This window comes from Anguilla anguilla, chromosome 3 (genome assembly GCF_013347855.1).
Source record: "Anguilla anguilla isolate fAngAng1 chromosome 3, fAngAng1.pri, whole genome shotgun sequence".
Taxonomy (NCBI): domain Eukaryota; kingdom Metazoa; phylum Chordata; class Actinopteri; order Anguilliformes; family Anguillidae; genus Anguilla; species Anguilla anguilla.
The window spans coordinates 23,543,301-23,676,050 of record NC_049203.1 but is presented as its reverse complement, the minus strand read 5'-3'; the positions used below and the strand labels follow the sequence as shown (position 1 = coordinate 23,676,050).

Here is a 132,750-nt window from a genome sequence, read left to right as displayed (position 1 = left end):
GACCCTCTTTCGTCACTGCCTCCACCCGGCCAATTCGATCGTCATAAACATTGACTGACCATAATTGTAACGAATCTACACCCAGAGCCGACCAGAGGAGGATGGGTTTCCCCCTTGAGCCTGGTTCCTTCCGAGGTTTCTTCCCATCCGCCACAGGAAGTCTTTCCCTTGCCACTGTTGCTTTAGGCTTGCTCCTGTGGGAGTTTCGGCCAGGGTTGTCTGCTGTGAAGCGTACTGTGAATACATTTTGATTGATCGATTGAGTGTTTATTGAGGCTTAGGGAGGACGAGACAACATCCTCCCTTTCTACATGTTTCCATTTCCATTGCACTAGAGGCCGCTGTCGAGATTTTAACATTGGCAATAGGGGTTGTGTGTATCCTAAATGCTTAGAAATGAATATGAAAATGATTTGTTGACGTTGCTATTTTTACAGAATTTTCTCCCTTCAAATTCTTGAGGAGGTTGGTCCTCTGTGGACGGACCTCCTGTGATGAGAACCCTGTCTGTTCTGCTACACTGTTAAAGAATGTGACAAAATGGCACCAGGGCACTAGCCTGTGAAGACATCACTTTCCAGGGTATTCCACTGTGGTTCTGACAAATCCATAATCCACAACATTTTCTTTTTATTTGTTCTTAGGGCTGGTCATTCTGAACATTGTAATTTACATTATACTTTGGCCATATGGGGGTATCGTTCCTGACGGAATCCAAAAGTAAAACCCTGAACAGAAATAAAGAACATATGAACAAGGTGAATACATTTTAACTGATCATTACATAATGCAATACTGGAATTCTTTAAACTTTACACTGAAGCAATAGATCAAGAAACCCATTACACAGTTACCTTTTAAACTCTGAAGTTTCCATTCTCGAAGGAGGCTGGTTAAGATGTCATGGTGTCATCATATCTGACCTGTCAAATAAAGAAATCCTTTCATAATAATTCATAAATGATGAGAACGCCAGTGACATAAATGTTTGAATGGAGTCAGTGATAAGAGCATAGAGTAATATAAATTCCATTTTCAATGCATATCTATACGAAATAGGAATCGAAGTCTTGCATAAACGTTAACTGGAGTCAAGGCTAAGAACACAGATTTATGTAAATCGTGTTCAGTTCATATCAATGTTCAGTTCATATAGTACTACAGTAGACAACTTCAATTATAAAATGGTCCAAGTATATGCTAAATTTCGAAATATTTAGAATACCTTGAATTTCCTCATGTCCTCTGCCTTGTTTCCTCTCAGCTTACATTGCATAAGAAATCAACAGACAAATCAACAGACAAATGGACAAAGATGGGCAGTTAAAGTGATTTTTGAGTTATCTCCAATCTGAGGCCATCTATAGGACAGTATATTTGATTGCTTTTCCTATCTGACAGGATAACAGCACATTTCACAACTAATGTTCACAACTTTCACTTTGGTCTGATAAACAGGGAGCGTAAAAAGGAAACAACTGTAACAATTTCAGTTGTTCTTTCAAGTTTGACAGCTCCAAGTAACAGCTGATAAGAAAACCTTGGGCGTTCTCTGTAATATATATATTTTTGATTTCCTTTGTTGTTGTTGTTATTATTATTATTATTATTATTATTATTATTATTATTATTATTATTATTATTATCGTTGTTGTTGTTAATAATAATCATAATAATCATAATAATAATAGTAGCTATGGCAACTTCGTAAATATTATTCCATGTGGTCTTCAGTTTAAGCTCTATTTGATTGTCCTTTACTATGAGAAACAACTACTGATCTGTATAAGTACTTGGTGAAAAGCTAAGCCATCCATAAATGTGTCTCAATGTAAAAGCTTAGGCATAGAACAGTGCCCCCAAAGTGTTTTGTGCTTTTACCCAGGGAATATGAATGTGTGTGCATGTGTGTGTGTGCGTTTGTGTAGCATGTGCATGTGTCTTTGTGTGTGTGTGTGTGTCTGTGTCTGTGTGTGTATGCGTGTGTGTAGCATGTGCGTGTGTGTGTGTGTTTGTGTGTATGGGTGTGTGCGAGTGTGTGTGCGTGTATATGTGTATGTATGTGTCTGTCTGAGTGTGTGTGTGTGCGTGTGTGTGCATGTGTGTAGCATGTGTGTGCATGTGTGCGTTTGTATATAAATAGTCTTGGCATGGCTTACTTGCTTGTGATGAATGCACACTTAGCCAGCTTGATCTTGCTCTTGCAATGTAAATAATTTATCATTTATTGCAGAAGCCAAATCAAATGGGCAGAAATTTTATGTTTACAGAAGTTGTACATATTAACATACTTTTACAGCATTTATAGCATTATTCTCAATCCTGAACATAAACATCAGGTTTTTTAAATATCATACTTTCTTTCCATATGAGCAGTGGTCTCAAGTTGCCAGGACTATAGGAAATAGGAAATGGACCAACATAAAATAATAGTAAACCTAATTTTAAAAATAATAACCAGGTGGGCCTAATAAACATAGGCCCAACCTCAAGAGGCATAACATTGCTGTGCAAGTTGCTTTTGAGTTACTTGAAGTTATAATTCCTTGCTTAGACCGCAAACACCCAAATTCCCATTACCTGCCCTTGAAAAGCTAGCAACACTGGTAACCAACCCTGTTCCTGGAGATCTAATATCCTATAGGTTTTAATTGCAACCCTAATTTAGCACACCTGACTCTACTCATTAGTAGCTCAATGCTGATTTCTAGCTGTTGAATGTGCTTTTTTAGTATTTGTGTGAAAACCAACAGGACACATGGTCTAAGGGTTGATTACCACTGATTTAGAAGAACCCCTAAATATCTCAAATATTTCACACTGCACACATAAACTGTCTGGCCAATTGAAAACATACATTGAAACAGAAATATATATATGTATTTTTTAAACAGAAAGTTGACTATCCCTTTCTGGTTTAAAAAAATTAAATAAAATTATTTCTGTTTCAGTGTATGTTTTCAATTGGCCCAGACAGTTTTGTGTGTGTGTGTGTAATGTGAAATATTTGAGATATTTAGGGATTCTTCAAAAATAAGTGGTAATCAAGTTATCCCTTTAAGAATTATAGATTGAACATTATAACATAAAACTGCTGTTTGACACCTCAGTATGTCACTGCAAATATCACAGAGAGAGCAATTACATAACTTAATGTCATTTCAATTTAAGATGCTTTTATTCAGTACTGTGCCAAATGGTGCTTTATCTGTCTTTTTGGCTCCACACTTGGCAGCAGCAAACTGAAAGACACAGCTGTGTGCCGATTCTTTATTCGCCCCGCACCTCCCCAATGTTCAAATGTGGAAATGAAGGGGCTTCCAGCTTGTCCAAATAAAAGGAATAATTCATCAAAAACATGAGACATCATGGTGTGAGTGTCAAACTGTAAACAACTTTACAGTTGAGATGAAGAATCTTTGGGCAAATGGAAAATTAAATTGACAAATTTAAGAAAACCTAATCATGCATTACTTTGGAATAACATGAGTAGAATAAAAATGTATCCCTTTTCATTTTAAATTGTACACAAAACATCACGTGATGTTTTGTAGAGCATTGTCTTCATTCAAAACACACTGAGCTGCTATTTAGGCATGAAAGCTTATCTATGCAAAATTTGGCCAAGGCCAGAAATCCAATGCTATCACATCTGAAGAGATCCTTGAAATATAATTACACTAGAGACGACAAGCTAGTCTTATTTTACTGAAAATAGCTAGAGGAGCCACTTATTCTCTCCCCTGTGTGGAGGTTCGTGCATCTGACTGAAGCAGTTCTGAGGCCATTTTGAACCTCCCTGCATCTTAGACAACCGCAGAAACACAAGCATGTGGACGAACCCTTATTTAATTATTTCATTTAAATACGCATTCTGAAGAAATACACCTAGCTTTTTTCTTTCCTTTTCCTTTGGCTAAAAATTATTTTATGATATTGTATACTGTATATAATCAATGGATGTTCATCAAATTGTCCACCAAAAATGGAGCAAAACGTAGCATGCTAGGTCCTGAAAATGAATCCAAAGTAAAGTCGTGTTTCCTCTATAAGGTTTAGATGGATTAATGTGAAGTGAATGAGAACAGCTTCATAATGTGTGTTTTTTTTTTTTTTGTTTTTTTTTGGAACCTTGCAATTGCATTCTTGTGTGTAATGTGCATGTGAAACTGTGAGATATGAAACATGGTTATGAGACATGAAATGCAGACCAGCATAGCCATTTTCCCCAGTGGGTTAAACCTTGTCAAGAGATGTATTACGTATACTATATATAGACTGTTAATGGCTTTTGATGTTGGAATAGATGGCGGCATGAGTGTAATGTAGCATGAAAACTGCATGTTTGTTTTGTTACAGAAGGGAACGGAAACTCTTTTGTCACTTCACTAGATTCGACTCATTGGCTTCATCTTATCTTAATGACACTCTGCCAAATTAATGGATGCATGAATAAAGGAAAACTAGATTAGAACAAGATATGTCTTAAACATTGCAACAAAGACCTGTGTGAGCCCTTTCTCTGAGCTATTTAAGATTTGAGGTTTGAGGAAATTAATCTAGCATGCGGTCAGTGAAACCTTTGTAGTCACTGAACAAGTTATTTGTTGTCAAATAAAGCAGTGATACGGTAGAGGGAGATAGTAAGCCACTGTAAGTATCTTGTTTCACGTTATGAGGAGTAAGAGTTCATAACCCACCTTTTAAACAGTTATTAACAGTGATGTATGTCAATATCCGTGGAGATTTTATGAGCATTAAGAGTCTGATAGGTGATAGCTGGATAGATGATTGCCTTTAGAAATTAATGGTGCGGACATTAAGAGGAAGTTTAAACGAAGTAAATGGGATACATTTTCTGACTTTGAAAAATTTGAGAAAGCAGTTGGCCTGCCTCTAGATTTGATTAGTACAATTACAGCTAGGCCACAGATGGAGAGCGGCACAAATAAAAGAGTTTCTCGAGGACTCTTTGTTTGTTTTGTAGGATCGTAATTGGAACGAGTTGCACTCTCCCAGGAAAAAGAACATAGTATACCAAAAAATATGGTTTTGGATGTGTTGCTGGGTGTCTCATCCTACTAAAGCAGAGATTCCCATGCCATATATGGTCTGTTTTTATCCTGATGATGATGCCAGTGGCTGGATGGGAGGGTAGGATGGTACTGGTCACATGACCGAATTGTGACTCCTCTGGATGATCAGGTGCCTGCATGTGATCTTTCAAAGAACTGGCAAAAACTGAGAAAATGAATACATTTTAAGACAATAAAAAGAATAAGGGAAAAACAAGTAGTGAATGAAGTATTGTGTTGGTTGTGCATTTGAATGCTGGGAACTGTATGCAAAAAAGTTCACACAGCTTTTTTTCATATGGGTAGCAAGTTTGTTTGTTGGTAGATGGTATTGTGCTTTCAAGTGTGTATTTGCTATTAGTTTTTTCAACCCATATTATAAACAAGGTACGACAGTTTTGCATCTAAAATGAAAACCTTATTGTTGCCGTTAGGGGACAGAGAGAGAATTTTCCACTTTTTTCCTGCATTAACACTCGGCTAGAATCTGGTTAACTAATCTTACGCAATCTTGGATAATTTGCCTCCATTGTTAAGCTGCTTACATCAACTGTAGGTTACTATAATCTGATTTCCACATTTTGGTTGTATCTTGTCCTGAGATACAAATAAAACATTACCTAGTTGGTATAAGGGTTGTGTTTTCTTCCAGTTATTGCCTCTTAGTAATAGCTAGCTTAGATATAAGCACAGAAAAGGGCATGCATATCACACGGTAGTGTGATCTCCAGAGGTTGGGGTGTCCAATCGATTTCAGCCCTTGCAGGAATTGGACCTGGCCCTTGACCCTGTGAATGGGAGGACTGATGAGTCTCAGGGCACCCTTTTCCAGGAAACAGGAGTTGTTGATAGTAGGGGACTCAATTATTAGAGGCGTAGATAGCATAGTCTGTTCGCGTGACAAGGAATATTGTACGACGTGTTGCCTGCCTGGAGCCCAGGTAGGAGATCTCCTGGAGTGTGCAGACAAGCTCCTTGCTAGAGCAGGGAAGGAACCAGTGGTTATGGGTTATGACATAATTAAGGATAGGTTTGAGGTTCTATTGGACAAATTTGTGGAGTTAGCCAAAAGGATTAGGTGGAGAGCCTCCATGGGGCAGGTTTAAAGGGCTTATTCTTGATGCACAATGTAAATTCATTCGAAGGGTTAACAGAAGTAAGTTGAAAACGCAGTCTCCCCAGTGGATAAACAAAGCTATATAGGAGGGCTTGAGAAAAAAAGAATACATTTTTGTAAGATAGGTAAAAGAGACAGTACAGAAGGGGTTTTCAAAACCAGGCTTAAAACAGCACTAGATATAGTACTATCTAACCATGGTAGGAAAATGGCGAGCATGTTGGGCTGAATGGTCTGTTCTCGTCATTTTGCTATGTTATGTCAGTTTATGTATTATGTAAAAGAAAATGAACTACTCAATACTTTTTTTCTTTTTTTTTCTGCCGGGGCTCAGCAGGACATTGATAGAGTGATTCATTAGTTAGGCAAAGGAGTCAAGCGTTGGGGCTTGTCTCCTTTCCCCCAGTGTCTGAAGCTATGCCAAACCAGCAGCTGTCTGCTACATACAATAGTTGACTACAGAAGGGGTGAGAGATAACGAAAAACAGAGCAGGCTACCGTTCAGTCTCAAACTCTTTTACAGGTTTTTACCTTGTCTGTTTTTACTGAGCTAATTTTCTGTTTCCAACATGGATTTTCCAACAGTTTTAAGAGCCTTCGCTGTTGATTCTTAGTACTAATTCCTCTTCTTGCTTTTTCTGTCTGTTCATTTTCTGGTTTGTGGAATTGAACAGCGATCTTACATGGCAGTGATTTGATGCATCACAACCTCATCGTACTGAGGTCAAGCTTTCCTAAATTTGTTTCTGAATGAAAGCAAAGTGGTGAAAAAAGTGTCACTATACGTTTCCCGAAGCCATTCTATGCATTTTTTTTTAATCTTTTTTTTTATTCAAATCATTACCATGTAACAGTTTCTCAAACCTAAATCTAGCTATTATTTTATTGTTAACTCACTTTGTTTTAGAGAGGACGTCCATACACTCACAAACTTGCTGGAGGCAAAACGGCAGCAGTTCAATTGTGTGGAAGTTGTCCTTCTTTTTGAACTCCTGTAAAAAAAAGCTAATTTAATTCAGCCTCTGAAATGGTTCCCTTGGGAAGCATCATAGATATTTTCCGGCATCCGGCTGTTAAGTTTCCTCCTGTTCTATTGTCTTGAAGTGATTCATTTATTTATTCATTTTCCTGTGGGCAGGTGGGATTCATAGGTCTCTAATCCCCAATTAAACTGATCTCAACTGACTCAGCAGCTTCATCCTATTCCTCCCAGTTACAAATCAATCCTATTTCGAACTAATACCACCCCCTATTTCTTCAAACACGCACACACACACAACCACAGACACACACACACACACACACACACACAGATGTCTGATCGATAGCTGTGTTTCTGTGCTAGTGTTCGGCTGGTGCAGCACAGACTCGATTGAGGCCAGATGCTGCTGTGGAGGGAGGTAAGCGGTCACCGTGGGAGATGTGACGTGGCAGCTGTCATCCTGAGAGAATAAGGGCCCTGGGGAAACAACAGCATCCTCTCTGTCTCCCCGGGGGCTCTCGACAGTATCCCGCAGGGGATTAACTGAAAACTTCAGCCTGGCCTCATTACATCTCAACCCCAGATTCCTAATCGTGTTACTATGGGTAAGAGTGTGTTTATAGCAAATACAGTGTGTGTGTGTGTGTGTGTGTGTGTGTGTGTGTGTGCGCGTCCAAAAATGTTGTTCAGCAGATATTTATAGAATGTTAGTAAAGGTTGGTAAATGTAAATGGGATTGTTTCAAGCGAAGGCATGGTTTATGTCACTTTGGAAAAATATAAATTACAGAACACATTAAAAGTGCTGGATGCATTCTCTATAAAATGCAATTGTCATCATTAAATGGTCCATGTTATATGGACCATTTCATGTCGTCATCAATTTTAAAGATGGGGATGCAATTCTTTCTTTAAATTCTACATAATGTCTGTGGTAACAGAAAATCAGATCTATTGAATAAATTGGTCATTTAATCATAGAACACGTGATCCAGTCTGGTTTTATCACAAGTACTCAGTGAGTGGATCCAAGTGCAGAGAAACGCAGAGATGCCAGATGTAAAATATCTAAAAGACGTTACTGGGGAATTTAGGCAAAGATACAAAGAGATTCAGAAAGTGCAAAAACAAAGGATATGCACAATAAACAAGAGAACTCGAGAAAGCACTAGGAAAAATACTCAGGGGGCAAGAAACACAAAGGGTTGTTATAGAACAGGGGAAGTTCACACAAAGACTCAGCAGAGGCACTAGGAAAGCAGGGAACATAAATACACAGGACCACACATATAGGCAATTATAACCTAAATAAACTAACAAGAACCAAAGATCTAATAATAACAAGCAATTAACACAGACAAGCAATGGAAACACCAGGAAAGGCAAACAACTTATGACGTTCCGTTGAGGCCAGCTTTGCTGGTGGTGGCAGAACTCTTGAATGAACCCAGGGTCCATAAAAAACCCAGGCAACAAGGTATTGGACTGACCATCCAACCCAGTGACTTGAGAGGATACAGTGAACGGTGAAGGCTGGTTGACCAGCTATAATCCTAGGAGGAGGCTGAGGCTAAGGGGGGGCAGGGACCTGGGGGCTAGTGACTGGTCAAAGTCTGGACACATGGAATGTTGGGTGAATGCGCATGGATCTGGGCGACTGGAGATGGTAGGTGATTTGTTGATAGGTTGATGCCAAATCTTGAATGGGCTGATGAATCTGGGGCCAGCTTCCTGGACTCGACATGTAAGGGAATGTCCTCCATGGACAACCACACCTGACCTGGGTGAAACAGAGGAACAGGATATCAGTGGTTGATAGCATCATGCTGGTGTTTAAGGGAGACCTTCAGGACTGTGGCTCTGTGAACACCTCCAGGTCCAGGTCAATGGGCAGATGGAGAGAATTAACCAGGACCTCAAGACCATTTTAAGAAGCTTCATCTCTGAAAATCGCCCCTCGGCAGAATATGCCCATAACTCTCTCATTAACTCCTCTACTGTTTTTCCCTGATTCAGTGCCAGTTTGGGTACCAACCCACTCAGTTTGCTGAACTGGAGAAGGAGGTGGAGGAGCTGTCGTTCCAAGTATTTGTATCACATTGCCGCAAGACCTGGAGGAAGGCACGGGCCGTGCTCCTAAGGACCTCCCCTGAGCACCACCACTACATAAACCACCACTGGTGCCCTGTCCCTCTGTTGCACCCAGGTCACAAAGTGTGGCTGTCCATGCAGGACGTTCCCCTGCATGTTGATTCATTGGCTCATTCGAGATTCTACATCTAGTCGCCTACTGCAACCTACCGTCTCCAGCTGCCCGGATCGGTGCATATTTACTCTATGTTCTATGTGTCCAGACTCGGTAGTCACTAGCCTCCTGGTCCCTGCCCCCCTCCTTCCCCTCTGCCTCCGTCTCCTAGGATTGTGGCTGGTCAACCAACCTTCACCGTTCGCTGTATCCTCTCAAGTCGCCAGGTTGGACGGTCAGGCCAATGCCTGGTGGACTGGGAAGGCTTTGGGCCAGAATATCCCAAGCCTGGGTCCAGGCTTGGGATATTTTGGACGCCAGGCTCATTTAGCAGTTTCGGCACCACCAGCAAAGCCAGCCTCAAGCGAAGGTTGGGGGCCATTGGTAGAGGGGGGTCCTTTCACAAGTTTCTCCTGTTGACCCCCAGAGGCCTCCTGTTTCCTTTCCTTGTGTTTCCGTATCTCGTCTGTGTTAACTGCTTGTTATTATTAGATCATTGGTTCTTGTTAGTCTGCGTGTGTCTGTTTGTTTAGGTTATTATCTGCAGGTGCGGTCTTGTGTATATGTTCCCCGTTTCCCTTGTGACTCTGCTGAGTCTTTTTGTATGAACCAGTTCTTTGCCAGCCGTTTGTGTTTCTAGCCTCCGGAGTATTTTTCCTATTTTTCTCTGGAGTGTTTTCTCCTGTTTGTTGTGTTTTCTCCAGTATTTTTTAGCCTTGTGATTTCCTTTGTATTTTTGCCTGAAAATCTTAAGTAAAGTCTTTTGGATTTTTACACCTAGTGTATCTGTGATCTCTGCACTCTGAATACTTGGCATAGTAGTTAAGACGTATAGAGGATGGAAGGAACAAATCAGGTTATCTGATGAGTGTAAAGAATTTGTGCTGATACTATTCTTATGAAAATACCAAAGTGCTATCACCCTCCATGCTATGCCAATTTACCAGTGTTCTGGGGTCCAGATCTATTCACATGCACCTGTGTTTCGCAGGAAGTGATTGTAGCCATGAAAGACCACATGCATTAATCAGCACAAAAGAACAAAGAACTGCTACTTGACATAGATAGTGCATCCTGACAACCAACTGGGATAAACATCAATTCATTTCAAAAGCCACCTCCAGTTTAAAGGACAGAAAACCACAGGACCACAGAAACATTAGGGGAAAAAGTCAAATCATTGGTACCTTGCCACAAACTGTTGGCAAATACCAAACTCCAGGATCAAACAAGAATTAAGAAATGTTTATTTCAGGATAGATTTGAGGTATTTATTCAGTAAATATATTGTAGACCTCAAATTTTGTGAAGGAAAAGTAACCCAGAATGTATATCCAATTATCTTCATATAGTTGTCAGGATACTAATTTGTACATGAAAGCTTTCAAGTGGCCCTTTTTAATTTCTCATCTACCACAATTTCACTACAGAAAAGACCAGTGATGATTCTGCAGTTCCAAAGCAGAGGACCAGGAGAATATTATGTAATGTCACATGATATCCAGATAGAAAATACTGCAATGTATTAAAGGCACAATCATTCCCCCATATCTTGTGGATTGTTACAACATATTGATAATATAGTTTATTTAAACATTTTTAAAATGTTTTTTCCATAACTGTGACTTCAGCTATTTCCAAGTTGAAGCATATCTTTTAGTTATTAAGAATAACTTTTGATTTAATTCACAATGGAGGGATTTTAATGTTTATATGTATACCTGTACATCACATTTATGTAACAATCAACCAGATCTGTCTTTGGGCTTTGGCCTGAGCTGTCTCCGTGTGCTAAACCTTTAAAATCTCCTTACTGTGTCCCTCGATCAAGCTGAGCTTCCAGATGCAATCTCTGTCCCAGGTGTCAGCTGTCCAACGGTGGTTAAGCCTTGGCATGTGTTGTATTCCCTGGTGCTGTGGTACTTAGCTGCTTTTCCATCAGTGGAAAGGCACTCTCAAGATGTCTGCCCTGGCAGCGTTATAGAGCTGTTAGTTTAGGATTAGATCCCATTTCCTGCATGCTGAGAGAAAAAAAGAAAAAGATTTCCTCTCATTATCACGACCCAAAGACTTTTAATTTGAAATGGGAAGAAAATTTCCACTGCTGTTTTTTTTATATGTTGTTACTGCCTCCTGGTAAATTGACTGGGGGTGTTCTCATCTGTCTTGCTTAACATTGAATATATGTTACTTTGGATAAATTTGTCTGTTAAACTCAATTTAATTTGCTTGAGAGTTATTGGCTCTCCTTGTATCCTAGTTCTGAGCTGCATTTTTATTTGCAGTCAGATAGGATTGCCCAGCTGCATGCTGTCGTCATTTTAACCCTGTACATATGTTTTCAAGCATTAACCCAAAACTGTCGTCCATGGATTCACATTCATGTACTTCTTTTAACTCACACATTAATAAATGACTGGTGGCACATAAAGGTTTACAGATCTGTACTGTAATCTGTGGTTATGATATGTCATAAGTATGCTTTTAATTGCAACGGTGAATTCTTGAATACTGGAACTAATTATCCACAGAATATGAACAGCGCCCTTTAGGGATGATCACCACATCTGTCAAGAAATGTAATTTATTTATTTATTTATTATCTCCGCCAGGCGGAGTCTGGAAGGGATCATGCGTTTGGTGGCGTGTGTTTGTGCATGTGTGTGTTTGTGTCTCTGTCCAGAGCTAATCTCGCATACTACTGGGCCGATCAGTCTAATATTTGTTGTGCATGCTGACAGCAGGCCAACAACCTGAATTATTGAATATTTAGCAAATCGGTCAATGACAAGTATTTTATTTTAATTAATTTCAATAAGTGTTGTCCATTGAAATAGATTGAGTGCTAACTCCTAACAGCCGCTAGGGGGCCGCAAGTGATCAACAACTGCTTCCGTTTGGAATGCCTGGCGGAGATCTGCACTCTACTGAGTGCACTCTTCTAGTTTATTTATTCATTCATTAATTCATTTTAAACACATACCTTCCAATGACATGAGAACCACACTATGAGTAGGCAAATAATTTGGGGAAACTGCTGTTACACGTACACATTGGCAGCAAAAACTACACAGTAAAATTATACTCTTAACAGATAACATTCCAGAGTGGGACAAATGTTATCTGTTTAGAGTTAAATTAACACTATTAGAGTTGAACTGATACTAGATATTTTACTGTGTACCCTAAAACAATTTTAAAATGTAGCTTCTCTTTTATATGCTTTGTAGAAAGTATAAAATGAATGGCAGTGTGTGACATTATTGTGCAGAAAGCACAAATATGGTTATTTTATAATGAACATGCATTGAAATCTCACAACCTTAGCAGCCATAAATTTGCCATGTTAATACAATTCATGTAATCATAGTGACCAATATTGCTCTTTATTTTCCTCACTCTCCAATTATGCTGAAGAATTTCCTTTGAATATTGACCTGATTGCAGTTTGTGGAGCGACCTCGCAGTTGATTCATGTCTCGTTATTCACTTGCATAATTGAGTACGCCTTCAGCAATGCTAATTCTGTGTGTCTAGAGGAATGATTCCTCCCATGAATAAAACATAAAATCAGTTTTTATAATCACCAATTGAGCAGCATTCTCATTTTTGGCTACCCAAGAAAACCCTCAGAGCCATGGTTGGAAATGTGTCCGTAGAAGCTGTGCTGGCTGGCTGAGCAGAGGTGGGCTGTTTCACTACCACTGGAGAGACCGGGGACTATGACAGCAGGAGAGCGATTGCCTGGATATCAGAACCATAGTTAAATGACCCCAGTGTATGACTGGGAATGGAGACCAATATGTTAATTAATCAATCAATTTATTTATTTATTTATTTATTTATTTATTTATTGCTCACACTGCATAATTGCTAATGGGATGTAAAGCTGAGTATGAATTATTAACCATTAATATGCCATTCGCTGTATTTTCAAAATCTCTCGTAATGTTGACCTACTACTTATCTGATGAGATGCATACTAATGTACCTAATATCAGTGGCTCTATAATTCATGATCTTTTAGATGTTTAAAATGAAAAACATAGGTTGTCTGTAAATTAGTCATATCAGATGTTCATATTCTCCCCTAGCTACAAATCGAGGCAGAACCCAAATTGTATAAACAAAGATTTTTTTTTTTTTTGACTCACCAGATAATCAGCTAACAGGTTCCTTACATCCTTTACTTCCCACAAGACATTTCAATGAGTAACTAGAGTAATGACTAATTAGTTTTTGGTACTATATTACAGAACAGAGCATATATTGATACAGTATTATTCTTGGTCACCTCACTTCGAAGATGCATCAGTGTATAATGCTTTGGCCAAACATTGTAATGTTAAAAATACAAAGATGAATATCAAGTGGGGATAAATAATTGCACTAAAAAGGGTCAGAGAGGCCATGATGCAGTCTGAAGAGGTGATACTTGAGTCTGCTTCAGAAGATGGGCAGGGTTTTTCTGTACTGCTATTTGCTGTCTGCTGTCAGAACAGAAAGGAGGGATTGGTGCCAATCAGAGAGTTGGTGTGTAGGGTCTGATGATATTTTAAAGAGATAATGGAATGGTCCCTTTGGTTGACTAATAAGCTAGCACCAAGGTTCCAAGCAAATTAAGAGTTTGGCACTCTGGTGCTATCTGGGGTGAGAGCAAGGTCAATCAGGGGGAACGACTTGGCTGGGAACCATAGAATCTCAGTTTTCAGCATCACGGATGAATTAACAACAAAGATGAGCATCACTTAAAGGTAGGTCAGCATTTAGTTTGGCTGGCTGTTCAGACAGAAACACTGGATTTTACCAGCAAAAAAAAACATTTTAAGTTCAAGCATACACTTCTTCAGAAATAGTCATAAACCTAGACTGCATTTTCACTGAAAGTTATAAAGCATGCTTATATGAGAAAATCCCATTTGATCTTACACGTGCAATGTCATTAAAAAAATATATATTTAACCCATTTCAGGACCAAGCTACTACATCTGTACTTTTATAAGGCAAATTGTATAATTAATCTCTGGGAAAGCCTTAAATTCTTACATGCTAAGGGCTAGCAGTGTAAAGCATTGAGCTTTGAACAGTAGCAGTCCACATGTTGAGCTAGCACAGATATATGTACACTTCATGAGCAGCTTGTGCAAGCGAAGTATAGGCACCACAGTGGACCACTGGGGGACGTTGGTTAGCACTGAGTCACAGTCGTCCCTGGATGACGCGACCACCAATTATACGTAGGCACTGGCACAGTCCTAATTGGATACCAGAAAGTGGGGCATCTCCCTTTCATGGTTTTTAAAGGTTTGTTTGTGATCGTATATCCGCAAAAAGTTCTATACCAAATAAATACATGAATAAATAGAAATGAATTTAATTGAATCCATACAATGGCACAGTGCCTTAACAGGATGAGCCACCCAGCATCCCCCTGAGTATCTTTTTATTTTTCTATAAGTGTCTAGATAGATTATAAAACCACCAAGCAATGCAAATCATCCATAAGGGCAATTAATTGTATTACTTTGCACTGGGCCTAAAGGAGTCTGTTGTCTTCAATCGTATTTGCATCTGTGAGGCCTTCATCGGCAAAGAGCATTTTGTTTTCTTTCATCTCTTCATCTTCATCTTTGGAGACAGGTTCGTGCCTCCGAATTCTGATTTGCTGCAATGTAAGAATTTCTATGGTGCATTTAGCTTTCATGAACCAGACTTCAGGAATCACTTTGATGCAAGCTGGGAACCTTTTGTAGAATTTATTGGGTTGTAGGCTCTTGCACAGCATATTTCATCCATGAAGAACCTTCAAGCCATCTGCCTTCATTAACTCATGGTCACTGAACTCCATTCCCCATCTGATCCCTCTGTTGATTTAATTATTTATCTTTTTATTTCTTTTTTTAACTCTTTCATTTTTTTCTCATTAGCATGGATTCCAACTGGGCTCAGACATTCTGTTTTAGAGAGACATGTACAATTATTTTAAAACCTGTCCTGCAATGTTTATGAAGCCTTGAAACCTTGCCAGCATATATATATATATATATATATACAGTACTGTGCAAAAGTCTTAGGCACCTGTAAAAAAAATGCTGTACAGCTAAGATGGTTTCAAAAATAATGAAATGAAAGATCATAAATATCGAAAAAATTATATAAAGAGCGTAAATAGTTAAAAACTAAATAAAATCAATGTTTGGTGTGACTATCCTTCGCCTTTAAAACTACATCAATTCTCTTAGGTACACTGTCCAGCAGTTGCATAAAAAAATCGGCTGGTAGGCTGTTCCAAGCATTTTGGAGAACTTGCCACAGTTCTTCTGGAGATTTTGACTGTTTCGCTTCTGGCTCTCCAGGTAATCCCAGAGACCCTTGATCAAGTTTTTATCTGAAAAGTAGTCTATTACTTAAAATATTACTTTATTTAACAAAGTACAATGTATTTAACAATGTATCTGTAAAATTTCATTTTTTGGAAAATTCATGTTTTGAAATCTCAAATTTGCTCTTTTCTACTGACACACTAATGCAGAAAACCAAAAATAAACATCTAAGACCAAATATATACTATATATTATATTTAAAAATCTAGGGTGCCTAAGACTTTTGCACAGTACTGTATACACTCACCGGGCACTTCATTAGGTCCACCTGTTCAACTGCAAACTGTACCCGTTAATGCAAATATCTAATCAGCCAATCACGTGGCAGCAACTAAATGCATTTAGGCATGTAGACATGGTCAAGACGATCTGCTGAAGTTCAAACCAAGCATCAGAATGGGGAAGAAAGGTGATTTAAGTGACTTTGAACGTGGCATGGTTGTTGGTGCCAGACCGGCTGGTTTGAGTATTTCAGAAACTGTTGATCTACTGGGATTTTCACGCACAACCATCTCTAGGGTTTACAGAGAATGGTCCAAAAAAGAGAAAATTTCCAGTGAGCGGCAGTTCTCTGTGCGAAAATGCATTGTTGATGGCAGAGGTCAGAGGAGAATGGCCAGACTGGTTCAAGCTGATAGAAAGGCAACAGTAACTCAAGTAACCACTCATTACAACCAAGGTATGCAGAAGAGCATCTCGGAATGCACACCACATCAAACCTTGAAGCAGATGGGCTACAGCAGCAGAAGACCACACCGGGTGCCACTCCTGTCACCTAATGAAGTGGCCGGTGAGTGTATATATATTAAAACTTAATCACATAATTTTACATAAAATGATTTTTACAAAGACAATTTTCAAAATTACAGGAAGGAAAGTGAATTTCATTGTCTTTTCTTGCTTCCTGGTTCACAGACCTGCTGAAGCCCAATGAGATAATGAAATGAAATGAAAATGAGATAAAGAACCCCTGCTCTGTAGGATCATTTACTGTGACTACCTGATCTATCTGCCCTTTATTAGTGGCTCCATGAAAAGGATACAGCCCTACACAGAGTTGTATTCCTTTCAGCTGATAAAGCGTTAAATGAAGAGGTCCCACACATATGACTAAAAAAAAATCTCGAGGTTGCTGCAGGACCGGCCAAAACATCAGTCAGCTACACAGTTAAATGTTCCATATTAATTAAATTATTTCAGGGCTTATGAGTCCAATAGGGATAAAGTTCATAGTATTACAATGAAATGTACTGTGCATTGCACAAGGTAGAATTTTTAAGTTGCATATAGTTTTATCAACCTTGACAGGCTTTGTATATTTGAGGCAAAATGCTGCAGGTTTGACAATCTGTTCCATCAATGCCTTTTGAGGACTAGCTTGGCTCAGGACATAGCAGACATGTTGCAGATTGTGAATAAAGCATAGATACTGTTCAAGAGATAAATTATTTATATCCTGTTTTTATTGACTACAACAAACGACTGCATCATCCTTATCTGTGCCACTGCCTTGGACAGCTAATGCTGGTCTTTGTGACAGGGTACATTTTGAGTGGTATTTGAAAAGGAAATTAGTCATACGCCTGTTTGGGGAGTATTAAGGCTTAGTCATCCATCATTGGTCAAGAAAATAGTCATCAGTCATTTTAAAGACATTTAACAATGTTGAGTGCTGTATGAGAAACATTAAATGATAGCTTTTAATGTTACTCTTCAGACAGCCACATTATGAGTGCCAGTTCTCTTTCGTGTGTTCAGCACATCAGAGTAGATTTGTCTCTGCTTCCTTAAAAGAAGAACATGGCAAGATTGCAGGAAATATTTTAGTTGGATCTTTGATGAAAAGCCAACATCGTTATACAGCCAGTGCATTTTACGCTCATCGTTCACTGCGAAAGTGTGGGCCAACCAAGTAGAAATTTCTCTGAAGATACACTGACACAAGGAGTCTTTCCCTCCTCAAGGATGGCATGAGACCATCTGTTGTACAATTTGTACAAATAGTCTCAGTGCAGTCTAGTGATTTTGTATTTATTTATGTCTTAATTTATTTATTTATTTATGTAAAAAAGTGTCCCATGGAGCAAATGTTCATCCTCGCACATGCAATTGGAACAATTAGCCAAGCAAACATAAAGGAAAGGAAATGCTTTCATGTGTATTTGGAATACATTTCTCACAACTGAAAGAAAAATGACAAGGCAGGCAAAAGCAGGGAGGAATTTGGTTGCTTGCTTTATGGTGAATAGAACACCAGGCATTCTGCCACACAGTATTAGAGTTATTACAACAAGGAAAGAAAATGAACAGGGACGGTCAGTTGAAGCCTTGGAGAGCTTGGGGCAGATGAGGCGTACCCACCCTTATTGGGTTTTCAGTCCTATTCAGTATGTGAAGATCACAATCTGTGTAAAAAAAAATGCAGCAGTGAATCTTTTCACCAAACACGCTCCCAAGAGGGACTGTCGAAAAATGAAAGGCCAACCGTGCGTGATGGCGCTGACTTTTACTCCATGAATGATGAAAGATCAATGAAAATGGCATACGATAGAGGATTCTCCAGATGAAAACACCAGTTGTTGTCGGGCATGTCCCCCATCAGGAATCATTTTGTCCCTACTTACAGCACGACATTCAGTCAAACCCCAAATCGTTTTCCGCACTCACAAAGACGAGTCTAGTGGCTGCTTTAATGCTTCAATGCAAAATCTATCGCTGGGATCAGTCAGGTCCGGAGATAGGGTAAAGAGAATTAGAGAGAGAGAGAGAGAGAGAGAGAGAGAGAGAGAGAGAAGGAGGGAGAGAGTGCGTTTATTGAAGAGTGAGAGAGAGAGAGAAAGAGAGAGAGAAGGAGGGAGAGAGAGTGTGTTTATTGAAGAGTTTTGTAATATGGAATGGAATTTTATGCTTAACACAAAGCGTTAGGGCTGATTCATTAGAGAGCTAATAATACACATCTGATACTCTTTAACTCTTTAGATGCTCGTGCAAATTGAGAACACGGGCAGATCCCTGAGAATGTAAGCACATATATCCCTGTAAGCTAATTGTACCCTCAGATGAATGATTATTTTATTTTATTTTTTTTCTGACAGTTGTAAAAATTGAATTTCTCTTTTCAAATCTGTTACAAATCAAAAAGATTTTTTTCTGGTGCTTAAGGGCTCAACATACCATGCTCTCCATAATGTTTGGAACAAAGACATATTATTTTCTCGATTTGGCTCTGTACTCCACAATTTTAGATTTGCAATCAAACAATTCACATGTGGTTAAAGTGTCTCAGTTTTTATTAAAGGTCATTTTTCTACATTTTTCACCATGTAGAAATTAGAGCATATGTATCCTTATTTCAGGGCACTATAATGTTTGGGACAAAGTCAAGGCTGAGAAAATGATTTATTTATTTTTTTATAATAATTAAAAAAAAAAAACATTGGCTAAACCTTAGGCTTTCAAAATCAACTGTTTGGAACATCATTTAAAAGAAAGAGAGCACCAGTGAGCTCAGTTATCACAAAGGGCCTGGTAGGCCAAGGAAGACCTCTACAGTTAATGACCGAAGAATAATTCTCACTATAGTGAAGAAAAAACCCCAAACACACCAGAAACACTCTTCAAGAAGTGTTGCTGTGTCAGTGACTACTGTTTTCAGAACTACTGAGGCTCCACTGCAAGATACAGACCACTAGTTAGGCACAAAAAAAGAGGTAACAATTCACTACAAATTATCTGAAAGAGCCAGCAGAGCTCTGGAAAAAGATCTTGTAGACAGATAAGACCAAGTATCAGAGTGATGGAAAAAGCAAAGTATGGGGGCTAAAAGTAATTGTCCAAGATCAAAAACATACCAACTCATCTGTGAAACATGGTGGTGGGGGTGTTATGGTTTGGACATGTATGGCTGATACAGGCACTGGCTCACTTGTCATCACTGATAATGTAACTGCTGGTAGCACCAGCAGAATGAATTCTGCAGAAATATCTTATCAGCTCAAGTTTAACCAAATGCCTGCAATTTCATTGGGCTTCATGCCACAGCCAGACAATGATCCCAAACATTCTGCTAAAGCAATAAAGAGTTCAGCAAGCCAAAAACCTTTTGACTGGCTGAATCACCCGATCTGAATCCAATTGAACTTGTGTTTCAAATGCTGAAGAGAAAACTTAAGGCAACTAGCCTGTGATATAAGCAGGAGCCGAAGATGGTTGCAGTACTGACTTGACAGAGCATCGCAAGAGAAAATACTCAGCACATGGTGGTGTCTATGGGTCACAAACTTCAAATAGTCATTGCATGCAAATGATATGCAACAAAGTACTAAGCACGGCTACTTTCATTTACATAACAATAATATGTCCCAAACATTATGATGCCCTGAAGAGGGGTGGCTAAGTATAAAAAGTGCAGTAATTTCTACATGGTGAAACCAAAGTGCATAAAAAATTGCCTTTAATAAAAAATGGAGAATCTGCCAGTTACCAAATGTGAATTGCTTGATTACAAATCTAAAATTGCGGAATACAGAGCCAAATCAAGAAAAAAATGTAATTATCCCAAACTTTATTGGGCTCGCTGTATTTCAAATACTTTGATTCCGGACTGGAGCAGATTCGTTCTGTGTCCTCTAGCGTTCTGTTCTGTCGTTCTGTGTCCTCCACAATCCTGGATATCTAATACAGGCTAGCTAAACAGTCAGAACAAAGATGACAACCACATCAATGGTGTACACGTCCACCATTTTAGCTCATCCAAATGGCTTAATGTTGCCTTTGTTAAATTTTTATTGGATCAATATAATCACGGAAAGAAAGAGAATGCTTTTTTGCCTTTAATTAAACATAACGTTGTTAGAAACAGATCATGCTCAAATTGAATTATAAAAAAACATGGTTACTTTGTGTCTGTTTTTATTTCTTGAGTTTGATTTGGTACAATATGTTGTACTCTGCAAGGTCTGATTCTTTGATGAGTGCCTGCTGTCAATGATGTTACAGTATATAATAATAATAATAATAATAATAATAATAATAATCTTAAATTTATTTTATATAGCACTTTTCATGGTCTCAAAGATGGAGGGAGGGAGGGCTGGGCATCAACACTGTTGACAGGGGCCATCAAACATCTGAGTGCAACAACTGGCAAGGACAGGAATCTTGATCCTAGCACATTCTATAAATTGTAAAGCGTACATTGTTGCACTTTGTTTACCCCAGCATTAAGGCTATTGCTAAAAAGTGCATGCCCATATAAATAACACTGTAGGCTGCATTAAGGCTAAAAGTTACCATCTAAAACTCCCAGAAAATAAGAAAAAAATCCCAGAAAGAACTAAAAATGTAGGAAATCGCAGAAATGGCAAAAATGATGGAAAGTTACAGAATCCATAGGACCTGAGCCTTCTGTGACAAACACCCAGCCTGATGATCAGTAATTATATCCCAATAACATCCTGAAGTCCCCATTTTGATTACATCAAACAATTATTTTTCCTCATCATTGTGCTATATATTATTGAGTGGATGTGGGGGGAGGGGGGGGGGGTATTTTGCCTGTAATCCCGCACCCCACCACCCGAAATGAAGCCCTTGATGGTCTCAGATAAAAATATATTAATGAAAAAGTGGTTTATTCAGGAACAGGTTTTCCTTGACTAAAGAAACACATTTATGCATTTTGGTGTGCATAATTTAATAACTCAAAAGTGGGGATGGTGCTAGTTCTAATATTATGTGAATTGTGTCTAAGTTGTGCTCAAAAGAACATGTGTCACCTGTTTCTAAATGTCACACTAAATTAAACATGAACTTTCAGTTTGCTTTAAAAGCTATGTCATAAATTTATGTAAGAAATAAGGATGCTGTATTTGTACAATGGTGTATGAAAAGGTTGTCTGCTGATTACTGATGTGACTATCTGTCTGACAGATGAAGATGATTCTATTCCAATTCCTGTCTTGCTGACAGTGTTTGCGCTGTTCGCTGTCATGGAGGAAATTAAATCTGTCCACAAGGCTGCCTATGATATTATAACACAAAAATGCAGCTTCTGTAAGACTGTTGCAACCTCATGCACTATAATGGTTGATAAATGGCAGATTTTAAAAAAAGGATTTGACTAATCTGTTCGGTCCCACTCCCAAAGAAATTACTGCCAGCGCTATGTTTCAGCCCTGTTGCAATGCCAAAAGAACAGATTGCCCAGATCTGTTCTCCCAGTTACAGAAATATCCTACAAAAAGATTACCTTTATATCCTATTTGTCAACCTTATCTGACTTTTGGTATAAAAATAAGCGCATAGACTCATCTCGAGATTAATGATGAAAGCATGTACATAATTGCATCTTTTTAAATTGCGCATAGTGACATGAAGGTGAAAGTATATTTATTAGTAAATATACTGAACCCAAATTATGTGAGCTGTTAGATTAGTCATCCTGTTAAGGCACCATGTGTGGATGGGCCTAATGGTTGGGTATTAAGTCTGCCTTGTGCCAGTGCCCACTGTTTTCGCTGCCATGAGGGGCAATACATAATTGTCTGTAGTGTCGCTCTGGGAGGGAGGGGCTTACTCGGCTGGAAGGACCGTGTTTCATTACTCACCAGCGATTAGTCAATTAGGTGATTGGTAAATTTGTTTTCTCATTCTGCACAATAATTGTCTTCCTGCAGCTTATGTCTGCAAGCTAAACTTGCATACTACATTATGAGAAGAAGTAGCTGCTAGACACTGCATGTTTCAGAGATGGGTTTGGGCTTCTCTGCACTGTCCCACAGTGATAGTGGAGGTTGCACCAATAAGCATGAATTGTGAAATATATAAATGGGAACTACATATAAAATATACTGTATACATAGTGAATTTAAGTATCCTGCACCAGGCTCGATCTTGTAAATGAAGGTGAGGTTTCAGATTCAGACAACTTTATTGATCCTAAGAAGGGCAATTAATTTGGGTCAGTTAGTTGACAGTATAGTACCTCCTGTTCAAAGAACAATGTGTGTTGTCTATAAAGACCATAAGTGTAGATTTCATTTCAACTTTTGGGAGACATACTAGTCAAGCCTCACAAGCATATGAGCTAGCCAAACAATGAATTCACATGAAAATATTGGATGTGACATGTCTCCCTCACCCCAAAACCTATGCCTATGATTAGGACCAACTGTTCCTGAATTTGTGTCTACAATTACATCTGTGCCTGAATGTGTGTCTACACGTGTATGACCAGTCATGCTGTATGACCAAGACACCCAGCCCATACAGTGTCTTTATCTAAGCTTTCCATGATGCATTTAATTTTAGAATACAACACGGAAAAAGGCTCAAGTGATGTTGTGGTCATACTGTCAATTTCATCAAATGTACAAAGGCACTTTAAGGCAAATCCTTTTCGAAAGGAATTGTCTGTCAGAATTCAAGCTCACAGAGCAAAAAGCCACAGTCGTGTTGCATTCTAGCAGGCAGATGTTGTGGATGAGCAGAACTAGAGAGTAACCTAAGACTCTGGATCATTTCTGTGGTCTGGGCCATATATGGGTCTGTGCATACCCAACAACTGCTACTGATTATGGGAAAGAGGATCTGGAAAAAGCTTTGGCAATGCAGAAAATTGGCAGCAGTTTAAAATGAGAATCATATATGAGTCACGAGTCTGTCTCATTGTGTACTGCATGGAGGACGGAGTGTAGCACAGTGGGTAAGGAACTAGACTTGTAACCGAAAGGTCGCAGGTTCGATTCCCGGGTAAGGACACTGCCGTTGTACCCTTGAGCAAGGTGCTTAACCTGCATTGCTTCAGCATATATCCAGCTGTATAAATGGATGCAATGTAAAAATGCTTTGTAAAAAAGTTGTGTAAGTCGCTCTGGATAAGAGCGTCTGCTAAATGCCTATAATGTAATGTAATGTAATGTAATTACATTTTTACTCAAAACCCAGATAAGCCTCTGCCTTATCAGGGTTGAAAGATTGCCACTCTCCTCTGGACCTTGCTGTGATACTCCACAATCCTTTATGGTGACCAGGTTAATGATGCTACACTTTAAAACACAAAGTGTGCCACTACGTAGCTGATATGACATTTCACTGGGGGAGCAATAGTCTGCACATGTATTATGTTGATACTTTATTGCAGTATGGCGTACATAAAAGGCAAGCATATGTTGTATGTATTCTTAATGATCAAACCTTCATCTTAAAAAAGGCTAGTTTTGAAAGCTGCAGGTATCTTGCCCGTGTGATAATCTTCTGTTGTTGGACATAGTTGTTCTTGTGCACAGCATCTTAACTTGGTTATCCCATTCAACAGAGAACTTAAGTGAGTGAAAATTCGAAGAAGCTGGTGCTCCAGGCATAAACAAAGACCTTTTTATAAGAGGCTGATTCTCAGCTACCTTCCAAATGTATACAGTGATATCTAAGGAAATCCAACCCCTGCTTTGAGGTGAAGCAAAATTACTGTTGCATGGCTTTTTTTGTCAGGTGCTTTCATTTTGCTTACATAAACTTGTTATAACATTAGAGCACAGTGCATTAGGCTCAGAGCTCCTTGGACTGCCGCATTGATAGTTAATAACATGCACAACTGCTTCAGATTAAACATGCACACAGTTGGAGTCACTGAAGCAAGCCCAAGCAAATTATTTTGGTACAGTGAATGGCAATAAACACAAAATAAAAAACTGAAATATTCAACTTGTACAGCTAAAAATATACATTAAATGGCACCTAGTCCATTTTTTTTAATGCAGCTATGGTTGGCATCATGCTTTGGTCTTTTATATGTTTTAGAGGGGGAAAATAATGCACTAAAAAACATATAATGTATAATAGATTTGTTCTCTGCATAATGTGTTTTCCCAGGCTCAGGTTTTTGTATATTATGTGTTTTTTAGTAATAAGAGACGAGATAATGAAATGATGGAAGAAATGAAATGACTAAACCACTAAAAATAGTTTTACATTCTCTGCAGAAATGTGTCCTGTCCTGCTTAAATTGTTTGATTGTTCTATATTCTCTGTGTCTTTGTAAAAAAAGAAGATGAGACCAGGAGCTCATATTTCACATACCACAGCTGCTTTTCCCATTAATTCCTCTGAACACAGGCATTATGTCAGGACACATCCTTGATTCTTAACCCCGCCCCCCACCACCACCAAACTCAAACAAAAAGCAGTTTTATAAAATGAATTAAAATAAAATAAACTAATATCCTGTTGGTCTGCGTACATTTCTTTTACCAATGCTGCATATGAAGTCACTCAAACATCAGCACTAGAGCAATGTATTGCAAACAAAGCTGAATTTGCGTGTTACACCCATCATGTCTGTTGTACATTTCCACCTTCTCAGAGACTCGTGGTTCCAAAATTGAAAAATAAATTATGCTGTGACAGAAAACCTTTCCCAACACAAAATTTCCCTTTCATTCGCATTTTTTTCAAATTCCTTCACATTTTTACAAGTGTGCTGACATAGAAAGTGTACGATGCACCAGAACATACAGTGCAATGCCTGGACAGTGTCTGGACAGTGACACAATTATTTGGAATGAAACAATGAACATGAGGTTAAAGGGCAGACTGTCAGCTTTAATTTGAGGGTATTTTGAGACTTTAATTTGAGGGTCATTTCTGACTTCCATAATTAAGTGTTCCATGCAGAAATTACAACCCATCTCATACACAGATTCCCATTTTAACAAAGCAAAAGTCGTGGGACAAATTAAAATACTCTTGAATAAAGTCATATTTAGTACCTGGCTGCAAATCATTTGCATTTGATGACTGCCTGACTGCCTGACCCATAGATATCACCAGATGCTAGTATCTTCCTTGGTGATGCTCTGCCAGTCCTGTACTGCAGCCATATTCAGCTCCTGCTGGTCTCTGGGACATTTTTTCTTCAGTCTAGTCTTCAGCAAGTGAACCGCATGTTTGGTTGACTTGGTCAATCTAGAACTTTCTATCTTTAGGCCTAAAAAAAGTACTTTTTTGCAAACTCTAACCTGACCATTCTGTTCTTAAGGATTACCAGTGGTTTGCACCCTGCAGTGAATCCACTATGGTTAAGCTGATGTGGTCTTCTCTTTATGGTAGTCTTTGGTGCATTTTCTTGATTTGTTTGACAAGTAAAAGGGAGATTTTCTTCACAAGTGAAAGTATTTTCTGTGGTCTTTCGTGGTCTACCAGGTTGTTTGCTATTTCTGAGCTCACTAGTTCATTCTTGTTTCCTGATAATGTATCAAATGGTTGATATTGATACTTCCAATGTTTTTGATATGTCTGATTTATTCTGATTTTTCAGCCTCATGATGGCCTGCTTTATTGGCATTAACAGCAACAGACTCCAAATGCAAATGATACACCTAGAATCAAACCTTTTGTTAGCTTTCTTGTGCATTAACTAATGATGCAAAAACACACACCTGACCAGCTCCCCTAAAATGGGGTACTATGTATAAATATGGCTATATTTCCTACATGGATCACCCCATATCGATTTAATTACCCGCACATTAAGGCGGATGGTCTGCACCACTTTAACCTCATATTCCTTGTTTTAAATCCAATGTGTTATACAGCACAATGTCATGACAACAAAAGTTGCATCCCTGTCCAAATACTTATGGACTGCACTGCATCCCTAACTGGGAAAGTAAGTTGAAGATTATTTTTGGCCCAAAGTGTATTAGGAAATAATTACTATTATTTATTTATTTATTTATTGAAGTGGCAGTTATTACTCTGGTTTGAAACAATATGTGCTACTTCAAGTTTTTGTTCTTTAATAACTGAAACTAGATTCTGAATATATCCCTGAAATCAAAAGTTGCATCTGAAGATGAGGTTGACATCAAGTCTATGAAAAATGCAAAAACAAGGAAAGGGCACAGTGAGTCATAAAAGGGAAGAGAAAAATTATTTTGCAGATATACTTACTCCATACATTTCTTTTCCACTATTAGTGAATTAGTGAAGATTTGCACATTATATATCAGATTCAGTAGAGGGTCATTTTTTTCATTGGGAACATTGTGTTATTTTTGGTTTATGTTAGCCAGTACTCAGCTGTACTTTAAAGTTTCTGGGGTTTTGGTTATTTTTTGTCTTACTGCCAGATATATATCAGTCAGGCCATGACAAGTCTCTTTCAGCTCTGTTTCCACAGAGACACTCCACTGTATGCCAAGTTAGCATGTTTTGTTAAATTATGCATTGGTGAAACAGAATGGCTTCCTTCTGCAAACTGTATGTACATTGTGAAATTATGTGAAGACAAATCATGGTGCTTTGCAGACCACAGCAAACATCTTCCATAAATAAATACTGTAGCAAAAGAAGGTTTTGTGTTCTGTTATATATTGTGCAGTTTTTAGAATCACAACAAAATAAGGGGAAATATTCGAAAATTAGTTTGTCAACTGCTACTATTATCTTCCATAATCATATAGTCAGGACCTATCATTTTACAAATGGTTTAGAATGCATCTTGATGCATTACATGAACATGTAATTGTTAAATGGCACTCAGATGTTAATTGTGTATAATTTGATTGCTGTCAACTTTGCTGCTACAGCAGTAGACAACAGAATAAGAATGTGTCAGCTGTAATGGATAAAGACAAAATCCATTTAAATAAATTGAGGACAAGACAAGCATGATAATTTGACCTCATTGAGTTGCTGTGGCACCATTCTCACAAACCTCATTTTGCTTGACAGTCACAACAGCAGCCTTCCCTCTGCACGGTTGTATTTTCTTACGCACATGTATGAGAAGCAGGAATGCACCCCACATTTAGAAGGAACATAAATCATTGACATTTCAGACAATTACAACAGCTGCACTACTACAGCTGCACAAATGCAACTGAAATCCATGTCTGTGAAACTGCATTTTGCATTAATTAGGGTAGCACATTAATTAAAAAGGATTTCTGAAATAATTGTAATTTGCAACTTGAGCTCTTTGTAGATCACTTCAAACACTAAGGTTTCTGGCACAGACTTCAGACTGAAAGCCTTTTTTCCAAGTTGGAGTCCAAGTAAATTAAAATATTTGGGAGGTGGTTTGTGAAAAAGCTAGGCTTTCGTTATTACTTGCATTGTTCCCTACGGAGCAGTAATTGTACTTCCAAGTCACAAATACACAATAGTTTACATTAGTGTACAAAGCAGTACAACCATTGTTGCTATCTACTTCTACCACAAATGTAGCTGCCACTTCTCTAAGTATATGTGCTGTGTGAGCTAGACCATACTAAGAGCTGAAACTAAGTGAAAATATTGTTCAGGCACATCGGAAAATTAGTTTGCATTTACTTTTTTTGCAACTTCCTTTCCACAATGACAACTGTAAAGAACATTACTCATATTTGAAAATTTACCATTGCTTCCATTTCTTTTTTTCTGTATTAACAGTTGGCGCACATGGAGGTGGAATGGAATGTGGGAGAGCTGAACTTCAGAAAATGCTGGACTGGATCCACAGTCAGGTTAACCCAAGAAAAAGCTTGGGAATCACAAACCATCACACTTACATGATGAGCCACTACAGTGAATATTTGCAGTGCAGTCTGCCCAAGAGCTGTTCCATGCATTGATTTTACAAGATGTTTACTCAACATCTCTAAGTAAGATTCATACTTGCAGGTCTTTCAGACGTGACAGAGTCTCTGTACAAAAACTTATTAACACTGTCTGTGAGGTGTTTGGGCATGTGGGACATTCCATTCACAGAGGGCTGGAGTGCAGAGTATGTAGGTTCCACCCACCCCTTTTCTCCATTAGCTGTATACACACAAACCAGGTCATAGATTAGATCACAAGTAAATGTTTCATGGTGGAATTACTGGGGTTTCATTCATGGGCCCAATAGGAAAATATCAGATACATGCTTGGGCTAATTAGGTTATTAAGAGCAGAAGCTGGGGTGAAACCCAGAAACAAATGCAGCCATTCTTACCCACTGCTGGTTTAGGGGGTATAGCAGGTCACCAGTACTGGATTTAAAGCACATCTTTAATATATCTGTATCACAAACTGCCAAGTTTAGCCATGTTAGAATAAATATTTGACCACACATACACAAACGGTACTGGCAACACCCATAGAAATAAAATATGTCATTTAATATTACTGATACTGTTACAAAAACTTTAATAATTTTCACAAAGAAAACAAAAAAAAAGACTTTATTTCATATATTGTTCGAATGCATACAATGTTGAACAACTGCATTCCAACACATAAATGAATAAATTGTTATACATACAGTAGTAACCTAAAATGTTAAATGGTTAATATGGTCGAACAACATTTCATTTTTAAAAGGAGAAAATAGCATGCGTGTGGGTTCCACACAGAGCTGCCTGTAAACTATAGCTACTACTATAGGTGTACCTGTCCATGGCTTGTTCACGTCACACTCTAATCTGCCAAACCATACAATATGAGTGGCTATCGCTGCTTATTTTGGGCAGGGATACCCAGTCTTATCCGACAAAGGCCCGTGAGGGTGTAGGCTTTTTTTCTCAAACCCCAAAATAAAATACCATCTAATCGCCTGGAGACGCCTAATTTAGATCACATATGAATGTTTTTGTACGCTTACAAGTAAAGTAGGCCTACTCCTTATGTTACAACATTTAAAATACAAACTGTTGTAGAGGGAGACATACTAAATCGTCAAATGTTAGCAATAAAGCTCATATGAAATTGGTGTGAATATGACCCTCACTCGCTTTATTTCTCATGTCAATTTAAAACAATGAAAGTTAATGCAAAGCACAGAACTTAAACCATTCTGATATTTATGATATGCCTAAACTCGGATGTGCGAACCTTACATTGGTTTCAAGCGCAACAAAAAAAAACGGTTTTCGAATGTTTAAAAAAGTTTTGAAACTATTTATGAAACTAGCTATTTTTGATAATATTCCCGGTATGCTAGATGTATGCTCACGCGATAATGGTGCCACACAGTGTACGCTAATCATATACAGCTATTCAAGAAGACAATAAACAAGTTTTCCGGCTGGGTTTCTTTGCAACCAACAGCTGTGATTCGGCTTCCAATAAATTACTCTCGACAGAACACATACTCAGTATAGCTGGTCCAGACTTTGTCCTCACTGGGATCATTGTTGGCGAAAGCGCAAGTACCCGTGGAGCTGCAAGCTACCATGTGGAAACCGACCTCGGTCAGTTTATCGAAAGCTTGCTCCAGGAAATTGAACTTTAAGTAATATCTGGACGTGTACCTCTCCGGGGGTCTGTCCGGGTCCCTGCTCTCGTTCAGGGTATCTCCAAAAACTTCCTTTGCAAGGGACGTCTTCCCACACACAGTAATCCTGGCTACCCTCCTGAATTTAGCATCGGTCTGAATGTCTCTTCCAATTGTATATGAGCCCCTGTATCCAATGGTGATGTAGCCTGATCTTCGAGACTCCAGGGACGGAGAGCGAAGGTTTGCGCTTCGGATCGACGGCGCCAGGCGTAACGTTTCCATGCTTGTGATGGATCCCCCAGCTGAGCTCAGAAACGCAGGCTCCTCCGGGTCGCCCTGAGAAATGTCCTCACCGATGGAGTCTTCCTTGCACACTTTCGGGCACAGGTGCTTGGAGAGATCATGAAGCTGGAAAAACTCCGCTTCCCTCTGCAGCCTGCTTTTTTCCGGAAAGTAATCCGGCAAAACAAGGTTAAGGTCCCGCAGGTAATCTAAAATGTAACGGAACAGAAAGCCATCTCTGTCCAGAAAGTATCGCCCTTTGCTGTCTCGAGCAAGATCCTTGGGTGTTTTCTGGCTAAACATGTTCCAAAGAAGCGTGTCTGGAACTGCGGTTAAAGTCGTGTGTCGAGTAACGTAAACCTGCCCTCCTACATTTAGCTCAATTATTTCAGAGAAATTGGAATCGGAGTCTTTGCATTTCGTTACACATGCCTTATCTACCAAAGCCATTTCTGCACAACTCAAGAGCTTCTGTTGAGTGTGAGAGAGAAATAACCAGTGAGATGCAGGTGTAACGGTTTGTTTAAGTAGGCTGAACGGGGTGGCGCACAGGAGGAAGAGAACACATGAGCGATCGCCGTTAACTCTTTGGCTACAACAGGGCAACACTGTCACTACAATCTCGAATACGACTGGGATTTGGGAACGTTACATCCGCATGTTACATCACAATACATTTGAATGCGTTTTGTTGCAACAAAAAAGTGCAATGTCAATACCCTCTTTGTGCAACGAGCGTTTATTTTGAACTACGTCAAAAAAATCTTAAAAGAAAATGAAAATGAACAGTTTTAAAGCAGATGTTGTTCCTACACCCAGCTCAAAGACTGCAACATTATTTCAGTTCTGTAATGCTTACATCACATTGATACCAAATTATTGCATCCGATTTGTTTCCGTATTAAAAGGCGTATATTTCTTTAAATAATAAGGCTCTTTGAATCTGGTATTACTGACGAGTAAAAATTTTTGACGGGGAAAAGCAAAGAGCGACACCTGGTGGACTCACGGGGCAGATGACCATTTGTAACCAGTAAATTTTACATCAAAAACTATTCTTTGAGATAATTTATAGCTTTTAATTTGGCTCTGAACTTCCATCTCCATTTGCGTAAATTTGAGGAGCATTTTTTTAATGCGTAAAATCGTAATGAGCATGTATTTCCTTGCACGGTTAAAATAAAATGAAAACGTAACCATAGTGCGTGTTGTTCGTAAAAGAAAATTCAGCCATTTACATTGACAAAAATTTATTCCAAAAAAGCATTTCCACAACATTGGATTTCTGTTCAAGAACAAACACTATTTAGTAAAATATGTAAATAAAATATAAGTGGGTGTCATATTGAGGCCAAACAAGAAAAGCCCTAAAAAACATACCAGCTTCACCACCAAGCCTTTTTTTACAGCAAGAAAACCAAAGAACCAATAAATGATTTATCTGAAGTACTATATACAGTGCTGAAATACAAATTTAAATAAAGTGCAAAGACTGAAGGGAATAATTGCCAAAAAACTGCAAATCCATGCATTCCCCACTTTTGATTTTAATATTATGAGTACTTAAATATAAATTGACTGATGGTAAATCTGTTGGGTAAAAATATACAGATACACATAAAAAAAATAAGATCAAAGACCTACATACCAGCCTGCTTTTCTGTTTAAGCTCAAGACAAAATCAAGAGTTGTGGATTTTCCCCCAAGATTCCCAGAAGTACCAGCATATAGCTGAAGCCATTATTCTCTAACATGTACAGAATGTAGTTGTTAACTCTGAGGGGCAAAACTCCATGAAGGATTTGTGGAAAGCACAATTCCTTAACCACTAACACAGCGGCGGGCATCAGCCTAGCTATAGTTACAGCTGAATCATGATTACGAGCCACAGAGGTTAGAAGCCTATAATAACACAGCTCAAAGCTCTACTCACATGTGCATCTCTAACTGAATCTTTAATCGCTACAATACCTTTTTGTTAGGCCTAGATGTCAGAAGTCGCATCTGCCCCAAGACTCACACTTTAATATGCGGTAACTTAAAATGATAGAAAACCCATCGAGAGCAAACCACCAATACAAAAAGCATCTTCATCTCGTGTCAATGACGTACAAGGATAATCAAATCTGGTCATAATAAATGGGGGTTGGGTGTAAGAAGGGTGATGAAGTGAACATCCAAAAAAAAAAAAGGATTAATCACATCTTCAGGTTATAAAGGACTTTAAACCATCATCAGACACTTCAAATCCTGTGTAGGGCTGAGGAATATGTACATTTCCACTCACGCAGCATTTTATATATAATCACAAAGAGGGCTTCCTTCATAGAAGTAGAAGTAAAAATAAAAACAAATTTATTCACTTGTTACAAGTCGTGGAGGTTCAGTGCCAAGCTTTGAAAATAATGCATGTCCTAGAATGATGTACACATTCATGTGCAGAGAATCCCTCTTCTGCTCCTTTTCATGTTGTTTGCATGGCAGGTATTATGTAATAGGTAGTAAAATGAAAGAAAGTGGGGCTGCCGTCCAGACCACACAAAGCGAAGAACAGACAGAAACGCACGTGCCTAGACTTCCAGCGGATGCTTTTGTGAGACCCCGTCTACAAACACGCGCTCCGTTTTCCCAGGAGGTCTCCCTACTCTCCCTCAAACTTTGCCCTAGTCAACCCTCCTGATTACCGAGCCTCTCAGACCATTCTTAATTAGAAACAAAAATGTTTTCAGGTTATTGCTCTATCCCAAGGGTGCAAACCTTCAAACTCCACTCCTGGAGAGCCAGAATGTCTGAAGGTTTTTGTGTGTGTGTGTGTGTGGTTTTCTTTCAATTGCCAGCCAATTCAGGCCATGCAAATCACTTATGTAAATTATTCACTGATGTGCCACAACTTCACAAACACCACTGCAGCCCTCCAGGACTAGTTTTAGAGTTCCTACTCATTTTAAAGTTTTAAAGAGTTTAAGAACAGCATTAGATTCAATTAATAATGTGAATTAATGCTGTCAACATTTCAACAGCAGAACCTGTGTAAATTGACACAACAATGTAAGAAGTTGGCGCTACAAGACAGGAGTCATGGATCACCCCCCTAGCAAAAGTGATTTATACACAAAAGTAAATAATAATACAAATATAAATTATTATTCCCTTAGGGGTATTCAAATGGAACTTATTGCAACACCACTATCCTGAAAACATTTCTGGGTAGTTATTGTCAAGGTAAAATGTTGTAATACATCTTTTCAGGATGGCTGAATGTTGAAAGCGCCAACCTTCACCACTGAAAGGTTCATACCGCTAACTGTTAGCCAGCTACCTCAAATTTTCACAAGCTATTTTTTGGTCTAGTCCAGCAAAAAAACCTTCTTAATGTAAACTAAGAGATTCTTGCCGAATTGCTGCCTTAACAGCATAATTTGAAATTATTTTATTCTGAATGAATTTTCAATATTCTACTTCAGGTTCAGACAAATTCTTTTTGTTTTTGTATTCTCAGCTTAATTTGAGCCACATACTATATATGCATGTTTTTTTCTATTGTAATCAAACACACAACAAATATTCAGCATTCTTGTGTGTTTTGATGGTGAAATGCTATGGTTTTGCCTTTAAATCCATAACAGGTTACCTAAATGTCCAACTTCTTCAATAATAATAATAATTATTACAATTATGAAATAGATAAGAGCAGCAAATCTTTCCCATGTCTCTAGGTTAAAATGGGATATAATTTGGTAAAGATAAGGTGCATCATTTTAATGCTGAAAAGCACATTTTTACATTTATACAGAGACACATACACACAATTACATATATTACAACCGTAAGCTTCAAAAAACCACCTTCGGTATATGCTGAACAAGAAGAAAAAAAAAAAAAAAAAAGGTGAATATACAAGCAGTACAGTACTGAGAGAAACTGGGCAAGAGAGACGTGCTTGAAACAAGCGAAACACACCTGTGCCCCACTCGCCTTCACTTCCGTCCTCTACACGGGAGAGGACTAGCAGGGCCACCGTGCGCCCGCACAGAGCTCTCCTCTACACCAGTGTAGTGTAATGCTCAGAGGTTGCGGGTTTGATTCCCGTGTGGGACCCTGCCACTGTACCCTCGAACAATCTTGTTGAATTACTTCAGGAAATACCCATCCGTATAAATTGATTATATGTACAAATCGCGAGGAAGTCGCTTAGGATACGACGAGGATAAAAAATACAATGTCGTTTACAGGGCAGTGAAGCATGCCGTATCCCGAACGGTTCTGTCTGTACAGACAGACGCCACGGCGTACTACAATATGTCCAGTTCCCCTCCTGGACAGCTTAGCCAGGCCCAAACGAATCCTGAGAGATGGCTAGTGAATCAGCGAAAGACCGAGAAGCCAATCGTCTGTGGCACAGTGAAACCACACTGGATTTATCAGCAAAAGTCACCAGGTTTGATTGGATATGATTCACTTGTTGTTGTTTTTTTTTTGTTGTTTTTTTACATCTATATATTGTAACATACCAAGCTACATCACTAGAATATTACACATATATAGTGGTGCAATTATTTTAGTATTTTTGTTCATTTTATTTTTATTTTTGTTTTTACTATTCCTTTTTGAATATCCGTCCCGTCTATGCGCCAGTACTGGGGCATGTGAAACACCAGCATTTCGCTGCTTCCTTAGCGACCTACACCATGTTTGGCCAATGTCAAATAAAGATGGAGAGATCCCCCCCCCCACACACGCACACACGCACACACACACACACGTCACATCATTTCTCAGGAGAGGGCAAAGCATTTACCAGGACTACATTTTTGAAGGAATAAATACACTCCTTGACTGGTCCATGCAGTCACTGTTAGTTAATAGAGCTGAAGAGCCTCTCTTCAATTCCGGGGGGGGGGGGGGGGGGGGCAGTCCCAGGGGGATGAGTGACAGTCAGGGAAGGAAAGGGGGTTGGGGACAGGGGTGGGGGGGGGGGTGATCCGCAGGGCGGTTTCACCAGGTGGGCATCATGTCGGGGAACCAGACCCGGCCCAGGTGCTTGGACACCTCCCAGTGGATGTCGTCCAGGCTGTACCTGTGGTCGGGCACCAGCACCTCCTCCATGATGGACAGCTGCGAGAGCCGGCCCCCGCACATCTTGACGAACTCCACGAAGGCGCCGCACGACACCTCGCACTCGCCCAGCCCGATGGCCGACAGCTGCTGGCAGCGCTCGGCGATGCGGATCAGCTCCTCGTCCAGCGGCCGCAGCCCGTTGGCGCACACCACCAGCTCCACCAGGCGCGGGCACGTCAGCCCCACCCGGCCCAGCACCTCCTTGCTGACCGAGCGCCCGAAGTAGAGGTGCGTGACGGGGATCTCGTAGCGGAAGAAGGGCCCGAACTCGTCCTCGTACAGGAAGAAGTACATGACCAGGTTGAACTTGGGCGAGTGGCGCACCATGGCGTCCCAGCTGCTCTTCTTGATGGCGTGGAAGTGCGTCTGCCCGGGGTTCTCGCTCACCACGTCGATGCGCAGGTGCTCCAGGTGCACGTGCTTCTCCGAGGACAGCGCCAGCAGCAGCTCGTCGCTCAGCAGGTGGTAGTTGAGCGCCAGCTCGCGCAGGCCGTGGCACTGGTCCGCCACGCACAGGATGCCTGCAGGGGAGGGGGCGGGGGGGGGGAGCACAGAGACATGGCAAGCGTTTAGAGGATGCTCCCTCCCAGAGCAGCCCAGGATGCAGCAGAACGCAAGTGCATTCATCTTCACATCCATGGCTATAGAGATACAAATGCTACGCATGCTAACTGACAGGTCAATCAAACGCTGGATGAACTCAGAAGCGCACAATATCCTAGCTTATTAAGCTCCAATCACAGGTACACAATAAGGTGAGCACAACACAAAAAGAGCAACACTTCTCTGATAGAAAAACTCAATACGACTACTAACAAAATTATACAAAGGGACATGTCTTGGCACAACTGCTAAAGAATATAATGCAGGATTATCAAGACGGTAAATATAAAGAAACGGCAGAAAAAAATCAATCTGCTTGATTAGCGATTAATAAATGATTAATTATTCTTCATAACACATTCACATTGACCAAGCTCAACGGTGTAAAAGGTTATTTTTATTTTAGAGAAAACATAATACTCTAAACTGTCCACCAGATGGAGCTGTATATTTTTATCTACTGGCTTGGACAACTACATCCGGGTACTGGCACCAATTTCAAGAGCGGCCTAGGCAAGATGTTTACCACCATGCTCCATTTGCCTTGCCTATGCCCTGTTGGAGAGTTTAAATAATGACCTGTCATTGGGATTAAGTTACAATACAATTGTATAACTAATAAAATGTCTTCATTACATTATTATAATATACATGAAGACTATATCCTTGGGCTACATCTGCACTGTTTTAATAAACAACTGAAGTGTAGCAGGCAGAAGGAAGAGTTCAATACTCTGAGCCATGTTGATTACGTTGCCTTTTTATCTAAATTTAATGTCCATCTAAACTAATTTTGTTCTTTGTCTAATGCATTTGAATGCATCATAATGAATGCGGATGAAAAGAAACCTATTCAGGAAGCCCGGAGTCAGAAAAAGTATTTCCTCGTGAATTACTTGCATTGTTATTGCTATATAGCTCTATAGTTAATGGAATTTAACTTAACAACTATCAAGGATTAATTTGTTAACATTAAAGACCAATTATACTCTAGATCACGTTTTTAGCTGTAAAGGTGTTTGTATGCCTACTTTTTAATGAAACATTTGAATCCATGCCATTATTTCAACATTTCTGAAATAATAAAAGTTGGTAGAAAAAAGCAGGTAGAGAAGTGTCTTTTCACTGTCCTCAAACATTTTCAAACTGGAGAAGCATGGTGGTATGTTCATAAATTCTCATAATCCACCTAAACAGTCCACTAAAATATGTTTCTGAAAACATTTGAGGTGAGAAATAGACCACGTATTTGAATATTGATTCATATTTACTCTGAAATGCCTAATTTGACAGTATGACCCGAGTTTCATGAGCCTGGCGCAGCTCCGCTGTACAAATTCATGTGCATAGAGAATACTTCATGCAAATGAGATGGGCACACCTACTCCACCCACCCCAGGAAGGAGTAGTTGGAGTAGCTGGGGCCAGGCTGAAACAGTGAGCGCAATCACTCTTTGAAGATCATTGATCAAAGGAATTATTTTAAATGTGCATTCCTATTATGGTTCCTTTTTTTATTGTATTGTTACTTACATATATAAACATGAACTCCTCATTTCCATCATCATTACATTGTTCATCGTGCTAAAACGGCATCTGTTCTTCCGTTGGCTACAGATATCCTGTTTTAAACAGCCTTAGGTATAACTTAAGAACAGTATTGAATTTTCAGAATGCTTGTTGCAAATGGCAAGGGTGTGGTGCACAGGGGTCTCAAACTTCAGTTCTGGAGGGCAGCAGTATCTGTTGGTTATTATAAGTACTTAAGCGTTCAACTCCCAAGGGCGAGATCAACCGATGACTGAAAGGAAACAACAAAACTCTGGAGGTACCGCGGCCCTCCAGGAATGGATTTGAGAAACCCAACACGACTCTTCGGTGACCACTGTTAAAGAACAGTGCAGAACATGTGAGTAGCGGAGATGTGGTGCATGAGGGATTGCCCCTGGCGCAGTCAGCCCTTCTCACCAGCGGGGGAAACGTGAGGGCAGCTGCTCATCTTCAGCAGCTTGAGCGTGTCGCTGTTGTTGGCCACCAGGACCTTCAGCGACGGGTCGTCCACCGGGGTGTCGTCGATCTTCAGAGACGACAACGACTTGGAGTTGACGAACACCACCGTCAGGGCGGAGATGAAATGAGACTGGGGAGGGGGAATGGTACAAAGTTGGAATTTCTGTTAATAGTATAGTATGCAGGTTTTCAGCCCTGGTGGCAACAGATGCAAACTGCATCCTGTTTCTGATTGGTAGCTAAATGAAACAAACTGCTACCTAGCTAGCAGGCTGCCTAGCCTTCCTCCTGCCCTTTGGCTCGGATGCAAACGATGCTGGCGGCTCTATGGGAGGTCATTTGCTCACACTTTTAGCCTCGTGATTGTACTGAAAGTTAGCGCCAGTGAGATTTCAGAGGCTTCAGGCACGCCCCTAAATTTACTACTCACAGAAATGACATTGTGTTTATATAAGAATCATTCAAAAGATAACGAGTTAGTAAATGTAAAAACAATCAGAGATGCTGAATTTCTCCTACCGAATCTTTATCTCCGTTAGCTGCAGATTTATCACTGCCATTTCATGATATTTGATTTTAAAAAGTTATACACCTTAAGGTCCTTTAACTTTGCATGCCAGCTGTGGTACACGCTTAAGTATCGAGTGACCAATGACTTTGGCATCTGATATGGAACCACAGATCTAGCTGGTGAGCTAGTAATGGATGGTGGATGAATAGATGGATGTAGGATCTCCAAACATACTTTATTCATTATTATAACAGTTCATACAAAGAACTACAGCCCAATATTGTATACATATAAAAAAACAAGGAAATAAAATGAAGCCATAACTGCACACGAAGAGATAAAGCATTGGACTTGTATGTGTGTAATAACAAAAACCAGATGAAAATTAACAATAAACAAGGGTGTGGCCATAGGCTATATATGATGTGCATTTAATTGGTCATGTATGGTACCTTTGGTAATTCCATGAAGCTGGGCCTTGCCGTGGAGATGAGGCCGAGGGTCTTAAGAGAGCAGTTCACCAGCTGTGACAGGATATCGCAGGCTGCCTCTGCGGACTCAGTGCTGCTGTCCACCTTGGAGAGTTTGAGCACACAGGACTCACATGTTACACACTAACATAATCTCTTTTACTCACTGTATCTGTGTGTGTACAATATACTACAATATAAAAGTGGAAAATACTGCCATAAAAAAAATAAAGACCCTGATTAAATAATGGCTAGACCGCTTTTACTTAAGGTTCAACTGTCTAGCAGAGCAAATGATAAATCAGCAAAGAATATGTTCACCTGTTAGCTGGGGGTACATGAGAGCTTTGCATAAAACATATACACAAAATATAGAAAGTGTAGCCTTTTCTAAAACAGATCACAACACCACCTGTCACTTTTGATGCAGTCATGTAAACCCAGTGCATTTGGCTGAAACACATAGCCTATGCGGACCCAGAAATAACAAGTTCAAGGCTGCGGTTACACTAGTCATTTCAATTCAACTTCTGTGTGACTTATAAAATCAGATGTTGCTAGGCTGCCATTAAGTGACAGGTCTGGACGCGCACAAATCGGATTTTGTTCTCTCTGGGTTTGGATCCGAAAATCCACTTGGTAACATGCCTTAGCTTATTTTGTGACCGGGCACTTAATAAAAGAATTTCATTTGGAAGAATCTTGAAAGAAGTTTAAATGTCAAACCTTTTCTGGCACACTCAACAGCAGACCAAATAATGCAACTGCTGAAATGTCTGTGTATTATTTTTATACAACATATAATTTAACCACTTCACATATTTTTGAGAGTAATGCTCATTTTTCCAGTGAAGACATAATCACACATGTTTCATCCCTGCTGCAATTGCTCATGCTCAAAGTAAGAAAAGCATAGCAAAATAGCTATGCTTTTAAAAGGTGTGACTGTCACATGACAGTTTCATTTAAATGTACTATTTTGTTTCCCATTGAATTAACATTTTGTTTAACATACACCTTTGTTTTTTTCCTTCAACACCTGCATTTAATAACATACTTTGTTACAGAAAACTAAAATTTTAACCAGTAAATAGTTCAGACCCTTAACTAATCATTTCAAGAAGCGCTTTACTTGGTAATGTTCCGCATTCTTAAGACAAGGCAAGTTATACAATTGGTAAAAATGCATTGAAAACATGACATGGGGACTCTGATACCTAGATTAAAGCTGTGAGTTTGCACTAGAGTGATGCAAATAGTACAGCTGGTTAAAATATGACAGGTCTGAAAAACATTCATCTGTTTCTGCTATCACATGCAGTAACCGTAGTCTGGAGTGTCTTGAATATAAGTAAGTATTCAAGTTTGAAACATGCTGCCATGATCTAGAACATACTGGTAAGGTATACTGTGCATGACCAACTCAACTGTCAAAAGTACCACTACAAAAATATATAATTACGCATAGTACAGATTACACAAACGAACAAAAGAATCACCCATGAAACCCTCACCTTGAAGCTGACATACTGCAGGTGGTTTGAGTGTCTCTTGATGATTTGTTTGATCAGATCCGGATGGGTGGCCTTCAGGTAAGAGCTGGCGGGTTGGTTGAGCTCGAACTCAAAGCACCGCCACAGCTCGGGCATATGGAAGGCCTGGTTCCAGCCACGGCACACCTGGGACGCGTAGGCGCGGTCGAGCAGAGGCAGGTACTGGAAAATGTGCATCAGAATCTCCTGGGGTAGGCACCCCCAGTCGGAGACCCCCTCGTCAGGCTCTGCGTCCAGCTGCCGCATCCTCTTGCCGGTCTCTGCTGGTCCCTCCATGGATGTACTGCCGTCGTCCTCATCACCTTTTAGACCTCTCTTCATTCTGTGTTAAAAGAACACAACTATTTTGTTACAGATCGTCTATTTGTTTGTCACTGTACGATAAACCTTATCGTAATAGTCAGCAACACAACGTTGTATTTAGTATTAGTTAAACGGACGTCAGCTATCTTACTGTACACTATATCTAGTTTATCAGCAGACACTACTACTAGACTACTAAAGAAATTTCCAGATAAATCTTGTATGCCTGCAATCCAAATGCTAGATAGCTAGAATTGTTAATGCTAAATTTTCAAAACATTGATATAAACGCTCATTGTTGACGCCTGCGTTGTAATCCTAGATAAACCGGGTGCTCTCATCTACCTTATCTATCGCGACATACAGTAACCGGGTCACGGCTAATTGGCTCATGAACTTAGCTAGTTACAGCCAAGGTGGCGAGACAACTTGATCACTACCTAGTTTGCAAGCCACCTAGTCACTTTCGGCCTTACTAGCTAGACAGACCATAGCCAGGTTAGCAAGCTATCATTTCGTTCATAGCTAGTTATCGATATACAGATAGAAGTTACTGCTTTGGATAACATAGAAGTCCTTACATAGCACTATAGTTAGCTAACTAACAAAACAAACTATTACACAAAAAACCTAACTGAACGTTAATTAGCCAGCAAAACTGGCATAGATTGCTATTCCAGACTCAAACAGGTGGATCATGACGTTTCCTTCCCTTCAACGTACCTGGTTAGCTAGCTGGTTCGTTGTGTTTACAATCAGCTTCAGTGGAAAAGAACGATCACTTTCACATCAACCTGGACTAGCACAACTTGAAAACCTCATTCGCGCAGGCCAGCTGATCGGGCGCATTAGGATCTAGTCTATATTGATGCGAGATTTGGCCAACGATATTTTATTGATCCAAATTTCTCGTTTTGCAGAAGATGAGTTCGCGTATTTTCACTATCCGTCTCGTGACCTAGTTCTGTCAGCCTTCCGCGCGTTTCAGTGATAGCACTCCGAGCGCTGGAAATGGCGATCTGGTTTGTTTTTCTATCACGGGAGCGCGGTGCATTGTGGGTCGTCGGACACTGATAGCAGTGAGCTTCTTTGGGACACCGACAGGGGGACTGCGGGCGATCGTGTGAAAATCAACACATTTTTTACAGCAGGAAATTGACCTTATACGTACAGTATGAAGATTAATTTTGGAGTCTTGGTATATGTATGTCTTTCACAGAATAAATGTTAATTTCTAGTATTATGCGAATTGTGTATCTGTCTGTTTCATAGGTAAAATAACAATACACAAAGTTAAATTAACAAATTAACCTCATAATAATGACAATAATTGGGAAATTTTCATATTAGATAATTTATTTATGTATTTATGTGAACATTTCTGGGTGAAAGGAATGTTGATATATGGAATACTTTCATTAGCATTAGCATAGCTAACTTGTATAAACTAGTGTTTTACTTGCAAATTTGCTTGCTGGTCTGGGAATGTTATCCGCCATGTCTTGTGCTATTACTCATATTATTCAGATGAATGCACTTATGTTTACTATTGTTGAACTTACTATACTATAAGTTGCTGTCTGCTAAATTAATGTCATGTAATGTATTTATAAATAAGATTAGATCAAATTATTTATCAAGGCCTTTAAATATCTGTTGCGAATGGTGTCATATAATTGCCCCATCCAATTATTTTTGATGCATCAATGAAACAGTCTGTGGAGAACAGGCCTGAAGGAGCAAGAAAGACAACTGTGATTTTGGAAAGTTTAGGACAGTGAATTGTGGACATGGCAAACATACATGGATTTGGCTGACATACAACCTATTAGCCACATCTGTGAAAGCAGAAACAAAATTACAGTAAAAGAGGAACAGTCCTTAAAAAAAATGTTGACTGAAGATACAATATCACTTTTGACTCAAATTACTTGAAATAACATGGTGCCTGATTAAATTGCGAGGAACAAATTACTGTTTGCACAGAAAGTAGTTAATTTTCATTACAGTACATTAATTCACAACATGGCCACCGTATATTGGGTAACATACTTTGCAAATGGGACATGAAATGAATCTGATTTTTATCTGGGGCCATAACCCACAGCTCCCCAGACCTCAGCACAAGCCCTGGATGAAACGTGACTGCTATCCAGGTGCAGATGGAAAAAAGAAGAAAAAACACCACTCTACAAGCACTCTGTCTTGAAGTCTAGCTGGAAATGGGGCTCTCAATCGCTTTGACATATGCATTTCTGTCATTTTCTCTTTATTTTTGGTTAAGCCTTGTTTTTACAGTCTAACTTTCAATATGCAACACAGGAGATGTCATTCAGACTACGACCCTAACTATTATGCATAGGTGATAGTGTTACACTGAGCAAAGCACTTCATACTGTATGTATGGATGCTATTGGTAACATGACACATTTCCCTTTGCAATTTTATAAGCAATGAAAATTTGCAAAGTGATCCATATTGAGTTTCCTTCTGCCTTCTTCCCCTGCCCTCCACATAGATGCATTAATGTATTCACTTCAATGCCATTTAAATGCCAGTTGGGTGCTCAGCTCATGTATTCATCCTGGATATTTGGACACCATCTCTCTCTCTCTCTCTCTCTCTCTCTCTCTCTCCCACTGTTTTGAATTTTAATGGTGACTAGATATTCTGCCAATTTATATTTTCTGTTTAGGGCTGGGTAGCATTTCCAGTTTGTTTTGGGTTTTAAAATAGTATACCAATGGTCCAAATAAGAGTTTTTGAGGTGACTGATAATCTGGTTTACTCTAAGGTGTGCTTCAGGTGTTGTCCTGAAGCTGACTGATGGTGGTGTTCGTCTGATCAGTAAGCTTCAGGAGTAGTTGGCTGAGGTGTCTCTTTTCTGTTTTCTGCTCTTGGCATTATGAAGGAGAGAATTTGGATGACTTTGTTTTAAATGAGTCCAGAATTTTAATGAATGTTTTTTTTTTTAAATACTGATAATTAATGGATAAAAGCCCAATTCTGCCCTGCATGCATTGTTTGGGATTTTTCTTTGTAATTTTAAAATGTTTTTGCAAAATTCCACATGCAGGGATTCTGTTTGGTGTTTTTCCCATTTGGTGTAATCCTTGTTGGCAACTGGACCCCGTACTTCACTACCATAAAGAGCAATTGGTTTAATTACGCTGTTGAATATTTTAATCCAAATTATAATTGGTGGGTTTAAATTATAGCCTCTTCTTTATGGTGTAAAAAGCATTGTGTGCCTTCTCCTTGAATGCCAGGTCAAATTTCTCTCTCCAAGAAAATGGTCTTTTGAGTGCAGCTGTGCTGACTGACATGGAGCCTCAGGTGTCATGCAGAACTGCAATAACAGCATGAGCTGAAATGAGATGAGAAACCACATGTGTGTTTTGTTAGTTTACCATGCACGCCACGGCCCACAGAATCCTTGGAGTTCACTTTTATTGAATATTTATTGGGAAGTCACAGGATGCATTTGCAGTTTTTTTTGGTGTCCCAGTTGTGTGATGATTTTATGCCTATTGCAATGTCAAAAACAAATACTGTATAACAAGATGATAATGTTGATGACGATGTCAGAGCATAATAAAGTGTAAAATGTACTGTAGCGGCGGTGGGTTAATCAGCTAGCCGCCACATTTTGTGTATAGCTATGTGTTTGACAGGTTTGAATTTGGGCTGCAGGGCAGGGTATAAAAAGAGCAGATAGCCCACACTCCCACCACAGAGAATCCTGTGCTAGTTTGCAGTTGTATGCGACATTGTCTGCAAATGAGGGCGGAGTGTAGCACAGTGGGTAAGGAACTGGGCTTGTAACCGAAAGGTCACAGGTTCGATTCCCGGGTAGGACACTGCCGTTGTACCCTTGAGCAAGGTACTTAACCGGAATTGCTTCAGTATATATCCAGCTGTATAAATGGATACAATGTAAAATGCTATGTGAAAGTTGTGTAAGTCACTCTGGATAAGAACGTCTGCTAAATGCCTGCAATGTAATGTAATGTAATGCAAATGAATGAGCACAATGGCTCAGAGAGTTGATCCACCTGGTCTGTCCCTGGCTGAAATCACAACATTGGTGTCAGAAGTAGGGCTTCAAATCGAAGTGTAGCCTTCCCCAAAGACAGCCCAAGGGGATGAATGAGCAGAAGAGACTCATGCCATGTCGAGAAAGGTCTACTGGTGGGGTGGGAATGACGGGTTTGCAGCAAGGTGAAAAGAGAGAGAAAAAACTCAGTTTCTACCAGCTGCAAAGCACCTAGCTGTCAGTGTTACAAAAAAGGGAGCTGCCAAGCTTTACTTCAGGTTTCATTTCATTTCATTGCGGGGCTGGCTGGTTGGATTAGGGCAGGAAAGGGGCGGCATCCCTGGAAGGCAAGGTGCTGCAGGCACTCCGAGACATCAGCGGCGATGAGCCCCCATCTTCTGATAGTCTCAGTTCGGCACTGACCAGGCGGTTCGGGCAGGCAACGTCAATCATCGCTCTCAAGGGACAGCTGTGCACGAAAAAAAGTCTGCAGCCAAAGACAGTGAGTGTACATGGACTAATGTCACCAAACATGACATTGACACAGGCACAGTGACTCCAGCACATCCTGTTAGCACAGAGAGGAGAAGTGGTGGTGAAAATGAAGGAAATAGACAACTCTCTCAAGTTTTATGTAGACTACAGGCAGCTACAGAGAATTGTACCCGCTGCCCTGTATTGGCGATGCTTTAAATAGCATTGGGGGTTTGACTTGGTCCAGTTCACTCTGCCTACATAGAGGTTACTGGCAGGTCCCCCTCACAAGGACGCCCCAAGACGGCCTTTACTGTGGGAAGGGGACTGTGGGAATTTAATGTGATGCCGTTCAAGCTAATTAATAGCCCAGCCACATTTGAGCGGCTAATGGAACGAGTGTTGCAAAGCATGTCTGATACAGCATGTGTAGTCGTCTACTTAGATGATATACTGGTGCTTGCCCCTAGTTTTGACACAGCGCTAGCTAATCTAATTTCACCCTCAAGCACTGCCCAGCCAATAAGGCTGATAGCTCGTCAGACTGGCCCTGTGCCAATAATCAGTGCCACCACTGTGAGCAGACAGAGCAGGAGGTTCGGAGAAGAGAACAAGAGATTGCCCAGGAGGCCAAGACTGTTCCTGAGTCTGAGCCCACCCCCGAGCCCAAAGCAGCTCCCTGATACTGCCCCCAAATGAGTAGCTGCGGGCAGCACCGCCTTCACTCTGGAAGAGAGGCAACCTGCTCAGCTTCTGCAGGTTCAGAGAGAGAGGACCCAGAAGTCGGCCAGGTGCTGCGGTGGATGTGGGAGAGGCATTGACCTGTCGTGTCTTGTCTATCTGCTTTCTCTGCAGGAGTGAAGTCATTGGCGAGCCAGTGAGACTGCCTGATGCCGCACCAGGGCCTGCTGTACTAGAAGTGGTGGGATCCTAGGGTGTGCACCGACCGGCTGCAGGTTGTAATGCTACAGATCCTCCGGTCCAGGGTGCTACAGGGTCTTGTTTACCACAATGTGTCCGACCCTGAGCAGACTCACAACACCCTGCTTCACCCCCATAGCTACGGGCTGGTAGAATGGTTTAACCGCATGCTAGGTACTCAGTTGGCGCTGCTCACTGCTCACCATCAGAGCAACTGAGACCTGCACCTGCCCCTGATCCTGATGTCCTACCAGACAGTGCTGCAGGAGTCCATTGGCAGCACACCAGCACCGTTGTAGTTTGGGCTGGAGCTGCAGCTGCCAGTTGACCTGGTGTTTGGCAGGCCCCCCGACGCTGACCTACCCACCATACAGTGACCAGAGTACGTCCATATGTAGCAGGACCACCCGGACTGCATCCATCAGCAGGCCAGAGAGCATCTGAGCAGTTCAGGGGTGTGCCAAAGAAGAAACTATAGCCTGCACTGGTCCAGAATGGTGTTGCAGCCAGTGGACGTGGTCTGGGTGTACAATCCCCACCAAAAGATGAGCCAGTCATCGAAACTGGACATGGACTGGGAGGTCCTCTGCACTGTCCTCCAGTGGCTGTCCAACGTGGTGTACCAGGTTCACCTGGAAGTTTCACTAGAAGGAGGTGGTCCTGCATGTCCAGAGCCTGGCGCTGTACAGCGGAGTGCTTGTTCCCAGACCCACAGTCACCACCCACCAGCAGCAGTCTGCAGCTCTCACACCCCAGCCATCGGCCCCCAGCATCAGCCAGCAGTCGCCGCAAGTAGGGAGGGGCCCATGGGCAACCAGGTGGGACTTTGTGTGAGTGGAGTCCGCAGTGAATGGGTTTCCATGAGGCTGTTACCAATTTTTTTTTTTTTTTTGGGGGGGGGGGGGGGGGGCAGGACAGGGTATAAAAGATTAGATTAGAGCAGACAGACAGTGTGGAGAATCCTGTGCTGGTTTGCAGTTGTATGCTACGTTGCCTGCAAATAAATGAGCGCAATGCCTCAGAAAGCTGATCCTCCTAGCCTGTCCGTTTCTGAAATTGATGCAGTATTTTAAGTGTATCTCTTGTGTGTATATCTGAACAAAGTATCCATGGTATCTATTCCATGTTCTAGAAGGGTTGTTTTCTATCCAGTAATGCATACATTCATTTATGTCATATTCTATTTTTATTTGATCATAACTAATGCAGTTCTGAAGGCATTTACTTACACTTATTCAGTTGAAATGAGTAAACTGAAAACCTTTTCTCACATGTGGCGAAACATCTAGTTAATTGACAGTATGAGGCTATTGTGTGGCCAGTTGTGTAGCCTCCACTAGCCAGCTATAGCATGCATCAATGCATATTTGAGGCATTGGAAGTTACTTTTGTCATTTTTGATGAAAATGATCAAACCACCTTCAAGTGTATACAAATTGGCTCAAACTAACCTGTAACTAACTGGCAAATAACAACTGAAACTTATACTACAATCATTCAGTGGCAGTGGGGAATTCAAATATGGAAATGTTAGTTCATAATGCCAGGGAAGTCTCATATGACCTTCGTTTTGTGATTTGTGATTCTAATACATTTTGGTGAACGTTACTAAATTGTTACATCCATAATATCATTATTTACGTCTGTACCGTTTGTCTGGGTCTGTTACGGTACCAAGCTGTGCACCGAGGGAGGAGGCAGAGGGGCTTAATCTCTCGCAGTGACATGCGCTGCATCTCAATAGAACACTCAGTTTGTTCCGGAGCATTTGGACTTGGGCGTAATGGTGTAATCACAGTGAAAGCGGCGGAGAAAGCGACCTACAATAATCCTGTCCACCATTTTATGACTGTTTTTGTTCCATTAATGTTTCATTTGTGCATATTTATTTCACTTGATGGAAGCAACAGTGCTACATCATCAAATGATGGCGGATGTAAACTGCAACAAAAATATCGCCAACGCGGAGCTAGAGGTGAAAAAGCTACAAGAACTGGTCCGTAAATTGGAGAAGCAAAACGAACAACTAAGGACCCGGGCAAATGCCGTAGGCAATTGCCCAGCCACCTCTCACATTCTACAGTCTTCGCCGGCCTGTCTTCACGGCAGTTCCGTTAGAGCTGTAGCAAGCCCAGTTTTCCCTGGGAGTTACTATATTACGAGCCCGACATCTACTCTCTTGTGTCCGTCCGCCCTAAACCAGTACTGCGCTCCAGAGGAACCGTACGCTTATTTCAACCCGCATTCTTCTACTTATGGCGAGGCAGAAGATGTAAGCAGCGGCTTCGCGGAACCTACAGTCTTGGACGAAGTTGAAATGTTAGATCTAAATTCCATTCTCCCTTGCAATGAAGGTTCTGAAGACACCTGGTACTGTAGCCTTGATTCATATTTTTAGACTTCATCATAACACCTTCATCCCAGCTGCTCATCCATCTGTCTTAAAATATTGACAGAAAATCTAAATGAATTAATAAAATATGTCTTCAGTTTGTAGGATTCAAGAGTCAGATATTTTATTTAGCCTATACTTGTTACTTCTGTTGAGTAGTGGTTCTTTTTTTCCCCCATCAGATGTAAATTGTTTTCGAAACTAAATCCATCCCCTACGTCAGTCTTGATCAATTGCTTTGAAAATGTAACAGTAACTACAGTATTTTGCATTTTCAGTGGAATAATATGCCTCCTGCATATCTGGACACCATTAGGGGCTGAGAACCGATGCTTCTCTTAACACATAGCCTAATTTATGAACTAAGCTGTTCACGGTACTCGAACATTTTTGGTCAACACACGTAGAATCCATTCGTTAAAATACTCTTTCTAATAAGTACTTTAATCGGTGAATGTTATTGAAGAAAGCACTAACCTTTACTTATTTTAGGCAGGTGATATTGTAGCTTGTATTCAAACCATACTGCACCTTGCTCTGCCAGAACTTGATGGTTTGACATTTTCTGACTGGAGAAGTCATGGTTGACAGGCGGGGTGGCTGGTGTACCATTTCTGTTTTATGTGTTCAGCGATGTGGAAAATTTAGCATACTTTTTTGCTGCCATGCTGTGAGCTGCTCCTCAGTGCATGCAATACTCTCAGGTGACTATAGATGATCTTTTTTTGCAATTTACTACCATTTCCTGTAATCACATCAGTAGTGATATCACCATAAAAAACCTCCAACCAATGGCATGTAACATACATGTTGGATGAAACATCTTTGCAGTAGGTAAGGGATTAACTGTTCAGGTCCTTGATGGCTGGTGTGTCTGCTGCTTTATATTCAAATAAATTATTATGGCTAATGTTTTGAACAGTTGAGTGCACCGGTGCTGATTCACTTCTGTTTTGTACCACTGTGAAACACTTGTAACCCTGCATTAGATTGTCTTTCAATTTCTTTTTACGTGATCTTAGAGTAAATGTATTTATTTTCTGTTTCCATACGTCCTTTACAAAGACAAATGTATGGTATGTGTTCAGAATGTTTGAGCTTCTACCTGTTCTGTTTCATGACAAAATACAGAAGGCTAGACCATCTAAATTTAGACAGTTGGCATTTATGTCTTCAGTGTTTTGATGTAGAGATAGGACATATTCTTCCTCTCATAAGAAGGATATGCAGGTATTTCCAAATCAGCTCAGGGAACTCATAGAAAATTATTAGCATTTTGTTTTTCAAATAATGAATAGAACTGACTTAATTGAATTAGAACTCAGCCTTGTAGTGCTCCATTGTGTACTGCACATGCATGCACTGTAAACTTAAATAAATAAATAAAGTAACAGCAAATTATTGGCTACTAGTAGCAGTACTTTTACAATAAGCTTCCCAGTAATTTACTGTAACATATTCACAGTAAATTGCAATTAAATGACAAGTATATACTGTGATCTCACAGTAAACAAGATCATGGATTTCTGTGATATAGATGTAGCCTATGCTACTGTAGGATTACGGTAATCAGTTGATTATATAGTATATTCAGCTGTAGTTTCTCATATAAACCATATCATCTGAAAAAAGTAACTCATTAGCCTGTAATTTACTGTTAAAGAACTCTCTGGTTGAAGTCTGCCCTCTTCTTTGATTTTGAACCCTTGTCTCAGTTGATGACTAAGAAACACCTGTAAACAAAAGGCCAAGACAAAAAAAGGTCATTTTTGGCATTGTTTCTTCAAGGTACATGCAATAATGCCTCTTTCCTTCAAACACTGAATACAACAAGTAAATTCCTGAATAGCTAGGCTAACGTGAAGTTAACGTTAACAGTTACAACTTACAACTAAAAGCACAACCACCTCAGTTACAAGGTTTTAAAATATTGCTGTAGCTATATATATTACAGTCATAAAGGAGAAGCTACTGTTAGTAAATCTATCTGAACACTGAAACCTAATACTGCTTAATACTGACCGTACCTGTCTAGTAGTTTACCCCGAGTTTGCCGTCGGTGCCGCATCACTAGGTTCATCTACAGCCGCCATATCCTATAATGCTGAAGTGTGGTCCACTTCAATTCAAATTTCACTGCATTTTTCTATAATATTGCCTAGCCTATATTGATTTCACAGTAATATTCTGATTGTGAAATATTATGGTTAAACCTTGTAAAATCCAGGTAACCATTGATTTCACAGTAAACTGCTGATATATGAAGTTGGTAGTTTTCTTTCTGGATGGCCTGCACAGGAAAGCTCTTGTCTCCGTCAGGTTTTAAGCATGCTGGAGAGAACTTGAGGGTGAATTCATGCTTAGTTCTGTTCTTAACAATTTTTCACAAGTTGATGGACTGTCTAGCCTGTCCTTAGTTTATGTCCTCTTTTTTAAGTGAATGTGTGGCTTAAGGTAGTCTCTGATGCATCCTCTTACACTGTCTGTTTTGGTAACACATCCAGGGTAATTGGAACAGTGATGGAATATAGTTTAAGCCACAGAGTAAATCTTCAGTTTCAAGGCCACAAGGGGATTTGTCCTGGAAAAATGTAGGAATTAGTCATAAATTAGATTTGTACATCAGGTTTTCAGTTAATTTGTTGAAAGATAACTAACCCTTGCACTCCAAAAATATGTAAAAAGATTGTTGTGCTGGTTTCTCAAAACAAAAGGAAGATGGAGACTTGCACGCTAACTGAAAAAGTTTGAATCATAAACAACTTGGCAACATTACAGCCAAAAGACAATCACATTTCAGCAAAAGCCTTCTTCTCTGTCTGAATGTGCACTGAAAACAAAACAAGACCAGGTTCAAACCTAGTATATGGCTGGACCTAGCCGACCAATGGTGTAACTTCATCACTCAGTCAGTCAGTCACTCACGGACATTCACGTTTGTAGGGCTGGCTCTACTGTTGCGGTCCAGCCAAAAATACAACCCAACAGACATCATAATTGTCAAAATGCAGATCATGCCAATTCAATTATTATGCATTTAAAATTGTCCATTAATTGAAAATAGCCTTTGAACATTGTTGTCACTTTCAGTTCATGAAAATGTAATTTGAATTAATTTTTGGAATTACCTGAATTGCCCCAGCCCTGTTGTGTATGAAGCAGATATGAAACTTTAATTTCAATGTGCATGTCTTGCATGATTTGTTTGTAGCATTATACATTTTTTTAAATTTTTCTGCCAAAAGAACTGCTGACAGGCCATAAAATATCAATTGTGTGAAATTACACTTATTCTGCTTATTTCTCTCTATTTAATCTGTCTATCTAATAACACAGTCAGCAGGTCTACACCGTATCTCATTTCAGATTAATCAAATTACGTACATTTATATATTCATATTACATGTATTCATTAGATTGAAAATACAAAAGGAGCTATCGAATGCCTTTATACTTATTCTGAGAATGAAAAGGTCATAACAGCAGCTTTGTTTTGGATCACATGACCTGTGACGTACACGCAACCTCTCATACAGCACACAATCCGTCCTCTGAACTCCCCCAGGTTTTTCAGATGCACCAGACACTCAGCTCCTACATTCCCCTGATCCTCTCTGCTTCCTAACTGCAGGGATTTATTGTTGGTAGCAGGAGTTTCTGATGTTATTTTACAGTACAGTATGTCCATTGCCACAGTATTATACAGTACTTGGTCATGCCTGTTTCAGAATTTTTAGAAGAATAAGAATATTACAATGTTTTTGCTGCGACAGTAAGGAGACAGAACTTTCAATGTTAAGTAGAGCATTTAGCGGGTCTAACAGAAATATAATATATTGCAATATATTGTAAGCGATGACCTTTTGAAAATATGATACATATTCAATAGTAGTGTATTATACTGAAATATTAAGAAGCAGTGATAATTAGTCTATTTGTCCATATATTTTGAAATGTTTCAATATCTTCATTATACATTTTATGTCCACTAGCAGAGTTGACGGGGGTTATTTTTTCACCCCATTCCATCTGTCCATTTGTCTGTCTGACTGTTAGCAGGATATCTCCAAAGGTTAAGAATGGATTTCTATGAAACTTTGTGGAAAGCTTGGTCATGGGGCTAATTAACTTTTCACAACTTTTCACCACAAAGGGATATGGCAGTCATAAAAAGACATATAACTTCTAAATTGATTCACGTAACACCACAGAACTTTGGGGAAACGTTTATCTGGGGCAACAAAAAACTGTTTAGCTTTTCACTGGCCAAAAGAGGGCGTGGTGATGGATGTGGCCAATCATAAATAGGCATGTAACTTCCAAATGTATTCACGTAATACCACAAAACTTTGTGGAAAGTTTGGTCATGGGGCAAGGATGAACTGGTTAACATTTTACACCAATTGCCCAAAGAGGGGCATGGCTGCTTCTCACAAAAAATTATGTAACTTCTGAACAGATTCACACAACAACTTTGTGTGCCTATCAGTAGGGGGGGGGGGGGGGGGGGGGGGGGGGCAGAGAACTCATTTCTAGCCACTGAACAAATATAGTGCCAAGTGGCCTCTTGGTGTTGCAGTAATCAACTAAAATGCTTTAAGAGTGGCTAGAATTTAAAAAGGCATATCTCATGCTCAATTTTAGATACAGTTATGAAATGCCTTTCCTTATGTGAAGGACATGCAGAAAATGATTAACTTTTGGTCAATACCTGACTAGCATATCTTGACATTTGCATAGTGTTGGTGGAGGTACTATGCACTCTACTGAGTGTCATGTTCTAGTTTTAATTTATTTTAAATGTATTCTATTTCCCGTTAGGGTAATGTACCTGACAGGCAGTGTATATTGAAAACACCATCCAAAACACCTAAAATGAGAAGTTGGCATTGCTGACTGTAGCTTTGATGACTCTACTTAGCCTATCCTCCTGTCTGTGCAGGTTGTACGTACCCCCAAGTGCCAGAATGTGGACAGAGTTCAGCCTCAGCCCACTGCAGTGGAGCAGGCAGGTGCTGGACAACCCCAGGGCCGAGGTGGAGGCCGCCAAACGCTCCCTGTGCCACAGACTGGCGCAAGGTAGCTAAGCGACCACAGCACACCTTCACTCACTCAGCTCTGGTCCACACAGCCGTCAATCACACTGGAATCACGCGGAGGTGGGGCGGAGAAGCAGAGAGAATGAAAGTAAAAGAATGCAGGGTACCAACCAGCACTAAAGTGATGGAGCTGGTGCCAGTGTAGCATTGTCATATGGCGACACTCAAAGCATACCGCATGGTTTAATGAATACTTCTGTGTCAAGTATATTTGTATTTGTATTGTGTGTGTGACATATACATTTAGAATAAGCTGTAATGAAAAATGTGGAAATATTTATTTTCATTTTGGTTTATTTTGCATTTGGAATATATTATACAAAGTTATTGGCTGCCAGACCTCTCGGTCCCCTTATATTACTTTTTTCTTCTCTGGTTGCCCCCTGTGTATGCATATGTGTACCCTCATATTTAAAGCAAAAGCAGTCAGTTAGAGTGAAATGGTAAAACAGAAATGGTAAATTTAGAGAGGGGTCTTTGGAGGGCTTGAAGGATAGGTGAATAACAGCCTTAATCACAATAACTTCACAACCCTGTTGTATTTAGCCATATTACTATCCCTCTAGAATCACTTTTTGAGGGAAAAGTAGGTCTATAATTACACTTCTGAAAAGAGGGAAGAAAGCAGGCTGAGCTGACACATGCATACTGAAATGTGGGTCACAGTCTTGGAGGTTTACTGAAAAGGAGGTCCATCGCTGCCTGGGTGAACAGTGCAGTGCTTCTGTGGACCTGACATACATTACAGATGGGAAAACATGCAAGCATGATAAAATTAATAGCATTGATAGCATTGTGTATGGTTATAAGTGGATACCAAGATGTTCAGTCTTGATTGTATACTCTCCATAGCACGTAGTTTTACGTACAGACAGATTTTAATGCACACCTTCACACAAGCACGCACAGACATGCATACATGCACACACACACACACACACACACACACACACACCATCTTGGATTCTTTTCATTGTAATATCTCAAAACATACAGTGTAGTATGATATGTGCATTTAAATGATATGGTCATGTAGTACGTGTTTCGGTGCTCTAAACGTAAGTTAGATGTCATTTAGAGGCAGACGAAGGAGAAAGTGGATAGGGGGGTGTCTGTCCTTGATTCAGAAATCCTTACTACAAGTAATTATACTCAATTAATTGTGCGGTATTATTTAAAAATTCATCCCATGCAATTAAATCTGACACATTTGTCAATCTCGTATTTGATTTGATTCATTTCTCAATTTCAATGACGCTTAAAATTATCCTGTTAGCTGTAGGTATAATTTATGTAGAACTGATATACATTTATATATATATATATATACATATAGGTGAAATACATAAGTATACAGTATAAAGTGTGCTATGATAAATAGTAAAGAAAAAAAGACAGAAACAAAACTGCTGTTTGGTGTACTGTCAGTTAAGGTAATGTATGTAGGAGTTGAGCTCGTAAGGATGGTAACCATGGAAACCATATTTGCGCAGTACAGAGAGAACCTGCTTTGAGGCCAAGTGGCTTATATTCTTCCTGATAATATGAAGTGGTTTGTATTCTTACAGACATGTTGCATGATAACCATGTGTCTAGTCATACAGTTGATATAAACAAAATAAACATAATGCACCATGCAGCTTGAATTTTCAGCAAATTGCTTGCACTGATTTTCCCCTATGGAGAATATCTAGTGTGTGTGGGTTATTCCTTGTGGAAATGTGGAGGCTGCATTATCTTGTAAATATGCTGACAATATAATAAAAAGTGTATTTCACAGTTTATATGGTGAGCTCCATAACGTTTGGGACAAAGGCATATTTTTTTCTTGATTTGGACCTGTACTCCACAATTTTAGATTGATAATCAGACAATTCAGATGTTGTTAAAGTGCACATTCTCAGCTTTGATTAAAGGATATTTATACATATTGGTTTCATCATGTAGAAATTACAGCACCTTTTATGCATAGTCACCCCATTTCAGGAACCCATAATGTTTCAGACAAATGGCTTCACAAGTGTTTCTGATTAGTCAGGTGTGTTCAATTGCTTCCTTAGTGCAGGTATAAGAGAGCTTTCAGTATTTGGTCTTGACTATTAGTGTTTGTCAACATGAGGACCGGGGTTGTACCAATGAAAAATTAAGGAAGGGTATGTATTAAAAGTACTATAATTCCCAAACATTTTTGAGCTCAGTACATATATTGGGAAGTGTTGCAATATATTGATAGTATATTTTATTTCAACATATTTTCAGTGTATTGCCTGGCTGTAAGGGATTACATATTAAAAGATAATTGAGTGGCTGTGAGTTCTGCTTTACTTTGAGCTACAGAAAGCTACATTCAGGATTGCTGCAGCTCAGAGCAGTGCTCTGAGTTAGGTCATGAGTTCTGCTTTGTACCAGGAGCTTAAGAAAAGGCTTGTTCTGTAGCAGCCCTTGAATGGACGCTCTGTTTAATTGTGTGATGACAGCCAATGTGTCGTGTCTACTCATTGTTGAGAACCACCATTGTTTTGCTCCAAAGACAAGGATCAAAAGGGCTCTTTCCACTCAGATGAGTGCACTGATGTGCACGTATTTTGAAGGGTATAGGTACAGCTGAGTAAAAAATTGTATACCTTACTGTACTGTTGAACTAATTCAAAGAAAAATCAGTGTTGAAGAATAGATGAGTTCAGTTCAACTCCTCTTTGCGATATGCTGTCACACTGGTCTTTTCACAGAATTTGTGTGTGTGCATGTGTGAGATAGTCACAAACTGTAACTTTTTCCCTACAGCATCTAACCTCTGCGTTCTGCTCCTCTTCTTTACCCAGCCAAGAAATGGAGGGGCGTGTTGTCTAGCCGTGTCTCTCCTGTTTGCCCACCTGTAGCTGGTGTTCCCCCGCTCTGCAGCTCTCCTAAGCCCTGCTCTAAAACTGCACTACCAGAGCGACCAGGTAACACCACCGCTCCTCTTCACTCGGGTCAGGACTGCTGCCCTGGTCCTGGAGAGCCACAGAGCCTGCTCGCTTGCACACGGCACAAGGTTTCTTGAGTTGCTTGCTGATTTTTAGGCAAGCAGCTGCAGACCCTCCCCTGTGACTTAGACAATAACCCAGGAAAGTAAATTGCCTTCATTCATATTCTGAGGATATTCATGGGTTGCCTTTTTAAATAGTTGTGTAACCCTGTTGTAAAAGCAGGAATTTAATATAATCTCTAAAGACTTTGCTATGTTAATTTCCATAAATATTTGCAGAAAGTAGTGCAAAAACTTTTGTTAAAGTTAATTGCACTGTTCATCCTAATGATATGTTTCATGCATTACCGTGAATTTGATTTCTTTTTTTATAAATTGGATTTCTGTATTTTAAATTGTAAATGATGTAAATCAGAATTATGTAAGGATTCAGGGAGTGAATATGTGAAGAATATTTGAAATCCTTGTAGCTTTAGAAACTGTGGAAAGCAGAAGACATTTTGTATGATCAGGAATAAGAACCTGTCTGTGTGCATGAACTGTTCTTCACCTCTATCCATGTCTAGCTTCATTCTCCCCATCCAGCCATTTCCCACCCCTCCTGACTCCAAGAACCAATAGGAAGGACTACTCTGGTCTAGCCGAGAGGTCTCCCTCATTCCTGTATCACTCAGCCAATCAGAGTAAGCCTGCATTGCCATTCATAAGCTTTCATGGTCCCTCTAATCATTTCACATGTATGGTATTGTACTGGAATAGAATTATTATCCATGTTGTGTCATTACACTATAAGACCACACATTTCATTGTGCTAGTGTTGTGTCCAAATGAAAATATTAAATACAAACATTTTGAGAGTTCTATTTCCAGCTGTTCTTACATAATACTCTTCTTCTCAAATTAACAAAGGCATTTAAAACTGCCTTAATTTGAGTGGTACAATTTGCATACCATGGAAAATTGAATTGTGTTAATACCTTTAATGAATCTATCAGATTATATTTGTAGATAACATTTTATAATTAAATTTGTCACTCGGACATCTAGAGGACGTGTTGTGACAAACTGGACTTTCATCTGATGTCTTACATAAACAAGCTGTTGCATAATCTGCCATTATCCTTCCACTGACCGTCTGTGCAAGATTATCACTGTGCTAGAGCAGATATCACTTTATTTTTACCTTTAGATTTATGAATAAACATTTATGAAATAAACATTCAGACATATACACATAATAACAATAATAATAATAATAATAATAATAATTTCTTACATTTATATAGCACTTTTCTAAAAATTCAAAGGACTTTTCACAGTGAAGAGGGGGAAACTCACCTCAGCCATCACCAATGTGTAGTTCCCACCTGGGTGATGCACAGCAGCCCATTTGCACCAAAATGCTCACCACATCAGCTGAAGTGGAGAAGGAGAGAAAATTGCATTTTGCCTTGAAATGCAATTGGTGGAAAAAAGTTAATGTCATGTATGACTAAGTAAACATACAGTACTAATTGGTATGACTAGAATCGAGAGCACTCATAATTAGTAGTGCTTTACATATTTTATAGATTACAAAAGAAAAAGGTGTGGAGCACACAGATGCAATATGATAATGGTACAAAATAAAATTGACATTTTTCGATGCTAGTGCATCTTCATCAGAGTCATATGAAACATGTCAGTCTTAGAATCAGAAATTTCTGGTGACCAATGGTTTACAATGACTGGTATTAAGGGTGTTCAGGGGGTTGGACATAAAGCAAGAACTGATTTTCACTGATTTATGGCACACGGTCCAAACCCTCCCAGACAGGACAAGACAGACAGTTTAAGTCATTCTGAATGGAATGTATGGGCTAATAGATCATATCATAGATGAATAATAAATAAGTCCAATCGTGTTGCCTGAAGGTGCGGGCCGCAGACTGCTGCCTCTGAGCCGTCAGTCCTCCGTCGACAGCGAGCTCAGCACCTCGGAGCTGGAGGATAATTCAATCGCCATGGGATACAAGCTGCAGGACCTGACGGATGTGCAGATCATGGCGCGACTGCAGGAAGAGAGTAGGTTCTCTGGGATTTATTTTTCTGAGATGGTGGGAGAAACGGGATGCATGTGCACAAGCAGTGGTAACCAACCCTGTTCCTGGAGATCTACCATAGGTTTTCATTCCAACCCTAATTTGGCACACCTGATTTTAATAATTAACAGCTGAATCTCTAGCTGTTGAATGAGGTCTGCTTTACTAGGATTGGAATTAAAACGTACGATCTCCAGGAACAGGGTGGGTTACCACTGTGCATGAGTGAAGAATCAATAAGAGGGAATGTGATGTGCTGCAGTCTGTATTTTGTATGCAATTTCCATGTATTCAGATCGATGAAGTTTCAATTGGATTTGTTTGGATCTGAAGTTTAAAAAGAAAATGCTCCGTGCTCTTGTGTGTGTGTGTGTGTGTGTGTGGTTTGTGTGCGTGAATATGTGCATGCCTGTGTGTATGTGTGCATGCGTGTGCGCATGTGCTCGCCCCCTAAAGGCCTGCGCCAGGACTACGCCTCCACCTCCACCTCCGCCTCCGCCTCCGCCTCCGCCAACCGGCGCAGCTCCAGCTTCTCCTTCCGCCCACGGCGGCCCATGTCCAGCCAGCCGAATCTGTCCAGCGAGGAGGAGTACGACCGCACGCCCCTCGCCGAGCCCCGCGTGGCCCGCGCCATGCCCCTGCAGCGGGGCCTGTCTCACTCCCTCTCCTTCTCCGGCGCCAGGGACCCCCGCCGCAGCCCCTCGGCTCCCCAGTACCTCAGCTGCCTCTCATTCCAGCAGAACTGCGGCCTCGTCCCGCCCGGCTACGTCCCCGGATACGTGCCGGACGCGCTCTCGCAGGGCCACAGGGCCAGCAGAGGTGAGCGGGGGGGAAGACACCCGGCCCAAACTTACTGGGGAGGTCATCTGACCCAAAGACCCAGGGGAGGTCACCTGACCCAAAGATCCAGGGGAGGTCACATGGCCCAAAGATACAGGAGAGGTCTACCCCCCCTAGGCTTACGGAAAGCTTAGGGGTGTCGCAGGGGACGACTACTTCTAATAAACTTGGTACTAAGTGCTCAGTACTTCAGGAGGTGTTCATTCTAAAATTGACGTATGATTTAGGAAGAGTTCAGTACAGGTTTTTCAGAAATTATTGAAAGCATTCCTATAGACTGACATTCAAATGAACAATTTGTTGATCTGAGCTTCTGTCAGGATTTATTTTATTTTTTTCTTGATTGGGGTCTGGTTTAAGTAATAATGTCTAAGTAATAACTCAATGTAGGTGTTAATGTTGAATTCCCACTCAATGTATACATGTAGCCGATAAGTCATCTACACTTAACGGATAATGCGTCTGCTTTGTGTTTTAAACATTATTGTCTTTGTATATGTGTTGTTTTCGGTTGGTGTCTGTTCTATTGAATTGTCTGTAAACTTTAGCAAAACTCTTAGGATCTCCCGTCGGGAATCATGCAGTATATGAGAGTAAGTTTGAAAGTTCTTATTTGACTAACATAACTAATATGGAATGGATGAGGAACTTCAAGAAGTGCTTTCAGATCAGCTGATCATAAAATGTATTAAATGGGCTGGGTGGCTCACCCTGTTAAGGCACTGTTCTAGTGTGTGGACATGCCCCATTGTCTGGTATTGAATCCAGACTATTGCCAATGTTGGCTCTGGCCAGCAATCCTGCAGGATAAGGCATAATTGGATGTAGTGTCACCCAGGGAGGAAGGGATTCAGTTAGTCTCATCGTGCTCCAGAGATCTGCCATCTCATAAGTTTGGCAGCCAGAAACAGCCTGCGGAAATTACACATGAAGTGCCCTCCTCAGAATAAATGTCTGTGTGAAAATAACTCCATCTGCTTGACATCTCCCAAACTGAGAGAGGTTGCAGTGATGAGCACGCATACACAAAACTGTAGAGAAAATAGTGGTAAAAAAGATAATAATAATAATAATAAGAAGAAGAAGATGATGATGAAATAGATTGTTGATAAAAAATGGATGACAGATTCTAGAATATGTAAACCTTTTTTTGAATGGCTTTGGAATTCAAATGAGTGACTTTGACAGAGGCTTATGACACATTGAGCCAGCTGCTTGAATAAACCAATCATTTTGGTAGCGTTCTGACTAACTGATGCTACTGGCAGACTCAGTCTGTTGCAGCTTTGTGAGCATGTCTTCAGTGCTGTCTTTAATATGGGACCTGAAGATGAGTTTGTGGCTGGGGATTATAAGAGCAGAAGGACTCAATGGCATTGATACAATGTGTCATTAATTCAAGTCCCAAAACTTGCTTTTAAATAGATTTAGTACAAACCTTAAAACAGACTTTTTTTATGATTTTCATATTAGAATAATATTAATTTTTTATGTATAATGGCATTTGTATGTATGCTGTGAAATGTCCTGTACCATTGACAAGAATTCCAATAATTATAATAATAACAAAACGAAAAACCTTATGTGGCAATTACAGCCAAATTAGCAGAACTTTAAACCTCAGGTTTAAACATCTCAACCAGAGTGTCAAAGGATTAGATGAATAGCTCTTCATCTGCGAAAAAAGGACTGTTCTAGGTGTAGTGCAATTCTGTGGTTTATGGGTTTATGATCTGAGGTTTAAATTCCTTCTTTGTTACAGTTGCACCTGTGTGTTTTATGCACTGGGGACTGCAGAATCTTTTGAACATTTGAATGAGACAGATTGAGCAAGTAATAACAAAAGTTTTTAAATTATTTTGCTTTTCATTTTTGTTTGCCACATAATTATTAGTTAATCTGTTATTATTTAATGTGGTTTTAAGTGTACCTACATGTCATATGCTGGGTGTGGATAAGTGGTCATTACTGGTAGGCTCAGGATTAACTTGCATTTGGGATCTCATACTCTAATCCTGCTGTGTCTTCTGGTTTTTAATGACGTCTAAGTGCCTAATTTATATCACTGATTGGCTAAATATTCCACACACCTTTTTTCCTCAAAAGGCTTTAATTGGCAATTGGTTGTAAGGAAAATGCAGAAACGTTGAAACACTGCTGCCCTCCAGGACTGGAGTTTGAGACCCCTATATTATCACAAATGTACTTTTTGCATGATCACTGTATCTGACAGTATGCGCTGTAACATTACAGATCACCTGCAGAGAAGCATGCCCAACTTAGTGCGAGCACCCAGCATGCCCAGCGTCCCCAGTGTCCTCTCCATAACCACTGCCACCGGTCACAGCAGTGCTACTTCCTCAATACGCAACAGCCAGAGCTTTGACTCCTCCAATGGGCTGACCAGGATTCAGTCCTCAAGTGAGATCACTTCCTGTTGAGTTTCCTCAGTTTCCTCTGAAGTTCTTAACTTAGCTAATGTTTGTATGCAGGGATGTCTGTGAAAAAGGACAAATTATATTCTTGCATTTCCAAAAAAACATTACTTAACCTGAAAACATTCATATAAATGGAGACTTTTGTAGCCATGATTACATTTATTTGTTAATGTTCCATACAACTGTATCAGAAAAATGAAAATATCTGTTTAACCTCCTCAAGCCTATGACTGCAAGCTTCAGGAGATTAGATTAGACAGATGTAAATTGGTGGATTTTGTTTCAGTACAGGACATGGAATTAAAAAAAATATATGCCTGTACACTTAGACTTCCAACACCTCATGACTGGTAAATTCATTCTTATTCTTATTTAGCCAGGCAGCCTGACTGAACTGTAGAATCTCTTTCACAAGGGAGACCTAGCCAAGAGAGCAGCTCAGTGTACATGGAGCATTATGCAATAACAAACTTTAGTAACTGAGGGCGCATTAATGCCTTGCCTCTTTTTCTAGTTCCCTCCCCAGGTCCACTCCAGCACCGGTTCCAGAGTGTGGGGAACTTCTCCGGGTCTTCGCGGCCGACTCTGAAGGCCATGGCCTATGTCAGCCCCACCATAAAGGGCTCCCCAAGCCTACCCACTGCCATGAGTGCTCAGTCCAGCACACCCCTGCCCAACAAACCCGGCGCCCCGCCCACAACGGGCCGCAGCGCCCTCCCCCGTCCCGCCTCCTTCATCGGGACAGGCGCCATCCCGCGCAGCAAAATAGCCCAGCCTTTACGCAGGTAAACCGCTTGTGAACAGAAAACCGGAGTTAACAAGGGGTCCCAGTCAAATCAGATTCTGATTTTCCTGGTCTTTGCAATGACATTTTGAAAAGAGAAGTGAGAGACAGAACATGCAGCCTATTTCGGTTTGATGTTGTGCAGTCACAAGGAAAATATTTAATTACATTATTAAGTCATGCAATGTGTCTGTGCACTTCCCAACTCCTATTTCTAAACCTACAGATGTCTTTTAGCTTTTATTGCTGACTCTGGTTCTTTGCATCAAGTTAATTTTCAGAATTTTACGTACATTTTTGACCATTTAAAATATACTAAATGAAGTCAAATAACATGTATCTAATCTATTCTAATCAAATGATATTTGTCCTCTCACAGTTTGCTCACGCCTCCAAAGAGCGTGTCTGCCCTCAGCACTCTACGGGATGTCAGTTGGAGAGACGGATGTTACTGAACAAGGGAAAGTGGCACAGGAAGCTGCAGTGAAGGCCCAGCAGTGCTGGGTGCTCAGCTGGCCAGGCCTGATTACTGTCCCACTAAGTGATCTTGAATGGGAGAATAACTGGATGACCTGGGGCTGCTGGGTGGCTCACTCTGTAAAGGCCCTGATCTAGCTTGTGAATGTACCCCACGGTCTGGTATTGGATCTCGACTGTACCAATGTCAGCTGAGTGAAGCAGTCGTACAGGGAGGGGCTCATTTGACAGCATCACCTGGTGAGGGTAGAGTTTCAGTTTGGCGGGATGTCCATGGCTGTGTAAGAAATGTCTCCCTATTTACTAAATAGTGTACTAGTCAGCCATCTTGGTCGAGTGCCTGAATTCTCAAATCAAATATTGAATACATTTTAGGGCACTAAAAATATCCCACAGTGCACTGTAATATTTAGTAAGCAACCGTGGTCATTAGAAAGTTGGAAGTGAACTATGATTCTTTTCTAACTGCTTGCAAAGCGTTTTTTAACTTTTATTATATGCAGACCTTTTTTCTCTTCCTGTGAAGCTGTGTAAGAGAGGCAATGGCAGAGTCCAGAAGCGGTTTGACTTAAAGAACAACTTTTCTGGGTTTTGCCACGTTGATGACAAATGAATTTCCCTTCTTGGGCATTAATAGGTACAACTAATATGATATAACATAGTATTCAAAAACCAAAACCCTACATCAGTTTGTCCATTATGTAGCACTGTTTGATAGATAGCTAAAATGGTCTCTTATACTAGTTGACATTACTTATGATTCACAGTCCACCAAGTCTATTGGCTAAAATTTCCAATAGCAATCTTATTCTTAAGTGAGCTGCTCGACTTTGGGCATTGCATGATAATAAATGGGTTTAATATCAAAAGCAGGACCTCTGGAGTCATGTTTTAAAGACCGATGGTATGTTAATGGTTCTGTATGTATGCATCAGACATGTAGCCTAGGTGCTGATGCTGTACAATGCTGTCCATTTAGTACACTATTTAGCACCCTATAAAGACACTCACAAGGTGGGGATTAGGGATTATGGAGTAGTGAGCCATTTCTGATCCAGCCTTTGTCCCATTGTGCACTAGTGACCTCTTCTGGTCATTCAGGAGCCTGCAGTGAATAGGCACAAACTGCCCATGAAGCATGTCCTCTTCCTACTCACTGTCTGCGTGAGCTTAACTTGTGGACTGCTCAGTGAAAGCTAGCAGTGGCTGCATATTCATGTGCTCTGATGAAAAGCATTTGCACGTCTGTGCTTTCAAAAGGAGCTAGCGGGAATGTGCACATAATCACAATTTGGATTTAAAGGGGTTAAAATATGGATTAGCTGTGCAGAATGCCTATGAAGTGAGTCTGTGAGATACTGATGATACAGGTAGAACTGAGGTAAACTTTAATGTTGCGCACTGTTGATATGCTACTCCTACGGGTATAATATTCAGATTCTTTAAAAAAAGCGAAGTATACTAGCCAAAAATGATAAAGTCGATAACAAAATGGGATCAATTTTTTAAAACTTTTTTAAAAATAAGCGTTACTATTGAATTGCTTGCAGTTTTTCTATTTTCTTTTTCACACAGTAAATTTAATTGAACAGAAATTGTCTAATAACATGACATGAAAAGGAAGTCTTTGTTATATGGTGATATTTGCTTTAAAGGTGTTGTCTTCACTTGAAACAGGATAAAGATTTGTGTTTCTTTGGACTGAGCAAAGCTTTGTTTTGGTCACACATGTAGCAATATGCCTGTAATGTCACCGGTCCTTTTACTCTCACTAAAAAAAAAAAAAAAATAGTTTTACATACTGTACTCTTTTCATGTTCCTCTTCAAGCACTACAATAATATTAAACTTGTACAGCTGAGAGTGTGTTATTTATTTGTATACCTATGTATTTAACAGCTGTATTGTTTGGGAATGTATTTTAAAAGTTAAATAAAGATTTAATATTATGGCACACAATGCAACATATTAGTTGATCCTATGTGAGATTAGCCAATTTGGTCACACAGGTAGGCTAAAATGCAAAATGTGTGGTTGAAAACGCTAAGATTGGGAAAGGTGGCGTTGTTAGTATAAAGACCTACCATTTTAGATTAGATTTATTTATTAAACTGATTTGATTTTGTACATTGTTATAGAAGGGTAAGCCCATCTCAGATAACTTGGGTTACTAAAAACTATATTCCAGATCCAATAACATCTAGAACAAATGTCTTGTGAATTCTGAAATATGATTGTCACCTCTATAAATTTTATTTTTATTTTTTGCGTTCGAAGTTAAATCATTGAAGTCGATATTTAAAAAGAACACACTTCCCATACCGGGAGTCGAACCCGGGCCGCCTGGGTGAAAACCAGGAATCCTAACCGCTAGACCATATGGGAGGCAAACATTCATCTGTAATTTGTTTTTAAGAAACATGTTAAGCAGTGTGTTTGATTCGTTGCGTAATTATGGAGATGAAAATAATAGGTGTTTACAAATTGCAGAAGGTCTGTGAACAAAAATTTCCTGGACGCAATTAGTAGGTGTAACTAGGTTTCTCTGTCCATTTAACTACAACTACTGGTGGTAGCGGAGAGACACTGTTCAACGTAATCGAACACAGTCATCAAGCCTAGTTAAAATTTCCCGAGACAAATTATTTTTATTATTTTTTGTCACCTACTCCTTCCACTGTTTCGTTCATAAGAAAGGAAATCGTGCCTGTTAGCAGCTGCCTATTAATGTAGTTGCCTATTAGCGGTCGTTGATCGCAATGTTCAGCTTAACGTTAACACATACCTTAAAAATGCTCGCTGTCCGGTGTATACGCAAATATAACCTATAGATCAAAGGCCTGAATCAATTGCCTATTCATCAACTAACCTAAGGCCAACGTTAGCTAACTGTTAAGTTATTTAGTTATTACTTTACCTATAACTTTTATGGACATTAATGTAGACCTACTTCAGCATTACACTAACCTACTGTAGAAGGAAATTTTGTAAACTTTCTATTGTGACACGATAAAATAAAAGCAACCCACCTTCTAATAAAAATGTTTTATGTTGCTATCCTCAAACGGAAAACATCGACTAGTGTGCAATAGCTAAACTTGATACTGAAGGTTATGTGTCGAACTGAAGTAGGCCTACATCATATGACTTCATTGCAACTATCACCGACATGGGACGCAACTGGAGGATGGCCAAGTTAATGGCAGAGATAAGAGATATAGACGTGAGAATACAGACATAAACACACCCCCGCTCTCCACGAATTGAATGTCATTAACACCCGGCCTCTCGAGATTAATAAGAGGAGCATTTGGCAAACCCAGTAGAGGTATTTCCATGTCCGAGGAGTTTACAGCTATGGACAAGGAGGTGCTGGGATTGGAGGGTCTGGAAAGGCTAGTAGCAGAAACAGGTAATGTCACCACTTACATGCTCATTGAAATTATGCATCTGATTATTAAAAAAATAATCATCCTATCCCTTCTGTGGGATTAACCTATTCAAAAGAATTTGTATGTAGGCCTATATAGATATGATGAACATTGCAATACATAGAAAAATGTAGTGGCTCTTCCCAGGCATTTTTTAAAGAACGGTTTGTTTATGACAACTCAGCTGAAGGTGAAATGACCATTTTCAGACTCATATTACATTTTTAGACTATCTGAAGCCACACATCTCCGTATTAGGACACAAGCAATACCTTTGCTTTTACTTTGCTCTCAGCTTTTCTGTAGCTTTATAATGCTGTAATGTTCTGTATTTAACCCTACTTGGCCCTTTCCCAATTTGATCATTCCTCGCTTGATGTCAATGAATGTTAGTGTTACACAGTATGAGCATATTAATGTTTTCATAACATTATTTCTACTCCTAAGTAAATGTGTGAGAGTTAAATTTCAATGTATTCAAATTTTGATTCCATATTAATGACTGAACAAGTTATTCTTGTTACTCCAAATTTAACCTTTGCATTTCATTTTGCTTGTGTTTGCCATTTGAAATTTTAAATCATCTGGAACTTTTTGGACCTCTGTTTGTGACTTGCATCCGCGAAGGCAGTGAAGAAGCTCAAAGTGGAAAGACTGACATGGAGGTGCCTTCAGCCAGTGAAAATGAGTCAAAAGTTTGGCTTCAGGGAGTCACTGATGACGGACAGACCTACTACTACAATGCACTGACAGGAGGTAGGCCTCACTTCACTTCACACCAGTCAAAGGTGAACGATACTGATTATTGCCTTGGACATAGATTATGTGAGACTTCTCATACATACCAAATGTTTTTGGGCAGTTTAAAGTGTTCACAAAGCCATACGATGAAGAAAGATATTTATTAGTTCCACATTTATTCACTTATTTGTTCAGTCATAACATTGTCATATCTAAACATGAGAGCTGGAGTTGTGCTGATTGGTGGGCTGATTTTCGCCACGGATGCAACCTCAGTCTGGTTCTATCTTTAATTTCAGAAGCTCAGTGGGAGAAGCCAGAGGGATTCCAGGAGGAAAGGAAAACTTCTGGACAGACACAATCTAAAAATGAGGTATATTTTATTACCTCATATTCACTACTGAAATTTTCCTTAGATTGACAAATGACTATTTAGTTAAATTATTCTCTTTTGTCTTTGTGGTCATCTAAATTATAATTCGATATAACACAGAAGTAATAACTGTACTCAGAGAATATGGTTTCCATGTATATTGTTTTACTGTAATCTTTTTCTGCTTTCTAAAGAAACCATCAAGCAGTCCGTGGATGGAAATGCTGAGTCCAGATGGGCATACCTACTACTATAACACAGAAACCGGGGGTGGGTTCCTCTACCAACAGCCATGACATTGAGGCTGTATGATTATTTAAATAAAATAAACATTTGCATGTTTGACCAAAAGGAAAGTGCCTACAGGTGACCATGTGAATTACTTCTATTTCACTCACCCAGAGTCTAGCTGGGAGAAGCCAGCAGAATTCTCTCCTCTGGAAGAGACCAGCAGCACTGAGGAGGGGGAAGGGCAGGATCCCTCTTCTCCTAAACCTGAGCCCCTGTCAGACGAAGAAGATAGCTTAACAGAAGTGGTGTCAGTTGCAAAGGAGCCAGTGGATTCCAGAGTGCTTCAGGTACCCAAGATTTCTTCCAGAGAGAGGGAGGCAGGGTGATATTACTGGTAATTTATATCACATTGCTCTGTGTTCTTTTTTTATTGTTAATTTGTTAATGATGTTTATTTGTCTGCAGCTGTATTGTATTGTAGTGCCTGCTAAACAACTTTAAAGCCAGCAAACGTGTAATAACTCATTATGATGAAAACAATGAGGATGCTGACTGTATCTGTTCTCAGAGAAGAAAAAACGAAGAAGACAAAGATAATGATGAGGATGAGGAGGAGGGCGATGATGATTATGATGACAAAACCACTCCTCCTGAGGATAAGGAACAAGAGGAAATTCCAGCAAAGAAGGCCCGGAAGACCAGCCCATGTGCAACGGGACAGCAGGCTGAGGAGGACCAAGATCCAAAGTAAGTTTACCCGTCCTCACAGCTGGTTATTTGTTTCCCTAGGAGCAATTCAGATTACCCCGATGCAACTGCTGAACCAGAATGGCTGCAGTCTGCACAGAAGTTTGAAGTTTGAAACCTGTGTGCTATACAGCAGGGGCTAAAGGTGTTCAACTCCAGAACTGTTATTAATTCATGATTAGACACTTTAATGTCTTGGGGATGAATGATTTACCTTTTAAGCCACATTATGTCATAATAGCAATTCACAGCATGAAGAATAATTGACGGCTCTGACATTTAATCAGTGTGATCTACTAATGCTTTAATTTTCTTTTGAAGGACCAGGAGGAACCTGGGGAGAGATAGTTTAGGTCAGGGAAAACACCAGGCAGAGTCAGGAGTGCAGTTCTCTGCCCAATTTAGCATGCGTTCTGGAGAAGACAGCAATTGCACAGAGCTTCAGAGTTCTGCTCAGCATGTTAATCTTCTAAAAGATTACTTAAGTTACAGGGAGATTTTAATTCAGTTTGTAAACAGATGAGAATTATTTTCTATTACATGGTTGGTCAGGATTTCATCAGCTGATATTTGCAATGGTTAGTTACGTTAGGTGGCTAGATAGTTAGTCATTTGTTTGCATTTTTACATTTAAAACATCTCGTTAGGATAGAAAATGAATCTTTGTCTTCTTCACTGGCCAGCTGCACCTGTTATCTTTAGTGCTCCCTTCTACTTCCTGCTCAAGGAAGGGTAGAAGATAAGATACAGAAACAACCTTGGCGCAAATGGTGCATTAACGAGCAATGGAAAACAATGAGAGGTGAAGGGATGGGAGAAGGGAGGGTGTTGCTGTACAATTGCAAGAACAGTCCATTGCTCCGTCATTTGAATGTCAGTCAATACCATGAGGTAGCAATCAGATGTAATATATTACCATACCTGGAATGCCAGATAGAGAAAACACAGTCAGAGTCACTGTGCTAGAAATTATTTCAAGTCACTGGGAAAATCATGTCCCTACACCGCAATTAGCTTTATTGCCTTAAAACTGATAATACATTATAGTCACTGGTGAGACAAATTGGGTCCTAATTGGGTATAGCTGGTTGGATACACCTGGTGATTGAAACCAAATCAATGACCAAAACCTGCATTGTGTTAAGATTGAGGGAAAAAATGGGAAAGAACGTAAACACCTGTTTTAAACAACTTCAATTGCTCAAGATAAGTCCTGTTGGGAAAAACCAGCAAATGGGGGTTCCTAAGAACTGAGTTTGAGAGCCCCTGCTATAAAATATGTGTATCAATATGAAGTTATGGTGCTCTGTACAGTGTATTTTCTAAATGTATTTATCATAGTGTAAATATTTAGAAAAAAAAAACATTCATAATTATTGAAGTATTTGGGATGTAGCATTGCTGTCCCCATACTATTTTCATAGAATGGAACTGGTTACTTTGGAGAAAATGCAATGAACAGCTTTATACACTTCACTGTCATAGCTCTTCACTGCATCCCAATAGAGATCAGTTTCCGTTCATAACACCAAGGGGCAAAGGGACTCTTATGGACAGTGCTGCAGGTTTTAGTTCGCACAACTAACTGCTTTCCAACGTGTCGCTCCGTTGTGATTTGTTCTCATTGTCACCACAGTGAGCGTGGTGATGTGGAGGAGCGTGAGGTTGAGACCAAGGAGCGCAGCATCTCCCCAACTGTGGAAAGGGGAGCCACATGGGAGGTCAGCAGGAAGAGGAAGCTGGAGAATGGGAAATCCAGGAGTGTACAGCAGAGGGGCAAGGATGATAATGTGGAAACTCTGATTCAAACTGAAGACTTATAAAGAACAACCTTCTGACAGGCTGGGAATAGCTTTAGAGATTATGTTCGCCATTGCTGGTCTGACAAGAAAATTCTACATTTTGTGCATATTATACCATCTCTAATAATGACATTGAATTAGAATTAAATTAGATGGAATTCATTTAGCATAATAAAAACCAGATTTACTAAAATTTTGAGCACTTGCAAAAGGCTTTTTCAAGTCACGCCGTCATCTTGATGAATTGGTAGAAATGTTGGTTTTGCAGGAGCTCATACCTTTCCACATGCTGGAATCTTTACTAAATCTAGCCTTATGTGTACTAATTTTCTCAGGTACAATGACCCTGTTAGTCCTCCTGTGTGTGCCCCGTTTTTGTCTCCTTCATGGACATGGAAACATGGATCCAAAACAACAGCACATCCATTAACTGTATTGGATGAAACTTTATATCCTTGTTTGAAAACCAGTCCACATATATTTCACAGGATGGTGTCACCTTGCTTTTTATTCTTTTTTTGACATTTCCCTCTGTGTCTGTCCTTGGAGTCGAAGTGGACATGTCACAAATGTCACCCGGCTATAAAATCAGACAGCAGAACCCTAAGACAACAGAAGGATTCTTTTTGTGTGTGACTGCAAAGAACATCTATATTGTGCTGCCACTCATTATTTTATCATGAACCAAACACATATTTAATTACATTTTATTTACGCCTGTAAAACAGCATATGTTTCATGATGTGCCTATTTAATTACACATCAATGCTTCAGGGTTCAAGAAAATACTTTGGTAATTACACGTTCTGCCAGATGGATCATCCAGACTCAGAGGTTGTGATGATGCTGGTTGAGGAAGATATAAATGTCACCACAGCACTTTTAAATATGAAAGCAGTCTGCTTGTGAGAGATAGGCTGTGGATGTGTGTGTGATGGCTGATATCCTTAACCACACCCAATGTCAATGACATGTGGCAACACATTTTTATTGGACTCATTAAAAAGTTAAAGTTTTCTATTACTAGACTGTTAGAGACGTTGAAGTTTTTAGTGCAATGTGAAGGTCTCTGCATCTTGACAGTGAGGTGTGGACTCGGCCTCTTGGCACAATACAAGACTGTGTACATGAACATGTGAATAAAAGTATGAGTGTCTCTAACAAACTCTTGAGGTGGTTACCTTTATTCGCTGCAGGTTCAAAGGGGACAGAGAAGATACTTCTCCAGATAAGAACATAAGTACAAAATATCTTTCTTTTTTTTTCCAGATTAAAAAAAAATTAAAATAAAAAATTTTAAAGACTATGACATACTGTACAATTTGTGGTTGGCTTTTGGGCTTCTTGGGTCTGCAGCTAGCACCAATAGGTGAGATTCACTGAGTAAGACCTAACTGCTAGTTTACACAGCTCTGGAGCTCAGAAGGTACAGTCAAGGTAGTCGGCAGGTCATCCTTGAGAATGGCAGAAGATTATTACCAGAGAGAATAATAATGATAATCCCTGTGCAGATCATCAGAGACAAGGGGAAGGATTTCAAAATAGTCAACAGGTGAATTATCTCAGGAGCTTCTGTTAAACGCCACAAAGTTGTATAACTACTATGAAATGATATATCTGGATCTGGATCTGGAGTCGATTGAGTGCTATTTAGGCTAATGTTTTTTATTTGATTTTTTTATTTATTTATGTATTTATTCATTTATTTTTCACAATCGCATCTGTTGGAGTATTTTAGTAGCCTGCACGCCTACCTTTGAATCGTGCGCAATAGTTTTTCGCAATGTAAATTGCAATTTACATCGTTAATATACCGCTTATTGTATTAGAAATAAATAGAAACCATTTATCAGTTAGTATTGACGCGTTTTAAAACTTGAAAGCAATCACTTGGTTTATGCTGAAAGTTTTATTAGGTCAAATTTCGCTCGGCTGCCCCAAAACCTGAGGGTTGACTTAATTTTATAAGGATTCAACTACTCTCGCGAGGATTCGCTATGGGATTTTGCGAGCCATGGCATATCAAAACAAAAATGATCATGGTTTCGTTACAGTTTACGATGGAACAAGTTCTGCAAAGGAGGTGCACCAAGAATATGCCGGTATCCAGACTCGAATTTTTAAAATTATTGTGATAGGGGATTCTAATGTCGGGAAAACCTGTTTAAGTTATAGATTTTGCGGGGGCCGTTTTCTTAAAAACCCCGAAGCAACAATCGGAGTGGATTTCAGAGAAAGGACTGTGGACATTGATGGCGAAAACATCAAGGTGAGAAAACAAATCCTGTAACGTTTAGCGTTAGTTGGGATAACTGAAATCGTAAATGTTCTATTGTTGTTTATGTCTGTCTTATCTAACAACCTTTTTATTTTCTTTTAAAATACAAAGAAATGCAAAATACGGTATTATCTCACATGTACCCGTTAGCAAGAACACAATGTCCAGTTGCTCTAACGTTACGCTATTATTATTATTTTTTTCTAATCTTATTCTTTCTGTTGAAATGTTTGTGGATATTAGTTAACGTTAGCAACTGTGTGTTTAAGATAATATTTTACTTAGAAAAACAAGAATGTTCAAAGCATACAGTGGCAAGCCGTCCATCTACCTTTAAAAGAAAAGGAATGCATGTGGGTGATTGAAATTATGATCCACGAAGTCAGCCTTATATATTTACGTTGTCATGTATCCAGTAGAAGCTGAATTTGTATTCATCTTGTGTTTGTTGCCTCTTCTTCGGAAAAAGGCATTATGCTATTCCGATCTTATTGATCTTTCTACATTGTGCTTGTGGATTTATAAATGGAAAAGAACCACTGAACCATGACTGTCCATTCTAACAAATTGCTGTAAACAGCTGCCTGGTATTAGCCTAAATGTTATTTCAAAATCAAATGAATTCAAAACAGTAACGCAAGGAATCAAAAGAGCTTTGCTTCCAAATTATATGAAGGCTGGTTATATATTTTCTCAGCAGTCAATAGCAGTTTACAGCTTACATTTTTACATACTGCCATTTTTTTTACAGCTGGTTGTTTAATCTAACAATTGACATGAACCTTCTTGCTTAAGGTGGAATTTGAACTGCAGTGTCAGAGTTACGAGTGCAGTGCCCTATCCATTGCACTGAACCCAGGCCTTCCTTTCTCAGCTGCAGATATGGGACACAGCAGGCCAGGAGCGCTTCCGCAAAAGCATGGTGGAGCACTATTACCGCAACGTCCACGCCATCATCTTCGTGTACGACGTCACCAAGCTCTCGTCCTTCGAGAGCCTGCCGGAGTGGATCGAGGAATGCGGCCGCCACTCCGTGCCGCCCATGGTGCCCCGGATCCTGGTGGGCAACAAGTGCGACCTGAAGGGCAAAGGGGAGGTGCCCACCTCGCTGGCCCAGCGCCTGGCCGACGGTTACAACTTCCCTCTCTTCGAGACGTCAGCCAAGGACCCTGCGGAGAAGGAGCACGTGGATGCCATTTTCCTGACGCTGGCCTACAAATTGAAGAATCACAAACCGCTCAGGCTGAGACAGCTCGTCGAAAGCAGGCCAGTGCCTCTCTCTGAAGAGCAGGAGCTTCAGAGGACCTGCCTGTGCTGACACTGCGCTCGCAGCTTTTCAAAGAAATAAAAAACAGACGTTTCTTAAATCAGGCCAGTGCTTCGCACTGTAGCCTAGCTTGGCTATAGGCCCCTTTTCCCTCTTGTGTTGAGGCTTTGCAGTTAACTCTAGCTGGCGAGAGTTTGATTATGTTTAGATCACCCAAATCAATGGGTGACATTTCTAAGAAAGCTGTACTAGAGGTCTAGACATTTCATACCATTGTGGCTGCAAAGTTAATCGTATAGAATCCTGCTGCCTGGTTACATCCTAGTCATGGGACACACAAGTTTTTGAGAGCGGGTTGTCCTTTGTCCAATGTGTGTTTGGGACCTTGTCATTTCCCACAATCCTTTATTCCCATCGTATCATACATTAGCGCAGTATGTCATTCCACATATACAGCTCAACGATGCAGTGGGGAAAATGATGTTGAAAAAAGATTTCTCTGTTAGTCCTTTTCTAGATGTGACTTAAAATGTTGGATTTGAATGTAGAAGTCTTAAAAGACTTTTTAAAAGAGTAAGATTTTCAAGAGAAATGCCTTTATAGCAATCTACATTGCCATGATTTCCAGTATTTATGATTTTATACGTTTAAATTTTATTTATTTTTTAAGCACTTCTTGTTTTTTTCTGATATTTTACAAGTAATTGAGGTATCCAATGAGGATTCCTCAAGCAATGAAAGGGATTTGTAGCAGAATATTTCATAGTGAATATTGTCTTAGCATGGTTTCCATACAATCCAGTACTAAACGTGCAATATATTTTGATGCTAACTAGTCTGAAAATGGTTAGAACATATGATATTTCTTCATTTTTCAGAGAAGGACATGTATGTGTAAATCAAGGACAAGGGAACATGTAAATAATGAACATATTTACCACAATCATAGATATCAGTAGAAACTGAGTTGATGAAAGCAAAGTGAATTGTTTTTAAAACAGCTCCCTCAATGCCAAATTATTAATCATTGGGCACAATAAGTGTAAGTTGATTAATATCCGTCTTAGTATTTAAAAATTTCATTAAAATTCTTGAGTCTGTACTAAAGATAAAATAACGTTGGGACGTATTTTGAATTTGAATCCGGGATAATGATACTACAGACAAAATACTGTACCTCAAATATCAATGGGAATTATATTCAGAATCGATGCCATCATTTGCAATAAAATGGGCCTAAATGATTCTCTGGATCAAAAATGTAAAAAAGGAAGTTTCCTTGAAGTCTGTACAATAATGAAGTTGATTGTACCAATCTTTTGTATTCAACAGTACAATGTTTGCATATTTATTAGTATGCGTTGCATATTTTTTACACTAGATAATGTCATGGGAAGATTTTGCTTGAAGGAAGGGGAATAAATGCATAAAAGCATTATACTGAACATATGTCTACTTGTCACTTTGTTTTCTGTGTGTCATTCTTTGGAGTACCAGAGAAGTGCAGCCATCTTTGTTAATTGCCCAAAGCAGAGTTTCACAGGATGTGGAACAGAAGTGCCATTTAAAGATTATTGCCCTTTCAAATGGATATTGAGTTCACAGTGATGTGTATCATTGTGATTTTCACCCTCATCCTTCACTCTGTAATATGACAAAATAGTGCTTGATTACTGCTGTATTTTCATTTTTAATTGTCTTCCATAACAATACAGAATCAGTAAGATACTTTTAATAAATCCAAAACTATAAATTGCATTTAAAAAAAAACAAAAAATAGAATAGTTAATGGGGTCAAATTCCTTAGCTGAGTTGAACATACAGTAAATGAAAAATATCCGCTGGGACATAAATATGTTCAATTACATAGTGGAATAAAGCTGCAGTATTTCGTATAAAACGCTAGATGTCGCTAGATAACTTTAAACTACTCAAACCATTGTTATTTATTTTCCTCACCACCTTCACTGGTTATGCATTTAATTGAAATATATTTATAATGAAGTATTTCACTTTGCATATTCTTTCAGTATGTCAGGTGATGATACCTTGACAGCTTTTAAGATCTCAACATGAGCTAAACTCTAAATAGTTATTGTATTTTAACCTGTATAATAATACAAATATTATTATTATTATTATTATTATTATTATTATTATTATTATTATTAATAATAATGTATGTATTTATTTTGTATAAGTTTTATTTTAATTAATTGCAAATGTTTGTGCATCAGTTAATATGAACAAGTAGGGTAATGGAAAGGAAGAATGTTTACCGAAATAGATAGCCACTCATGTGTAATCCCTACAAAAATATCAAAGGCCACTGTTACATCATGTCTGATATAAAAGCTACCTTTGATCAAGTGTATAAGCATGCACGAGGATGATGATGAAACAAGATCTTATCAAAATTACATAATTTCTAATATAGAAAAATAGGTAAATACATAGCTACCGCATAGTTCAACCTCTCTCTGTCCAAAAATAAACCGATATGTGGGAGGGAGGTGGTCAGGGCAAGGTCATGTGTAAAAATATAAAAGTATTATGTGTAGCTATGCCCTACATTCCTGCTACGAACCACAGTAGTTGTTTACAAACATACTTTCATGGGAATGACGCCAACGCGTAACTGACCCCGATATAACGGGTTTAAGGCAATACTACTGGCAAGTGAAGAAGCAAGCCCCCTACCCCGCCCTTTTCTCCACTGTGTCACCGCCCCCTACCGGGTTTAGGAATCATTTAAAAGGAGTCTTGATCCGAAAAACAGTAGCTAGTTGTCAGACAAGACAAGTAACACGGGGCCTCTCTGGTGTAAATCCGACAACTCCGTTGGAAAATACTTTTTTCAAGTAATCGCTTTTATCTCGTGTACAGAGGACAAGATATAGACTTCAAGCATCCACAATGAAATCTCCAAAAATGAAATCTCAGAACAAATGTAAGTTGAAAGAATCTTTATGCATCTTTACTGCATTCCATCTCGAGCAAACTGCAAGGTACAGACAGACTTTAGTCTCATAACTATCCGCGGTTATCTATTGGTCATTCTCTTTTTCTTTAAAAAAATGTTTATATCATACTGCACAGCTTTTTGACTGCATTAAATCATGTAGTGATGCATCCTATACTATTTAAATTGATTTCCTATGACTCCTGGTTTTCAAACGATGCAGCAGCACATGTGCCGTTTCAGACCACCATAGTGATGCGCTGTCCTATTCCAACAGCGCAATTTCTTGAAGATGACGACGGTCTTCATGCTGTGTTATGCGAGTTCGACGCAGTCATTGAGGACTTCACGTCCCCCATGGAAAAGAGACATTTCAGATACGACGAACACTTAAAAACTGTGAAAAGGCGGAGTAGCGCCAGCGTCAGCGACAGCGGCATCAGCGATTCAGAAAGTAAGCGTGAACTTTTATTATCAATATTTTGAAAGTTTTCAACAGAATTTTTACGGTAAATAATTCAAGTAGGCTAAACACAACACGTGGATCACAACATATTCGTCTGTACGGATCATTATTGCAGATGACAAACAATAGTTTAGATCCCCTTTGTTCCCAGTCAGTTTCCAGCGTTTAAAAATAAAAACTATGAGGGAATCCATGGGCAGATTTTTATGAGGCTATCAATTGTCCAACCCACTGGACACATTTCAGTTTCATCCACGTTTTATTCATAATCAAAATCATAATTTCTGCTGCAAGCCCTATATTTCCATTGCCTCAATATGAGACTTGATATTTTGCATCGTGAGGGTGAGATAAGGTGATCTGTTTAGCTTACTTTTTATTCAAACCGTAATTGTATATTGAGGAGATCATAAACTCATATCTGTGGTTTGTGGAACAGTAGCTGTGTTGGGCAGGTACTGTACGTGGTTGTAAAGAGATACCCACACACAGTATTAAATGCTCCCAAATATGTTTAAGGTGCAACTGGCAAAGCAAAGTTCTACTTGAGGTATGTCATATAGCCAGGGAAGCAGGGAAGCATAACTCCCTTCCTAAGTGTTCTGCTCTTTGTTCTTTGTATATATACATAAACAGATCAAATAATGATTTGTATGATTGTGATTAAGAGCAGAATTTGGCGTGAAATACGAAAATGGGTCATCTGTTTTTGTGCACCCCCAGTATGTAGCTTCTGACAGCACCGTTCTACTTTGTAACTCTGTACGCTGGAACCTGTGAAAAGTTTGGATGTACACAATAGCCTCTGTTAAGTGATGATTGCTTGTCACTGAGGTATTATCTTTCCTTCTCCCTCTGTAGCCATGCGGCCTTATCACTGTAGAACAATGGTCATCATAACATCAGTTTGCCTCAATGGGCTTAGATTCATTCAACAATGAAAGTGTTAGCTACAATGGTACATTATTATGGACTGAGAGAAGAAACTCCCATGCTTTTACACTACTGCATATACACAACAACGTGTTCCGTGACAAACCAACCCTCATAGAGTAATTGTGACACTAATAATGTACATGTGGTCTCTGCTGGTCTTTTTTGCTGGTGAGAATTTTGCTGTATAAATAATCACTGCACAGTGTTCTCCACATGTAGAAGTTTCCATGTGTTACAAGGAACTTAAGATTACGAAGTGTGAAATACTGTCAAACATAGCAAGCTGTACAGACAGAGATGAGTACAGGAGTTTACATGCTTTAGTGTAAACTCCTGTACACAACACATGATCCTAGCCCTCCGAAAATGTCAGTGGACGCATCTTCAAGGGCCACTGCTGTAGAAATCCTTACAGTAGTTCAGCCATCCAGTGTCTAAGACTAATGCATTATACAGCATTCCCTGCTGGAACACTGTCAAATTGCACAGTTCTGTAAACTTGCCAAATGCTCCTTGCACCCCTTGCGTACAGTGATTTACTCTCACAGCCATATGTGTTGTGGTCATGGGAGTTCTGTGGGAATGCACAAAAGTGATTCCTTAGCACTTACTGGACTGATGACCCTCTTTAAAGAACTCCACAAAGAAGGGCATGCAATTTACATCTAAATTGTATGGCATGGCATACCAGTGGGTCCCACTTTATCAAACTGTATCAAAGGTATTAATTATTAATTAAATAAATAAAATAAAAATAAAATAAAGAAGCAGCCTCTAAAATGTGTATTTCTGAAGTACTTAATGACTAGAAAAGTTTTGATAATTACAATAGAACTCAGTTGACTTGGCATTAATCTACAGCACAGGATCTCACATGGCAAGACCTGAATTATTAACCAGAAACCGTTTTTCTAACTGCCATTTTGAAAAATGGGGTTAATTCCTTGTTTTTCTGAAGGCAGAACGTTAGAACATAAGTGCCTGAAACTGCTGGAAGCGATCGAGACTTTGCTTTCACACCCACCGGCAAACGGCCACCAGTTTCTAGATTCCATCTCCTTCGGGGTGCAAAGAATGGAGTGTTCAGGACTTCATTGAACCGTGCCTGCAAAAAGACAGATAGGCAGGGAGAGCCAGGACTCCACAACCCAGGCCAGAAGCAGGGTTCAGGGTCAGTTCCATGTCTCATCACCACCACTCCAGGTGGTGCTGCACATTCACAGCAGTGTGGACGGGTAGACTGGAAGACTGCCCTGAGCTTTAAATGGAATTACTGAAGTCTGGATTAAGGGGTGGACTGAATTTTGATTTATGAATAATCATCTCTCATTCTGGACCTCCCTCTATCATCCCTTACATGAACGGGATATACTGAAATTAAATGAATTATGTGGATTTTTGGGAAATATAATGATATAATGTTTCATAGTGATTTATAAGAAATATATACCAATATCAACAATAATTTGCATATTTGCTAACATATTTTGTGGTGTTGAAATATACTTTCTGATCTTGAGGACATCTTTTATTTCAATACGTTGCACTATATTCTATTTCCGCAAGGTATGTAGAAGACAAGTCTGTTCATAAGAGGAATGTGATTGGTCAGCAAAACCCACTGAGTCACCCAGCTCTGGCTAATGGAGGAGATCAGAGGGCAAAAAGTCTTACCCACTGAGATCCTCAGTCACCCAAGTATAAAATCAGGTTAACGGTGTGCCATAATGGTTAGTGAACTAGACTTTGACCTCCACCAAGACGGCTGTAGGTTAAGTAGCTGCTGCAGTTTTACAGAGGAAATGTTCTCAACGTGAAACCCTTTCATCAACTGCTCCTGTAGGGGTGCCACAGTATGTGAAATATAGATTATCAAATCACATCTTTGACATCTTGGCCATGGACATGATTCCTATCCCTTTGAAGCAATATTGAAATCACACAAGGTGATAGGGTCTAGGCTACAGTATATGCATGTGCATTCTCATATAACCTTTTTAGGAGCATAATTTGTAAGAATCATAAGCATAACAGTGTCATGATTGGTTGAATCCAAGGGGGCAAATGGCAGTTGATTTTGATTTGAATAGTCAATTTTCATGAGTGGGGAACGTTTGGCTTTCACCCACAGAAATTAACTTCAAAATACCCAGGGGCAAATTTAAAGGGTTCATTATGTCACACACAGTAACACAGTCAAAAAGTGTTACAGCTTTTTGCATTTGTATAAAAGTTCTACAAATGTGCACATTTTTTGAAAACCAAGTTCAACCTGTTCTCACACAATGGAATATACTTCCACCAGATGCAATATAGCAGCAGTATATAAGGAGTTTGCCACCATAGAGTTCTGCAGATTAGTGAGTACCTTAACATCTCCAGTAATGGCATGTCATTTTGTTTTCTTGTTCTGAACAATTTGCTGAGAGGAAGAATGTGCAAACACATACTGAAGAGCAACATTATTATGCACAGGCAGTGTTGCCTTTCAAGTTTGGAAGGACTTTGGCTATAAATTAACCCACAGGTGTGGAACTTGTTGACTTGAAAAGGTCTGTGTGTGTGAATGTGAATGTGAGCAAAAACAATGAAGATGTGATTATTAGAGACTGCACCATTCACACGCTGGGCTTGCACTATCAGCACAGATGCTAAATATTATTATATATTATTATTATATTCAGTTGTTGACCAGGGGCCCAAATGTAGTTGGGCATTGACATACTCTTGGCCCTTTGATCATTGAGAAAATAAGCACCATGTATATACAGTACATCAAAACTTTTAACAATAACCCGACCTGTGTCTGCATGTCTGTGTACCATCCCTAGTGACAGAATAATAAGTGACAACTATTCATATTTGAAATGCCTCTATGTTGTATATGCACATATTACTTATTCACGTATTGTTTTGTAAGTAGCTTAAGGACAATTGGCAAACCAATTCAAAGTTGCAGTAAGCATGTGGAACATCCATGAATACAGAAGAGATTTTCCTGTAATTACCTTTGCTATTGGTATCATCCATCTACCTGGGTGGCATATGGAGAGGTGAATGAGCATTCTTTGGTTCTGACTGTGATCCCCTCTCTCTCTCTCTCTCTCTCTCTCTCTCTCTCCCCTCCATCTCTTCCCTTCTTCCCTAACAGGTGCAGAGTCCCTCAACAGAAACAGTTTCAGCTTCAGCGATGAGAAGCTGAACTCCCCCACCCCAGTGTTCTCTCCTACGCCTACCTATCTGACCGCTTCATCACCTAGAGGTGCGTTTGCTTTGCGTGCCCTGCGTGTAACACATGTGTGACGAGGTTGTTGGACGGTCATCTGATTTGACTTGTTTCTCCGCTGTATCTACAGCTAAGCTTGGTGACACTAAAGAACTGGAGGACTTTATTGCTGACCTCAACAAGACATTAGCAAGTAAGTGTTATGAGGTGAATGCAGCAATGAAACATTTAACCTTGTGGTACATTTTTTACTATCAAGGTTTTCTGAGAAGACTTTAAGGGTGTATATTTGGTGTAAATACTCAATGCCTTCATTTAAAATCTTGTGAAAATAAGTTGGGTTAGAGATTCTGCAGTTTATTATGGGACTTTCCTGGTAAAATCATGGAAAAATACATTTCAGGATTGGCATTATGAGACTCAGAATTCAGTTAAAAATAAACTATAGTGTAGTGAGATCTTTTATAGTGAAGGAGAAAAGTAGAGAGCTCCTTTAATATTCAGGCTAATATCCTGGGCAATATAATTATGTTTAATCATTCTTGTAAAATGTAAAAGGTTGTAATGGTTGACGCTAGTGTTATGAAAGAGAGGACAGTTTATCTCCCATGAGATGAGAGCAAGGACTTCCTTGTAATGATATGGCCCAGTTGGGTACTGTATGTTCCAGCATCATTTCAGCAGTGCAATAAAGTGAAAATTAGCACGTTTGTTGGAACAGACTGTTTACCATAGCTGTCAGCTATGTCAGTAGGTCCTAAAACCAATCTAAGTATAGCACTGATATCCTGAGACCTTCAAATCCATACTTAGTGTACTACTTCTCCTGTTGTGTTTACCCACAGCCATGTGACCTGGAGCCAGGGCTGGGAGATACCCACTCCAGGAAGACTGAGCAGGGCCAAACCTTGTGGTTCAGCGAGAATAGCGCGAAGCCGAGATGTGGTATAATGTTCAACAGACTGACCGTTTTCCCCACTGCCCTGCGTGGTGCTTCTTAATGGGGAAACATGTGCTGTAATATTATTTAAATGGCTTATTATATTTGTAAATTTGTAGAGTTGTTTATTGTAAATTTTATCCATACTGCTTTTTTTTGTGAAATATATTTTTGTATTTGATGTAAATATGGATTCAGATTTTATTGCTTCTGTATAAATAGCTTAAAATAGCTTAAATTGTGTGTTGTTTTTTGTGTTTGTATTACTGTGAACCCTAATTTACAACTGGAAAGCAAAAGATAATGATATACATCATATTTAATGCTTAAAATATTCAATAAAATTGGATTTAAGAAAACAGTAACGAAACCAGTCTACCAGTCATTCAATTATAACTGGAAAGTTCAGTGCCTTTTCCCTCTGCCGTCTGCCCCCTTAAAATATATATATATATTTTAAAACTCAAGTCTCTTAACGGGAAACCTAAAGCCTAAAATCTATTCTTTACAATCTGTTGACTCTAAATTGTTCTTTCCACTCACAATACAATTAAAACAATCAATTGCAGTTGAAACTTAGCAGAAATCAAGGTATCTGTCTTGTGAATTATGCATGAACTCACATCAGCAAATGACCACTGTCATATATTTACAAATGATTGTGGTGTTATCTGTAGGTCTTTAGAGTAATTTTGACTCTTTTGCTTCAATGATGAATAAATTGTTCACTGAAAAGAAACATTTCTGGTGTGTTCGCTTTTGTTGTAATGAGTGTTAATATGCTGGGAATACTTGAATAATTGAATACTTGAACTTCATATTTGGCAATAAATTCTATATCCTTATATCTAATGAGATATAAAGCTGATCCAATTAAGTAGTTAAGTAGTAGTAAACAGTTGAGGACTTGGATGAAACAAAAATGTGATACTGTCGTTGCTCATGGCCAGGACTCCAGCTTCAAAAGTTCAATGATATGAACATTTCTACTGGCATACTGTCATGAACATTTTATCATGTGCCTTTTGTATATCAGAGATTCCAAAATGAGTGCTTTCACTGGGCATTAAAAAAAACAATGAAATAACATTACATTAGTGGAATTTTCACACTGCCCTGCTGTCTCTGTTTAGCTCCTCTCTGTTACCATTAAAATGAGTGATGTATATAAAATGCGCAGAGCAAGTTCTTTCAGGAAACTCTTAATGCAGCTAACCATTGGTCAGCCTCAGCATTGGTCTCTCATACTCAACCTATCGCACGCACACATAACAAATTGAGCACCTTTTTTTAATTGACAGTCAGACCACTCAGGTGCTGCTCATTGCCTGAATTGCTTTTTGCATGCTACGCTTGCTGCAGCTCATAAGACTGTGCTCACCCTCTTCCACCTGTTGGTTGGATTTGCTTGTAGATACTGGGGGGTTTTGGTATTTCTCTTGTGTAGTAGGGGATGTGTATCATGATCATTCGATAAGTTAGTGCGTGCTGGTACATGCACAGATGTACCTAATGCACATCCATTCAGTGGTAAATCAAAAAATAATTACTTCGCATATTTCATTAATATATTTAATCTAAATATATGAGTCGTCCTGACTGAATTAGATTTCTGTCACTTTACTTGTGCAGTAGGAACGTTGAAAGAGAAATCACTTCGTGATTCTGGTGTAGATATACCAGTGCCCCACAACGTCAGATTTAACTAGTTGATTTAACAAATTAAAATGTTCAAATATATATATATAGGATATTCATCCTATGGAATAATTTTATTCTGAACATTGTTAAAAATGTTGATTATAAAATTGTCTGTCATCGTAGGAATTGTGCAGGTGTCTTAAGGGTTAAAATATTTAAAATGCAGTATTTGACCCTGGTCTGTTATGGAGGCATGACCCAGTTGGAGCAGGTGGGACAGAACATGATCTTTATTACAGATCTGGAGCCTGACTGAGACGGGACACTCACTGGCCGGTCAACTGACTTGGCTATGGTCTAAAAGAATGTACTGTCCCCGGCCTCAGTCCTCACAGAACATTCAGGAACAGAAGGGAGGTCAGAAAAAGTCCTATTACCCAAAGGATAACACCAAAGAATACCTAGAGTTTGTATTAGGCCTTTCTAAGTAAAATCTCATTGGGGAAAAAACTCTGAGAGACACCTGGCGAGAAATCAACAGGGAAACATTACAGCTTACTTTGTGCATAGGCCGATCTCAATTAAAAATAATACAAACACATGCATATTAGCAAGTCATGGCTAAAAGACTGTTATGCAACAATATGCACATCTACCCCAGTTTCCATGGTTACTCCCATTGCCACCAGCTGTGGCCTTTTGGCGCATCCCAGTCGGCATCTGGAATGTTCTTTTTGGCAGGGCCGCATGTGTCAGGCCTGGCAGGGGACCAAGCCAGCCGCAGAGGGGCGTTGGTCCGGGAGTGTGGGAAAGTCAGAGGTGGACGGCTGGGCCGTCTGCCCGCAGACAAACAGGAAAGATGGGCTAAACTAGGACATTCTGCTCCTTAGTAAACATGTCAAAAGCCCAAGGCAGGGGGGGGAGTGTTGGAGGGTGAAAAAAAGGGGTAGAGGGAGGAAGAGGAGGAACAATGGGGAACTGCAGGGGATAGCAACAGCACAACAACAGTGCCACCGGCACAGGATGTCAAGACATTATATTTAGGCAAAACAATACTAACGTGCACATGGAAAAATGTGTGCACAACAATTCAGTTTCAGGAACTGATTTAGAAATAGATGCCTTTTTACTTTGTGTGCCAACATCTATCCATTTGAAGCTGGACACTTCACTCACGATGGATAATGGATAATAATGAATAAAATTAACAAAATATAGGATTAATCCTAAATAATGTATGTGAATATACAAATAAGTACAATACAAGAATGTACAATAACAATGAAGTAAAATTGCATCCTCAAATTGCACACACAGAATAACTGTCAGTGTAAGATAAAATCTAAGCAGACTTTTAACTCAGAGTCCCCTTTGGACACGGTTAAAGTTAATGTTACTGTTAGAGTTGATTAAATGCTAGTAATTTTGCTGTGCATTGTTTTGTGGAAGAGTGTCTTGAACAGGGGTCTCAAAATCCAGTCCTGGAGGGCCACAGTATCTGCCAGGTTTAGTGATTTCCTTTCGATCAGCAGCCAATTTAAATTTTAGAAACAAGGTTACTTTAATTTAGCTCTTAAGAGCAGGAAGGCATCCAAAAACAGCAGACACAGTGGCCCTCCAGGATTTCAGTTTGAGATCCCTGGTATTGATGAACTACAGCTAATTCAATTGTGATTGAATAATGGAGTTATGGAGAAAACATGTTACAATCAAAACCTGGAAAATGGGACAGAAATCTTGAAAAGACACAAGGGGCTCTATCTTACACCCGGCGAAAAGCGGCGCCAAGCGCAACGCAAGTGTTTTTGCTAGTTTCAGACCGACGCAGTAGTCATTTTCCCATCCAGCGCCCACGTTGTTTAAAAAAGCAAATGTACTTGAGCCCATCTGAGCGCCCTTTCGCATGTTGGTCTTAAAATGAGGTGTGGTCAGGTGCATTGTTGGCGTATTGCTATCTTGAGGCAGTGGAAAGCGATTGCGCGATTGACCAACAAAAACCTGGTCTTAAGTCAATGGCGTAGTATTTTACTGTTATTTTAAGGGCGCATAATTAAAATAGTAATATGCGCCTATATAGGCGGGGTCACAACACGTGATATTTTTAAAAAATACATGTCATAATGGTTAGTCATAATATTTATCAGAATTACTTGGCAAATCCGCCATTATAATAGCAAACTGCCAAGGTGCAAGCACACCTGGCTTTTAAAGGGAATGGGAGATCACACTCTGATTGGTTTATTTCATGTTACGCCCAAAACACACCTATGATTAATTAAGAGACTAAGTACAACCCCTTTGAACCATGCACCTTACTTTGTGCTCAGATTATCCAACGTTAAACCAGAAAAAGTGGATTTGGACAAGCCCTAAATGCACTTGCGTCATGCCCTTTAGACCGTGCCCTTAAAATATAGTCCAAGAAGGTCGTTGGATCCAATAATATGAGGCCCTTTCACTCTCAGCTGATTTAAACTATTGAATGACTAATCTAATTTCACCTCAGTCACAGGGACATTTTGTGGACAGTTTAGCACAAGCACTGGTATGGATTCATACCTATGAAAAAGATAATTTGGGTACATCCAAACAACAGGGCTTTGGATCCACATCGCCTATGCTAATAAATCGACCCAGCACAGTTACAAAGGTGGAAGAACTGGCATAAATCATACCATTCCAAAATTATGTTAATAATCATGTAATCATGTATTTCATTTTTTACAGATCAAAAGCTATATATGAAGGCATGAGTTTGAGTGTTTGTGTTTGCATACATGCATGCATGTTTGTGTGTGTGTGTGTATGTGTGTGTGCGAGCATGCATGCATGTGTGCATATGTGTAGCATTACCACAGTAGACAGAGTGTGTTCTTTTGTGCGAATACTCAACATATTATGTTGTGCCTTAGAATTACCCTGGACAGACAAGATCCAATTTAACCCAGACAGTTAACCCTTCTTATGAGATTATGGACATACTGAATCAGCTACTTGGTTTCCCTCAAAGGTGTTTAGCTCTACTCTGCCTATACAGTGTTGTCCTCCTTTGCACAGTTCACTATCAATGCACATGTAAGAACTAAGGAAGTGCTGTTCATTGGTATAGTGTCCTATTCATGCATGTGTTGTCTATTTGACACACAGTAATGTGTGGAATTTCTATGAAATCAGAGTAATATGTATCCTATCACAGTTGATTTAATACTGAATGTTTCACTGTGGATGTGCAATTTTAAAATAAGTCGTCCCTAAGTTAACTGTTGTCGGGCTAAATTACCTGTTAGTGCACTAATGTTGTTTTACAGCAAAGTGCAATCTACTTTAGAAGTGTTAAAGTATAATTGTGTGGAGTTTTAAATAGTGATAAGCAATCTGCAGTCTATAGAGAAGAACTGTATCTATCCATTGCATTGGTTCCGTCCTATGCTATGCACCGTTATTGGCCAGAGAAGAATAATATCCATGACATTCTATGTACCATAGGAGGGCCTTAGTCTTTATCAACAATCTTATGCAGAAAATAATTTATTCTTAGGTAGAATATATATGGATGGTACAAAGATTAAATATCTTTCAGGCCACAAAATGCGATTTAATTTCCTCGAAATTTCACCAAGCACAGCTATACTTATTATAAGTTTGTTCAAATGTAGTGGTCCCTCCAATGACCTCTGAGTCACTAACAGCCTGTAATCTTATTGGGGCAAATGGTTAAAGGTCCCAGGCCAGGGTCAGTGGTGGTCAGAAAGCATAACAGGAAAAAAGACAGGCTAATGACTTCTACTCTTTGATGTAAATGAATATCTATGGCAGAGATCTTCAACTGTAGTTAGTGGTAGCCTGCTCTGCCAGTTGTGGTGAAGTAGATGGAGGTATTGAGGCATAATTATCGCAATAATTTAAATATACTTTATAGCTGGGTAACTCAATGGATCCTTAAGGTTTTCCCTAAAGTTCAATAGGTCTGAAAAAGTTTAATTCTGAAGTTGACTTCTGAACTTACCATAAAGTAAAAGTAAATCACTCGCCTTTATGTTTGTGAAAGCTTAGGACAGATTTTGAATCCTGGCCTATATCTAGACTCCATCTGCAGGCAGACATGGTTTGGAGGTTCTCCTATTCAAAACCAGTTCCGGGAAAGCAGGTTCCTATTCCTAGAAAGCTGTAGGATATAGTTTCCTGACAACGCGAAGCACTAGCTAGGAGAAAAAACACCTACTGTACTTGACACTGAGTCAAATGGAATACGTGGGGGAACACTCATTAGATCATCAGTGCCACTAATTAAGATGTGACAAGGAGGCCAATGTGCTTGACCAGGCAACATTAAGAGATCCTAAAGCTGAGATAGCAGCAGTGTCAGTGATCCTGAAGAACCCAAGCACATTGGCTGTGCTGAGGGTGGGCCTGGGGCCACAGAAAACAAAAAAGGATAAGAGCACCCATTACCAGCATTCTGAGGGAAAAGGTCAAACCTCTCGGGGAAACAATCATTTAGCCTGAATGTCAATCATCTTGATAAGGTCACACCTGTCCTGTTTGTTTTGTGGACTTATATGTGATTTTTTTTTTAAATGCTGAGAGAAGTACACCCAGCAGAGTTCAATGAACCAGAAACTCAGAGATCCTGAGTGACACTGAGCAACTGTGAAACAAGCTAAATCGGTTGAGGACCTGGCTAAACACCGGTTGCGATGTTCAGATCTCACCCAAAAAGGCAGTAATTTGCTCCCTTAGGCTTCATAATGTGTCTGTCATCACACTACTCTTATTTCACTGTCACAGGGCACTATTTGCCAAGAGGGAGAAGAAAGAGAGCTTTCAAACTGCATGAATAAGAACGAGGAGGGAAAAATTTATCAGGGTTTAGTTAGGGGGGATGAAAGACAGCCTGTCCGCAGCAAGTGGCCTTTCAGTTGAATCACGAGGAGACAAAGTGTTTTATTGGTAAACAACTTCACAATAAATCATGTGGAAGGCTTGGCCAGTATAGAGCAGGCTACAGCAGACACTTTCACATAAATATTTAAATTGAATTTAATATGCAGAAATCCAATGAATGTAAAAAATAAAATAAAATTTAAAAAAGTTTGGTTGTCAGAGTTTTTATTTTAATTTTACCAGAAAACAATGATGGTTGTCGGTGACTACCCCTTATGGAATGGTTATGGGACATTTTTCCCCATTTTCATGATATAAGGAACATTGAAAATCAGTATTTTACTTTGGATGCATAGCATAAATAGTATTTTTACACATTTTCAATATTACTAATACCCCTTACCCCTGGCAGCCCTGGTCATGTGTCTTTGTGTGAACATAATTTCACAGTAGTATTCCTGGCATATCATAAGATCCTTTGGGGACTGGGTGACAAGCTACAAGTGAAGATGTTCAATCCAAACGAATGCAGCTACAACCAGCTCCTACCAAAACCACTATTCATAGTTTCTCTGTTCACACCCCTGCTACAACTTGCTGATCTATAACTGAAGTATTAAAAGCTACTTGTTGGCAGAAATCTCAGTCCAGGCTGTTTGTCAGAAGCCCATCAGGTAAAAATAATGGTGGTGGCTGGGGCTGGGAGGGGGTGCGGGAGAGGACTGTTCCGCTGGCCCTAAGGGGGTAATCTCTTAAAGATCATTTGTCAATTCCTACTTATCAGCCTGTTCAGCACTGCTGAGGTGACATGCATTCCACACTCTGACTGCCCACCAGGGTCACACGGCACAGGAGAGGTCATGCTGGCGTAAGAGGGGACAGCACAGCCGGAGATAACATTAGCCAGCTGAGCTAAAGCCCACGGTTCTCAGACATGGGAGCTAATCTCATAAATGTTAATGATTAAATTCATTATAGTTTGAGAAATACATGGGGTTTGTCATGGAAGAAGAGATAGATAAACATGCTGCTTAATGCTACCTGTTCACACTGTACATGGGAGGACAAAGTCTTCAGTCAAGAATTACATAAACTGAATCAAGTGTTTTAGTTATTGAACACAACAACAACCTGCACCCACATCAGCCCTCTTCAGAAAAGATGGGGGACGCTGGCCCCAACACATTCCTTTCAACCTAATTTGGGGCTGAAAGTATGTTGCAGTATACGAGCTCCACATACATCACAATAACTGTTTCCAGGAATACACGTTCCTGTGTAGTTAGTTTGTAGTCACTGCACATACTATTTAAACACCCTCCCCAGTCATGTGATGAGGGAGTGGCTGCAGAGCATCACATTGCATACTTTGTCTGATGCATCCAAAACAGGGGAACAATGAGCGGGGGGCGGTAGAAAACAAGACTCCGCTAGTTTTAGGATCACATCCAGTTACACCACATGCACATACCAAGTGTTGTAAATTACCCCCCACTGTTTATTGTGATGAATTATGATTCAAACAGGACATTGTGTGGCTCAAGTATAAACAGCAATTAGGAAAGTGGGATCATCTGGAATATATCAGGAGACAAATCACTTAAAATGTACTCGCCACAGATTGCTAGAAAATAACACATGGTTTGCTCATTTACGAATGCAATGCTTTTGATTATGATTAACAAGAGCACTGGCTACTAAATTCCCTTGCATTACAATTGTCATGTAAATACCTTCCGTGTTTTCAGAAAATGTGCATAAGACTAAACACAAGGTTTTAAATGGCCACAAGTGAATGCAGAATATTCCTCTAAAATATGACTCTTAAGTCAATTTTCCAAGACTCCCCTGACTCCTCAAGGACACTATAGCACACTTGGCACGTAGCAGAGCTTGCAGAATGCTTTCCAAAAGACACATGTGAATTTCAGCAATTTCGACACCAGAGCATTTAAAACAACAGAGGCAGGCCCAGACAGTCAGTCACAGCCAACACTGCAGACTTCAAGTGAGGAATATGTAACCATAAGCCACAGAAGTAATAAGATAAGATAAGATATACTTTTATTGAACCCTGTGGGGTAATTTGTGATCTGCATTTGACCCATCCTAGTTACTTAGGAGCAGTGGGCAGCCACATTGCAGTGCCCGGGGACCAACTCCAGTTCTGAGGCCAGTGCCTTGTTCAAGGGCAACAGCAGGAGCGCACCTAACATGCATGTCTTTGAGTGTGGGAGGAAACCGGAGTACCCGGAATAAACCCACACGAACATGCAAACTCCACACAGAGAGGATCCAGTTGGACCCGGATTCGAACCCGGAACCTACTTCTTGCGTGGCAGCAGTGCTAACCACTATGCCACTGTGCCCGTGGAAATAATGCATTTCTCAAAAGCTGCTTTGCCAATGCTAATGAAAGGATACTTTCAACTTTTATGACTGTCATTACTAACCCCTTTCATATTATATACTTGTAGTTAAATCGTCCACTGTCATCACAGAAGTCCACATGCATCACAAGGGAAAAGGTATTGTATTTTACCCTATATAGGGGAAAGGTAGCCTGGAACCAGGCTGTGACTGATTGGTTACACTGAGTATTTTATAATATCAGCTGGGTTAAAGGTCATGGGAAAAATAATTTGAATAAAATGAGTTCCAACTCGAGGCAATTGCAGTTCAGCCTGAAATCCATGAAAAAGCATTTTCTTGAAAGAAAATGTCTTTTTTGGCAAACTTTGAATTCAACTTGAAGTTAAATAGTTTGCTTGGTTTAGACTATATGGAGTCCTGAAAATGTGTTTTAAATTATGCAAATATACATTTGTACGTACATACAGTTCATACACATGATAGCAATTAATCAAAAAAGATTTTTTTCTGAATTAATTTAATTAATAAAAATATGCATTCCTTAGTGTATGACTTAGTTTAATGACAAAAACAATATATTTTTTTCAAAGTCAATATTTTTTACCTTTTTTGGGGGGACAATTTTTGTCCGTTATTCCATGGAAGTTATGTTTTTTCACTGCATGATTATGATTGGCCCAGGTGATTTTTATGTATATTTCCAGTTCTCTCGTTCTGGTGACAAGCCGGTTTACAATGGCTGGTATCAAGGCATTCAAGGTTCATGGGCTAACACAAGAAAATAAACTTCTTTTAATTCCAATGCAGTTTGTACAGTGATGCTATGTTTCCAGAGGGCGTACATGTGAACAAATACATTTAGCATTTATACACAATTAGAAATATCAGTTTTTATATCTTTCCATTACTTCTTTCTGTTCTTCACAGATCTCAAGGAGCAGAAGCCTTTCACTCCCAAAGACCTGTGCAGTAATGTTGATATAAGAATCCAGCTACAGTTTCCTTGAGGGCAGTGGTCTCAGGTTGCATGAGCCATAGGAAATAGTTCCAATCAAAAATAAGATTAAGCGTAATTTTCTGATATAGAAAATGTCCAAGGGTCAAGTGTATTTCAGGGTCAGTGCTATTTAAATGCTGTTTAAACAGCATTGACTTGTGAGATTTTCCGCAATACTGCCAATGTTCCCTTGGGTGTTTGGTGCTGAAAAGCAAAAGCAAGCTGGCAGTGTCAACTGTGGACGTAGATCAAGTTGAAACAGCCAAGGCCTTCTTACACAGATCTTCTTTCTGGACGGGCGGTGGCCTCAAACAAAGAGGACTCAATTCACATTAATCACGGAAAGATGGTGAAAGCAGGAACAAGACGATTATGATTGCTATTCCACTATGAAGCGCTCTGCCCGGAACCCTGCGACAGAATGACCTTTTCTCTGCAAAAATCCATAGCCGCGGCCTTCGAATGGTTAATGAAGGAGGATAATGGGAAGGAACGATGTCACACTTTGTCACACAGAGTGACGCTCCGAGACCGGAATTGCGGGCCCGCGTGCTCAATGGGACACGGCGTTATTGCATTTTAGGAACGCGTCATTCCGACGCATTTCCATTAGCCAGCAGAATCCCTCGGTGAAAGGCTGGTATGCGGCTGTGTCTTGGCAGCAGGGGCTCAAGGCTGAGAGAGTGAGGGGGAAGGCAGGCTGCTCCAGCCAGCTGGGCGTGGGGTGTAATGGTGGGGGTAGGAGGGCGGGAGGGGGGGGGGTGTGTTATGAAGACTCAAAATGAATCATTCTTCACGCCTGTTACTGACCTCCACAACTTTCTGTTATAAGCTGCAACCAGATCTTGCTGGCATTCTAGCACTCAAGCCTTCTGTACACATTGTTACGTAATGGGCCGGAGAGAGGAACAGCGCATTTATTGTTGAGATAAATTTTAATATTCCCGCATTCAATGGATATGTTCCTCAGCCCATAGGTGATAATTCAGGAGTTTAGAATTATAGTGCTCCCTCTGAGTGTTTATTGAACATGAGGGGTCAAATCCATTTCAGTTCAGGAAAGGAAATTCAATTAATGAATTTTTAAATGTCCATATGACGTTATAGGCATTTTTTTAAATTTATTAAGAGCGTTTCAGATAATTTCCTGAATTGACTGAGTTAAAATGGAATTGACTCCAGCCCTATTATGACTTCTTTTGCAACACAAGAGATGAAATTCATCCAAAGACTCGTATTGATTCTACACAAAACAATGACAAGATATGGGAGTCAATTTTTCAAAAAACAGACTTTCTCCTAATAGCATTCAATAATTGTAAGCTCTTGGGAGATCAGCCCTGGGATGACTTGCTGAACATAAGTGACTGAAATATAAATGAGAGGCTCCTGGTCAATAAGGACGTAACAATCAATCCAACGGCAGTAGGGAGCAGAATGAAGAGAAAGTTCTCACTGCTGGGCTGCTTCCCCCACAGATTTGAGTCTGACTCATTTCTCTGGATTAAGCCCTGAAAAACGCTTACAGAGGCCAAAGGTGAAGTCTCTGGTCCTGACCCCGTTAATCATCCGAACCAACCTCACTTGTCAGCGGTTGGATGAGTCTTTGTGCCAAAGACCAGAATTGTCTCCTGTGTTGATGATCTATAAGGTCTGAAATGTTAAACTTGTTCAGGGTCTCTCCTCATGTTTCTTTGGCAAAGCTGTTCTAGCAATATAGAAATGATGCAACGGATCATTTGTAAACACTAAATACCCAGCCTGCCCTGAAGGTGTTAGTATAAAGGACTGGTAAAATGTATGATTGCATATCAGGATTTTTCACTTCTGCTAAAATCAGCAGAACAGATGGATGCTTCTGACTTTCTCTCAGTATATAAAGCTATTAATACAAATTCTCAAGTCTTAACAAATATATCATTGTTTCTGTGTGTTATTCTATTCACTGAGTAATTAGGGTGATCTGTGCATTTTCTTTGCTGTGCTGTGCATGGTTCTGGGGAGTTACGGCTTTTTATCAATGGGAAAGCTACAGCAATAACAATAACTATAAAATAACAAAAATTGTTTCCAGTTCAAATGAGGCATAAATGAAAGATAACAAATAAAAGATCAACTGGAACTGGATTTTAATGATTCCATTATGCAAATTACTCTCAGAGTGGTTTTGGAACATATCTCTGACAATAAAGCATGTATCACCAATCACCTTTGTGCACCTTCTGAACCCATGGGAAGCATTATGTACAGAGTAACACATAAGCACAAAAGCAAAACATTTTGTCATGGAAAAGAAATGATTCATTGTTTGTCATTATAGTTATCATTTTCTGAGTAAAAGGTTTGGTTTGTACTCTTGCTGTGGTACACAGTGTTTGTATGGTCAGTACTCTTGGTGTATGACAATCTTTTAAGTTCATGTTTATTGGAAATGCACATTTTCCCTGAAGGTCACAAGATAATGTACAAAACAATTACAGAAAAAAAAATGCAAAATGCAAATACAAATGTAATCATTTTGGCTGGCTTGTCTGAACTCTTACTGTGTATGGTGTTGTAAAGGCTGTGACTGCCTTCAGGGTCTGCTTGATGACAGTTTAAATTATAACAAGGGTCTGACCTTTTGCTGTTTGTATTACATAGACAGTTGACCATAATGTAAAAAGTAAAAAAATCTGTCACCTCTCAAAGGTTATTTCAAAACATAAGTAAATCATTAAATAAGATTGTAGTACTTCTCTCATGTTAAAACATGTAGCAGGTTAATATATTAAATATAAGCTTATGGTTCTGTAAATTAAGCTGCGGGTGAGTTCCTATATCTGAGATATGATGGCTGGAACTCATAAACTTGACCTGAAGCAATGTTCTCAGTGTTAAATCAACTCAAAAAGTACATTAGGGACCAAATGTATCGCAGTAATAAGGTAAAGCACTCTATCATGGTTCATTTTACAATGAAGATTTTGCTGTGTACAAAAGTCATCAAATTTAGGCTTTTAATTGACACTTTAAGCCATGACTTAGAGAAGGTGAATTTTACATGGCTAGAGAAGACCACAACTAAAGCTGGATATAAGTAAAGCTACAATCAAATCAGTGCTATTGTAGACATTTATCACAACTTCAGGGTCAACCCCTGTGAGGCCACATAGTTGCACAGTCTAACTTTCCACACAAAGACACATAACTGGAAACATCAAGAGAACATAAGCTATGATCACACCGCTGCTCAGTCTTGCCAAGACAGAAGGCACAGAGCTATATTCATGCTATAGGTGTGTGTACTGCTGTTACACTTCACATCCTGTGTAATTTTCCAGTAAACAGGGTAACATTAAGATCATTACTTTACAGTTATTTCTACACATTAATAAATCAATTGGCCAATCACTACTCAATGAAACACAAGCCCGTTCTGAGCATACGCTGTCCCAGTGAGCACAGCCTTCATTTTGTGTTCACATCCTCTGATAAGCCCATCCCACTTTCCTGGGAATTCCTATGAAAAAGCATGAGCAGGAGATAGAGTCATGCAATAGGGTATTTCTTAACATGTGTGGCTAGTGCATGCTACGTGCATCCTCACATGGAGACTACCAGCACCTGGAATATAGCAGGGGGAATATGACTCTACTCTTTTATAACGAAGTCAATCAATAGCTTAGCTGATGGAAGTGGGAAACTGTAATAAGTGTTATACCAGAATTTGTGTAGTTCAGATCTGGTGACTGAGAAGGTCACAAAAAAAGGATAGTCAAGAAATGAAGAAAAGAAGACGAGAGTGAAAAACTGGAGATGGAAAAAGAGAGTGAAGAAATGAGAGAAAAAGTTGTTTAACTCCAGAAATACTTCAATGAATTGAAGAAAGATGGAAATTGTGAAGATGTAAAAACTGGAAAGACGCAACTTATGTTTTTGATATTGTTAGGGTCTTAAATAATAAAACAAAAGGTTTAAAAGATGGAGGCCAGGGTTGCATTGGTGTCTGCATTCAGTGTTAATGTAGCTGCATTTACAGTATGCCCTACTTCTTGACAGGGGAAAATATTCAGGCTACCTTTTTAGTCCTAAAACATGCCTTTGAATGTCCAAGGTGCAAAGATTTCTGGTGAATGTTTCAAAGCGCAGAGGAATCAGAGGGAACAAATATGAAAGTATACATAAGTAAAGGGTGTACACGCTCCCTGCTTTTAGCTTCACAGGGAACTATGGAGGACACGCTAACATGCTTACCATATAATTACACTCACAGTGATCCAAAGCACAGATGTAATGGGAAAGCTCTCTTAGCTGACACTATATGTTATTTTCTGTTGCTTGACTATCCAGATGCATTGCAGAATAAGGAAAGAGCGATCCACTAAGAAAGAAGAATGTAACATTTCTTTGTAATTCAAAGCTATAATTTATGACATTTTACCATTTCCACCATACTCAAAAAGTAATTTCAGAGAACAGATACACAGTATGACCAAAAGTATCTGGACACCCCTTGGTGTGGGGCTGTTTTTTCATGTTTTGGGCAAGGCCCCTTAGTTCCAGTGTAGGCAAATCTTAATGCTACAGCATACAATCACATTCTATACAATTCTGTGCTTCCCCAACAGTTTGGAGAAGGCCCTTTACTGTTTCAATATGACAATTCCCCCAGGCACACAACAAGGTCCATATTGAAATTGTTTTGTGGAGGAAGGTGTGGAAGAACTTGAATGGCCTGCACTGAACCCTGACCTCAACTCCATGTCACACTTTTGGGATCAATTGAAAAGCCAACTGCAAGCCAGGCCTAACTGCCCAATCAGTGGTCAACCTATATAATGCTCTTCTCTTCTCTTCTATAATGCCCTGTAGCAATGCTCCAACATCCAATATAAAACCTACCCAGAAGAGTGGAGGTTGCTATAACAGCAAAGGGTAGACCAACTTCATATTAATGCCCATAATTTTGGATGAGATGTTGGATGTCAGGTGTCCACATACTTCTGGCCATGTAGTGTATGCAAAATAACAATCAAACATAGAGGGTCAGAGCCCCTTGGAATTTTGGGAGAACGGAGACCAAGCATTGTTCCAGACCCTACTGTCAATCTGCCACCTGGTGGTCAAGTTTCAAGTGACACCACCGCATGTTCCCCCCCCCCACCTGCAAAAGTGAAATGCCGAAACCAGAGGTCAGATTCGTCCCAGTTTAGAGAGACATGCGGTCATCTGCTTGCTTCAGAGGGTCCAGGGGCCGGCCACGGGAAAGGCGCTTATTTCAATGACATAGATGGAAGAGGGGGAAACGCAACTCTCTCCATCAAGTGCAGGATGAGTGTGGGCAGTCAGGTGAGGAACGGCGGGGTCACAGTCCCAGCATTCCTACGGGGTGAGCGCAAGCACCATCCTCGCAAATGCGTAGGGGCCCCCACAAAAAGGAAGTTCAGAGGTGAGGAAGCTTGCGCAAGTACCCTGCTGACCAGCCATGTCCAAAATGGAACAAAAACAACTGTAATTAAAAATCTGCAGAGATAGGCAGTTACTGCTGGCTACATTAATCAAAACCTGTTTTGTCAGACATGCTGATTTTAAATTTTTGTTTCTGGTGGGATTAGCTGATTCCTTCCTTACTTGTATAAGCCAATGTTTTAATTGAGGGCAAATGTCTACTTTTGTTGTAAAATGGGGGATAGAGTAGTAGTAGCAGAGCAATTAATTATGCATAAGCTATTTTTTTGTTCGGCTTTTTATGTGCCATCTGACTGGTTTATATTTTGTCAGGTTTATATTTTGACCTAATTTGCTGAAAAGTGTCAGGTGATGATGAATTTACTATGGAGCTAAAAGGATAGACCAACTGAGTGTGTTTGGAACATGGTGCTACATTTCATTCTGGAACTCTCAGCTTCAGCTTGGATTTCCTCTGGATTGGAGAAGAGATTTATGAGCATGCATCAGTGATGCAGCAGTGACATACCTCCATGTAGCACCCTGTTGAAACTCATGCACCATGTACATTGAATTGCTTTATGAATATTGTGTTCCTAACAAGCCTTTAGTTGTCCACAATCACATTATGAAACTTGTCCTACAATTGAATATTCTTATACAGCATGTTCCATCTGGTACACAGGAATTGGAAACGGTAAAACTTTTCTTTTGAGTTGAGCATGAATGTGTGTATGTGTGTGTGTGTGTTCCAAACATCCAGTCATTGGCTATCAGTGCTGTGTTGTCTTATTGAGCAAATGCATACAATACCTTGCATAAGTCTGGGACAGTAAGGATATTGAATAAAAATTACAACCCACGCTTAAGAATGAATGTTCCACTGACAAAAAAAGAAATAATGTGTTGAAAGGAATTTTATTGAATAAAACAGCACATTTACAGACATTTACCATATTGTATAATTTAGAAATTATTATTATTATTATAAGTAGTAGCAATAGTAGTGGTAGTAGTAGTAGCAGTAGTATTAGTAGTTGTAGTAGCAGTAATAGCAATAGTAGCAGCAGTAGCAGTAGAAGTTATAGTAGTATCAGTAGTAGAAATAGTAGTAGTAGTAGTAGAAGCAGTAGTAGTGGTAGTAGTAGTAGCAGTAGTTGTAGTAGTAGCTTTAGTAGCAGTAGTAGCAATTGTAGCAGCAGTAGTAGTAGTAGTAGAAGTTAGTAGTAGCAGCAGTAGTAGTAGAATTTATAGTAGTAGTAGCAGTAGTAGTAGTAGAAGAAGAAGAAGTAGTAGTAGGACACAGCATAAATTAAAAACTCAGAATCACTTAAAATTGGATGGTCGAATGTTGTATTAATGAGGTGGTTCTCTTAATGTTCCACTCAAATGGAGAGACTATGGCATCAGCTGTATTTTGCATATGATATAATGGCACAATTTCTTTTTTTTATGTCTTTGTTTCTGCCTATGGCAGAGCTCTTGGGGGTAAGGTGGGAGACCCTTTGGGTTTGGCAGCTGAGATTGGAGGAGCTTGCACAGGGTCATCTTATGCAGTGGGCTTGAGGGAGGAGCCCCATCACTGTGGCGTCACCACACTGCGTTTGAACCAGCCAAACCAGCTCTTGAGACAGCCGCGCGTTTTAGCGGGGCCATCTGGTATCAGTGGTGCCACTCTATTCTTCTTCCAGAAGCTCAGCTTCCTCTTCCTCTTTGGACTATGGTCCTTGCTCTCTGTCTTCTTTGTTACCATCTACATTGTGAGCACAAACACACGCACATGAACATATTCGAACACAGGTATTCCAACTCTTTCCAGTCTGATTGTGAATTGTATAGTCTTCTGGTCAGATCATGGTATATCTTTCCCAGTTTCATTGTGTATTCAGCAGAGTTGTGTTCAGTCTTCTCATCCCTGATCTCTTATTATATGTTATTATAGCCAGCTGTGTTCTCACCTCTGAGATGATGTCTCCGAATGGCTGGACAGGGTTGCCCATGATGCTCTTCTCCCCCTGGTCCAGCTCTGCAGTCTTACCCTCAGCCTCCTCCCGCTCTCTCCTTTCCCTGTCATTTCAAATATCAATCATTTTAAATCACACAACACAAGTGATTTCATAGTGAGTCCATGGATTGGCCCACCTATACACACAAATGTCTACGTAGCCTTGTCGGAGGAGGGCACAGCTCTTACCTCTCCTCTCGAATCTTGCGCACCCTTTCCGCCCGCTCTTTCCTGTACTTGTCCTCCTGCTCCCTCTGCTCAGCCGTGTCCTTCTGCACACGCTCATTGATGATGTTATAGCCTATGCCCACAGTCTTCAGAAGCCACTCCAGGCCACCCTGAATGGCCTTCTTCCCAATGGGCATCACAGCAGAATACGACACCTGAAATGTTGATTTTGCCTCGTCAAACTTTGATCCATCTCCTCGAGTTACATGATGCACACATTGTGCCAAATACTGCAGTACTGTCAAACACTACATCAGAACAGCACTGCGAGGTTGTCATCTCCTTTCCATCAGACTCCCAACAATACTCACTGTTTTGTAGGGGCATTTGTTTAGATTCATAATCGTCTCCACGGACAGGCGACCTATGATATCTGCCTCCTGCAGGGCTCCTTCTTTGTCCTGTTTGTTTGCCAGGCTAACACAAAATGGACATTTTGTATATTCTCCAAATGTCATCCATAAACATAATTCATTAGAACAAATTATCCATAATAATATTCTCATCCTAAATTGAGATTATTTTTTCATGATTAAATATGATTGAATTCATTTTTGGGCTATGACTGAACAGCCCTGGTATTTGTCATGTCCTTCATTCTATGGTTGACTCACTAATTGGCTCAGAGGCGCTTGCAGTAATTATATTTTACACTTAGTTCACTATTTAACTTGTTTGCATTCTCTGTACAGTACCACCCCTTCCCTCTTTAGGACAGGTAGTGTCATATTCGGTGCAGCTAATTATACTCACAAAAGAACTGGCTTCCCTGCGATGAGGGGGTGTCTTAGAACCTTGGCCAGCATGAACCTGGTTTCACTCATGCGCTGGACATCACTGGAGTCCACCACAATATCACAATGACACTCGGAGAAGTAGCGATTCCACATGTCACGAATATGCTCTCCACCACCGAGGTCAAAGATGGACACATCATACTGTCCTTGTTTCAGGTCCATGGGAGAAAATCCCACAGTAGGCCATACATCTTCTGGGTTTTCTAAAGGAAGATCAAAATAAAACAAAAAAAAAATCCTATTTAATGTTTCAAGCGAAAAACTAAATAAAAAACACTGAACTATGTCCATTCATTGTGAAGGATTTTCTGTGTAGCAAAATAATTATGCTGTGGTACAAAAAAATATATATGAAAATTATTATTATTTTTTTCAATCCAGCATAATATTTTCACTAAAACAACACTTAAAGAACAACATAAGACTACATCCTATGTGCTTGAATCCACTAGGACAGTGGCAGTAGGCCTAATACAGGAAATCAAACTATTTTTAATTCCTTTAGAGTATAAATGTGGTTTAGAATATTACATGCCTTGAATACTTAAAAATACTTTGGTCTGCTGAGAATCAAAGCAGTATTTAGTGTTTCACATCATAAGCATTTTAATAAAACTTGTGGTTGGGTCCTTAAACTGAGAAATCAATAGTTGTTTTATATTTTAAGTATGTTAATATAAACAAGCATGTAATGCGGCATGCTTAAATGATCACAAATAAAACCTTACCTCCTTGAATGCTTCGGAGTGTTGCAGTTTTCCCCGCATTATCGAGTCCCAGAATGGCCAAAGTAACTTTCCTAGAAGCTGAAAAGATAACAAGCTATAGTACTATTTATGAATTGCATGTGGTGAGGTACCTAACAAAATTTCTTCCATTGAAATATACCCCGATTCATGGTGGTTAGTTCGGCCAAGTTCCAATATGTTATTTTTATTTATGATGTATTTATTTCTGTATCAGGGACAATGCACAACTGAGCCACCACACTTGTTGATGTGCTATATTGCACACATTCGCTATTTTTCAGCTATTTCATTTACTTCGGCCCACCTTTATTTGATTGTTTTTACATGTCAACTGAGTAGATGCTGTGAAATGATAGGAATGACTTAACAAACTTGTTCTGAAGCCTGCTTCTGGGACAATAATGATTCAATTGCAAAATAGTAAAAAATGAACCTCACCTTTCAGGCCTTCCACAGTTTCTTAGAAAATTCCAATAGCTCTCCATCAGGATGACCAAAGAAATTACATAATTAAAAGCAGAAAGAGAATAGCTCAAGCAAAGAAGATCTCCAGCACAAACACTGGTGGATAATGGGACATCCCACACTTAAATAGTCATTTGATTTTGATGTTATAATGCCACAGTATCATAATTCTGTTGCTCTGGTAACATAAGAAACAGAATGCCACTGTTATCAAAGATTCTATCAACAACACACACAAAAAAATGAACGGTATCTACTTGTATAAATGCAAGTTGTCCATAGTTATGTCAAATCATGAATTATATTAGCATATTCTATACAAAAAAGTCACCAATTTTCGTTAGAGTGCCAAGTGTAACGTTAACGGTTTTTCTCCGGACAGCTGCTTGCTAGCTAAGAAGCTAGCTCGGGAGTGCAACTCAAGCAAAACGTCATTTTCGGTCCCTGATAAAAGATTTTTGAACAGTATATTGCTATACATAATATTGGTCGATGCCAATATTAATGAATATTTAACCGAGCATTTCATATATATACGTATAGATTACGATCAGAATTATTATTTTTTTATCAGGGCCCAAAGGCAACGTCGCTTTTTTGGAATTCGGAATTTTCGAACGCAATTTCCGTTATTGTGCGACAGATATTCAAAAGATAATAGAGGCGCAGGGTGATGACAACAGTATCGCAAAGCAAACGTTCGTTCTGCTGCTCACTCCCTATGTAGTGTGCTACATATTTCCCACTACATAGGGAATAGTGAATGAGTGAACAAGTGAATCATTTGGCACGCAGCCAGGGTTTCTTTTAGGCTATGGTTTCTCAACGGGGGCGTTCTGAGATTGCAAGGGGGCGCTGGAAGCACGATGGATGAGAGGGGGGCGTTGTGGCCATTACAAGGGGCGTTTGCCCAGTATTAAAGGAGTACCATGGTGATTTTCACACTTTATCGGTTTTATGTGCTATTTGCACAAGAGGCATTGAAGAAACACAATGAGTAAAGTATTAAATATGTCCGTTCTCTATTTTTGGAGAAATATGAGTTTTAAATGTATCGTCCTATTTTCAACCGGTTGAGAAAGTTGTCAACTTGGTGCGTCACGAACACAGTAACCACTCCCCTTTCCACACCCCGTAAACCCATGGATAACTCGAGACCCATAGTTTGCGCCGCTGGTTTATGGGCAAGACAATGCAAATATTTTACTAACGTTAGGTTCACTTAAGTTAGACTGCCTTTTAAGGACTATTCGATTATTTCTGGTTATATTCATTTAGCTAGCTAGCTAGCTAACGTTAGCTAGCTAGGTAGTTTGCTTTCATAAGGCAAGGTTATCGATAACGTTAGCTAGCTAGTTTGCTTTTATGAGGACGTTATAGTTGTGCTTTTATCTTAACTTGGCTAGCTAGATATCAAAAATTATAAGTGGATATAAATCAACGTCCTTACCTTAGCTATCTATCGATACTTGATATACTACTAAGCTAGCTAGCTTGTGAAAAGTCTCCCAAAAAGAGCACTTATCATGGGGGTAGCTATGGTAACGGGGCACGGTTTGTCAATCATAGCTAACTGACAGTTCTCATTACCACGCCCAGACGGTTCGGGTGAACTTTTATAGTGGGAAATTTAGGCTTAGAAAAATATGTTTTAAAGTACATTGAAATGACTGAATAATAAAAAAAATTATGCACATTTGTTTATTTGTTGCCTAAAGACAACTGGGAAGTGTCACGTTCAACCACCATGTTACTCCTTTAATGTTCAAAGAGCATATTGCAGATTGGAGACCCCAGTGAATCATGTGTAGGAAAATGATATAGGAACTAGATTTTCATTAAACAAATATACTTATATATTGACTACACTACAGTGACTTCTGGAGTCATCTTTGTGAGAGAATTTTCACTTCCGCATCTAAAAACGCCAAACTGAAGTGACGTAACAGAAGGGAGAGCAGTCAAGTTGAACAATAAAGAAGATTGGATCTCTACGCTAGTTTTTGACACTGAACAGGTTATAAATGTTTATGCAAACGCATATGACGGACCACAGCCTTATAATTATGAGCCTGCTAGGCGTCCAAGGGACCAGGAACAGACCAGGGTTGGAAGGAATAAAGGTCAGAGGAGAGAAATTGAGTTGTGGTATGAGGAGAACCAGTGGAGAACTGGGCATCTTGGTGAGTGACCAGCGTTACATATACATATGTACTCAATGTCCTGACAGGGTGGTGTTTGTGCAACCTGCACAAAAACAATAATTTGCCATGATGATACACGGTGAAATGCAATATAAAACTACTGAAAAAAGACCAACTCACTATATCACCACCGCTCAGACTCACTACCACCTACTACTGCAGATTGGGCGATGTTGAAAAAAAAACACGTTTTTAGGAGATTTGCTCAAAACGGCCACTAGTTCCTCTGAAATTGTGCCCTTATGTCTTGTAAAAATGATTAAATCCTGCATTTACTTTTCACATGGTCATTTTCAGACAAGGTTAAGTATACATTTCGTAAAAAAATGTAACCTGCAAGATGCTCTTTAATATTTCAGCTGCCCTCTTACTGTTGCCCTTTCCGTTGTGAAACACGTTTGACTGGTCTGTATCATTTTTCTGTGTCAGTGTCTGTAGCGGTAGGCTAATTCACAGGCCTGTTTATGAAGAAATAATTGCTGGGCTATAGGCTGCCACTATTGTGGGCAAAATATTTTTTTCCTGAACCATCACCTAGGCTTGTTTGATCCATGAAAAACACAGCATGCCCCAAAATAAAAAGAACATGCCAAATTGTTACGAGATGTAGGCTACTGAGGTGAACAGAGAAACAAAAGGTAGGAACCAGGATGAACAAGGAAGAGTTATTTAATAATCTATAATAAAATAAGCACGATTACAACGATCACAGCCAGCAAATGTAAGGCACTGAATATGAAAGATTAGACAAGACGTGAGTCATTTGCTTCATTCTGCTGGCAGCCAAGGGTTATGACACATAGCTAAAATTAAGTTCTTACCTGAAAATTAAACAGCATAGGTAGGCTTGTTTGATTAAAAGAAAAAATAACATAATATCACGGACATCAACAAATAACCTTCATTTGGGGCTGATAATTCAATTTTTGTTTTGGGGGGGGGGGGGGGGGGGGGGTATGGGACTTGAACATTCGATAGGGGGGCATTGGTCTTCAAAAGGTTGAGAACCCCCTTTTTTAGGCAAACATTCTGTGATTTAAAAAATAACAGATGACAGATATATAAGAGTTCATAGCAGCAGGATACAACAACAATATAATCTGAAAGAATACAAGACTACTAAATTCTTTTATTAATTAGCCTAATCTGTAGATATTGTCATTGATTTTTAAATGTACATTTTCATTAGATTCCATTCATTAAAGTGATTATTTGGACAGAGAATATGAAGCCTATGTGTAGCCTATGCTTTATTTCAGGATCAGATATTCAAATCTGGCCCTCAAAATCAGTTGCATATTCATCAGTCTTTCTGTCACCTTATGTCATGAGTGTGAAGGGTCATGTGTTTCCAGTGGATTACAATTGTGACTTTTTTAAAATCAAGATGCATGTACTTTGGCAGATGATGTGATGCAGGCAGAATCAAAGGACAACTTCCAAACGTCCAGTCATTGGCTATCAGTGCTGTGTTGTCTTATTGAGCAAATGCTGAAAATGCGTAAAATGCCTTGGCTTGCACAAGTCTGGGACAGTTAGGATATCGTATTAAAATTACTACCCACGCTTAAGAATGAATGTTCCACTGACAAAAAAGAAATAATGTGTTGAAAGGAATTTTATTGAATAAAACAGCACATTTACAGACATTTACCATATTGTATAATTTAGGAATAATTATTAGAATTTATAGTAGTAGCAGTAGTAGTAAATTGGATGGTCAAATTCATATGAGAATCAAAGCAATGCACTATATAGGCCTAATCAAAATTCAGCAGAGTTGTGTTCAGTCTTCTCATCCCTGATCTCTTAGTGTAGGTTATTATAGCCAGCTGTTTTCTCACCTCTGGGATGATGTCTCCGAATGGCTGGACAGGGTTGCCCATGATGCTCTTCTCCCCCTGGTCCAGCTCTGCAGTCTTACCCTCAGCCTCCTCCTGCTCAGCCTCCTCCTGCTCTCTCCTTTCCCTGTCATTTCAAATATCAATCATTTTAAATCACACAACACAGGTGATTTCATAGTGAGTCCATGGATTGGCCCATCTATAAACACACGTCTACGTAGCCTTGTCGGAGGAGGGCACAGCTCTTACCTCTCCTCTCGAATATTGCGCACCCTTTCCGCCCGCTCTTTCCTGTACTTGTCCTCCTGCTCCCTCTGCTCAGCCGTGTCCTTCTGCACATGCTCATTGATGATGTTGTAGCCTATGCCCACAGTCTTCAGAAGCCACTCCAGTCCACCCTGAATGGCCTTCTTCCCAATGGGCATCACAGCAGAATACGACACCTGAAATGTTGATTTTGCCTCGTCAAACTTTGATCCATCTCCTCGAGTTACATGATGCACACATTGTGCCAAATACTGCAGTACTGTCAAACACTACATCAGAACAGCACTGCGAGGTTGTCATCTCCTTTCCATCAGACTCCCAACAATACTCACTGTTTTGTAGGGGCATTTGTTTAGATTCATAATCGTCTCCACGGACAGGCGACCTATGATATCTGCCTCCTGCAGGGCTCCTTCTTTGTCCTGTTTGTTTGCCAGGCTAACACAAAATGGACATTTTGTATATTCTCCAAATGTCACCCATAAACATAATTCATCAGAACAAATTATCCATAATAATATTCTCAACCTAAATTGAGATTATTTTTTCAAGATTAAATATGATTGAATTCATTTTTGGGCTATGACTGAACAGCCCTGGTATTTGTCATGTCCTTCATTCTATGGTTGACTCACTAATTGGCTCAGAGGCGCTTGCAGTAATTATATTTTACACTTAGTTCACTATTTAACTTGTTTGCATTCTCTGTACAGTACCACCCCTTCCCTCTTTAGGACAGGTAGTGTCATATTCGGTGCAGCTAATTATACTCACAAAAGAACTGGCTTCCCTGCGATGAGGGGGTGTCTTAGAACCTTGGCCAGCATGAACCTGGTTTCACTCATGCGCTGGACATCACTGGAGTCCACCACAAACATCACACCATGACACTCGGAGAAGTAGTGATTCCACATGTCACGAATATGCTCTCCACCACCGAGGTCAAAGATGGACACATCATACTGTCCTTGTTTCAGGTCCACGGGAGAAAATCCCACAGTAGGCCATACATCTTCTGGGTTTTCTAAAGGAAGATCAAAAAACAAAAAAAATCCTATTTAATGTTTCAAGCGAAAAACTAAATAAAAAACACTGAACTATGTCCATTCATTGTGAAGGTTTTTCTGTGTAGCAAAATAATTATGCTGTGGTACAAAAAATATATATGAAAAAAAAAAAAAATTAAATTTTCCAATCCAGCATAATATTTTCACTAAAACAACACTTAAAGAACAACATAAGGCTACATCCTATGTGCTTGAATCCACTAGGACAGTGGCAGTAATACAGGAAATCAAACTATTTTTAATTACTTTAGAGTATAAATGTGGTTTAGAATATTACATGCCTTGAATATTTCAAAATACTTTGGTCTGCTGAGAATCAAAGCAGTATTTAGTGTTTCACATCATTAGCATTTTAATAAAACTAGTGGTTGGGACCTTAAACTGAGAAATCAATAGTTGTTTTATATTTATAAACAAGAATGTAATGCGGCATGCTTAAATGATCACAAATAAAACCTTACCTCCTTGAATGCTTCGAAGTGTTGCAGTTTTCCCCGCATTATCGAGTCCCAGAATGGCCAAAGTAACTTTCCTAGAAGTTGAAAAGATAACAAGCTATAGTACTATTTATGAATTGCATGTGGTGAGGTACCCAACAAAATTTCTTCCATTGTAATATACCCCGATCCATGGTGGTTAGTTCGGCCAAGTTCCAATATGTTATTTTTATTTATTACGTATTTATGTCTGTATCAAGGACAATGCACAGCTGAGCCACCACACTTGTTGATATGCTATATTGCACACATTCGCTATTTTTCAGCTATTTCATTTATTTTGTCCCACCTTTATTTGATTGTTTTTCCATGTCAACTGAGTAGATGCTGTGAAATGATAGCGATGACTTAACCAACTTGTTCTGACGCCTGCTTCTGGGACAATAATGATCCAATTGCAAAATAGTAAAAAATGAACCTCACCTTTCAGGCCTTCTACAGTTTCTTAGAAAATTCCAATAGCTCTCCATCAGGATGTGCAAAGAAATTACCTAATTAAAAGCAGAAATAGAATAGCTCAAGCAAATGATACAGAAGATCTCCAACACAAACACTGGTGGATAATGGGACATCCCACACTTAAATAGTCATTTGATTTTGATGTTATGATGTCACAGTATCATAATTCTGTTGCTCTGGTAACATAAGAAACAGAATGCCACTGTTATCAAAGGTTCTATCAACAATACTGGGTTTCTTTTAGGCAAACATTCCTTGATTTAAAAAATAACAGATGAGAGATATATGAGTTCATAGCAGCAGGATACAACAACAATATAATCTGAAAGAATACAAGACTACTAAATTTGTTAATCTGTCGATTAATCTGTAGATATTGTCATTGATTTTTAAATGTACGTTTTCATTAGATTCTATTCATTAAAAAGTGATTATTTGGACAGAGAATATGAAGCCTATGTGTTGCTTATGCTTTATTTCAGGATCAAATATTCAAATCTGGCCCTCAAAATCAGTTGCATTGCTAGTTTTCTTTTCTACCTTAAAGCCTGGTGCACACTAGAGGATTTTCAAATCTTAACCGACTTTAAAAGCGTGAGAGACCACAGACATAACAACAGATTTAACCGATTTTTAATATTTTGATCATAAGAACACACACACCAGACGATTCAGTCAAGACACAGGACCACACACTTGGCGTTTATACTAAACGATTTCAGAGTGGCGATTCCAGGGACTTTTTTTATTTCCGCAAGCTGATTCCCCGTCTCCATGGAGACCGCACTGCCGGCAACGTTACAATAATTACATGTATACGTAATACAATAAAATTTATACTTTTGTTGCTACATGCGGTTGCCTAACCGCATCGAGTATAAAACAATTTCGTCCGCAGAGAACTTCTTGGGTTTCGCCAAGCCGAAAGAAATTTGGTTGGTGACGCTTCCCGGTCAGTTCGCTCTCATTACATTACATTACAGGCATTTAGCAGACACTCTTATCCAGAGCGACTTACACAACTTTTACATAGCATTTTCACATTGTATCCATTTATACAGCTGGATATATACTGAAGCAATTTTCGGTTAAGTACCTTGCTCAAGGGTACAACGGCAGTGTCCTACCCGGGAATCGAACCTCCGACCTTTCGGTTACAAGCCCAGTTCCTTACCCACTGTGCCACACTCCGACCCCGCTCTCCTTGGCTATTGCGGGTTTCTGCTCAAGATTCCGTCGCTGTTCCTTTCACACTACAGGATTTCAAGTCGTAAATATTAAACATGTTTGATATTTACGATTCGAGATCGGGAAGACTCCGATCCAGTCGGCAACATTAAGATTATATCTGTAAACCCCTCACACTACAGGATCATTTGAGCAGATAATCGGTTCAGACTAGCCTCGGATCGGGAACGCCCCCGCGATTGTCGGGAAGAGCGAATCGGCCACAAAATCGGCCCAGTTATCCTCTAGTGTGGGGCCAGCATACCTGAGTGATTAAATTCACCAATTGACTAGAGATTCCACTCCCCTGGTGTTCTAGATATAAATTAGTCCTTTGTTAGAGGGTTAGAATGAAAACAGGCATACCATACTGGCCTCAATTGTAAGATTTGAGTATCCTTTTTTAGTTCATGCCTAATTCATCAGTTAATGAGTTAGCACAACTCCATTCCATGAGAGCCAGTGCGTGTGCTGGTTTTGATCTGTTTCAGCACTTAAGTGCATACTTTATTGTTAGTCATATTGGCTAAATGGTCCACGCATCTGGTTTCTAAGGCCTAAATGTCAGCTGGAAAACTCCAAAAACCAGCAGACACTGCCTCTTCTGGATTGGAGTTGTGCACCGCTGCAACACGTCTTCATTTTCCATTTGACCGTGACATGATATACATTTTCAATGAAGAAATACCAATAATGTCAGCTTTTCATCACAGCAATATTATACTCCCAGAGATTGCATGTGTGGATATTACCTGATTCTTCTTTCAAAATTTACATTTAATCTTATTTTCAGTTGGAACTATTCCCTATGATGCATGGAACATGAGACTGATGTGCTCAGGAAGATTTATAAATGTCTTAAATATCCTTCTAAATACCTGAACTATAGGTGTGTGTGTGTGTGGGTGCGTGTGTGTGTGTGTGTGTATGTGTTGTGTGTGTGCGTGCGAGAGCTGGGGGTTGAAGGATGGGGGGGGGGGGGCGTAAATGTACAGGCTGTTCTCAGGCACCCCACAATGCCGTGGATCTGCGGGATTTACTTGGTATCCATGGCAATGAAAGACCCCCGTTTGAGTCCGCAAGGGTTCCCGGATCCCCCATTCCCTGTCCCTCCCCCTCTTCAGGCGAAAACATTACCATTGCAAATTTCCTGTTCACCAACAGTCCAGATAGTCCCTCCGAGAGAGTGAGAGTGAGGTCTCACTCCTAATGGATGGACAATGGTTGTCATTCACAGAAGGCCATAGGAAGGAAAAATGGACTCAGGAAAAAGCATTGCTGGGTAAAGGCTATGTGTCACATGGACTCTTTCACTGACACCCCCCTCCCCTCATCCCCCCTACCCTCCCCCAAAAAAGACCACATTCAGTACTGTCACTTGTTCCTTTATAGAGCTACACAACTTGATAAAAAAAAGGAGCCGGCCTTGAATATTGGGGTGGCCATTAAAAAGACAAGAGTCAGAACCACCACAGCTTGGAACTTCCGTGGCCAGACTTCGTGCTGAACACCATCCTGAAGGCTTTTCATAGATCTAAATAATCCTGGAGATAAGAGGGCCGTTCCAGTGCGTACCCTTTGAATAAACCCTTGTGGAAACCTTTCTTGAAGATGTAATAATATATTTCACAGCAGTGTGTTTTTAAAATACACTGCAATACCTGAGCAATGACTTGTACACTTGTACAAAGATTGGGTTGACCAGATGTCCTCTTTGTCCTAGACATTTTATCTTTTTGGGACTGAAAATATCTATTCAGGTGGGATTTATAAATTCCAAAATTGTCCGGTAAGGTTTCCATAGACCGTATATAAATAAACAAATAGTTTAGTATCATGTTAACAATGCCCACCCGCCCTGTCCTCTTTTTTGAAATCCAATGTGAAGTATGGTCTTCGCAACATATATTGTGAAGTGTCACAATATCTTGATTAAGATTTAGATTTATTTATTTAGATTTAGATTTATTTATTTGCACTCATCATATAAAAATTACAAAATAGAACAAATACACGTACTTAAAACAGTACAGAGAGAAGATGCTGCACCACTTCACAATACATGGGGAGGTGGATAGGCCTACATGAATTTCTGTATGGGAAGGAACTTATTAGGTCTCTGGGTAAAGGGGTATTAAAGTGATATTTCACTTTGGTATAACAAGTAATTTTGTGGAGCTTAATCCATTGTATTTGCCTGGCCTGAAAACTAGCAACATCAACTGTCTCTGCAGCATTCCTCCCGCTGTCCGCAAACTAACTACTAACCAATAGATCAATAAAAAGGAGTACTAATGTCAAAATGTCTGTTTTTTTTATATCAGATTCATTTTTGATCCAGCAAAAAGTTAAAATAAGTTATGTATCCTTGCACACAATAACAGATTCACATGGGTGCATGCATTAAAATGTAGGCCTTTCTTGCTGATAAAAGGGTTGGCAATGCCCCGTGTACCTGATAGTCATACTGCACTACCATGTAAGGGATCCTTTTTGGCTCTCGTGTGGATAAATCACAGAGATTATTATTTTGTTCATTTTCTGTGCAAGAAATCTTATTTGATGTATGCTTTTATTGTTCATGTCAAAGTGCACCAGATTGATGCATTTACTTGTGGAAAAACAAGCATTTTTCCACCTAGGGGAAAGATTCCCCCAGACCCCCAACAATGTTCTAGGCTAAGCCCCCAATGTCCTCAAATCCTAGCAACAGCCCTGGGGAAAACAATGAGGTAATCTCCACAAAATTACTTGTGTTTTATCTAAGTGAAATATCCCTTTTAAACTTGAAAGGCTGTAATGATATCGACATTACAGACAAGAACAGTAACGGCAAAGGAATTATTGTTGTAAAGCCTATTGTGTCGCTTCACCCACCTGACCCCCATAAGGACTGGAAATGCAGACACTAATTAGAAGAATAAAAGGGGCCACTTGTGTCTTTCAAGAACATTTCAAAGGGACTAAGGCACATTGATCTCCAAACAGTTATGGTACCACCCTGATGGCAAACCAAAGCCTTAAATTTTTTTAAAACATGTCGGCTAGCTGTGCAAATGAAACATGATGTGAATGTTTAATGACAGGAACAAGCTCCTCTGTGTACCATTCACATATTATAAAATAAAAGAATCATGATTTGACCTTTGGAGATTATATTATATAATATCAAGCCTCTGCATCATAGCACGGGGAGAGAGGATGGGCTAGAATGTGGGTGTTTGCAGTAGCGGATGCAAACGTTCTTTAGTTTTCTGTTTCACTTGGTTGTGTCCAACAGATAAATATAATAATAAGCTTAACTATAATAACTCACCAATACATTAGTCAGATTTACGAATGGATTTCACATTTACTGTATTTGAAAAAGAATGGTGAATGGTCGGCATGAGAGAATTAGTGCTCATCATGCATAACTCTAAGGGTCTGCATGGAATGTCAAAGAACTGTCTCCAGTAGGTAAACAATCAAATGGTAACATTTCATATAACACAATATGTGATGTGTCCTTTATGTTCCATGCAACACCAGCTGCTGTTTCATTTTATTTTAAACACTGCACGCTTTTCCCCTGTGAGTCCCGGGTTTTAAGGAGCTTAGCTACAAAGCTCACACTGATCTGAAAACTCACCTTGAGGACATCCAGGCTCTACAATAGTTTGTGGCAGGGATCTCAAACTCCAGCCCTGGAGGGCCACAGATCCTGCTGGTTTTAGTAATGTCTCACTCATTGTTTAATTAAAGTTTAATTAAAGTCACTGATTGGCTAAAGAGTTCAAGCACCTCGTTTCCAATGATTGAATGTGTTGCTGATTGAAAGGCAACCACAGAAACCTGCATACACTGCAGCCCTATAGCACTGGAATTTGAGATCCCTGGTTTCCGCGAATCATTCTGCATGTGTTCAGCTCAGTTTAATGACTGTCCCCAGAATATTTCATGTGCTGCAGAGAGACACAAGCTGACGTACGCATAATACTGAGTACGGCCTGACACTTTTCGTATGTTACATAATATGTTTCCGGCTGATTCCGGCTAATGTTAGGTTATTTTTAATCTCAGCAACTTCATATAGTCGTGCTAAAATGTCACCTGATAGTACATCTTATAATGTCACATCCTGGTTGGTTTGCACACTGTCATTTATTTTTATGGCTTGTATGTGACAAGCATCAGTCTCAGTGAGCTGGTTGAACAGGTGCTAACCCCCAGCAGGTGTTTATAATGCTGGTGATGTGCTCAAGGTTAATGGAAAGGAAAACGCAACCATTCTGCCTCATTTTATAAATGTACAGTTTACTCTCATGACCAGGTGGAAGTCTTACTGTATGGTGGTACGCAGGTGTGTCTGTGACATTAGATGCATGGATTCATATCAACATGAAGTGTATTAAATACAAAAAACCTCCAAATGGATAGGACACCTGATACTACTGCAGGGGCAGGATATGGAACACTGCCAGTATACAGCACACTGCTCTCACTGAAGTGTTTGTGAGCATGAGCATATGTGATCATGCCTTGCAGAAACCCTGCCGTAATAGGATGAACATGGGTCATAGCACGAAGATCACAGGGCTACACAATGCTACCACATGACACCACAGCAATACTGCTGTCAATTCTCTGCCTGTTTTCCAGCTCGAAAAACACATTCCTACTACTTACACTACTCCTGTTGTGACTGCTTTTTTCTGGCTTTTTAAGTTCAGGTGTGCGTATGAAGTAATGTCTTCTCTGGGAACACCTGGAGAGTGAATCAGGGATGAAATAGCTGAGGTGAAGACGTGCGTGGTGTTTAAAAAAAATAGCAGTCATAATCACAGACACACGTGCACATAACTTCTTGGGCAAGGACGTTATATTCGAGTTATTAAAGGCCTTTATCAGACCACACTTAACTTTGGAACGCTTCCTAATGTGTGTCTTATTATCAGCAATTCAAGCCGTTTTTGGTTCTTTGAACCAAAAAAAGTAGGCCCCAGTGTGCAGAACTCAATTTAAAAACAACCACACATTACATTACTGGAATTTAGCAAATCTTTTTATCCAGAACAAGTTACACAACTAGCCTATGATATAGTATACATTTATACAGCTGGATATATAATGAAGCAATTCAGGTTAAGTGCCTTGGTCAAGGGTACACCGGCAACGTCTTCCCTGGGAATAGAATCAGATTTTGGTTAGCGCATAGGAGGTGAGTGGGTCTGTGAATGTTACCCGTAAATTACAGGAAATTGAAGAACAAGGATTACATTTAAATTGCCTTGCGTTCTTATTTCATAGAGTTAAATACAGATAATCCAGTGTCTTGCAACATGAGAGTTCACAGTATACAGATCTCAAAATACAGTCTTGGCAGGCCACATTGTCTGTTGTGGAGGTGCAGGTTTGTTGTGGTTTGTAGTTTCCTTTAAATCAGCAGCCGTGTTAGGACTTGTAAAAATGATGTGTGTACTCTTTAGCCAATCAGTTAAAGTTAGCAAACAGCTGCTGAAAGTAAATTTACAAACAAAACAACGGGACCTCAGGAGGTGATGCATTAGACCCGCCCCTCTCCCAGTCATCTGCAGTTGCACCGGCTCATTTATCCCGTGTTTGCGCAAGGGATGAGTGACACACGGCTGGAGCTTAGGCCGGCCAAGCGTTCGGGCTGCAGCTGTAGGCTGCGCACGCAAACGTCCTGCCCCGCGGCGAGAAAGCCTGGTGATTGCATCCCACCCGCAACCCCCCCACACCCCCGGCCCTCAGAAGGCGGGCCACACCCCCCAGGTGAGAAGCGGCCAGCTAAAGCCCCGGTAATCCCCAGTGCAGGCTGGGTAATCCCTCTCCCCCCTCGGAAAGAGGCTCAAACGACAGCTTTAATCCAGGTAAATATTGGCAGAAAGCGGGCCTCTCCATACCTGTAGCAAGAGAGGCCCCCCGAGGGCATTGTTTCAGATGCTGTTTGAAGTGATGCACATCAATCGGAAAATCCTATTTGTTGAGAAGAAACGGCTCAGCCCCTTTTCTTGAAGGCTGAAGCTGCAGTGAGGTAACTTTGAAACTGGAACCATCAGCCAGTGCTTTTAAACCAGCTTTGCAAATTTACCTTTTTGCCTTGCATGGTGACAAAACCGAGTGAAGCGTAAGAGACCTATGGGGAGAACACAAATGACTGACTGCCAATCAGCCTCCAGTCTTTTTCCTTGATGACTAATCTGCAGCCAGCCTCTAGATGACAAAGATAGAGACTGATAAGCTTTGCACACACACACACACATATACACAGGCCCTCACACTGATAAACAATGCACATATGACTGACAGTGTATTTCATATGGAATATGGGGTATTTGTCTTTCGTTGCATTTTTTTCTTACACTTCTGCTACCCGCAAAGCAGTCTGCACCTCCACCTTTCACATTGCAGTTTGTTGATACATTTACTTTCGAGTTATTGTGTAGTTTGTTTTCTGTAACGAGATAATATGCTTTTGGCCATCCCTGGTGACAGACTAGCTGTGGAATTTTCTTTCCCTGGCCATCTTTGCCACAAGTCCTTCCTGTTGTGGGATCGGAGAGGGGAAAAGCCACTGGTATGAATTCCATCTCTGTCCACAGACCAGAGAGAAGGGGCGGAAGGCCAGTGTGGCTTGGCAGGGAGGGGACAGCATCGCTCTGTAGCCAGGCTCCAGCCCAGTGGACAGGAAGCTGCTCTGCAACCACACCGAGGGGTCAAAGGTCAGGTATCTTCATGTGCCAGGCGCATACTCCCCCACTTAGAGCCTTGCTAAAACAGCATATTTAAAAGTGATAAGCTGGGATGTTTCCAATATTTTCTAACCAACCACATCAAGCCATTGAAAGTAGATCAGAGGTGAAGATAGCAAATCAAACCAGAAAAAACCCATAAATCACCTTGAATATCTAAGTAATGTATAAAGTAAACTGACATGCCTATCACTGCTATAGTAAGAACTGTTCCCAGGAGGGTTTTCTTTCTTTCTTTCTCCTTTTTCTCTCAGTTTGGAATGCCAAATTATGTTCAAGCCTTTGTTTGATTTGGGGGAGCTGAAGACAAGCATGCGCTCTTCTCTAATGACTTGTTGATTGCTATATTTCATACCGTGGTCTACAAGTCTGGCTCACAGAGACATGAGTCAGAGGAAGACTCTTCTTGTGCAGCTCAACTGGTGAAGCGTGATCTGGGATGGAGGTCACTGGAGCATGGAGGAGACATACCAGCCGGGTGAAACCTACCCTTCCCTGCACGGCACTAGCGGCAATTAGGTTATATGTAGTCATGTAGGGGGTGCTGGCCACAGTCAGGACCAGCATTGTCTGGGTTCAGTATCACACTGTGTGGCCCATTCATTACCCGGAACACTGCCTTAACAGGATGAGCCACCCAGCAGCCTAGACAAAAATGTCTTGTAATGTCTCGCCTACCTGGCTTTCTGTGAGGCTTGGAGTGGAATAAACAAAATAAGTAAGTATTTAGACATAAGCCCCATGATCTTCATCCATGACTTCCTGCTAAGGGACTATACTTGCGTATCAAGAGAATACTTGAAGGGAGTTGATGAGGCAAACATTGCACAGATTTCCCACTATGAAGATTATTTTGGGATAAGATGGCAGTGAGGTATGGTAGCCATGGAATAACAATGTGTAGGTGTGGTTCTCAAGGTGGGTAGAGCTTGGCTGTGCCTGATGTAATCACCATTCGCAGTCTGATGTGGAACACACCCTCTCATTTAAAGTGACCTAAGAGTTGTCGTCACTTCTGAAAATCCCACCACCCTGCCCATAATTCTGCGCATGCAAAATCATTCTACCACAAATCATGTGAAAGGATTGTACACATTTCGCAAGATTTTTTTTGTTTGTTTGTTTGAGCAGTGAAATATGTTATGTGATTTTTACAGAACTCTTTGCCACTGCCAGCTGCCATGGATGCTGAGGCATAGATAAGGGGCATAGCTAAGTGAGCGGTGGAAACTTCAAAGCGTACCAAGCACAGGGGCCTCACGCAGTAAACACTGCAGGTTAGGGTAATGCGGAGTGGCAGAGTGTTGTGAATGCAGCCAGTGTGGAGTGGGGGCCAGCGTCTGAGCGCGCTCAGTGCACAGGAAGCGGGTGGGAGAGCCGGGGAGAGGCCCAGGGGCTGGAGAACAGAGGAGGCCTTCATGGCACAGGGTGAAAGGGGGCACGCTCTCACACTCAGACCCCAGACCCGGCCGATCACACACACACTCCTTTCTGAATCGCTGCATTCATCACAGTGGGCCCTGGGACTTTTTTTGTGTGTGTGAGTAAATGCTGTGTGTGGTACAGACCTCAGAGTCTGAGACAGAAGCCGAAAAACAGCTTTCATGTTTTGAGCCTGGCCACTGACAAGCAGGATTTTTGTACTAATATTGTAATGGTGGCTGGCTAACAAGCTAGCCGCCGCTGGTTGTGTATTGTTTAATGGTCACAAATGACTTCCTTTTTTTTGTTATAACTAGTCCATTGGACTGTGAGATTGGCAGTTAGGCTTTAGTTGTTATGTGTTTGACAAATTTGAATTTGGAGAGTAGGGTGTGTTATACAAAGAGATGGCAACACATGCTTGAGCAGTTCTACTCTTCCTGTGCTTGTGTTTGACGCTGAATTCTTCTGCATTAATAAATGCAGAGTGCAAAGACTCAAAAATGGGGTCCGCCTGGTATGCCTATAGTTGAAATTGTTACAATATATACCTGTTTATCACAATTGTACATTCCATGCATGAATAAACAAAGACAATGATAAATATTAAGATTGATTTATTAATGATTGATTGATTGATTTATTAGGCAGTGGATAGATGTATATTTATAGCATTAAATAATTTTATTTTATTTCTTTATAGATACTACAGATTATGTAAAATGATGCAATAAAAAAATAGCTCATGCAAAGCAAACTAAAACAAGCCCATTTTCGGTTGCTTACTCCAAAATCTTCCCTCTTTTGGCTGTGTTTTGTGCTGAATCATTAAAAAAACGGTTGATTGACCACCCGCCCGCTCATTATCTTCCTATGACAGTGGCCTTTGGACACACCCCTTGTGTCACCAGAAACACCCCAGTGTAGATTTTTTTTTTTTTTTAAATGCTTGTTTTGAGTACAAATAAAACATTTCTGCTCTTTTCTTTCCACTGTGTATTTTGACTTTTCAGAACTTTTAAAATAATATCCAGTGCGTAGGTATACACAACTCCAAGCCTCCACACACTTTTCGAAGAGAATAGCCCATCTGCTTAAAAAAAGCAGAAACTCAAAATAAAACCGGAGAGTTCACACCATTCACCTTATCAACACCAACAACCTCGTTGACACAAGAAACATCGACATACTATCTGTTCCAGCAGTGCAAGAGGCTCCTTTTTAGTGATAACATTCACACATGTAATTGTTGACTTAACAAGTAGTTATCAAACACTTGAAGGCAATAATGGGATGGAAGTAGGCTAAGATGTATACTATCCAAATGAGCTATTATATATGCCTACACCAGTAGGCATATATAATATTGCAATGCCCTGGCACAGTTCACTAATTAACTGTATATAGTCTACCAACATAGGTTCACTTGGTAACAAAATATTAATGGACATATGAGTTGTTTTCACCTTCTCATGAGCTTATCAATAAATTTAGCAAAATATTTGAAAACAATATAAATGGTTTGGCTATATTTAGTACTTATTAAGACAGCAAGTTCATGGTAACATACAGAAATATTAAAATGAATATGACCCTCCAGGGGTTCCTTACTGCTTTTTACTGTTAGCCACAGGATTTTAGTATAGCCACTGATACAAATGAGACAAGATTTATTAGGATGAGACTGTACACAGGTTACTGCGAGATTTACATACCTCATATGTACCAAAAAATGTCTCAATGACCCTTCCCACTCATGACATACGGCGACAGAAAGACACAGAGTTTTGTAGCAGGGGCAGACAGCTGTAACCATGGCAACAAGTTTGTCTCCCCTTAATGCTATATCAGTGGTGATGTTTATCTCTGTTCCTAAGGCACCCATTAAGTGTGTGGCTGGGCTTTGGGGAGATTTTCTTCACATTGTAATAATTCCATAATTAATACGAGGGGACACTTTCAGATGAGTCAGAGGCTGTTGTTAGACTGTATAAACACAGGGGAACATCCCAGAAGACTGGAAACGAGGTGGTACTGCCACAAAATATATTGCAAGAAAGGAGATTGTGCTGATTCAGGCAATTACAGGCCAGCTCCTTTAAAATGCATTTAAAGCAAAATCAGTCTTTATGCTTGAGTTATTCTTGCTGGAAAACAGCACTACAATTCAGTAAAGTGTGTGGTGTGTGTATGTGTATGTCTGTGTGTTTAGCACTCCTAATCATTTTTTGTGTAATGAGTTGCTCATGTGACACATGAAAGTTAAATGATCAGTAGTAGTAATTAGGCAAATGGTCACAAGAAAAGTGATCGCATAAAAACATGGTACTATAAATTAGATGTCGTGGAAGGAAACGGAATAGTTAGTAAATTAACGGTGCCAAAGCATACTGGGAATGCCTATGTAATGCAAGAATGTTCATTAATAATTAATAAGTATTTCCCATCTCAAGCTTTTGTGTGTGTATTTAAATTGTTTTAGACATCGTTTATGAAGCGATACCTGAGTCATTTTATGTTTTTAATTTAATTTCAATTTAATGTAAATTCTTTTACAACTGAATTAATAAAGCAGCCCATCAAAGCTACTCTAAGCCAAAATCTAAGTATTTTAAAATAAATTAATATGGAGACTAGAAATACTTTCCTCACTGAGATGGCTTATCTGCTGAATTCTTTTAAACATTTTTGGCAAACCATCTTACCTCTCTTTATCAAATTGACAAAATTGAACATAACTCCAAAATTTCTCCACGCATGAATGCTGCTCTGGTTGCAGTCCTACTACAACCAGATAAAGACCCCACCCTCCCCTCCAGCTACTGCCCCCTGTTTTTAATTAACACGGACATAAAAATTAACAGCGAAGTACTAGCAAGAATAATTGAAACTGTCACACTGCTCATTATCTACCCTGATCAAACTGAATTCATCAAAGGAAGGCATTCATATAATAACACATGCAGACTGCTCAACTTAATACACTTTGCAACCCAGGATAAAGCAGATACAATAATTTCTTCATTAGATGTAGAAAGGCTTTTGACAAAGGAAATTGGACATTTCTGTTTTCTACATTGAAGACATTTGAGTTTGGAAAGACATTTATCAACCAGATAAAACACTTGACAACACATCAATGACCACAGTCACAACCAATGGACTATTAAAAAAATCGAAGATGCCCTACGCATATGGATGAACTTACTAGTAGATGTTGGTAGATGTAGTCATTTTTTCCATGGTTATATTCTCAATGAGGAAGTCAGTCCACTGCATTATATTTAGTTTTTTCTTTGTGACTAATATGATTGTTTTTCTAGACTATCCTTTTCTCTTCAGAGGTTTTCACTATGCATGGTCAATAAATTCCAGAAGAGACTATTAACCTGAAAATCAGCCCTGGGTCAAATACATATTTGTTTTATATTCACATAGTTTTCTGTGCTCAACTGATCTTGCCTGCTACAATTGAACTGTCAAGTGGACCAGAAGGCGTTTGCACTTTTTGACTGTATTCCAAAAGTTTTAATTGACCATACAAGCTCAATAAAGCATAGAAAATTATTTAAATCCAAAACAAATATGTATTTAATGCAGATCTTCTTACAATGATCAAATTTAGTACCTTGAACCTCGCAATATTTGAACTGCTTACATTGCAGCGAAGACTTTTATTTAAGCTATCATTTTTAATAGATCTCTCCTGCAAACCATTTTATTATTTATGCTGTTTTTTATTTAGTATGCCTGTGCAAGATAGATTGTATGTAACTGCGCTCATTTTTAATGTGAGCATTTGCTACTGCTTCAAAAAAATAAGAAAAAACATTTTCTCTACATTTCAAATACTGTAATATATGTTCGTAGTTCCAAGTATAATTGGATTGAATTTAACAAGTGTCACTTTAACCTTGCTTTCAATTCCCCTATGTTCTTAATTAGCAGAAATTAATTTATCAACATAGATGATTAGGGTGGTCCTATCAAAGTAATTAACATGTAGCTTGACAAATAGAATATCAACCTCTTGTTGGTGGACTAAAGGACATGTGATAAAGTAATCAGAGAAAAAATGGTGGCCCATTCTATAGACAAAATGAAGAACAAATGAGGGGCTCACTGACAAAGTCATGCACCTTTACTTTTTATATTATATTATATTCCAACTCGCAATAAATCTGGCAATAAATCTTTGCCCCTTGAAAAATACTTCCAATCCAAAACAAAAATACCACTTTTCCACTTCCACCCCTATTTGACTATCTTTCGCTAATATCTCTGTCACCAGCTGGCTGTATTAATAGTAAAATGGCTGCAGACTTCAGACAGGCCTGCACTGCTCACCCTGTGTTCAATATACAACCCGCAGTATCACATTCTGTTTTGTCTGGTGAATGGCCCGGTTCACATGGGACTAATATTTTACAGCATTTTACCTACAGCATCTTTATGAATGGAGTTCTGTGTGAAGTTTACTGGCAGGAAAATGTCCTTGTATCACTCCCAGTGTAAACGGGTGAATTGCATTCCGCGAATCATCGCATTTACATCTGAATGTGCTTACTGAGACTAAAAGGCTTTGTGATAGCAGGAAGCCTGAAACTCATCTGTTAAAAGTAATATAAACAAATTTTAAAAAAAAAAACGTAATCAAAGAAGAAAGTTTTGTTAAATAAAACACTGCAGCAACTTTCTAATTAAACACAACAAATTGTGTCTAAGCAGTTTTTAAATGTTGTTTATGTTTATCAATGGGCTGCGGTGTGACAGCACATGCATGTGGTTTTCAGATGATGCAAGTACTGTAAACCACAGCATCTGAGTGGGTCAACACTGGAATCCCATGCAAGTCACATCTCATATCTGAAGGAATGTTCACATGGGAAAATGCTTAATCTAGGTGTGTTACTTTAACAAGAATATGATTTTCAGCATGTTACCTTGGCACACCAGAAAAACCACAAGAGCAGAGATTATGGGACAGTTAAATGGTGTACCTCATAGGCTAAGTCACAAGAGAGAAGGTATCCAGAAAGGGTTGTTTTATAATATGTTCATATAACATTTTCTGCATTATGTATATTAGCCTAAACATATACAATGCACACAGACATCTCATTCTCATCATGGCATTATAAACAAATGTAAGCTTGTCCTCTGGCCAAGATGATACAACCAATCAGATGTACCAAATAAATAAATAAAAAATCATACTGTATATGATGAAATTCAATGTGCTCCGCAGTAATCAAGTAAGTTAAATGTAAGGTTCAAAGAAAGTAAGCATTTTCTGTGTGTGCTGTTGGGCTAGGCTAAGGGATTTCTGCCACACCTCTTTTAATATAGGTGATTCTAAGTCTGAGAATTTCTAAGGGGACTTGATATTTCCATACATTCTGAGGCGCAATTGCCAAGTTAGCTCCTAGTTCTGAGAAGATGCCAATTTAAACACAGCAGTTTGAAATTAAGCCTAGGCTCTTCGGGTTGGTTTACTATGTGGGAAAGCAATGAGACTTTAATAATATGTGCAGGATTATCTCGGACCACTGGCAACAATTTGTAACGTTCATGTTCAGTTTTGTTGCTAAAGAGAGCCAAGTAAAGCCAGTGAGTTTCTCACACATGGTCATCATGTGCTATTTTTTTTTCTTTTCCTTTTTTACTGACAAACATAGACCAGGCTTTGTGGAATCATCATTATTTTTTATCGAATAGCAGGAAGACTGTTTCTGTTCACAGCCTGCTCCAGCCCCAACCCTCTCCTGGTTCATGCCCATGTCATGACACAACCTGGAGGCCTAGATGCATTGCCCCACCCTTCTGAACAGCACTGTAATATCCTTACTGCTTTTTACTGTTAGCCACAGGATTTTAGTATAGCCACTGATACAAATGAGACAAGATTTATTAGGATGAGACTGTACACAGGTTACTGCGAGATTTACATACCTCATATGTACCAAAAAATGTCTCAATGACCCTTCCCACTCATGACATACGGCGACAGAAAGACACAGAGTTTTGTAGCAGGGGCAGACAGCTGTAACCATGGCAACAAGTTTGTCTCCCCTTAATGCTATATCAGTGGTGATGTTTATCTCTGTTCCTAAGGCACCCATTAAGTGTGTGGCTGGGCTTTGGGGAGATTTTCTTCACATTGTAATAATTCCATAATTAATACGAGGGGACACTTTCAGATGAGTCAGAGGCTGTTGTTAGACTGTATAAACACAGGGGAACATCCCAGAAGACTGGAAACGAGGTGGTACTGCCACAAAATATATTGCAAGAAAGGAGATTGTGCTGATTCAGGCAATTACAGGCCAGCTCCTTTAAAATGCATTTAAAGCAAAATCAGTCTTTATGCTTGAGTTATTCTTGCTGGAAAACAGCACTACAATTCAGTAAAGTGTGTGGTGTGTGTATGTGTATGTCTGTGTGTTTAGCACTCCTAATCATTTTTTGTGTAATGAGTTGCTCATGTGACACATGAAAGTTAAATGATCAGTAGTAGTAATTAGGCAAATGGTCACAAGAAAAGTGATCGCATAAAAACATGGTACTATAAATTAGATGTCGTGGAAGGAAACGGAATAGTTAGTAAATTAACGGTGCCAAAGCATACTGGGAATGCCTATGTAATGCAAGAATGTTCATTAATAATTAATAAGTATTTCCCATCTCAAGCTTTTGTGTGTGTATTTAAATTGTTTTAGACATCGTTTATGAAGCGATACCTGAGTCATTTTATGTTTTTAATTTAATTTCAATTTAATGTAAATTCTTTTACAACTGAATTAATAAAGCAGCCCATCAAAGCTACTCTAAGCCAAAATCTAAGTATTTTAAAATAAATTAATATGGAGACTAGAAATACTTTCCTCACTGAGATGGCTTATCTGCTGAATTCTTTTAAACATTTTTGGCAAACCATCTTACCTCTCTTTATCAAATTGACAAAATTGAACATAACTCCAAAATTTCTCCACGCATGAATGCTGCTCTGGTTGCAGTCCTACTACAACCAGATAAAGACCCCACCCTCCCCTCCAGCTACTGCCCCCTGTTTTTAATTAACACGGACATAAAAATTAACAGCGAAGTACTAGCAAGAATAATTGAAACTGTCACACTGCTCATTATCTACCCTGATCAAACTGAATTCATCAAAGGAAGGCATTCATATAATAACACATGCAGACTGCTCAACTTAATACACTTTGCAACCCAGGATAAAGCAGATACAATAATTTCTTCATTAGATGTAGAAAGGCTTTTGACAAAGGAAATTGGACATTTCTGTTTTCTACATTGAAGACATTTGAGTTTGGAAAGACATTTATCAACCAGATAAAACACTTGACAACACATCAATGACCACAGTCACAACCAATGGACTATTAAAAAAATCGAAGATGCCCTACGCATATGGATGAACTTACTAGTAGATGTTGGTAGATGTAGTCATTTTTTCCATGGTTATATTCTCAATGAGGAAGTCAGTCCACTGCATTATATTTAGTTTTTTCTTTGTGACTAATATGATTGTTTTTCTAGACTATCCTTTTCTCTTCAGAGGTTTTCACTATGCATGGTCAATAAATTCCAGAAGAGACTATTAACCTGAAAATCAGCCCTGGGTCAAATACATATTTGTTTTATATTCACATAGTTTTCTGTGCTCAACTGATCTTGCCTGCTACAATTGAACTGTCAAGTGGACCAGAAGGCGTTTGCACTTTTTGACTGTATTCCAAAAGTTTTAATTGACCATACAAGCTCAATAAAGCATAGAAAATTATTTAAATCCAAAACAAATATGTATTTAATGCAGATCTTCTTACAATGATCAAATTTAGTACCTTGAACCTCGCAATATTTGAACTGCTTACATTGCAGCGAAGACTTTTATTTAAGCTATCATTTTTAATAGATCTCTCCTGCAAACCATTTTATTATTTATGCTGTTTTTTATTTAGTATGCCTGTGCAAGATAGATTGTATGTAACTGCGCTCATTTTTAATGTGAGCATTTGCTACTGCTTCAAAAAAATAAGAAAAAACATTTTCTCTACATTTCAAATACTGTAATATATGTTCGTAGTTCCAAGTATAATTGGATTGAATTTAACAAGTGTCACTTTAACCTTGCTTTCAATTCCCCTATGTTCTTAATTAGCAGAAATTAATTTATCAACATAGATGATTAGGGTGGTCCTATCAAAGTAATTAACATGTAGCTTGACAAATAGAATATCAACCTCTTGTTGGTGGACTAAAGGACATGTGATAAAGTAATCAGAGAAAAAATGGTGGCCCATTCTATAGACAAAATGAAGAACAAATGAGGGGCTCACTGACAAAGTCATGCACCTTTACTTTTTATATTATATTATATTCCAACTCGCAATAAATCTGGCAATAAATCTTTGCCCCTTGAAAAATACTTCCAATCCAAAACAAAAATACCACTTTTCCACTTCCACCCCTATTTGACTATCTTTCGCTAATATCTCTGTCACCAGCTGGCTGTATTAATAGTAAAATGGCTGCAGACTTCAGACAGGCCTGCACTGCTCACCCTGTGTTCAATATACAACCCGCAGTATCACATTCTGTTTTGTCTGGTGAATGGCCCGGTTCACATGGGACTAATATTTTACAGCATTTTACCTACAGCATCTTTATGAATGGAGTTCTGTGTGAAGTTTACTGGCAGGAAAATGTCCTTGTATCACTCCCAGTGTAAACGGGTGAATTGCATTCCGCGAATCATCGCATTTACATCTGAATGTGCTTACTGAGACTAAAAGGCTTTGTGATAGCAGGAAGCCTGAAACTCATCTGTTAAAAGTAATATAAACAAATTTTAAAAAAAAAAACGTAATCAAAGAAGAAAGTTTTGTTAAATAAAACACTGCAGCAACTTTCTAATTAAACACAACAAATTGTGTCTAAGCAGTTTTTAAATGTTGTTTATGTTTATCAATGGGCTGCGGTGTGACAGCACATGCATGTGGTTTTCAGATGATGCAAGTACTGTAAACCACAGCATCTGAGTGGGTCAACACTGGAATCCCATGCAAGTCACATCTCATATCTGAAGGAATGTTCACATGGGAAAATGCTTAATCTAGGTGTGTTACTTTAACAAGAATATGATTTTCAGCATGTTACCTTGGCACACCAGAAAAACCACAAGAGCAGAGATTATGGGACAGTTAAATGGTGTACCTCATAGGCTAAGTCACAAGAGAGAAGGTATCCAGAAAGGGTTGTTTTATAATATGTTCATATAACATTTTCTGCATTATGTATATTAGCCTAAACATATACAATGCACACAGACATCTCATTCTCATCATGGCATTATAAACAAATGTAAGCTTGTCCTCTGGCCAAGATGATACAACCAATCAGATGTACCAAATAAATAAATAAAAAATCATACTGTATATGATGAAATTCAATGTGCTCCGCAGTAATCAAGTAAGTTAAATGTAAGGTTCAAAGAAAGTAAGCATTTTCTGTGTGTGCTGTTGGGCTAGGCTAAGGGATTTCTGCCACACCTCTTTTAATATAGGTGATTCTAAGTCTGAGAATTTCTAAGGGGACTTGATATTTCCATACATTCTGAGGCGCAATTGCCAAGTTAGCTCCTAGTTCTGAGAAGATGCCAATTTAAACACAGCAGTTTGAAATTAAGCCTAGGCTCTTCGGGTTGGTTTACTATGTGGGAAAGCAATGAGACTTTAATAATATGTGCAGGATTATCTCGGACCACTGGCAACAATTTGTAACGTTCATGTTCAGTTTTGTTGCTAAAGAGAGCCAAGTAAAGCCAGTGAGTTTCTCACACATGGTCATCATGTGCTATTTTTTTTTCTTTTCCTTTTTTACTGACAAACATAGACCAGGCTTTGTGGAATCATCATTATTTTTTATCGAATAGCAGGAAGACTGTTTCTGTTCACAGCCTGCTCCAGCCCCAACCCTCTCCTGGTTCATGCCCATGTCATGACACAACCTGGAGGCCTAGATGCATTGCCCCACCCTTCTGAACAGCACTGTAATATACTATGCATTCTTGACTTGGCTGCCTGTTTTGCCAACCAGTTTAGTACCTCAGGCTATAATCGACCCAACCACTTTATTTGCTTAAGTGCTATACAAATACAATGTAATTGAATTCAACTGAATTCAAGGCAGCCACTGTTCCTCCACAGAACACAGTTCCTCTGGAACACCTTTGACATTTTCAGGGCTCACATAGAGGGCAAGTAGTAGTGGGATAGTTTAATACCAACCAATGCATACTGGGGTTATAATAATAATAATAATAACAATAATCATAATAATCATAATCATACTCGTAATAATAATAATAATAATTATTATTATTATTGTTATTATTATTATTATGTAGAGGCATGGTTAATGTACTTTTATTTACACCCAATGGATATATTCCGTACTTAAACCTGAAATTAAACTAGCAAGAAGCTAGTTCAGTAATGCATGGTGACACATTTTACAATTCTCTGATTTCGGAACTGTGGGTGCAAATTTGTCAGTTCCAGCTCTGACAAACTCTCTGGAGTAGTAAACTTATATAAAATCAGTTTACACTCACTTCAAATTTTCAAAAGCAGCACCAAGCATTCCTAGCCAAGTTGCCAACCCACTTACTCATGCCTACAGCATTCTTACACTTCACAACATTCACCCACCACTTCATGCTACCACTAAAAATGTGTGCCCAGTTCTGCTTCTTACGTGTATTGCTGTTAAAGTGTCATAGCAACTTATGGTCACTTGAGCTTCGATGAAAGGAAAGGCTTTGCAACCCATCGCCAGCATCAACTTTCACATTGAATGTCAACCATCAAGTGTAAATCTTTCAAGGCTCTAAAGGTGGACTGGAGAGCTCCGAAAAGGTATACATTTATCAGGACAAAGATCTGCAAGTGTTCACGTGAGATTTTCATGGAAAGAACTGATATTTTATCAGCCAAACATTACAGATGGAATTTTCTTGAGGACAACTACGTGGTATGTTTACTCAGCTGTTTGGAAACTTCACATTTTTGTGCTGTATATATAGTGAATTCAATGAATCATGACAGATGATTCCAATGAAGTTGGCCATTGTGCTTATATAGAATTGTTTTTTTAAGACTGATTTACTAAAAGAAATAAAGGCAAGCTCTTTGTCATTTTGGCTCTTATATCCTTTCAAGACACTACGGATGAAACTGCAGTTTCCAGATAAATTTGGTGCCTTCATATTCAGGGCAATGGCCAAAAATAAATTGAAAATAAAATAGTGAGGCTTCATGGTTGAGAACTTTTGGATTTGGAGACATTTTTACTGGAGACATTTTGACATATCTGTCATTCTATCCATTATTAGGAACTGGGAAAAAACCTGGAGCATGCAAGACGGACCACAATGGAAATAAGTATTATGTCTTGGGAATTATTTTAGTATTATGATTATGATTATTATTATTATTATTATCATCATCATCTTTTTCAATAAAGTTATATGCCAAATTTACTCAGTCATATGCATTATTCTGGTATGCTTGCACTATGAAACTCAACCAATCCATCAATCACTCAATAAATTAATGAAATTGGAAGACCAATGTTGCATGGATCAGTGAAAGTGTGAACAGGACAAGGCTGGATTTTCTGAACACTCACAACACTTGGCCTGACCTTGGTCACACAGCCTTGGTGTCCCATTACGTCAAAAGTGTGTCAACCCCCCCCCCCACCACCCCAACTCTCCGTCACAGGCCTGTCCCCTACATTACATTACATTACATTACATTATAGGCATTTAGCAGACGCTCTTATCCAGAGCGACTTACACAACTTTTACTTAGCACTTTACATTGTATCCATTTATACAGCTGGATATATACTGAAGCAATGCAGGTTAAGTACCTTGCTCAAGGGTACAACGGCAGTGTCCTTACCCGGGATTCGAACCTACGACCTTTCGGTTACAAGCGCAGTTCCTTACCCACTGCGCCACACTCCGTCCTATGGGGCAACTGAAATGTGTGCCCTAAATTCCTGGACTCTGTTTGTAGGCCATAGATGGACTATTGTAGAATGTGACTTTTGAGAAAGTAGACCTGGTCCTGACCTTAGCCCCTTTTGCACTGCCCATCCGTTGTGTGGAACTATGATGAGGTTGTGCCTCAGATCTCACAAGGGCCATTAGGCAGTGTTCCCTGCCTGATTCATTCTTTGTTTTCTCTCATGCTACTCCTGATTTGCACATATTTAATGTAGGCCCTGCCCCAGAGAGTTTATTAATGTAAAATTTCAAAGGTGGTAAAGTTTGAGAGAATTGGGCCCAGTCATTTCATCTCAGACAGGCAAAAAAAACTGTTGTAATGTTGCTGTTCCCCACATTATCCTTGCCTATTTATGTTATTGTTTCTCTGCTATTAGCCCTTACCCTAATGTCTCTATTTCTTCCATTTGCTCAGGTTGTGAGTTCACTTTTACTCCCGTGTAAGGCTTGCCTGTGTTGTCACTGTTTCTCCCATGTTAGCCCTAAATGTGATGTCACAGTTACTTCCATGTTAGGCCTGTCTATGATGTCATTGTTTCTCTCATGTTAGCCCTAAATGTGATGTCACAGTTCCTTCCTTGTTAGCCCTGCTCCTGTGCTGTGGGACAATGGGTGCTGGGAAGAAGTATGGTGTGAATTCCCCAGGGAGTAATGAGGTGCCCCAATGGTGCTTGTTGGCTCTGAAGGCCCTGTAATTTAAATGCATTACAGGCATATTTAAATTTGGAATGATTTAAATCTCTATATTTAGAGATTTGGATGGTGTCTCTGGATGGTGTCCCACTCATCTGAGTGTACACTTTCTCACTGTTAAACGACACTAAGGGATCAATGGGAGATTAAATCCTACACTTAAAAGTGTTTAGAGTTAACTCAGCCACACTGAAGCTAATTTGACCTTGCTAGAGTAAAACATATTCCACGTATGAATTATTTTAGTGTTGAACTAACACTGTAAATATTAATGTGCAGGAATCATTGGGCACTTAGTTTGGATCTGATGTGTGTGGAATTTCTGCCTTCTTTATGTGCTTGTGCATGACCAGCCATGTCCAGCCATGTTTTCTCAGATGTTTACTGACTATAAAATTAATGACTGGAATTCATTGAAATGAGAAATAAAGCAAAGTTTAGATACAATGTACTGTACCTGTTCCACGATTACTTTGAGGTATGCTACTGGAGTTGTTTTGAAAGCAATCTCAAGATTCACTGTGGTGTACTTTAAAGTGTACCATTTAAAAATCCACACTTCCCTTAACCTGTTAAAGAAAGAAATTCCTTTGGTACACTTGTCAAACTAGTTGAGCTCACCACAAAGCTCTTGAAATTTTTAAAATTGGCCACAGCATGGTTTTTCTTTACGTCCTATTTTTAGTCATTAGTTACAAAGGTTTTCAGGTTTTCTTGATTATCCATGAAACCATCTCTAGAAACATAGGTTAGAATGTCACATCTTCATAATTTTTGGTACTCCAGTCCAGTCTTTTGCTGTTAAGATGCAAAAAGAAACATAATAATATATTACCTTTGCTTTGTATAGTAAGGAAAAGTATACAGGTATGCACGTATTTCAAAACCATTTATATAGTATTCATATGGGACTTTTAACATAAGTGATTTCTTTCTGTTTGGAATCTTGCTCACTAAAAATGATCTCTTGCTCCACCCCCGCTTCTCCTCACCCTCTGACCTTACGCACACCTGCACCTGCATTCTGGGATACTTAGTGTTTGGCTCTGATCTGTACTTTTTTTCCCCCACACATTTCCCCTGTGTCTGTGTGTATGTGTGTGGGAGAGAGAGAGAGAGAGAGAGAGAGCGAGAGAGAGAGAGAACATGTCATACAGAGAAAGTCTGGACCCATTCTGCATGTGTGTGTACGTGTGTGTGACAAAAGTATTAAACAGTCATCCTGATCATAAATTCAGGTGGAGAGCCATGGAATCATGGTGTCCAAGGAATTTGTAGAAATGCATAGAAACTGACAATGGATTATGGATGTGGAGCTACTGTTATCATAATTTCTACCAAAAGGTTAGGTCAGATGCTTCTTTCAGAGGTTTTTTGTACTTGTGAATATCTGGACTCTCAGTATACCAAAGTAAATTGACCTGCTATCTCCAGAATCTAAGGATCCATGGGTATTTTCACAAGAAACAATAAGATGAGTAGTCCCTTGTGACTAACAACTAAAAATAGTATGATACAAAAATGACTGTATCGGGAAAACTACAATGGGTTATTGGTTTCTTTGGACTCAAAACAAGTTAAATTTCAATAATAAGTGGGTTTCTTCCATATAAATATGACATTTTGGTTACATTCTAATCTATTTAGCGATTTTTGCAAAAAGTGAACTTCAACTACCATTTAAAGCAGGATAAACAGAAATGTATTCAGACATAATACCTGATATATGTACTTACATGACTTCAGGAATTTCATCTTCCTAAACCAAACAGAAGGACCTCTGTGGTCATTTTTCTTACACTATATTTTTAGGCTTCAGTCAAATACGGGTTACAGTCAATATCTTAGGC

General features: G+C 39.5%; 7 protein-coding genes and 1 non-coding gene across 15 annotated transcripts; 4 read left to right on the top strand and 4 right to left on the bottom strand.

The window, feature by feature from the left end:
* Positions 1-28,922: 28,922 nt before the first annotated feature.
* LOC118223540 (BTB/POZ domain-containing protein KCTD12-like) lies at positions 28,923-35,235 on the bottom strand. The gene has a single exon (XM_035410213.1). The coding sequence runs from the start codon at positions 30,770-30,772 to the stop codon at positions 29,894-29,896; it is 879 nt and encodes a 292-aa protein (XP_035266104.1). The 5' UTR covers positions 30,773-35,235; the 3' UTR covers positions 28,923-29,893.
* A 29-nt stretch (positions 35,236-35,264) lies between these two features.
* On the bottom strand, positions 35,265-41,934 carry LOC118223539 (F-box/LRR-repeat protein 3). The gene is made up of 5 exons (XM_035410212.1): positions 41,614-41,934; positions 40,549-40,909; positions 39,017-39,139; positions 38,012-38,183; positions 35,265-35,961 (listed from the first exon to the last, which is right to left on the bottom strand). Exons 2-5 carry the CDS (start codon positions 40,906-40,908, stop codon positions 35,318-35,320), a joined length of 1,299 nt encoding a protein of 432 aa, XP_035266103.1. The 5' UTR covers position 40,909; positions 41,614-41,934; the 3' UTR covers positions 35,265-35,317.
* Positions 41,935-47,851: 5,917 nt separating this feature from the next.
* Positions 47,852-65,353, top strand: LOC118223174 (SLAIN motif-containing protein 1-like). Of its 7 annotated transcripts, none has more exons than XM_035409401.1 (10): positions 47,856-48,691; positions 53,656-53,792; positions 56,635-56,757; positions 57,347-57,463; positions 58,695-58,844; positions 59,318-59,680; positions 60,262-60,294; positions 61,955-62,122; positions 62,654-62,924; positions 63,303-65,353. In XM_035409401.1, exons 1-10 carry the CDS (start codon positions 48,219-48,221, stop codon positions 63,376-63,378), a joined length of 1,911 nt encoding a protein of 636 aa, XP_035265292.1. In that variant the 5' UTR covers positions 47,856-48,218; the 3' UTR covers positions 63,379-65,353. The 7 variants fall into 7 exon arrangements, with proteins under 7 accessions (XP_035265294.1, XP_035265292.1, XP_035265293.1 ...); XM_035409405.1 differs by lacking the exon at positions 47,856-48,691 and adding an exon at positions 48,730-49,417; XM_035409404.1 differs by lacking the exon at positions 47,856-48,691 and adding an exon at positions 49,426-49,547.
* Positions 65,354-65,712: 359 nt separating this feature from the next.
* Positions 65,713-65,784, bottom strand: trnae-uuc. The gene has a single exon. It is a non-coding gene; the product is annotated as a tRNA-Glu (tRNA).
* An 876-nt stretch (positions 65,785-66,660) lies between these two features.
* On the top strand, positions 66,661-71,885 carry LOC118223176 (WW domain-binding protein 4-like). Of its 2 annotated transcripts, none has more exons than XM_035409409.1 (7): positions 66,661-66,811; positions 67,458-67,586; positions 67,871-67,944; positions 68,139-68,214; positions 68,347-68,522; positions 68,744-68,922; positions 70,559-71,885. In XM_035409409.1, the coding sequence occupies exons 1-7, from the start codon at positions 66,667-66,669 to the stop codon at positions 70,743-70,745; spliced, it is 966 nt and encodes a 321-aa protein (XP_035265300.1). In that variant the 5' UTR covers positions 66,661-66,666; the 3' UTR covers positions 70,746-71,885. The 2 variants fall into 2 exon arrangements, with proteins under 2 accessions (XP_035265300.1, XP_035265301.1); XM_035409410.1 differs by having other exon boundaries at positions 66,670-66,811; positions 67,462-67,586.
* Positions 71,886-71,986: 101 nt separating this feature from the next.
* zgc:101559 (uncharacterized protein LOC492776 homolog) lies at positions 71,987-75,718 on the top strand. Its single transcript, XM_035409411.1, has 2 exons — positions 71,987-72,993; positions 73,877-75,718. The coding sequence occupies exons 1-2, from the start codon at positions 72,739-72,741 to the stop codon at positions 74,318-74,320; spliced, it is 699 nt and encodes a 232-aa protein (XP_035265302.1). The 5' UTR covers positions 71,987-72,738; the 3' UTR covers positions 74,321-75,718.
* Positions 75,719-77,034: 1,316 nt separating this feature from the next.
* LOC118222132 (regulator of cell cycle RGCC-like) lies at positions 77,035-83,540 on the top strand. Its single transcript, XM_035407469.1, has 5 exons — positions 77,035-77,219; positions 77,509-77,685; positions 81,785-81,895; positions 81,990-82,052; positions 82,705-83,540. The coding sequence occupies exons 1-5, from the start codon at positions 77,186-77,188 to the stop codon at positions 82,710-82,712; spliced, it is 393 nt and encodes a 130-aa protein (XP_035263360.1). The 5' UTR covers positions 77,035-77,185; the 3' UTR covers positions 82,713-83,540.
* Positions 83,541-99,351: 15,811 nt separating this feature from the next.
* LOC118222689 (ADP-ribosylation factor-like protein 13B) lies at positions 99,352-118,193 on the bottom strand. Its single transcript, XM_035408457.1, has 10 exons — positions 117,932-118,193; positions 117,067-117,137; positions 116,541-116,633; positions 108,671-108,738; positions 108,212-108,282; positions 107,458-107,707; positions 107,016-107,121; positions 106,666-106,859; positions 106,417-106,540; positions 99,352-99,877 (listed from the first exon to the last, which is right to left on the bottom strand). Exons 1-10 carry the CDS (start codon positions 118,191-118,193, stop codon positions 99,704-99,706), a joined length of 1,413 nt encoding a protein of 470 aa, XP_035264348.1. The 3' UTR covers positions 99,352-99,703.
* Positions 118,194-132,750: the final 14,557 nt, after the last annotated feature.

Excerpts from the sequence above, each read along its gene's own strand:
- LOC118223540 (XM_035410213.1), bottom strand. The coding sequence starts at position 30,772 with ATGGCTTTGGTAGATAAGGCATGTGTAACGAAATGCAAAGACTCCGAT.
- LOC118223539 (XM_035410212.1), bottom strand. The coding sequence starts at position 40,908 with ATGAAGAGAGGTCTAAAAGGTGATGAGGACGACGGCAGTACATCCATG. Across the intron at positions 38,184-39,016 it reads GCTTCATGGAATTACCAAAG|TCTCATTTCATCTCCGCCCT; the intron begins GTACCATACATG and ends CCCCCTCCCCAG. Across the intron at positions 35,962-38,011 it reads CCCTCACGTTTCCCCCGCTG|GCATCCTGTGCGTGGCGGAC; the intron begins GTGAGAAGGGCT and ends CCTCCCCTGCAG.
- LOC118223174 (XM_035409401.1), top strand. The coding sequence starts at position 48,219 with ATGGAAGCAACAGTGCTACATCATCAAATGATGGCGGATGTAAACTGC. Across the intron at positions 60,295-61,954 it reads GAATCATGCAGTATATGAGA|ATCACCTGCAGAGAAGCATG; the intron begins GTAAGTTTGAAA and ends GTAACATTACAG. Across the intron at positions 62,123-62,653 it reads GACCAGGATTCAGTCCTCAA|TTCCCTCCCCAGGTCCACTC; the intron begins GTGAGATCACTT and ends CTCTTTTTCTAG.
- LOC118223176 (XM_035409409.1), top strand. The coding sequence starts at position 66,667 with ATGTCATTAACACCCGGCCTCTCGAGATTAATAAGAGGAGCATTTGGC. Across the intron at positions 67,945-68,138 it reads AGACACAATCTAAAAATGAG|AAACCATCAAGCAGTCCGTG; the intron begins GTATATTTTATT and ends TGCTTTCTAAAG. Across the intron at positions 68,923-70,558 it reads GAGGAGGACCAAGATCCAAA|TGAGCGTGGTGATGTGGAGG; the intron begins GTAAGTTTACCC and ends TTGTCACCACAG.
- zgc:101559 (XM_035409411.1), top strand. The coding sequence starts at position 72,739 with ATGGCATATCAAAACAAAAATGATCATGGTTTCGTTACAGTTTACGAT. Across the intron at positions 72,994-73,876 it reads TTGATGGCGAAAACATCAAG|CTGCAGATATGGGACACAGC; the intron begins GTGAGAAAACAA and ends TTCCTTTCTCAG.
- LOC118222132 (XM_035407469.1), top strand. The coding sequence starts at position 77,186 with ATGAAATCTCCAAAAATGAAATCTCAGAACAAAT. Across the intron at positions 77,220-77,508 it reads AATGAAATCTCAGAACAAAT|CGCAATTTCTTGAAGATGAC; the intron begins GTAAGTTGAAAG and ends CTATTCCAACAG. Across the intron at positions 77,686-81,784 it reads CGGCATCAGCGATTCAGAAA|GTGCAGAGTCCCTCAACAGA; the intron begins GTAAGCGTGAAC and ends CTTCCCTAACAG.
- LOC118222689 (XM_035408457.1), bottom strand. The coding sequence starts at position 118,193 with ATGCAGCGATTCAGAAAGGAGTGTGTGTGTGATCGGCCGGGTCTGGGG. Across the intron at positions 116,634-117,066 it reads TTCCTCTGACTCATGTCTCT|AGCAGCTTCCTGTCCACTGG; the intron begins GTGAGCCAGACT and ends GTGTGGTTGCAG. Across the intron at positions 107,122-107,457 it reads GCAGGGAAGCCAGTTCTTTT|CCTGGCAAACAAACAGGACA; the intron begins GTGAGTATAATT and ends ATTTTGTGTTAG.